Source organism: Lontra canadensis, unplaced genomic scaffold (genome assembly GCF_010015895.1).
Source record: "Lontra canadensis isolate GAN:19392208 unplaced genomic scaffold, GSC_riverotter_1.0 scaffold88, whole genome shotgun sequence".
NCBI lineage: Eukaryota > Metazoa > Chordata > Mammalia > Carnivora > Mustelidae > Lontra > Lontra canadensis.
Genome location: NW_022631082.1, coordinates 1,595,977 through 1,735,761, shown reverse-complemented (window position 1 = coordinate 1,735,761; position 139,785 = coordinate 1,595,977). Strand labels below are relative to the sequence as shown.

Genomic DNA, 139,785 nt, shown 5'->3' with positions numbered 1-139,785 from the left:
TGGGGTCGTATTTAAAACCACTGTCTCCCAGTGAATGATTAATCACAGCCACAGTAACTCCCAACAGCCCTAGAAGGGAGATGGTTTTATTAGTCCTAATTCACAGAAGAGGAAAGGGGCCCGTGGCGAGAAGAAAGTCTGGATGGGAACCCAGATCAGGCTGAGTGCGGAGGCTGAGTGGCCAGGCCAGGCCGCTGGTGAAAGGGGGAATGGGGTTCCTCCTGGAGCACCCCAGGGCCAGGCTCCACCTTAGACCACAACTTCCTCCTGAAGTCATGGCAACCAGCTCCTTCAAGATTCTAATTAAGGCAAATAGGAGCCAATTCCCACCCTCAACCCTCCCCTGAGGACCAAATGCCAGGAGGGCCCTCCCTTTCCTCATCTCCTATGCAGGCAAGGTGCGGCAGGAGCTCCTATGGCCAGAGGGACTCGGTTTCCCCAGGTTGCGTCATTTGCTCTAAGCCTGGGTCCCTGGAGGGCAAGGGTGGGAGCAGGGAGGAGAAGAGGTGAGCTCACCAGCTCGGGGATTGAAGTTGCCAGCTATGGGTTAGCTGCCAGGCACGAAGCACTCTCCATGCACCATTCATTCAGTGTTGAAAAAAATTTAGTCTTAGAGATTTCTTTGTTTGGATTGGTCAGGATGGAACAGGATATATGAGTCAAGAGCAATGCTTAGATGGCCCCCACCTTATGCCAAACCCTATTTTCAGCACCCAACCAGTGTTAATTCATAATATCCTCATCTGAACAGCCCTCTGGGGTGGGTCTCACCATTCCTGGTTTGTAGGTGAGGATACTGAGACACAGAGAGTTTAAGTGACTTACCAAAGTCACACAGCTGGTCAGAGGCAGAGCTTGGCTTTTTACTATCATGTTTTTCTGCCTTTCAGACTATAAACAGGGCAAAAAAGAGATCCTCCTCCCCACGCTGGCCCCAGTCACCCGGCACCTATCCCCAGAGGAAGCCACCGCTACAGAGCCCTATGTTTGTTCCAAGGACCAGATAAGGTGCGCACATAAGCACCTGTGCATTTCCCTTCCCTACCTGCTTTCCTCAAGCACGTATGTGTGTATTCACATGCTGTCCTGCACTTTCCTTGCTATCATTCAGTGATACGCCTTGGAGAGAATGTCTCATTGGTCCACGGACTCCCATGTTTTCTACAGCCACCTGCCCCTCCTCTGGGAGACTAAACCAGGGCTTTTTCTTTTATTGTGGTAAAATACACATAGCATATAATTCACCATCTTTACCGTCTCTAAGTGCACAGCTCCGCGGCGTGAAGCACACTCACCCCATCCTGCAGTCTCCCCCACCGTCCGTCTCCAGAACTCTCCATCTCCCCACGCGGAGACTCTGTCCCCATAAAGCACAGACTCCCCACCCCCTGCCCCAGCCCCGGCTCCCACCGTCTCCTCTCCGTCTGTGTGGACGGGACTCCTCTGGGTGTTGCTGGATGGGTGCTTCTGGGTCAGGCTTACTTTACTTACCGTAATACTCTTGTGGCTCAGCCACATCGTGGCAGGTGTCAGTCATCCTTTTCAAGGATGACTAGTGCTCCCGCGTGTGGATGGACGTGTGTACACGTTCATCTCTCAGTGGACCTTGGGCTGCTTCCATCTTTTAGCTACCGTGGGTCCCGCTGGCAGGAATATGCATGTACAAGTCTTTGTTGGAAGACCTGTTTGCAGTTCCTTGGGGGTATTAAAGCGGACTGTTGGAGGCAGTCCCTGGGGAGGGACATTTAGGTTGTTTGCGTATTTGTTCTGCTGTGGCAGACAACACCACTGTACACATCCTTCCCAGTTCTGCGCCTCGGGCGAGACGTTCCCCCTCTCAGCTCATCGGTTTCCCCACCTGGCATGTGGGGCTCATAACACTGCCCACCCTATAGGACGGTGGGGAGAATTAAACATGGAGACAAGAATAAAGGGCTTGGAACAGGGCTCAGTATACAGTAAGTGCTTAATTAATGCTCATCCTCCTGGGAGGCTCGGATGAGCCTCACTCTTCCACCCAGGTCCAGAGGGTCTGTCCGCTGGCTGACTGCATGGGGAGGTGGGGGACAGCCCAGACATCGGCACACTGGAGGGACCAGTCCCATCTGCTCCCACGTGTGCCCTCGGATGAGTGGGCAAGGCATGTGGGCATGCAGGGAGTCCCCGGACGTCATGGGATTCACCTGCCTCTGCTCACAGGCAGGAGCAAGGACACACGCGGGGGTGGGCACAGATGTCACAGCCTTTCCCCTGTGCCTCCTCGCTCAGCCCCAGGGAGACAGAGCTCAGAGAGGCGGCCAGAGGAGCCCAGCAAGATGAACCTGGGCCGCCCAGTTGCTCTGCTTGTTCATTTATCCTTTCATGTACTGGGCAGCTACTGTGTGACAGACGCTGTTCTGGGTTCTGGGACACAGCACAAAACAAGGGGCCAATTGTGGGCTCAGCATCTGGTGGCTCATACCCTCCCCCTCTTGACCAATCAACAAACTGAGGTTCAAAGGAGGGCAGGAGACACAGCTCTAGCAGGAGAGATGGAGATTGAAGAGGTAAATAATCCATGGCAAATGCAGGGATTTTTACCAAATGGGCGTTTGGAGCTAAGAAGGAAATGAAAAGGGACAGAGAACAATTGGACATGTTCTCCGGGTGATCAGGGAAGTCTTCTCGGGGAGGTGACATTTAGGCTTAGGGCTCAGTGATAAAGGGAAAGCTGGGACCTCAGCCAAGACTTTGGGAAACTGTGTCAGCCTGACACAGCACATGCAAAGGTCCTGGGGCAGGACCATGCCTGGTATGTTGCAGAAGCAGTGAGGAGGCCTGAGTAGCTGGAACAGTGAGCAAGAGGAGAGAGGTAGGAGGTGAGGTCAGGAAAGGGACAAGGCAGGTAGTGCAGGGCCATGTGGGCGGGCAGGGAGAAATGCAGATTTGATTGAGAGCACCAGAGACCTATGAAAAAGTTTGGTTCAGTAGCGACTTAATCATCTGAGCCAAGTTTTTTTTTTTTAATATTTTATTTATTTGTTTGACAGAGATCACAAGTAGGCAGAGAGGCAGAGAAGGAAGCAGGTTCCCCACAGAGCAGAGAGCCCAACGTGGGGCTCAATCCCAGGACCCCGAGACACGACCTGAGCCGAAGGCAGAGGCTTAACCCACTGAGCCACCCAGGCGCCCCCTGAGCCAAGTTTTAAAGAAACTCTGGCTTCCATGTGTAAAACAGGCTGACATTTGTTCATTCATTCATTTGCCCATTCACTCTGCAGTCATTCGCTGAACGAGCCTTGCCTGCAGCCCCCATCTACAGATGAGGAAACAATCCAAGAGAGCTGGAACCCCAGATCCAAAGTCAAGTGGCATGAGGCTGGCCCAGTCGGATTCGAACCCAAGCCTGGCAGGGAAACCTGCGTCCTAGCAGCTTCCCTCAGCCCCAGGTCTGCATCTGAATCATGGGGACCCCCAGGAAAGCAATTCCTTAGTGTGACAGGAATGTCACTGCAGAGACGCACGTGAGCGGGGAGCACAACGGGCAGTGAGAGCTTAGATGGCAGCCACATGGCAGTGGTAGGAGCCCGGGGCAAGGGCATTGGACTCACCCGAGGGAGGGGGGATGGTACCAACAGGGCTTCCTTGGAGAGGTGACATCAGGGCTGAGACCTGAAGGTTGAAAGGTCGACCAGATGGGAGGGGGAAGGAAGAGCATTGGAGCAGAAGGAACAGCATATGCAAAGGTCTGGAGTGGAGATCCAAGATAGCCCATGTCAGCACACGAAGTGGGTGTGGGGAGTCTGGAGCTCAGTGCCGAAAGAGGGCCAGACAGGGTGGGGCAGTGGAAGGAGGAGGAAGAGGATGGCTCAAGGACCAGGGGTGCCTCTTAGGCAGCGTGAAATCCTGGATTTAGCCTGGGGACAAGCGTGGCCACAGATGGAACCAGGCAGCCTAGGGACAGAATAGGCTTTGCGCTTTGAAATGTTCCCTGTGGCTGCTGAATGAAGGATAGGGTGTCGACGTGGGAGGTAGGAGTGGGAGTCGAAGGGCCAGGCAGGACCTGGGGAAGCTGGGAGAGGCCACCTCTGCCTTCTGGTCCCCAGACTGCTTCCTCTCTGTGCATTGCTTCCTCTCACTGCTTCCTCTCACTGCATCCTCCACACGCATTGCTTTCCAAAGTCACCCCTGGGTCAGACACCAACAAGATGCTTTAGAAGGGTCCCCTCCTCACAGTCCCCCAAGATCCCTGCAGTCCACGCCAAATAACAGAGGAGGCAAGGGGGTCCGGCCACCTGCAGGCATAAACACTGATGATGGCAGGCCAAGAGCAGGCGGGCGGTCGGGCAGAGGGACAGTCCCCACTCGGGTTGGCAAGGAGCACCCTCCTTGGCAGGCCCATGTAGGGGGAAGCGAGTGAAGGCCAGGTGTGAGACATTCCCCCAACGCACACGTGCACACACACACACACACACACACACACACACACACACTCAGTAGAGTCCAAGGCCCATCTGTCCCTGTGTCCACTTTGTTCCATCTACACCACCACCAGGTGGGGGCATGATGGTAGATGGTGGATGCCAAGGCTCTGGCAGTTTTGGAGACAGAACCCAGGTGCAAGATGGAGCCTAGGGGATCTGCCAGGTCTGGAGGGCAGAGTTGGAACCAACCCTGGAGCTGGGTCTGGAGATAAAACCAATTTGGTCTCAGACCCTGGGGTGCAGCAAAGGGGGTCCGGGGAGGCTGACATCAACCACAGCCGAGCCCTATTGCATGCTGGGCAGGTGACACATACCACTTCACACAGTCCACAGAAGAACTCCTCGAGGGCAAGATTTCTATTCCTTCTTTGCAGAGGAGGGAATGAAGCTCTGTGGCAGGCAGCAACTTAACTAAAGTCAACACAAGGAAGAAGCAGTCCAGCCAAGATTTGAACCCTGACCTGTCGAGTCCAGGATCTGTCCTGTTGTCATTGCCGGACGGATGTGGAGGATTTTCTATGGGCAGAAGCACCCCTTCACTCTGGAATGGCACACATATAACATACAGATCCAGACCGTCTATTATGCTGCTCATGACAGGCATCACTAATCAACAACAGAACTCTTTCCCCAGGAGACAAAATCCAAGCATCACTAATGGATTGCAGCATCTCTTTTCAAGCCAGAACTGGGACACAGGCTCAGAATCTTTCTCAACACAGCCCCCAAGCAGCCACTTCCCATCAATGAGCAGGTGTGCAGTTGGAGTTGTGGGGTAAACACAGGCTGATTTCTCTTTTCAGGAAACTCTGCTCCTCCATCTTCCAGAATGACGTTTTTAAGTCACAAATGTACTCCTTTCCCTGTGAAAAAGCCCTTCGGTTTCTTTTTGTTACCCCAAGGATGAAATCCAAACTCCTGGCCCTAGCTTTGCCCTTGCTCTTTGGTCTGCCCACTGAGGCATCTCTTAGCTATTCAGGGAGATCTTCTGCCTCCAACCACACCTGGGCTAAAGTCTCCCCAACACCTCCCACTCCTTGTGTTACCATGCTTTTGTTTCTTTGGAACAATTGTTGTGATCTTCAATTATCATCTTTGTTCTTCCATTTGCTTGTCCCTCCTACAAGGCAAGGTGTGGTCTTCGGGCTCTGGAATGTGCATTTGGCACTTTGGAGTCCTCTCTCTAAACCCCTAGAGCAAATAATCTGGTTGGTTCAACCTGTGGCCCTGGTCCCATCTGTTAAGACAGGAGGGTGGGGTCTCACGGTGCTTGAGGCCGGGGGCACTGTGTTAGTGGGGCAGAGGGTCATTGGCAATTCTTAAGAAAAGCCCATGGGATGGGCAGACACCCCAGAAAAGGTATTATAAAAGCAGCAATAAAACAGTAAGTAGGGGCGCCTGGGTGGCTCAGTGGGTTAAAGCCTCTGCCTTCGGCTCGGGTAGTGGTCCCAGGGTCCTGGGATCGAGCCCCACGTCGGGCTCTCTTCTCAGCGGGGAGCCTGCTTTCCCCTTCTCTCTGCCTCTCTGCCTGCTTGTGATCTCTCTCTCTGTCAAATAAATAAATAAAATCTTTATATAAAAAAACAGTAAGTAGAGCAAATAATAATGGTGAGTAATTGTAGCTAATGTTAAAATTTTTATATTAAGTATTAGCCACATGTGGCAGGTGGGGAAACTGAGGCACAGGGATGCAATGTGCCCAGGCGCACACGGTAAGTACTTCAGTTTTCACTAGAAACCTCCCTCCCCAAGGGGATAAACAACAGCACAAGACCAGACAGACACAAGACCCCATGCACGACTGGCAACAGGACACAAGAATCTCTTCTCCTGGGGGGTGTGGCCCTGCCCTTCCTCTCTTCCTCCCAAGGACGATTCCCTCCCCACAGCGTCTCACATCCTCTGTGACCTTCATTCAGTCTTGGCATGGCTCCGCTAACACGAACACATAGAGCTTTAACTCCGGAGCAATTACATTCTCTTTGTGGTTGCCCTGTCCCAGCCTCCCTCCGGGGCCTGGTACCCACAGCTGCGGGTGAAGTTTGCGTGTGGAGGACAGGAAGTGTCTATCTTTATATTCCGGCATTAACTGAGCCTCGGTCTCATTGAAATGGCATTTTCTTTCTCCTCCTAATAAACAAGAATGTATTTTTTTTTTTTAGCTCTTCCGCCATCACTTGATTCTCAAGTCTGAATTGTTTGAAGGCTTAAAACACTTCTGACTACATCAACACATTTTAACGTTTTCCTCTGCTGAATGAGAAAGGCAGGAAAAGGGGGGTGCAGGGTGGAGAGTGAAAACAATTTGATTGTATTAACAGGAGTACAGAGTGTAAAAGTAGGGAGGTGATTGTGCCACGTTCTCTGCTTGGAACCTCATGAGGAGGAGTGTATTTAATTCAGAAAACTCCAATAAACTGGCGCATCAGGAAGAAGCGGGAGGAATTGGGTATATAACACGTGTCATTCATTTTTCCATTCTCGAGTGTTTACTGAGCACTTAATTTGTGTCAGGTGCAGTCCAAGGGGCCGGGGATAGTAGTGAGAACAAGCAGATTAAAAAACCCTGCCCTCGTGGCACACACTTGTGTGCGAAGACAGATGTTACTCAGTTAATTACACAATTAACTATCACAGTTAATGATTTAAACACAGACTGCTGCAAGAGGCTGGAGGCAGGGAGGAGGACGGCATCTGATTTCTTAGCTACCGGATAAAGGGTGAGGGGACCAAGTGCCTGGGAAGAGCATTCCTAGCAGAGGGAACAGCATGTGCAAAGGTTGTGAGCCAGGAAGGAGCTCACGGTGGAGAAGAAGACAGAGCAGAGAGGTCGGCTGGGCCCCGTGGGTCCGGGGGGTGGAGAGTCACCCCGTGGAGCCCTGGGATGCTCTTGAGAAGGGTCAGGTGTGACATATATGAGAAATAATCAATGGACCAACACTTCAAAGGGAAAACATTTGACAAACACGGACTGAGCATCTGTTGTGCAAGCTGGGTGCAGAGGTCCCAGGGGCAACCAGGACAGGGAATATTTCCTCTTTTTAATAGATGGGGAAATTGAGGCTCAGAGAGATGACATGGATTGCCCGGGGCCACAGAGTTGCCAAGTGGCAGGTGTGTGACTCCAAACCTTGGGGTTCATCTGGTCTCCAATCCTGCTCCTTAGAAAAAGACCTGAAAAGGCTGCCTAGAGGAGGAGAGAAAGGAAGAGGAGAGAGGAGGGGAGTGGGAAACAGGAATTGGGGAAGGAGGGAGACTTTCTGAGCACCCTCCAGGCAGCAGGACCGGGGTGGGGAGAATATGTAGACCAGCCAGATGAAAGGAAAATAGCTCTTAGCAATGCCCCAAACAAAGGTGGTTCTCCCAGATGGGGAGTGAGGGTCCCATCACTGGAGGTGTGCAAGGTCAGCCTGTGTCAGAGAGGGATTTCTGCTCTGGGAAATCCACTGTCCTCCGAGGCCCCCTTCACTCTCTGGGAACCTGTGATGGGAGGGCAGATGGGCCCCAACAAGCAACTTTGGCTTAGCTCTACTCAGTGTCACCAAGACTCAGTTTCCAATTCCGGCTCTGCTGTGTGGGCCTGGGCTGGTCCTCGACCTATCTGTGCATCACCTGCAAAAGGGGGTCATAACAGTCCAGACCTCCTAGGGCAGCAGAGAGTCCTCTGGAAGCACCAGGAACAGTGTCTGGAACAGAGGGTGCCCTCAGGAGAGGTAATTTCTGGTGAGGTCTCTAACTCAGCATCAGTGGGGCTGTGGTTGTCACTGGGGTCTTGGCAGGGCCTGGCACACACTGGGAGCACCTGGCAGGGTCTGTCAGGTCACTAGGAGTGATGACATCTGTGTCTCCAGCTCAGCCCTCTGGGGACCCCTGCTCCAATGCCCAGTGTGCACTGGGCACCCCTTCACGGAGTCATGGGGCTCATGGGGTCCTGCCTGGAGTGGGGGGCTCACTCTCCTAGCCCCTGGACCTCTGTCCTCCTCCATCTGGATCAGCTCCCACTCTCCCTCCTCCGCCCCGTCATCCTCCCCTCAGCAGCCAGAGGGCGCCTGGGAGCACCTGAATCAGGAGCCACCCTCCCTGGCCCTGTGCCTTTCTGGGCTCCCTCCTCTCTGGGGTAAAAGCATAAAGTAAAAACCCACAAGGCCCTGTGGGACTCTCCCTGTTCCCTCCCTGCCCTCCCCTCCTCCTCCTCTTCCCCTCTCTCACTTGGCTACAGACAGGGGCCTTCTCCTCCAACATGCTAGACCCTGCCCTGCCCCAGGACCTTTGCACGCTGCGCCCACCACCTGGGATGTTCTCCATCCACTTCAGGCCTTTTGTTCACACATCATAGTGAGGCCTTTCCTAACCACCCTATTTAAAAGCACACCCCCAGCCCTTCCCCTTTCCTGCTTCATTTTCTGCCCTAGCACTTCCCACCATAGATTTATGTGTCTGATTTCATGTCTGTCTCTATTAAGAAGTCAGCCAGAAATTGTTGCCTATTTTGTTCCCTGTTGTGTCCCCAGGGCCTGGCACGCAGTAGGTGCCCAGTAAGTATCTGTCAGAAGCATGGATGAATCAAGGAAGGAGCACTCAGACCTGGGGCCCAAAGCCCAGCCCTGCCCTTCTTCCCAAGCCATGTGAGTGTCAGGGCCTCCCCTCCGCTTTGAGCCTCGGTTTGCTGCGCTGTAAAAGGGGACAGAAGTCATCAGTCCGCCAGCCAGGTGCTCATCAGATGACAGTTTCTATTGTCTTGGGTCCATGACCTTCCCCTTTCCCGGGGCCACCTGCTCCCAGCTCAGGAAGGTCCCAATATTTCAGTATTTTCCTGTTCTAAGGAAAGTCATGACCATATTGGGGGTTGAGGATAGCGGCCATAGGCTGGGGGCCCCTGTTCAGCGTCTGAAATGCCTCATCCCCGAGTCTCTCGGGCACAGGAAAAGCACCCCCCTCAAGGGCCCCAGAGTGCCAGGCACCAGGAGAGGAGCCGCCCGGGGAACTGGGACGCCAGGCGAGCAGATTTATTTAGCACTTCCCGTTTTATCTTGCGCGACATCTCCGCTGCCAGGACGATCCCACTCGCAGCCGCATGGTCGGGTGGGAACTTGAGAGGGTGGCAGGGGGAAGGACGCCCAGCCCCTGCTGAGACATCCCCTATCCACTGTGTGTCCTGGCCAAGCCACGTCCCCTCTCCCCAAAGAAGATTTCCTTTGGAGGTGTGAGACAACAGTACAAATGCCTACTGTGTGCCAGGCACCGCCCTAAAATGCACGTGATTAAACCAACCTAGTGACAGGTGATTAAACTAATCCAGTGACAGGCACAGTATGGACCATCCACCTGTCTACACAGGATGGGCTGAGCCCCCTACCACTCAACTTCTGGAAGGACAGTGCTTGTACCCAAACTGCAGACTGAGGATAGCTTCATAGTCTTCTGGGGGAGAAATAGACTTCTAAGTGCCCTCTGATTGGCTTCTCAAGGGGTGACAAGGGATGTCACCCTGACCGACCCCCCAGTAGTAAGGGTGATCTGTGGCTCATCCTGCCACATGCCCCAGCTCAGAGCCTTGTCTCTCTGGTCAGAAAAAAAGCCTTTCCCCTTCATCTACCTGTCGGGGTGCCCCAAGGCTAGCCCCTATCCCACTGCAGCCGGGCTGCCATCTATTCCCAAGATGCACCTGGGCATGGTATGCAAATGAAGTGAGTTAACCCTTTCACACAAAGAGGAGGTCCCACACACTCAGGCAGGTGTTAAGCTACCCCCATGGTGTGCTTGGCTCTGTGGGATGGATTGATGAGCCCCCCAATCCCCCACCCAGCCTTCACAGTGACTTCCATAAGTAAGTCATAAGTAATACCAAGGGCTACGGCTGGAAGGGTCAAGAGGGCTAACCTGGCAGCAGGTACAGGAGGGAAAATGTCCAAAGGCAGGACCATCAGGGAAGAAAAGGTTATGGTTTCTGCAGTCAGGGTGGTCTTTGTTCCAATCGTGTCCCTGAGCCTGTGATGTCACCTCCTGGAGCTTCAGTTTCCTTATCTGTAAAATGGGTCTCAGGAAAGTCCATCCTGCCTGGGCATCAATAAGTTTCCACAAGATAATTCAAGCTGTATTTGGACTTCAGCGCTCCTCAAACAGCAGTCTCCGGATGCCTGGGTGGCTCAGTGGGTTGGGTCTCTGCCTTCTGCTCAGGTCATGATCTCGGGGTCCTGGGATTGCAGGGAGTCTGTTTCCCTCTCTCTCTGCCTGCCTCTCTGCCTGCTTATGATCTCTCTCTCTCTGTCAAATAAATAAAATCTTAAAAAAAAAAAAGCAGTCTCTGTGTAGTGCTTGACCACTGGTTACTTAGTATTTTCCTTAAATCCACCTGCTTCCCCGTAAGTAAACTTCTTTCTTAAAAAGAAACTATGAGGTCACACCTCTCCCTAGGGAAGGGATACACCAAGGCAAGTAAAAATAACAAGTTAAAGGAGTCAGGCTACAGTTTACAGAGACAAACAATGAGGGGCCCAGACATGAAATTAACAAATATTCAGATAGAAATTATCAGATTGGGGCACCTGGGTGGCTCAGTGGGTTAAAGCCTCTGCCTTCAGCTCAGGTCATGATCTCAGGGTCCTGGGATCGAGCCTTGCATCGGGTTCTCTGCTCCGTGGTGAGCCTGCTTCTCCGTCTCTCTCTGCCTGCCTCTCTGCCTGCTTGTGATCTCTGTCTGTCAAATAAATAAATAAATAACTTTAAAAAAAAAAGAAATTATCAGATTGGAGCAGCTGCCTGTGTCTTCCCCCAGAGAGATTCCCGGGACGGTGCTCTCCTTCTTGGGAAAAGTATTGAGCAAACATTAGAGGGTAAGCATTCAGGACCCACCTAGCACCGATCTAAGACTTCCTCCTGGAAAGAAAATACAAGGGATTAGCTCTGGCAGTCAGTGATTCCGTGGTTTTCCACGCTCTGGGTGACTCACGTACATCACCCTGAGGTTCAGGTGCCAAGCATGGGACCTGTGATAGAAGTGGGAGGGAGGCCCCTGGCTTGGCGCCTGGATGGCGAGTCCAGGTGTGTCCCTTGGACCCTGGTGGCAACACCTAGGGCAGCTGCCCACCCCACCCCACCCCGTGGAAAATCCAGGACTCTGTCCCCAAGAGCAGGAGAGACAGGACTCCCGTCTGCTCCTGCAGCTGGTAGGATGGGACTGAGGCCAGTTTCGAAGACTGTCTTTGGGTCCCCAGGGAGGTGGTGCCCTAAAGCTCCTCGGTCTCTCTACGTGCACGGCAGGTAGGGGGTCCCCCAACCTCCCCCAAAGCCCCAAAGCCTGGATCTCATGGCGTAGGTGCTGGTGATTTATGGTCCGGGGTCTGGCGCCTCCAAGTAGTGTGACTTGGGGATGCCAACCCCCTTAATTATCCAGGAGTAGCAAAGTGCTGGATGAATTTAAGCTGGGTCAACTTCTGGGCAAGTTTCTGTCACAGGTTGAATTGTCCCCCCCGAAAGAAATACACTGGAGTCCTAACCCCCTCCACCCCTCACCCCTGGGGCTTCAGAATGTGATCTTATTGGGAAGTCATTTCTTTTCAGGAAGTCATTAAATTAAAATGCAGTTGTGCGTGTGAGCCCGAATCCAATATGATGTTCTCATGGAAAGTGGGAATCCGGACATGGAGAGGGACAGGCACGGAGGAAAATGGTATTAGCGGTCCAGGGAGGAGAAGGTGGCCGTCTACATGTGTGCGTGTGTGTGTGTGTGTCATTCTTTACCATCTCATCGCATGGTCAGCTTCACACGACCATGACCATCACGGAGATCCATAACTGTGTCACCACCACAAAGACGGAAAGATGCCATTTTAAGAAAGAATTGTTTGAAGGACCCATCAATTCTACCCCTTGTTCAGTGCAGATAGTGGTACTGACCTGGGTTTATTAACATGTAAATATATGCATTTGCTCCCGTTAAAATAATAGAAAAATAAGCTGACAACTTCGATAAAAGGTAGGACATGATTGTCAAAACTCTCCACTTGCATCTTTCACTAACAAATTATCCTGGAGAGTCTATGCGCTCAACCCCTTTCCACAGCTGTATACTACTCCACCGTGTGGTTGTACCTGGTTAATTCTGCCTGTTCTCTCCTCTATGATTTTTAGATTCACTTATTTCTTTACACTTCCCAAAATAATCCCCTATGTCACAGCTCTGGGGACCCTCACAAAAAGACCAAGTGAGATCACTTCAATTATACCTAATTTTAAGGCCAAGAAACTGAGGCTAAAAAGGGAGATATGTGTTGTTTGTTCAGGGTCATATGACACAAAGGTGGCACAGCCAAGAATTTTTATGACAGTTTCATTGAGATATAATTTACCACCAAATCATTCACCCATTTGAAGTGTATTAATTCGATCATTTTCAGTATATTAACAAACCGTCATCATCACCAACCACCCACAATTAATTTTAGAATATTTTCATCACCCCAAAAGAAACTCCAAAAGAACTCATTGTCCAACAAAGATCATGAAGATCTATGCCTATGTTTTCACCCAAGAGTTTTAGCTCTAATATTTAGGTCTATGAACCATTCTGAGTGTATTTTTATATATGGTGTGAGGTAGGGATCCAAGTTCATTCTTCTGTGTGTAGATATTCAGCTTTCCCAGGACCACTTGCTGAAAAGACCATTCTGTCCCTCACTAAGTTGACAGCCTCATTGAAAATCAATTGACCCTGGGGCACTTGGGTGGTTCAGTGGTTAAATGACTGATTCTTGAGTTTGGCTCCGGTCATTATCTCAGGGTCAGTCTCCCAGCTCAGCGGGATCTCCGCTTGGGATTCCCTCTCCCTCTGCCTCTGCCTTTCCCCCACCACTCCCTCTCAAGGAAATAAGTAAATGTCTAAAAAACAAAGAAAAAGAAAATCAGTTGACCCTACATGTTTATTCTGAGCTCCCAATTCTATTTCATTGACCTGCTTGTCTATTCTTATGCTGGGATCATAATGTCTTGAGGACTGTAGATTTGTTTTCTGTTTGTTAAGTAGGCTTCATGCCCACTGTGGAGTCCAACACGGGGCTTGGACTCATGACCCTGAGATTAGGACCCAAGTCAAGATGGAATCAGATGCCCGACTGATGGAACCACCCAGGATCCCCCAGTGACTGTTGCCTTGTAATACCATTGGGAGACTGGGAAGTGTGAGCCCCCACCTTTGTTCTTTTTCAAGATTGTTTTGGTTATTCTGGGTCCTTTGAATTCTCATATGAATTTTAGGATCAACTTGTCAATTTCTGCAAAGAGGCCAACTGGGATTTTGATAGGGATGAGATCGAAGTTCAATTTGAGGAATATTGCTATTTTCACAATATTAAGCCCTCCAGCCCCATCCATAAATGAGCTGTCTTTCATTTATTTAGGTCTCCTTTAATTTCTTTCATCAACCCTTCATTGTTTTTAGAGTATAAGTTTTGCATCTCTTTTGGTAAATGTATTCTTACGTATTTTATTCTTTTTGATCAGTTGTAAACAGAATCGGTTTCTTAAGTACGTTTTGTTTGTTCATTGCTAATGCACAGGAAGTACAATGGATTTTCGTGTATTGATCCGATGTCCTGCAGCCCCAAGGAACGGGTTTACCAGTTTTAATACTTTCTTAGTGGATTCCTTAAGATTTTCTGAATACAACGTGCCATAGAGCTAGTTTTACTCCTTCCTTTCTAATCCGGGTGCGTCTGATTTCAGTTTCTTGCTTAATCACCAGGTTCTCACCTCCAGTAACACGCTTGGTGGGAATGGTGAGAGCAGGCATCCTCGCCTTGTTCTTGATCTTGGGGGGAAGAGACCCAGTCCTTCACCATTAAGTCATGATGTTAGCTAAGAGACGCTTTGCCAGGCTGAGGAAGTGCCTTCTATGCCTTGAGTGTTTTTTATCATGCAGAGATGCTGAATTTTGTCAAATGCCACAGCCAGGACTCGAAGCTATGTTTCTCTTAATCCAGAGCGCCTGTGTCTAGCTGATATACTAAATTCGTGGACCCCCAAAGGAGCCCCACATGAAGCCCAGTGAAGAGCAGGTGGTCAGCAAATGGGGTGTTCCCATCTGCCCCTATTTCTCTCTGGCACTTGAAGTAAATCTACAGAGAGAGAGAGAGAGAGGGAGGGAGGGCATACATGTGCACAGTGTTTAATTGGAGGAGTTGTATCATCATGGTGAAATTGTTGGCATAGGGGCGAAATTGCTGGGGAGATGTTTTGGACCTGTCTTGCAGGGGTTTGAGGCTGGGTTCTGTGCAGACAATCCTGAATTTGGCATGAGGAGTCCTGTTTATATGCAGTAATGGACAGCTGATGGTTCTCTTACAGTTGCCTCGACAAAAACATGGTGGAGCTAATTACCAGGTTCTGGGAGACGCTGGGGCGGAGGTTGGGCTGGCCCAAGAAGATGGAAGTGCTCATGGGCTGAACTTTTCACCCAATGAGTCACACCCACAGCGTGCCAGGTTCTGGGGTCTGCAGACACAGAAGAGACCCAGGGCCTGCCAGGCCCCACCTCCGATCCCACTGCCTTCCACAGTGTGGAGCTTTGAGACTTAAGCTGTGCCGCTGGGGAGAATATTCCCTCCTGGTTCTCTTGGAGTTTTGGCTTATGGGAAGTCTTGGTTTGGTGTTACTGAATCCTTAACACCTTCCTGACACTTGTCAAGCTCCTGCAGCTGCCAGAAAGCTGGGACAGAATCAGACTAGAGTGTTCTGTTCACCTGGTCTATTGATTTTTCTGGACATCTAGCTAGCTACCCTGGTTTCCCCACCTACAATGGCCCCGTTTATCAAGAAACCCTCTTCGAGATAAGGTGCCGGGTGTTTGACACACTGTAACTAATTTTTCCCTCTCAACAACCCTAGGAGGTGGAGACTACTCCTCTCCCCCATTTACAGATGGCCAAATGGAGGCACAGGTCACATGGGGAGACAGATAAAGACAAGCAAGCTGACCAAAATATAAAGTCAGTCCAAACTTTAATAAATCACCTGGTACCCAGACGATGGTGAACTTGAGCAGCGGGGAGGGTCTCCAGGACAATTGAAAGATGAGGGGATCCAACCTTGGGAAGAGGAGGAGGAACAGTGTCCTAGGCAGAGGGAACAGCCAGTGCAAAGGCCTTGAGGCTGGACTGTGCCATTTGCAAAGAACAGTGAAAAGGTGGTGTGGGTGGACTAGAGTGAGCGAGGGGAACAGCCGGAGGTGAGGACAGGGAGGTGACAGGGGCAGGTCATTAAGGACCTCGTAGACTGCAGGGAGAACTTGGTTTTTTTCCCCCCAAGTGAGATATTATCTACCTCCTTCACTTGTTTGTTAACTCCTGGAAAGCACGAGCTTTTTTTTAGCCTGTTTTGTCCACTTCTGTATCTTCATCGCTTAGCATGGCACACAGAGGGAAGGGCCGAATGGATGGGTTTCCTGGGCATAGGCTGCACTGGCTCTTAAGCCCTTGCCTCTGCTGGTTGCAAGAACTCTCAGAGGAAGATGTTGCCCCTTTTGCAGATGGGAACAGTGGGGCAGAGTGGCTTGTTCAAGGTCCCTCCCCTAATAGGCAGCAACGCTGGGGCTCCTGCCCTATCCAGCCTTCCAGAACCAGCAATGGCATTTCGTTCCGCCTTCATAGGGCACACACGGCTGGAGCACCCACTGTGTATGAGAAACCATCATCAAGATGGGGTTGGGTCTTCATTGCATGGATGAGACAACGAAGGCCAGACTGTCAATGGTTAGGTCAGGGTCATGCAGCGAGGAAGGAGAACCAAACAGGCTCCGCGAACCTGGCCGCTGCACTGGCCGCTGGGAAACTCTGAGCTTAATTTAGGTTCCTTGTTTAATTATTCATTCTCCTCTCTCTCTTCTCCTATTTATGACTTCCGCCTTCTCATTTTGTTCCCGGGGTTAATGCCTTTTGTTTGTATCTGCATCTTTGGCCTGGAATGAATGAATCAACGATTTTGGAGGAAAAATCCCAAATTCTAAACTTGTGTCCTTTTGTGGGCACAAGGCCCTCTCTAAACACGTACCTTGGAGAAATAAAACAACTTCAGCGTGTTCAGAACTCATCTGGAAGTGTGCAGTCTGGCCGTGCCTTTGAGCCCTCCAACCTCCTATGGCAATCCTCCCCCTCCCTTTTTAAAAAAATATTTTATTTATTTATTTATTTGACAGACAGAGATCACAACTAGGCAGAGGGGCAGGCAGAGAGAGAGGAAGGGAAGCAGGCTCTCCGCCGAGCAGAGAGCCCGATGCGGGGCTCGATCCCAGGACCCTGGGATCATGACCTGAGCCGAAGGCAGAGGCTTTAACCCACTGAGCCACCCAGGCACCCCAATCCTCCCCTTTATTTCTCTTTCTTCTTTCCTCATCTCGTTTTCAAGCACCAACTACAGGCTAGCGTATCCTCAACAGGTCACCCTTACACTCTTTATCTTGCTCCCTTTCAGACAGGACACTGAGCCCCCAAGGGGCAAGCCCCTTTTGCAGGTAGGAAAACTGAGGCTCAGGGTCCTGCCCCGCGCGTCAGCGCCTGAGCTGGGGTTCCTCGGGTGATCCGCCCGGACTCCAGCCAGCGGGGAAAGGCAATGAGGTGGGACGTCTGCAGAGTGCTCGCTCGGCAGGAAATGCTCCCTCATCCGTTCGACCCCCACACAGGGACCCCGGGCCCTCGGGAGTCACAGCTGGGGGGACCGGGATAAAAACCGCACGACGGGTCAGAGGGCGGCTGGCGGCGGGGACCAGGAGCGCTTTCCCCAGAAGCTGCGGCTGGAGCAGGAATCTTAGGGACAAGGAAAAGATCCCGGGGGAGCATTATTCCAAGCGAAGGACGGGCAGAGCCGAGGGCCCCGGGTGAGGAGGGGAGGGCGGTGGCTCCGTCACGAGCCGGCCGGGTGCGGCATGAGCACCCACGGGCAAGCAGTGGGTGCGAACGTGGACGCATTCGAAGGGCGCCTGGGGAGCCGGAGCAGGACCGAATGCAGGGCCCGGCAAGCACCACACCCTAGGCGCCGAGCGTCCTGGGTCCCGCAAGCGTGGCCGGAGGAGTCCCTCGCGCTGACGCCACCGCCCACGCGTCCCGCGTAGCCCAGAGCCCCGCGCCCCACGTGCTCCCGCGGCCCTTTAAACGCCCGGGGGCCACCTGACCAACCGGCGCCGTCTCATTGGCCGGGGGGCGTGGCTGCCGCGCGGCTGCGCAGTGACGCGCGCGGGCCGGCCCCGCCCCCGGCCGGCGGCGGCGGCGCTGGCGGAAGGGATGACGTCACCGGCTGGGGGGGCGCGCGATCCGGCGCGAGGGGAGCGCGAGCCGCAGTGAGTGTCCTCGCGCCGCCCGCCCGGCAGCCCGGCCGGCGCGCGCACGCCGCGAGCCGCTGGCGCTCGGGCTCCGCTCGAATCCCATGCAACAGCCAGGATGTGAAGCGGGGCAGAGCCGGGGGAGCCCAGCCCAGCCAGCTTCCAGGTAAAGGTGGGGGGAACCGTGAATTCGATTAAAAAAAAATTGCAGGCGCTCCAGTGGGGGTCTCGGAGGCAGCGGAGTGGGCAGCGCGCCGGCTTTGTGCCGGGAAAGCCTGCACGGCCATTGTGCTCGGAGGGTGCCCGGCTGCGGCCGGCTGCACGCCCAGCCTCGGCGCCTGGCTAGCGGCGTCCGAACAATGCCCCCGAGGGGCTGGGCCGGGGAGGGCAGGGGCTGCGGGGAGGGCTCTGCGGGCGGGGCTGGGGGGGGGCTTCGCCGCGGCGGGGGGGAGGGGGGCTGGGCTGGAATCGCCCGGAGCGCGGCGTTGGAAGCTGCCCAGCGCCGCCGGCTGCACCACCCGGGGCTGCGGGCGGGGCAGAGGCGCGGAGGGGGGACGCGCGTGTGTGCGGAGGGGCTGCTGGCCCCGGCGGCTCCCGGCCAAGCTCCCCGGGCGGGTCCTGGAGGCAGGGGGCGCTGTGCTGGGGGAGGGGACTCGCGGGCGCCCCGGAGTGGAGACCAGCCCGGGACGGGTGGCTCCAGGTGGGAGCGAGGGCAGACCGGCCGGTGCGCCCAGGGCGGCTGCTCTGCCCGCCGCCTTCGCTCTCCAGTTGCCATCCCCCCGAGACCTCCGGCTCAACGCTGTCTCTCCCTAACGCCCTCCTGGCCTCATCCATCCCTGGGGAAAGGGGCCTCAGCTCCCGCACCCTGGCCTTGCCCCACCCTTCTGCGGCCGCGGCGCCCCCTCCCAGCCCCCCAGGCGGGGCGAGGCTCAACCCCCAGCCCCAGGGACTCCGGCAGACAGACGGCCGGGCGCGCGCACAGGGCACCCGACCTCTCCTCCGCGCTGGGGGCCCCTTGGGGATCCCGGGAGAGGGGAAGCCGCCCCTTGAGCCAGCAGCCCCGGGGGTTTTGCGCGCCCCGGGAGCCCCCTTAGGGGCGGGGGGGAGGTGAGGTGACGTCATCCAGGGGGCGGAGCCGTCGGAACACTGTGAAGGGGGCGCTGGGGGGGGCGTGCCCTGAGGAGAGCCCCCCCGGAGTTAGGGTGCCGGAGCCCTGGGCGCATGGGTTTCGGCCGGGTTGCGGCCAAGTTCACTGCTCCTTATGGAAATTTCTCCCAAATTTAGGATTCCCCCTAACACCCCCCCAAGTCCTGGACACTTCCCTCCGCGAAACCCCCTAAATCGGAGAACTCCCCTTCAGCTGCTTTTCTCCAGAATTCTCAAATCAGGGAGCCCTTCTGCAAACTGGGATTTTTTTTTTTTTTTTTTCAGCCTCGTCCGCACTACCCACCCACCCTCATCTAAAACCTCCTCCTTAGTGACCCTTCCCCCATCTCAAATTCTCCTCGGGTAGCGCTGTAAATGGGCAGCTTTTGAGAACGTCCCTTCCTCAAATTTAGTCACCCCCTAGGGACCTCATCTCCCAAATTAAGAAACCTCCCCAGCGCCTCCAACTGGGGGACACCTCCCCTCCCCTTTCTAAGGCTCCACTGGGATTCCCCTGTTCCCCCATCTCAATCTGGGGGAGTCCCTGTTCTGAGCATGGGGCCCTTCTGTCGCTGGCCCAATCCCTGAAAAACCAGCCTGGCCGACACAGCTAGCGAAGAGAGGGGGATGGTGTCTGGGTGTCCAGGTTGTGTATTAGCACTCCAAGAAGCTCGGACAAAGCTGGAGGGTCCCTGGGAGTCCCAGGGACAGGGACCCACCTGCTCAGAGCACCCAGTGGCCTCCACCCAGACTTTGGCTGCTGGGATCCTAGCTTTCCCTCCATATCCCCCCATCAGTACTGTTCCTGGGGTGCCGGGGGGCAAGGGCTCCTTTTGTTTGGGGCACCCTGCTTCCCCCTCAGAGCTGCCTCCCGCCTCCCGTGAGAAGAGAGAGCCAGTCCGCGCCTCTACTCCCGCTGCTGCTGCTGGAGCTTTTATTAATGGCCCAGGATTCTGCCATTTGCATAGCTCCCCTCCCCCTCCCAGGGTCCCTTCCTTTGTGCCCCCCTCCTCCTGCCAATCTCGCCCGCCTTCTGTCCCTCAGCTCTCTTCTTCCTCTGCCAGCTGATACTTTGGCTGCGGAAGGCAGGCAGCTGGGGCTGGGGCGGCTGCTTCCCACCCCCACATCCCAGAGCCCACCAACTTGGACCTGAGTCTCCAGCGGCAGCCCCCTGCCCCCGACAATGCCCTCAGCACAGCCCCTCTTGCTGCCTGCGGTTTGCATGTGTCTCCATTCTTCTTCTCCAGAAAGCTTCGTCCTGCCCCATCCCCTGGGCCTGGGGGCACCTTCACCATGACGGTGCACTTCTGCTTGGGGCCTGGGCCCCCCACAGCCCCCTGGGGGTTGCCACCCGCCATACTCAATTGCCCTGAGACTTGGTATAATTGGGCTCAGGCAAACAAAACGTCGCGGGAGACCGGCCTGCCTGGTGAGCTCATGCGCTTTCCTGTTCCTGCCACCCCAGCCGATGACATCGGCCCCCCGGGGGGTGACGGGGACTGGTGCTGTCTTGCCAGTGGCTGTCCTGAGAGGAGAGGCAATGGCCTGGTCCACTGCCCACCCCCTGCAGGAGATGGGATGGGGCATCCTGGTATGGCCTGGTATGGGCTTGGAGGACGCTGCCCAGGGTGGTCACTGGGCTCCCTGGGGGATCCATCCTCCCCCCAGGATCCCTTCCAGGCCCCTGAGGTGGGCAAATGCTGGGTGCAGGGAGAGGGGTACCGAGAGCCAGGTACCTGTCTGCTGTCCGCACAGGTCATCGCCCGGGGACTGGTACTTCTGTTTCTGTCCACTCCAGCAGGAGTCCGAGCCCCTTCCCTGCCTGCTTCCCCAGGGATTCCGGGTGTCTCCACAGGTCCCTGGGCCACCCTTGGAGACTTGAGACATTTTTCTCCCAACACTGGAATGTAGCTGCGGACAAGGGTGCGAGGAGCCGGTACGGGGGCGGGGAGGAGCTCCCCGGACGTGAGGGACTTAGTTGCGGCATCTTGGTGGACGGTTCTGGAACCACCACCATTCACCCCTTTGCTTCTTCTTTGGGTCACACACAGCTTGGGGCTCTGCCTAGGGCTCCCCAGACCCGGGTCCAGTGATGGAGATGGATCAGCTTCCGCTTCTCAACTTTCCGGGGCATGACTCAGTTTCCCCTCCTGCCTTCCGGGTCATCACTGAGAAGCGCGTCACAGGGGTTGGAGTGCAGTGCTCCCCTCGGACTGCTGCGTCCTGGAGCGGGGTGCCAGGAGACCTGTGGCTCTGCTGATTGCTCGAGCAGCCGAGTGGCCCAAACAATGGTCAGCGAGGTGGCCCGGGAGGGACGAGGGACGAGGGATGGGCGGTGTTTCTGATGCTCCAAGGCACAGTGTGACTTCCATCCAGGTGCCCCGCAGTGTTCACCTGCCGCCCGTGACTTTAGTGCAGCCGCCATGCGTAGGGGGGAGAGAGGGGGGCGTGTAGAGAGTTGGGGATCAGGAGGAAAACCCTAAAAATAAAGGTGGATATTTATAAACCCAGCGGGTTTGGGGGATAATTGACAAAGCTTAATGTTTTCAACTGAGAGCGGTCCCCCCACCCCCCCCTCACGCCGACTGCATTAGTTCCATTTGTGAAGTCATTCGGTGCCAGCGGAAGGTTCTTGAAGTGTCGTGGGCTCCGTGGGCGAGTTGCGGGCTGTGGTCCCCCTCCAGGGGTCTTGTGCTTCTGGAGGGAGGCAGGGGGCCCAGGCAGGGGTGCTGAGGTGCCCGGGGCCCCAACTCCCCAACACAGCCTCCTGGCATCCCCTCCCATGGTGAGGGGGGGCAATCCCGTTTCCCAGAATTGGTGAGAAGGAAGCCGCCCCTCTCCCTCTCCAGTGAAGCGGGCACACGTTGCCCTTGCTCTGTCCTTCCCCGCGGCAAAAGATGCCTGGGTGGGGTATTTGGAGAGACCCCAGCTGCCTGCTGGGCAGGGTGGCTCAGCCTCCGGTGGGGACAGGAGGGGACGAGACGAAGGCGTAACTGCCGTGCCTGGGTGGGATCCACAGGCTGATCCCACGGGAAACCTGCCATGGGTCTGTGGACAGAGTCACTGTGGCCTGTACTGGGCTGGGGTGGGGGATGGAGGGGTCAAGGGTTTTTCAGATGTTCTTAAAATTTTGTCCCCTCACTTGGCGGTGGTCTGGAACCAGAAAGCTGGGGCTTGGCCTGCAGGGCGGAGAGCTGGAAGGGGATGGAAGGGAATGGAGGTTCAGGGGCTTGTCACCCTGTCACAGGGAGGAGGGACAGCCCAGAGATAGGCCCATCCTAGCTCCGAGATGCACGGGAGGTCCTGGCACCAGGGTCTCTCAAGCCTGCGGGCCAGGGTGTCACCCGCCTAGCCTTCTAGAAGCTCCAGGTATGGGGTGTACTATGTGGGGCTTTTTTTCTTTAAAGAAAGAAAAGACACTCAGGGAAAAAAAAAAAAAAAACCAACCCCGACGTACCATTTCTGTCTTGTCTCTGGCTGATATTTCAGAAGCGTGGGGGGGGCTTGTGCGTGGGGAAAATGAAAAATCAATCGGCTTACACTTCTGCAAAGGCGAAAATTAACGAGCGGGCGGGAGTGACTCATGGACAGGGCCCCGACTTTTCTCGCACTGCCTCATTTTTGTCTTTCCTTTCCCTGCCCTCCTCAAAGGAGATGGCGGGGCCCCTGCCCCTCCTGGGGGCCTGGCCAGGCCGGATGTTGGGGGGTAGGGGGTACTATTCTGAGCTCCCAGGAATCTCCCTCTTCTGTCCCCGGGATCCAGGTGTCCTCAGTCCTGTGGAGGCCGGAGGGATTCTGTACCTGAAAATACACCCGGGGTCTTGCCTGGCCTTTGTGTTCTCTGATCACTCCCGCGGATGTCCCCCCCGCCCAGGGGTGGGGGTGGGCGTCTCGGAGGTTGGGGTTCCGGATTGCAGTGACCTCCGCCCATGAAAATGCTTTAACTGGGGCTTGATCGCAGTTTTTTTTCTTTTTCTTTTTCTTTTTTTTTTTTTTTTTGAAGGGGCAGAATTTGTCGCGAACTCCCTGGGAGGTGTCTGCGGTTTTTGAGTTTTATATTTGGTTTTTAAAATCTCTGCTCTTAGCCCCTTTTAGGAAGGTCAGGAGGGTCCTGTCCTCCTGGGAGAACTGCAAATCCCAGCTCCCCTCCCCCCACCACCCCCAGGTTTTCTCCTTTCTGTCTCCCTCCCTGGGGGGGCCTCACCTCTGCCCCTTACCCTCTCTGTGTGGGAACCTCCTTGCCTGCTAAATGAGGTTTTTATGCCTCCGGCTCTGGGGTCCTGACTTCTGCGCCCCTCCTCTGCCAGAGCTGTGCAAACTCGCAGGTTGGTTGGCCTCTCTGTTTCTCCGTCTCTGAGATCAGGACTTGTCCACAGCCAGCCAGGACAGGAGATGCTTCTGGTGAAGGACCTCCCTCGGGTGTCAGATGCGACTGCTGTTGGCAGCCCGTGCCCTGCGACACCCAGACTCCACATGGCCCGCCAGCCGCAGCCCCAGAGGCCTAGAGGCCAGGGAACCCGGGACGGAGGCAGGCGGGGTGCACAGGGGCTGGGGAGATTGCTCTATTGTCATGCTGTTGCGTGGGTAGAAATTCAGGGGTTCTGGGGAAGCGAGGTCGACACGTCTGTGTGTGTGTAATTTAATGCCGCTTATAATTAATCCCGTGATCCGCAAATGAGGGGGTGTCGGGGGGAGATGGAAGAGCCACTCCGCCTTATTTGGACTTGGCACCCGTGCCAGGCCCTGTGCAGAGAGCATTCCCATCGCGTTTAACCTTCACGCCCTGCCCCCCGCCATCCATGTGGCGGTCATGCATGGAGCCCCATTTTGCAGATGGGGAGACTGAGGCCCAGGAAAGGTCTTCTCTGGCACGAGGGCACACAGATAGGTGACAGAGCAAGGAGTCTCCCTCCCCGGGGGCAGTGGATGCTAGACCTTAGGTCTTAACTCCTGGGGATGGGCCTGGCTCTCTGTCCAGTTGTCCGAGAAGTCGTTTGGATGCTGGTTCACCCGCTGGGGTTCCTGAGGGCCCCTGTGCGGATGCTGGGGTTCCCAGCTGCCTTCCTCGGAGGGGGAGAGCATGGACGCTGGTCTGGGCTGCCTGGGGCCCACATCCCCACTCCGGCTGTGTGATGGGGGCGAGGTGTTCAACTTCTGTCTTCTCATTTTCTCGTCTACAGAATGGAGAATCGTGGTACCCCTCGGACGGCATTGTTGGGGGGAGAGCACCGCGCTGACATATTGGCTGGACCCGCCCAGCAGGGGCTCCCCAGCAGCCCCCCAATGGGGTCCAGCCTGGGAGGGATGTCAGGATGACTCAGCCGCTGCAAACTGGGGCGTTCCCCGTCACTGGCTGCCTAATCAAGGCCGCCCCACTTCTGCGGCAGGATCGGAGCCACGGGAGGCCCGGCGAGGCGGACAGGGAGGGCGGGCAGCTGCTGCGCGAGACTCGGGCACCCCCGAGACCCCCGGGTGGTGGCTCCCCGGCTTCCAAGGCCCCGGGTGGATCTGAGCCAGCGTCCCCCCCGCCCAGGGGGAGGTCTCAGCTTTGACGGCAGCCCCGCAGAGAGGCGCCCCGGAAAGGGGTCCATGTGCAAGCTTGGGGCGGGGCCATTCATTCATTCATTCACCAATTCATTCCTTCAGTCAGTTAGCGGTTGTGGACTACTGGCCGCCAGAGACCGCGGGAGCCGGACTCTGGGTTCGAATTGTATGCAGCTCTGTGGCTCACTGGCTGTGAGGTCTCGGGCTAGTTCTGTAACAGACCCTTGCCTCGGTTTCCTCATCCATAACCTGGGGGCTTCGGCACTGCTCCGCTCTGGATAGGGGTATTGTGATGGCTCTAGGAGCTCAGATCTGCCTGGTGGAAAGCTCTGTGTATGTTCTTTTTTGTTTTTTGTTTTTTTGTTTTAAATAAAAGCGAATTGGAATTAAATTCTGGGGATACAGCAGTAAACAAGGCAGTCTCGGTCCCATGTTCCTTGGACCCTGCAGGTTATTGGGAGAGGCAGTGAGTACATAAATAAACAAGTAGGGTCGCCTACGGTCAGTCAGGCTCTGCTGAGACGGGAAATGCGGGCAGGACCCGGCAGGACACTGGCCACTGTTCTATGGGTAGGGGTGGGGACACAGGGACTTTCTGAGGGGCTGACCTCGGTGTTGAGACGTGCAGGCATTGGGGACAGCAGCGCAAAGCTGGGAGGGACCTCTGGGGGCAGGGTGAGGCGGGCTGACCACAGGGGCCCTGACGCTGAGCTGTTACTTTAAGGTTTATCATGTGGCCAGAGTTTGCTGGCAGACACCCTCAGCCCACTGCCCCAAGCTTGGGTGTGAATATCGTTGCAGAGACCCCTGTAGGGAGATGGGGAAACGTCACTTGGAACAGCCAAGGCCAAGGCCCAGAGAGGGAGAGGAACCAGCCTGAGACCACGCAGCTACACCCGACTGCCAGTCCCACCAGCCCAGGGCAGGAAACTGAGGCAGGAGGATGTGGCAGAATGTCCTTCTCCAACCCCAGTGCCCATCCAGGCTGGGCTGATAATGCCTGTGGGTGATGTGCCCCGGGTAGGCCCCCACCACCCATCCTGCTGGCCAGCCCCCATTGGCTCCACAGCCCCATCTGAGCAAAAGCAGAAAATCCCAATTTTACACAAAATTGCACCATTTTACGTCCTTGGAGCATTCTTTTCCTGAAAACACCTGCCTTTGCCAGGTGTGACCTCAGCCCCTCCTGGGCCCCTCCCTAAGCCTCAGTTTCCCGGGCTGTCCCACGGGTTTGAGAGTCACTGCCCTGGATGGGTTACTCAGAGGGCCCGGGCGAGGTAACTCACAGGGAGGGCTGAGGACAGCCCGGGCCAGCGTCCACACTCGATAAATGCTGGCTCTGATTATATTAATATTGGTCATAATGATAAACTTGACTTAGATGAAATGCGGCACAGAAGGGAGCCTGCTGGTCCCGAGGGGCAGGGCTGTGAATTATCTTCTGGCTGCAGGACCCGTCCCTCAGGCTCTCTCGTCTTCTCCAGAACACAGCTCTTGGGTCTTGGGCCGGACCTTATCTGTAGAGTTTGTCCCAGTGGTTTGCAACCAGGGGCAGTTTGGCTCCCCCTGGGACACGGGACCATGTTCGGGGATGTCTGCGGTCGTCAGGACTGGGGGTGCTCCTGGCATCGGGTGGGTGGGTCAGGGATGAGTGCCCAGGATGCCCCCCCAAAACGATCCAGCTCTAAATGTCAGTAGTGCTGAGGGTTAGAAACCCCGACGCATGCTCCGGACCTGTGGCGGCGGGAGAAACGCGGCAGGATGGCTGTTGGCTTGCCCGTGACAGTGAGCCTCCCGCGCTCTACACGGCAGTGCTGGACGCGGATGCCGGGATAACGGATGGGTCCCCGTCAGACACCTGTCCCGGCCCCCTCTGCCCAATTGATTTTCAGAAGTAGGTAATTGCCCCTGATGTGCAGCCTCTGGAAAGCGTGGCCGGCTGGGGCTGCTGACGGTGGTGTTGGGTCTGGAGTGTGGAGGGACTGCCTGGGGTGTAGACCTTTTTCCTGCTGTTCCACCTGGCCCTGGGAGCCTGGACTCTGTCCTCATGGGGAAGGGTTTAGGGAGGCCTGAGCACCCGAAGTGGGAATCCTGGCACAGGCCCTCCCGGTTGCATGAGGCGACGCCGTTATTCTCCCCCCACCCGGAGCCTTGGTTTTCTCATCCGTAAAATGGGGACACATCCTGCCTGCTGTGTCATGAGTTTTCACCGGTGTCATGTTGATTATACCCCCCCCCCCCCCCGCCCACCGGCAGCTAGGTTGCACACGTAGGGGCTGAATGATGGTGCCCTCCCTCTGGTCATCTTCATGAGGAATTGGAGGGAGGGGAGAACCTCAAACCTCCAATTTCCCAGATAGCTGCCCCAGAGGGGACATTGCCCAAACAGGCATTAAGTCCCCCATCACGGAGCCCAGCCTCACACCTGGCCCTCCAGTCCCCTTTCCTCCGTTCACCCTGAGAATAGCTCCCAAAGTGACAGCCGCTGCCCCCATCTTGCAGATACGGAAACTGAGGATCGGGGGCAGAGTAAGGGACATTGCCGCTGGCCGGTCTGGGTTCCTGATCCGTTCTGGCCTCTCAGGAGCTGTGTGACTTGAGGAAAGTTGCTTCACTTCTCTGGATGGCACCCCAAACCCCCTTCTTGCCAGCCAAGCCCCTCCAGGCTCCTGTACCCGCTCCTGCTTCTGTCCCCCTCATTCATTCCGCACCAGCCACGGGGACCTCCTCGCCCCCTCCTCTAGGCCTCTGTCCTTGCCGTCCCCTCTGACGGGAGCTCCACTTCTGGCCAGGCCGGCTAGTTGGCCCATGTCCCCAGCATGCTTGTTTTACACTTTTCTCAGTTGCCGCTGTCTGCCCCGTCCGCTGCCCCTTCCCAGAATGCGAGTTCTACTGGGCTCTCCCCGGACCGGCCTGCCTGGCTTCTGGGAGCCTCCGCTGTCCCCAACGAGCATCGGCGTGTCTTGTCGTCCAGATGGGGCGGGTCCCGATGGGAAGAGCCCTGCACCTGCAGCTCCCTGGGCAGAAAGGCCAGGAGAGCAGCTCCCTCGTGGAGATGCTGTGTGACCTCGGCCACTTGCTTGCCTTCTCTGAGTCTCTGCGTGTCTGAGATGTCCGGCACAGAAGCAGTGACGAGAGGGTGTTGAGAGCCGGGGTCCTGAGCATGGGTGTCTGGAGGGCAGGGGATCCTGAAATAGTCTATGAGGTTTCCTGTCTCCTGGGGAGAAAAGAAGTCCAAAGGCCGGGGACCCCCAAAACTGAATAACAGCTGGGCTGGGGGCTTTCGGCCTCAACGGGCCCTGATGTTCATTTGGTACCTGTGTTTCTGGCCAGATATGTAGAGATGTTGCCGAGGAGCCCCAGGAGCAGGCCAGGCTTTCTTTTGGGGCTCATATTTGGCGTTTTGGAACCCACAGTCAGGTCTTGGTTTGGCCTCGTGAGCCGTGTGTCCCTGGGTCTGTGGACTCACCTGCCGGAGGCTCTGTCTCCTTGTCTGTGAAATGGGTGTGAGCGGTTTCTTCCGTGGTCGAAAGGGTCCCTACTGAACGTGCTTGGCAAGTGCTGGTGTGTCGAAGCCCCCCTCCCCCCATACTTGGCTAAACATCATCGAATATTCCATGGTGATTAATCCCTTCTGGGAGGAAGTTGAGGGCGTTAGTTACATACAGAACTCGGAGGACGAAGGCTTGGGGGTTGCTGGAAGGTGGTTGGGCCCATGTCTGGCTTCTCCCAAGGGTGTCCAGTCAGGCCTGGAGCCTCCCCGCTCTGGTGCCAAGAGCAGGCTGGCGGGAGGCGGGATTGAGCCCTGGGCAGACGTGATTGATGTGGGCAGGACGTTGCCCCAGGCCCCCCTGAGCCTCGATGGAGGCAAACCCATCACGCCAGCATGGCCGAAGTCCTTGGCAGGGGCGGGGGGTCAGTGCCGACCTTGTAGGCCTGTGTTTTGGTCATCCTGTGGGGCTGCATGGAGGCCTCCAGTGCTCTGCCTGGCACCCCCCAAATTCCAGCCACCCACTGTGATGTGTACCTTTAGCCCCAGCTGCCCAGTCCCCCTGATGATGGTTTTCTTTTCAACCGATCTCTTTTAAACTTCAAAGAGAGAACTTGGTCTTACTCTCATGAATGGGGGACCTGGTATGTCCTTGACGTAAGTAGGTGGAACCTTAAAAATAAGTGGGATGAGAGTAAAACACACACACACGCACACACGCATACACGCGCAACCTGACATTAAACACTAGATTATCGTGCTGCCGCCAGAGGCTTCAGCCGAGGCCAGGGGTTGTCGAGGCATTAAAGCTGCCTTAGCACTACCGGACACTTCCAACCTAACGAAGGCTGGAGGGAGCGGAGGACGGGGCTGCCCCCTTGCTGGTGGCATCGGCGTCCCCGAACGTGGTGAAGCGTTGGGAGGTCTCCTGGCCACGCCGGGTCCCATCCCACCTTCCAACCAAGGTGTTTGGACTTGCCCACGGCATCTGAGTTTTCTTTCCCAGCGGCCTGGGGAGAAGGTTATTTCTCCCTGAATTCAATTAATGAGCCTATTAAAAACTATTTATTTTCCCTGACAGTTGTTTACTGAGGAGAAGGAGATGGATTGGCCAGGCGGCCTCACCAGGCAGGCACGAGGCAGGGTGGGGGAGGCTGGGTGCCTCGGGCCCTGGCGCTTGGGGAGCGCAGACCACGGGTGGGGTCCTGCTTCTGGGGAGGCATGGAACGCAGGCTGTGGCCACTGTTTCTGCCCTTGGAGTCTTTGGGGAGGCAGACTCAGGGATGAGTGAAAACCGTGCTGGTTGTGGACATAGGGGGCTGGCTCCCATGACCTCCCTCTTGTCCACCCAGGCCAAAACCTCTCGGATGCACTGGTTTGAAACCTAAGGTACACCTTGCTGCCATCTGAGTTCCATGACCCAGTTCTGTCCAGTGGGGTAGATGGTGGAATTTCCTGGAAATGCCTTTGAAGGGAGTAGCACATGCTCCCTTCTACCCCCTAAGCTGGAATATGGAGGCGATAGTAGGTATTCAGGCAGCTCTTTTGGACCACGAGGCAGGTATCATGGCTAAGAATGGGGGAACAAAAAGATGAAGGCCCCTGGGTCCCAGGGACTGCAAGGTGGGCCAAATAGCCCTGAAAGGCCAACCTGGGAGTTTCCTTTACGTGATGAGAGAAATGACGCCTCCCTTGTGAGTTTTTTGGTACCTGAAGCCCGACTTGGTCCTAACAACGGTAGTACACGTGCCTCCTGACATACCCTGTCCTTCTGGTCTCTGCTCATTGGGTGGGGAGGCTTTCCTGACCTCCCTATTACTCAGATTTGCAAAATCACTATTTGCAAAATAATCGGTAAAATGATCACTTGGCAAAATTTGCCTCTCCCCCACTCCCCATCTGTCCCTGTCCCTGCTCTGATTTTAGGTGAAGCACCTGTCCCCGGCTTCATGTTGTAGGCATCTTTACTTATCCTAGGCCTCCCGCTCTGCCTGGGACTCCCCGGGGAGGCGTTTTTGGCCAGCCTCCTCTGCTGTGCCCACAGCAGCACCAAGCACCTGTGCGTGCCCAGTAGGGCTCGGTGCCCGTGTTTTGCCTAAACAGGTCTCTATTCCCAGCAGGAGACATGAGGCTCCGCGACACCCCGAGGTTCTCCAGCTGGCTGGTGGCTCCCCGGCTCTCTCCCCTTTCATCCCCACCCCCCGGAGTCGGTCAGTTCGCCGGCAAGTCTGTCCCAGCGGCTGCTCCTGGTCCTTCCTCTCGCCCCCGTGTTCTCACCTCGCCTCCAGAAATAGCCCCTTTAAAATAGCCGCGTCCCCGCGTTCCCGGGCCTCTGCCTGCCCACGGTCGTGACGCTGTGCTGACGGGCCGGCCTCCTTATTGCTGTGGGATTTTTAAAAATATAGCTGGTGTTAGGTGTTTTTCCCCCATTTTATGCCTGGAGAAGCCCAGGCATCCTCAGGTCGCTTTCCCATCCCCAGCCCCCGCCCTTTCGGGGTTTGTGCTGCGAGTCACCGGGGATGCTCCCTTGAGCCTCGGCTCCTGGGGGTGTCTGGTTTGGGCAGCTGGGGACTTCCCCTGCAGACTGACACCGGCCAGCCCAGGTGGCCCTGTGTGGACTGCCGTTCCCAGTCTGGCTGGAGAGCCCCGGCTTGGAGTCCCAGCACCACCTCTTGCTGGCTGTGTGACCTCAGGCAAGTGGTAGAACTTCTCTGAGCCTCAGTTTACCTTTTTTGGAAAAGGGACATATCTGGGGTTTGGTCAAAAGGGTGGAATTTGGGGCGCCTGGGTGGCTCAGTGGGTTAAAGCCTCTGCCTTCGGCTCAGGTCGTGATCTCAGGGTCCTGGGGTCAAATCCCACATCTGGCTCTTTGCTCAGCAGGGAACTGTTTCCCCCTCTCTCTCTCTCTGCCTGCCCCTACCTACTTGTGATCGCTCTCTCTGTTAAATAAATAAAATCATTTAAAAAAAAACAAAGGGTGGAACTTGTCTGAGCCTCAGTTTACCTGTTTGTGACATGGGGACATCTCGGGGCTTAGGCAGATGGCCGAATTTCTCTGAGCCTCCGTTTATCCATCTGCACATGAAACACCCGAGGGTTTCTCCCCGGGGCCTGGCCCCCTGGGTTTTCTCGAGATGTGAGCCAACCTCGTTCCACCATTCAGTCCCTCTGGGAGGACCTCCACCATCCCTCTGAGGGCAGGATATAGTGAATTTATTGCCGGCTCTGGGCCTGCCACTTTCGGCAACCCTCAGGAAACCACTTCCTTCCCCAGGGACTTGGTTTTCCTTATCTGGAAAACGGGCCCATTTCACCAGCATGTCTGCCAGGAGGCCGCCGGGAGAGGAGCCACCTCCACGGTTTCCCCTCCTGGCTCAGTACCCGGCAGATGCCCTGGAGACGTCACAGACGCTCTCCTGCCATGTTTATTCTTGTCACCGACGAAGACCACGGAGCCTGTGGTTAAGAACCAGACTCTGGGACCAGACGGCCTGGGTTCAAGGCCCAGCTATTTCGCACTTGCTGTGACTTGGCCTCTCCCAGCCTCAGTGTCCTGCTCTGTAAAATGGGGATACTGATGACCGTATCCTCCCAGGGCCCTATGGAGCAGCCGATGGGTCAGTGAGGGTGAAGGCCCGGGGCAGCGCTGGGCTCCAGGGAAGGGCGATACAGCCTTTACCCACTAAACATCAGGGCCCTTCCACGTGCTGGCTCTGCCTGGGGGCTGGGAGAGGGACGCTGCTCTAGTCCATCTGTTTGTGTGTCTGGCTTTGAGGTCCTGGCTCCACCCCTGGGTCCCCCCGCCCACCAGGGCCGGGATTATATGGCCCGGAGGGACGTGCATGGCCCAGGCCACGGGCACTGCGGGGGCCACCTCCGCTTCCTGCATTCGCTTAGCAGGTGTTGGGCTGCCGGATGGCACAGACAGGGACTGGCGGCTCAGGAAAGGGCAGGGGGGCAGCGTCCAGCGATGGCTCAGAGATGGGGACAGGAAGGGCCCCCTGGGAGGAGGCGTGGAAGCTTCCGCTGCTGGCCCAGCTGTAGCGTCTGCCTCCCTTGTGTTTCTGCCCTCTGTCCTCTGGGCTGGTTTCCTGGACCCCTCCTGGGTGCCGGTCTCTCCCCCGACCCGGCATGGGAGGAAGTGCGTGCCTTTGTGGGACTCAGGGTCTGATGGGGAGACACAAGAAGCAAAATAAAATAATTGTCACACTAGAGGGTGATAAGAGAAAGCAAGGAGAGAAGGGGGTTGGGGAGTGGAGGGGGGAGGGTTGGCATTTAAGTGGGATTGTAGGGACAGCTTCACCGAGGAGGTGACAGTTTGAGAAGGCCCTGATGGAGGTGAGGGAGGGAACTGAGTGGCTGCGTGGAGGAAGAATGGTCTGGGCAGAGGGCGCAGTCCATGCAAAGGCCCTGGGGCAGGACCAGTCCTCGTTCATTGGAGGAGCAGCAAGAGGGCCCATGTGGCTGGAGCACAGTGACCTCTGGGGAGAGAGGGAGCAAAGGAGGGCCTTTGGGGACCCCGTGTAGGATTTGGGCTCTTACCCCATTGAGGCTCTAGTCCTGGAGGGCTGTGGGCAGAGGAGGGAGAGACCATCTGACTCAGGTGCTCAGGGCGCCCTCTGGCGGCTGCTGTGGGAGGCCGGACTGGGAGGGGTGGTGGTTGACTTGGCCCAGGCCAGGAGATCCTGGGACTGGACCAAGTCTCTACTTGGTCTCCTCTACAGAGGAGGGAGGGGCATAGACAGATTGGGATAGAGTTTGAAGGCAGACTTTGTAGGTTTCATCTTTACGGTAGCTCTGTGAGGCACTCTGATAGCCATTTGACAGATGGGGACATTGAGGCCCAGAGACATCAAGGCACCTCCCCAGTGTCGTCCAGCTGTGTGTTTGCTGGGTTGACTCAATGCTGGGGCCTGGCTGGGATGCAGCCTTTTCCCCAGGCACTGACTGGCCATCACTTTTCCCTAATTTATAGATCTGTTCACAGGCGTTTAAAGGCTTGTGTGAGTTTGAGTTCTCGCAGTTGACCTGTTGGGGGGTGGAATGGGGGGGTCCCTGTCCCACCCCTTTTGGGCAAATACTTTGTCAGGGCTGTCAGTTGTGAGCTTTGGGAAACTGGGGGTTCTGTTAGTGATAGATCCGGGTTCAGAATCCGCGCTCCCTTCTTACTGAGCTGTGTGACCTTGTGGTTGTTGCCTGACCTCTCTGATTGCTTGTTTACTGTGAAAGCGGACTCAGCTCACCAGTAATGCCTGGTGCGTGCCTGCCATGTGCCAGACAGTTTTAGACAGAGCGGTTCTTCTTGCCTTGCTTGACACCTGTAGCCCCCAGGGTGTCAGGCGACAAAGCACAGGGTTCGAGCCACACAAGGCCGGGTAGGAGGGCACTGAAGGGGCATCGGCTGCTCCGAGGGTTGCCCATGCAAGTTGCTGGGTTCTGGGGCTTGGAAGCCCAGAGACCAGTGCTGTGTGCAAAACTCCAACCGGACAGGTCTGGGGAGCAAAACAACTCAGAAGAGCTGGGCTTGGGACACAGAGGAGTTTCAAGTCAAACCTTTTATTTTACTGACACTTACCACTTATGTACCTAGTTTGGGAGAAAAAAAAATCATCAAAGTCTATGTCTAATGAAGTTTAGAAAGCTCTTACAAATTCTTTTCAGAATGAAAAAAGAGAAAAGCTTTTTCAGTTGCCATCAGCTACTTCCCTGTGAGAAAAAGGTATTTCCAGGGGCGCCTGGGTGGCTCAGTGGGTTAAAGCCTCTGCCTTCCGCTTGGGTTGTGATCTCAGGGTTCTGGGATCGAGCCCCACATCGGGCTCTCTGCTCGGCGGGGAGCCTGCTTCCTCCTCTCTCTCTCTCTGCCTGCCTCTCTGCCTACTTGTCTGTCAAATAAATAAATAAAATCTTAAAAAAAAAAAAAAAAGAAAAGGTATTTCCAGTTCAGCGAGTGCCATGTTCTTCCTGCATGGATAGCAGAATAATGGAGCATCTTAAACTTGGTGGAATACAGAAATCACCAGATCGGGTGCTGGGACAGGGGAGGGGAAGAGAGGACAGGAAGGTCTGAGAGTGAATGATGGAAGGGGAGATCAGGGAAGGCTTCCTGGAGGACGTGGTGGCAGATCTAAGACATGGAGGCCGAGTAGGGGTTAACTGGGTAGAAGGGAGGGAGGAGAGTTCCAGGCAGAGTTGAAAAGTCTCCATGAGCCCTTAAGGTGAAGTAAGTAGTTTCACCTTGTGCCTCACACCAGGCCTAGCCCATAGTAGGCGCTCACTGAATAGATCATGGTAGATGTTAGGGTAATGGGCCCATCATAGGCATTCAGTCGATGGCCCCCATGACAGGCGCTCAGCAAACAGGCACTGCCCACAGTCTCCAGTCTGGATGATGCCATGTGGGTGTCACTTTGTGGTGACTGCATTTTGGAAGACCTGGCTCCCAGAGGTCCCAATTTCTGCTGCACAGGAATAACCTTCAAGGTTTCTGATCCTCAACTCCCTGCCCCATTCCTGATGAGGCTGCATCATTGGGGGCACAGTGGTCTTGCAGCTTGAAAGGAGGAGAAACTCAAGTCAAGCACATTATTAAAAAAGCAGATGAACTGACTGGCTCTCATAACTGAGAAGGCTGATATTAGAACAGCTTCAGGCATGGCTTGATCCAGGGGCTCCAACAAGTCATCTTTAACAGATGAAAAAAGCAGACCCAGGTGGCTTAAACCCCTTTCCTGAGACCACCCAGCTAGGAGGAGGTTAAGGCACAGTTCAGATTCACATTGCTGTGAATCTAAAGTCCTTGGCTTGGGAAGGTGGTCCCAGGCTAGGGGGTGATGATTCCCATTTCCCAGATGGGAAAACTGAGGTTCACAGAAGGGAAATGACTTGCTGAAGTAAGCAAGGAGCAGAGCTTGGTCTTGGACCTTACACATGGTTCCCCTTAAATACTAGCTGAGTGGTGGGTTGGACAGGCAGAGAAGGAGAACAGGTTTGCCAGAGACCCCACTGACCTTAGGCCAGCTCTCCCCTCCCCACCCAAGAAGCGCCCACTCACATCCCTCCCACCAACCACCCGGATGGTCATGACGTTCTCCTTGCTCTTGATGAACACGTCATGGGTGACAGGTGGGGAGGTCCTTGCCGACCCTGGCTCCGCGCCAGCCGTGGGCCCCGGCCAGGCCTGCCCAGCTCTGTCACAGGAGGAAATGAGATTGGCAGCCAATTGTTTTCTAAGCCAGCCGCCTCGCTCCCCGGTGCCCAATTTCCTCCATGTCGGCACTGATTGCTCAAGCCCTTGCCCCTTCTTCCCCACAGTCGGCCGCCTGACTGCTCGGTACCTCCCGCCATCTCCACCTGGGCACAGCCCTGCCTCTCCTGGCTTTGTCCTTGGACATCTTCAGGGCGTTTATTGGGCACCTACTGTGTACCAGGTGTTAGGCTTGGCTACTAGCCGACTTTGTCATCCATCCTCTCCCTCTGCCACCTCCAGCCTGTGACCTTGAGCAGGGGGCCCGACCTCTCTGTGACTTAGTTTCCTCTCCTGTAAGATTGAGAGAATGAGGGAATGAGGCCAGGTCATATGCGTGAAACACATTGAATGGTGTCTGGCACACAGGCTTCCCCTTAACAGCTTTGTGGGACAGGAATGGGGGGGGGCTCTCTCTTTGGCTTTTCCCATGGAGCCGGTGGTGCCTAGGGGCTGGCTTCCAATCTGAAACTTTCTTCCGGGCCCCCGAGAAGAGCTTTCGAGCGTTGAGAACGATCATAGGATCTCCTCAGGACATTTGCTGGTGGATATCGATTGAGCACCTTCTGTATGCTGGGCCCTGATCCACGTGCTGGGCACAGAGTGGTGAGGAAGCCAGAGCTCAGAGCCCCGCCCTTGTTGGACTACAGCACGTGAAGGACAAGAAACAATTGATGGATAAAGGATTTAATTAGGACATTTCTCTGGGTGCCATGCTTTCAAGAAAGCAAAGAAAAACTTAGGAAAATGGAGCCAGGGAAGGGCAGAGTTGATACGTAGGGGTTGTTTTAACTATGGAATCAAGGCAGGCCTCTCAGAAAAGGTGACATTTCAGTAAAACCAGCAGGAAGTAAGGGAGTGAGCTGTGTGGAGTTCGGGGGACAAGTGTTCCTGGTAGGGGGAACAGCCTTCGCAAAGGCCCTGGGACCGGACCAGGCCTGATTCTTTGGAGGAGCAGCAAGGGGGCCCCTGTGGTTGGAGCAGAGTGAGCTTGGGGGAGGGGGAGGTGGGACCCCTGGAGGGCTGTGGGCAGAGGCTGGACCTGACTCAGGAGCCCATGGGAGCCCTCTGGTGGCGGCTGTGGGGGTAAGGGTCAGGGGGAGGGGTGGCGGCGTTTGTCCAGGTGAGCGGCCATGGGCCCTGGACCAGACCCAGACGGAGAGGAGGGTGGAAGGGTGGGCGGATTCTGGGAAGGGTTTTTAGAAGAACCCGTGGACCTGGCCACGCCATGGCTGCTGGGTGGAGTTGAGCGAAAGCCGAACACCCACGGGGACAGGAGGGACCAGCGTGGACCCCTATGTTACTGAACACCCGCAAAGTTTGCGGAAGGCAACGGGACTGGCTCTTCCTGGAGGCGCTCTAGCGGGCCTCCTGGAGGTGGTGACTCCCTGCTCGGGAAGGCCCATGTTTTGTTCCACCTTTCGGTATAGAGCGCTTAGAACAGGGGCCCACTACGCGTGGGGGACACGGGGTTGGATGCAGCTAGGATTGGAGCCACGCCAGCTCTGAGCTCCACCGGAGACCTGGGGACACACATTTTGAAATGTGCTGGAGGCCTGTCGGGGGAGGATCTGAAGGGGGTCTGCGCTGCAGAGCAGGAGGCCTGAGCCCAGAGAAGTCGAGGTGCTTGCCCGAGGGCGCCCAGAGCACGTGGCAGAGGCAGGACCCCACGGGCGGGCCCACACCCCTCCCGGCTTGCTCCTTTCCCTTCCCCTTTCCCTTCTGTGTTTTCCACCCCCGGGGGCTGCCAGCTTCAGTTCTTGGTGGTTTCCAGGCTCCCCCAGGCTTCAGCTTGGCACTCACCTCCTGCCTCCACTCACTTGGGGCCCGGTGCCAGGCGGGCGCAGGACAGGGGTCTTGGGGAGCACCCTTCTCCCTTTTCCACCCAGGGTTTCCTCTGCCCCTGCCCCCACCCCTCCCCCCCACACTCTTGCTAATGATGGACGAGGAATGGGAGGGAGCAAGCGAAATTATATACACACGAACATATAAAAATTAGTTTAGGATCTGGGCCAAGAACCACTTGCGCTTGGCCGGGCATTGTGGGTAATTCATCGCCGATTACCATAAAAGCCAGAGCCTGGCTGACAGGCGGCTGCGGGGCTTTTGTTTAAGGTTCTGATGAATATATAATCCTTCTCCTGGGCCTGGAGCCCACAGTCTCCCCCACCACTGTGGCTGCAGGACCCTTGCCCCCTCCCAAGGCTGTCAGTGGGGCATGGGTCCATGGACAACACTGCCTCTAGGTAGCTTGACTCGGCATTCGATACCCACCGCCATCCCCAGTGACCCAGGCCTTGTGATGCTGTGTGGCCCTGGGCGTAGTTCCCTCAGTTCTTTCCCCACCCAACACACATTTATTGGGCTCCCACTGTTTGCGTGGCCACACACGGGTGCTCTGGATGGCAGGGGTGTCCAGAGGGATTCTGAAGTGAATGCTACCCTTTCAGAGTCTGGGGGCTCACAGCTGATGAGTGGACACACACTTACCCTCATTTTGAAGATTCGCCTATCTCTTGTTCATTCACGTGGCAAAGACGTCCGAAGCTTTTGTGATACGCAGAGCGGCAACAGCAGAGGGACCAGAGCAACCGTGCCCTCCTGGCGCCACCAGCAGGAGAATGCATAAGCATCACTGCTTTGAAACATCTTTTATTTTTAATTTATTTTTCTGGCCAGATGGTGCCTACATGGGGGACACAATGGAGGAACTTGCGGGAAGAATGCACAGTGGGGAGTCTCTGTACCCCTCCCCCAGGCTCTCAGTTCCCCTCAGCTTCCTTCCCTGGAAGCAGCCACCAGCCTCCTTTGAGGACGGGTTGGTAGGTGGAGGTTTTGCGAAGGGCCACATAGTAAATCATCTGTGCTCTGGGGGGGGGTTGGAGGTCTCTCTCTGTTGATACTACTCAACTCTGCTTTTGTAGCCAGAAGGCAGCCAGACTCAACAGGTGAATGAGTGGGCATGGCTGTGTGCCAATAAAGCTTTATTTATACAAACAGCCGGAGGGCCCCATGTAGCCTGTGGGGCTGTAGGTTGCCCCCTCCCCCCGCTCAGCCCCAGTGCCGTCCAGTAGACCTTGTGCGATGATAGCAATGTTCCCTGACTGCATTTTCTAATGAAAGAGCCACTAAGCCCTGTGGCTATTGAAATGTGAGCAGATAAAATGTGGCTTGTGTAACGGAGGACAGGAATTTTACATTTTATTCCATTTAAATGTGAGCAGTCATAGGCAGGTGACGGCTACCGTTATGGACAGTGCCGTTATCCGGAGATCTGGGAGCCTTTTGTGGGCGGGAAGATTCAGATCCCTTTGTCTAACCAAACGGGAGCATGTTTTACATGCAGTTTTGTACCTTGGGTGTGTGTGTTTTCTCTGCCCTCCCCCCACCCCGCCACTTAAAAATATAGCATCTTTGAAGTGATTTCATAATTGTACATCTGGCTTCCCCGTTCCTTTTCACAGCTGCTGTACTAATGTCCTAAGACTGAGAGACACGGAACTTGTATTTTCACTCTTCGGGTCCTTGAACTGTTAAATAGTTAACTGATCCCTACTGATGAGTGACTGTGACAAGGGGTTGTAAATATCAGATCAATTCCTGGAGGCCCTGTTGGCAGCCCAGAGGGCATGCACAATCCCCGTCCCAATTCTCAGCGTCCCCCTCAGCATCGAGAAAGAGACCTGCACCCCTGAGGGCTTGGGAGTCATTGGCATGGATTCACCACTGAGCCAACCTAAGTGTCCCGTCACCAGGGGATGGGGATATTGGGCCGCAGCCTTGTGAGGGAAGGTGATGCAGCAGGTGAAAAAAAAAGAAGAGTCTGGGGATGTGTGGGCTTAGTAGATAACAGTGTCCTGTGGAAGACGCATCTGCTGGGACCGTGACCCACACAGGATAGTAGAGTTTGACCCCATTCGAGAGTTACCTCTGGTCTGTGACTTCGTGGCCGAGGCTGGCACAAAACAAGGGGTGGCTTCTAGGGACAGAGAAGAGGGACTCCCTTCCTCCCCTCCACAAATGTGTCTACGGTGTGCCAGCTGCTCTCTGTTCCAGGCAGGAAGAATTAAAAAAAAACAAATTTCCTGCCCTCTTGGAGCTAGCACTCCAGTTGGGGACATGAAGAGAATAAACAAAGCACAGAAAGGAAAAAAAAAAAAAAAAACACATCAGATGTCAGGGGGTGTTGTGATGCTTTAGGAAAAAAAAAATTCAGGGAAAGGGAATGGGGGAGCGCCAGAGTGGGGCAGGATTTTAAATAAGGGGTCCGGGAAGTCCTTGTTTGAACAGAGGTGGGGAGGGAGGAAGCCAGGGAGGTTTCTGGGTGGTCAGAGAGCGCAAAGGCCAAGCTGTGAGACCTCCCTAGACACTTGCTGAGTCCTGGCTGCCGTCCTTCCACACACCTGTGCCCCCGCCGTCACCGCTTCCCATGAGCGCTGCTTGCCAGAGGCAGCGGCTGGGGAATAATTAATAACTAATAATACTAATACTAATACAGTGGTCTGTCCTTATGCCTCCAAGTGGCAGCCAGCCCCTGCCCACGTGGTGGCGGCTTAGTCACAGATGGGCCCCGCTAGACGTGCTGTGGATCCCAGCACTGGGTGACTTCTAGCTGGGGCAGGAGACCAAGGGCTGGGGAGGGGAACCTGACACCCGGATGGGTGGTGGGAGAAGTTGAGAACCAGACCGGGTTTAAGTCCCAGCTCTGCCGGTCACTGGCGGTGAGAATTTGGGCCCCACTCCTGTGCCTCAGTTTCCCCAACTGAAAAGTGGGAGAATAATAAAACCAGTCTTTGAGGGAATTCAAGGAGCTGCGTATGCTCGGCCCGTGGCAGAAGCCAGGAGTAGTGGGCAGTGGGCTCATCGGGTATCTGCTCTGTGCCTGACTCAGCCCTGAGGGCTTCGCATGCACTAAGTGCTTACCGAGCATTTGTAGGTGTTGGGGGAGATGGGGTTGGGTCCAAATCCAACCCCTGTCCGAAGGTGTCCCCTTCTCCTGGTCACCCAGCACGTGAGAACTTCAGGAGCTGCCCAGAGAGGTTGTGCAAGCCCTTGAAGTCACCCAGCAGAGAGCCAGCCCTGCCTCCCCATCCCCAGGTGCCTGGTCCTTCCAGCTTCTCACCTGTGGGCTGGGACTCGACCCAGAGTTTCTCTTCCCACCTCGCCTCTTCTGTTCCATTCAGAACTGCTTACGCTTCCTCTCCTGGTTTTTCCTCTTCCTTGCCATCTCCTCCTCCTCCTCCTCCTGCCAGCACCTCCAGGTGCTACCTCCTCCCTGAAGCCTGCCTCCTCCACAGGTGAACTCCCTGAGTTTGGGCGGGGGCTGCCTGGGTCCCCCTGTGGCCCCTCCCTAGTGCTCTGCCTGGAGCCAGGTATAGAGGAGGTCCTCTATAAGTGCAGGTGTGTGTGTAAAAGGACGGTTGTTACTGGACTGTGATGATTGTTCTCTCCTCTAGTGTGTTCAGTCTTCCCATGACATGCCCCACCCCATACCCGGAAGACCCTGTCTTCCAGCTGTACCAGCCCCCTCTTTCCCTAGAGCTTAGTGCATTCCCTTCTACCTCAGGGCCTTTGCACATGCTGTGCCCACTGCCCAGAACTTCCTCTTTACTCCCATCTTGGCATGGCTGCCTTTCATCACTCTTCCCTCCCAAGAAGAGAATCCTGGGAGGTTGTGTGCCTCGGTCTCTGCCCTGTTCCCAGAACTCAGGATCAAGACTGGGCCCCACCTTCACAAGGGAAGTCAGTCACAGGCTGCACCCAGCTGTGCCTTGGGAACCTCTCTGGCCTGTGCCTCAGTTTCCATGATCTTCAAAGACCTTGAACCTACAAAACTCAGCCCCAGGCACCAAAACAGCCCGCCGTCCTCAGCACAGGTGGGAGAACCGAGGCCCAGAGAACGCCAAAGACTTGTTCAGGACCACATAGAACTCCAGGCACACACCCTGAGGGGGAGGCTGTTTTGGGGGGGGCGGTTATGGAGGAGGCATCCAGCGTCACAGACCAGCAGTGACTCCCCTTTCATTTCGTAACAGTTCAAGGAGAAAAGCTCAGCTGGGTGTGGGGTGATCTTTAACACCAACACCTGCCGGTCTCTTTATAACCGTTGGGCTGCTGGCTTTAGCAACAGTATCCAGGGAAAATGGAAGAACCGGGTACATATTTTCATTGTAACATTTTTTTTTTTTCCTGGCGACTTTCAAGGCTTGGCAGTTAGAGCCCTGCATTAGAGAGTTAGTTTCTAAAGTAAATTAGTTTAAGGGAAAGGCGTGAGCCAGTTGAATGAAAGATTTAATGAGGGATTTGGGGATGTGGCAGAAGTGGTGAACAAGGAGGGAGGATTTGTGGGGGGAAACACCAGGCACGTCCTCACGGGGGACCTGGTGAGTGGGGAGGCATCTCACAGAGAAGATGCGGCCAGATCCGTTGAGGCAGTCCCAAAGGATTTAAGGTGGGAGATGGCGCGCCTGGGGGGGGGAGGGGGGGGGGGAGCCCGGGAGGCCGGGGTGGGGGGGGGGGGGGGCGCCCACTCCTTCTGCTGCCTTCTAGCTGAGTCAGCACCCTGGCGCCCCGACACAGAGTGGAGGCTGGCTGCGGTTGGGGCCGCTTTCCACACATTTCTGCCCTCTGGGGTGGAGCAGCGGCCCTTAGCTGGTGCCTGGCTTGTGAGCCAAGAAGACCCAAGTTCAAAGCGCAGTTGTGTGGTGCCTGCTGACCTCTGCCCTACTCTGCCAACCAGCCCCTCCTGGCCTCACGGAGCCTCTTCAGCCATTCATTAGTTCAGTCACTCATTTAGAAAGCATTTATCGAGCGTCTACTGTGTGCCCAGCACCAGGACCCAGCAGCGACCAGAACTGACCCAGCACTGGTCTCCCCACCCCTACGGCCCCCTGCAGAGCCCTGCAGAACTTCCCACGGTGATAGACAGGTGTGCTGTCTGCACACCTTGGTACCGTGGCTGTGAGCCACGTGGGAGACGTGGCCAGTGTGACCAAGGAACTGAATTCGGAGTTTTAACTGCATTTCATTTCAATTTAACAAGTCACATTTGGGTAGTGGTTCCCATGTTAGACAGCGGAGATACAGACAGTAAACAAGTGATACTTTCAGATGAAAATAAGCCAAAAAAGGAGAGAGAAAATAGAGGAATGTTTGATCAAGGATGAGAGGGGTACCCCCAGAGCTGGTGTGATTAGCCAGGGCATCTCTGAGGAGGTGATGTTTGTGGGAGACCTGAATGGTGAGAAATAAACAGCCGTGAAAATCTGGGGAAGGTGTTTCAGATGGCATGGACAACATGTGCAAAGGCCCTGTGGTAGGACTGGGCCTGGAGTGTTGGAGGGGGTGCTTTTGAACCCAGTTAGGACACAGGTGTTCATGAGTGCCCTCTGGTGAACATTGTGGGGAGTGAAGGCGGGAGCTGGGGGATCAGGATACTGGTGACTGCACCACTGGTCCAGGAGGGCAGTAATGGGAGCAGGGTGGGAAGGGTGCAGAGAAAGGTGGACAAGTACACAAGAAATTTAGGAGGGGAACTTGAGAGTGTTTCCAGAGTGGCAGTATGTGGGGGTGAGGGAAGAAGGACAGTCAAGGCTGGCCCCCAACTTCTAGCATAAGCCCATGGAAGGATGGAGCTGTCATCAGCTGATAAGGGAAGGACGTAGGAAAGCAGATTTGCTGGATCCAGCCACACCTGAAGGCGTCCTGGGTTTGTCTAGACGGGAAGGAAAGTACAAGGCCCAGGGGGACCAGCAGGTGAAAAAGGCAGAGGAGGAGCCAGGGCGGGCAGCCCTCTGGCTGCGGTTTAGTCAGCAGCAAACTCGGCGCCAGAAGCGTGATGTGAGTGTGGGTGAGGCGGGCTTCTGGCTGGTCGGCACATGCTTGTTGCCCCGGGTCATGAATGCCAGGCTGGGTGGGAGGAGCTGTTGGGCAATGTTGGGGGTGGGGTGCTGCGGCAGAGGAGTCCTGGGGCTTAGAGAAAGGAGAAAGCTGCCCAACCAGTTTCTCTCTTGTTCTGGAAGCGAAGGATGTAGCGTTTGGTGATTGCTCCTAAATGAAACTTTTCGGAATTTTGGCAGATTTAACAAACGTGAGGAAGGTGGGACGGCATGGGGGGAGGGCTGGGACTGGGGAGACTTGCCCGGGGTGCAGTATCTACATCCGTATCAGGGCGTGTTTCAGAGGCTTGAGAACCTCTCAACAGGGTCATCGGCAGGAAACGATGAGCCCGCCCCAGCACCATCTGTGGATGTCCCCTCTTCATGTTGTTTATAATGGAGACCAAGCTGGGACTGATTAAACCCGGTGGGCAAAAGGCCTCATAATATTGATCCCCACTCGAAAAAGAAAAGTGCTGTGCACCTGGGTGGCTCAGTCGGTTAAGCAACTGCCTTCAGCTCAGGTCCTGATCTGGAGTCCCTGGATCGAGTCCCGCATCGGGCTCCCAGCTCCACGGGGAGTCTGCTTCTCCCTCTGATCTTCTCCCCTCTCATGGTCTCCCTCTCTCTCGCTCTCAAATAAATAAATAAATAATCTAAGAAAAAGGAAAAAAAGAAAAGTGCCCACTTGCTCACATAGGACAATCAACCTCAGAACCTTTGTACTTGCCATTCCTCCTGCCTGCAGCTCTGTTCCCATAGGTGTTTGTCTGTCTGATTTGCTTACTTCATCCAGACCATCTGAGAGATCCCCGCAGACCTCTCCAGGCTTTCAGAGCCTTACAGGGAATCTTATTTTCTTTTCCATGTCTTTTATAGCTGCCTGGCATTATGTTATTGGCAATGTTTGTTTCCCTGTGGGTGTACGTCTCCCCGACTTGTCTGTGAGCCCCGTGAGGGTAGGCGAGTTGTCTCTGTCATGCCCACCGCTGTGCCTTCAACCCAGCACACAGTAGGTGCTCAATAAGTGCTCACAGACTGAATGAATGAAAATGACCACATGCTGACGGTTTCTCTCCAGGCGAGGGGTGGATTGTGGGCAATTTTTATTTTCTTCTTTATGCTGATTTTCCCTAATTTTCTGCTGCACGCGCCTATTTTATAATTAGAAAAAAAGTTATTTTGAAAAAAATTACCCCCAAATGTCCCAGCTGTGGGAGCTGACGTGATCTAGCCCCACACTCCTCCCCAAGGGCAGCTGCCTTCTGGGTGTATACAGAGGACACATCAACTGAGCATTGGGGGGCTCCCAGAGTTAGCCCTCAAGGGTGCAGGGTGGGGGAAGGTTCTAGGAGTTGGCTGCTCCAACCTTCAAGGTGACCAGGCTAAAAACTCTGGAGTCATCCTTGCCCTGTTTCTCTGCTTCCTCCTGGGCTGAGCCAGTGCAGTCACCTCCTCCTCTCTGGTCCCCAGCTCCTGCCCTCACCTCTGCCTGTCTGTCCTTGCAGCAGCCACCAGAGGGTACCTGTGAGCACCAGGGTCAGGGCCTGTCTTCTGCCCACAACCCTCCAGGGCTCCTACCTTCCCTGCAGTCCCCCCAAGGCCCTGCTTCACCTGCCCTGGCTTCTCTCTCTCTCTCTCTCTCTGCCCTCCCCTCCTCCCTCTATCCCCCTCGTTCATTCTGCTCCAGCCACACGGGCCTCCTCACGGTTTCTCCATCATCCCAGACACAGTCCTGCCTCAGGACCTTTGCACTGGCTGTTCATTCTGCCTGGAGTGTTCCTCCCAGCCGTCCATACCTGCTTCGTATTCTCTCGGCCCTTTCAGGTTTCAGCTCAAATGTCACCTCCTCACCGCACCCCCCACACACACCCTGTCTTTAATACTCCATCCCACGTCAGTGAACATGTCCACACACATTTGGTTTGTCTTTGTAGCACTTACCAGCAACTGACCCACAGTGAATTTTGTTTCGTTTCCTGTCTGTTGCCTGCACTGGAGTGTCGGCTCCGTAAGGGCAGGGATCTTTTGTCAGTTTGTTGCTGCTGTGTCCCCCCGTGCCTCAACCAGGCCCTGCACACGGTAGGTGTTCACAAATGTTAAAAAAAAAAAAAAGTGGGTGAAAATTGCTGGGTCACAAGAGTGCCATGCTACACAGTGTTGCCTTTGGAGGAGAGTAAGGTTGGAGAGGGCTGTCCTGGGTGAGGAGGGTCCTGGCTATTTATGTAAACGTTTGCTGAGAACTTACCATGTGCTATCAGGCCTGGTGCCCAGAGTGGGCAGAGTCCAGCCCTGCTCCCTGAGGTCCCAGTCTGGTGGGAGAGGCGGCCCCGTGACCAGGCAGGTAGCAGGTGGTGTGACCAGGCAATGTGGGATTTATAGGACTCTGTGCAAATGGGCAACTCAGCTGGGAGGGGCAAGAGATGGGCCTCCCTCCTGTCCCAGGTCTCTCCACCCCAGCCATGGTTGGTGGGGGCAGCTGTGGTCACCACCATGGCCTGGAGGCAAGAGGTTGTCTCCAGGGAGACACGGGCAAGAGGCCCAGATGGGGCAGGGCCAGTTGGGGAGGAGGGTGGCCTGTCCTCAGGCACTTTTGCCCCAGGTCACACAGCCCTGGGCGTCCTGACGCTGGATTCATCGAGTGCCTGATGTGCAGCTTGTATTACAGATGGGGAAACTGAGGCCCGGAGAGGGGCAGGTTCTTGCTAGAGATCACCTGGGAAGTGCCTAGATTCAAACCAAGGTCTGCATGACCCCTTTCTCCTGTGTGTCCCACGATGTGCTGGGGCGCCAGGTGTCTCAGTTCACAAAGCACCTACTGGGTGCCCAGTACTTTGGGGGCTCCAGTGCAGGCCTCCCCAATACCAGAGGGGTGGGATTCTGTGCTCCGTTCTGTGGTGGGAGTAACTGAGGCACAGAACTTGGAAAACGAGGATTCAGGGGAGTGGGGTGGGGAGTGCACGTGTATGTAGGTCCTGCCTGGGCCCCTCTAGCTGGCCGTGTGTCCCTCCTCTGAGCCCGTCCCCTTCACTCCACTGGGCAGGGAGCTTCTCCAGGGTGGGGCCTGTCTCTCCTGCACCGGCCTTATCCCCAGGGGCTTAAAATTGTAGTGGTTTGTTATTTTTGGGCTCCAGGCCTCCTGGAGCATTGTGGGTAAGGGCTCAGCCTCTGGACCCAAACCTTGGTTCGAATCTCTGTTCTTTCTGACCTTGAGCAAGTGCTTTTTCTCTCTTCTTCCTCTTCTAACTTTGGAAAGTGGGGGCTCATGGTGGGGGCCGGCAGGACGTTTGGCGTGTGGTATGCACAAGAGCCCACTCTGTATTGGCTGTGGGATTCATCCTAAGCCCTCATGGGGGAACTGGAACCATTTTCACCCAGGATAGGAGCAGATGGGGAAGCCGGGCCCCCTGCGGCGGCTCCCGGGCGTCCATCAGGGTCCCTGGCCCTCCTTGACCGCTTCCCCGAGCTCCTGGGACCCGCTGGGCCCCTGCCTTCCCTGCCTCTCCGGAGTTTTCAAACCCGCTCGGGGCCGCAGCGCTGGCCGGGATTGGCTGCCTGCGTGGGGCTGCCCCTCCTTCTCCCGCTCCTCTCCAGCCTTCCCCCCAACCCCCCCGGGGTGTCTGGGACCTGGCACGGTGGCCCCATCTGTTTCCAATCTGGCCCTGTGTGCACTCTCCGCCCCCTCCTCAGGGTTGTGGCTATCATGGGGGCCTCGGCCTTGGTGTCTCCCATTCATCCTCCCAGACCCCTACCGGACTCCCAGCGGGAGGGAAGCTTCTTTGTGCCTGCACCCCTCCCCCACCTCGGGGGCTCTGTGTGTAGGGGGCGCGGCCTCTGTCATCCAACCCGGACCGGGAGGGAATCTTGCTGCCCCTTCTCCGACCTCCTGTATTTGGGTGTGTTTGGGGAGCCCTCTGCCTCCGTGTCCGGCATCCAGCCCCTTCATCCGTTGCCATGGCCACGATCAGCTCGTGGAAGAGAAAGGGGAGTGGGGTGGGGGCTCCCTCTGGGATCAGGCTTACAAAGCGGGGGAGTCTTGGGCTCTGCCTCTTGGGGCACCCCCTCATGTGTGTGCACATTGGGGGAACACAGCCACCCCCTTGGAGGCTTCCCCCTACTGGAACCCCATGTGGGCTTCCAGTACCCCAATGGAGCTCCCCCTGGTCTGCCCCCCCTCCGCCCCACTTCCGGCCAGGGCCCCGCCCCGCTTCGGAGCCCCCTCCCCGGGCCTGCCCCCTGGCTGCCCCGCCCGTAGGCCCCGCCTCTGGCCCCGCCCCCAGGCCGAGCTCGCTGGGCCTTGGCCTCTCCCGAGTCCTCGCTGCGCGCGGTGCTCCAGGCGGACCGAGGGACGGGCAGCAGCGGGCCCGGCCTGAGGGGCCCGGGCCCGATCTCCAAGCCGAGATCCGCGGGGTGAGTGCGCCCGGAACCCCCTGCCCCGAGGCCCGGGGTACCCTGGGTTTTGTCCTCCTCCTTGCCCCCCTCCAGGCCCCCGTGGAGGGGGGACCCCTGCACTCTCCCCTACCCGCGCTCCTCTCGGACCAGTCCAGCCACCCTCCAGGGACATCTCCCGCCCGCTTCTTCCTGGCGTCCGCACCCCCGCCTCCCGCACCCCATTCAGGTCGGTCGCTGGAACTTGGGAAAACTCCGGACCGTTATGCTCTGCGGGGTCCCCTCCCCCGCCTGGCCCCCAGCCCGTCCTCCTCCCCCACCTCCCGGGGGCGGAGCCAGGCTCTGGGCAGCCTTCTGCCAACCCAGGGGCGCTCTGATAGGGGGCTTCGGATCCTTGGGCTGGGAACCCCGACGGCGGGGTTGGGGTTGGGATTCCTATTCTTAGCCACCCCTCCCCCCCAAACTCAGAGAACGTTTCCCTCTTTTTATTTGTCCCTGTACCCCTGTGGACTGTGGACTCCGGGTTAGTGCTGTACCTTGTTAGAGGTTTAATAAACCGGGGGGGGGCAGGACAAGTGTATCAGCCCCCCCCTTCCACTTCCTGTTCCTGTCCTTAAGCTTCACGCCTCTGTCCCCCATCATTGCCCACCAGACCCATACCTGAGCAACCCCTGTTGCTGCCTCCAGAGTCCTGCTTCCAAGGATTCCTTCTCAGAGTCTCGGGCAACAACACAGAGGGTCTTCCTGTGACTTCCTAGCAAGGGGTCCCAGCCATCCAAGTCCCCCTGCTGGGTCCTGAGCCTCATTTCCATCCTTTAAAGGCTCCAGCAGACCCTCAGAGCATATGTAAGTCCCAGTTGGAGGTCGTGCCCTTGCTGGCCTCCCCTGCCCGTGGTGTCTCCCTCTGGCTTCAGTTTCCCCCTCTGCAATAAATGGGACCCCCAGAATGATGTGGGTAAAGTGTCAAGTGGGGCTGGGCATGGTCGGTGCCTGCTATACGTAGGGGCCTTGCCACATTCCCAGGGTGGGAAGGAAGCTACCATCTTAGAGGATGACAGGCCTATGGTGGGAGACACACAGGGTGTGGGGGTAGCCATGGAGGGGGGGGGCCTGATCCAGCCTGGGACCTCGGGGTGCTTCTTGGAAGAGATAACAGCTCAACAGAGACCTGCGGAGGAGTGTGAAGGCTGAAGTTTTGTGGGGAAGGAGGAAGGGAGTGCTGGGTAGAAGGGATAGCGTGTTCTCATACCCCTTTGTGAGCCCGAGGGCCATGAGTGGGAGCACCCACGAGGCGCACAGGCGCTGGGGCTGCACCCTAGTGGAGTCAGCAGTTCTGAAGGCTGAGGTTAGGAATATGGATTTTAACGATGTTGGTGGGAGCTACAGAATGTTTGAGAGGAGAGGAGGGACAGAGTCACGCAGCCACTCCCAGCCGCAGCGTGGCAGGTCAGGGCTGGGTGAAGGAAGGGTCCTGAGATGGGGTCAGGAAGGGTCAAGATTCAGTCTAGGGTAGGGAGATCTGTCACCGTGTGTTGGAGGAGGAATCCACAGGTCGGCCAGCGGGGGAAGGATGTACCTGGTCTGGGCACCCATGTTAAGAAAGGCCCGGAAGGGGCGCCTGGGTGGCTCAGAGAGTTAAAGCCTCTGCCTTCGGCTCAGGTCTGCTTGGCGGGGAGCCTGCTTCCTCATCTCTCTCTGCCTGCCTACTTGTGATGTCTGTCAAGTAAATAAATAAAATCTTTAAAAAAAAAAAAAAAAAAGAAAAGGCCCAGAGGGCAGAAGCAGCCCAGTGCATCTTGGGAACCACAAGATCCTATGGGAAGAGGCAGCAGGTGGGCCCGGGTCACGTCCTTCAGGGCCCAGAACGCCGAGCACAGGAGCTGGGAGCCCTGGTGGGTATGAGTGGGGCAGGCAGGTGCAGATCTTAGCAACTTGGGCTTCTGTAAGAGGTGGACACAGGGCCAGGGGCAAGCCTGGTGGCCCAGGCACCTGGGAGGTTGACTGAGAGCTGGTCTCTGGCCTCGAATCTCAGCCCAGCCCTGTCTCCCCACGCTGCCTGCCCCTCACCAGGTGGTTACCCCTCTCCGAGCTCAAGTCCTCATCTGTCTAGTGGAAGGACGCATGGGGAGCATAGAAGAGGGCTTAACATGTGGCGGGGGTACCCGGCTGGCATTACCGTTTCCTCCCTCTGGGACTGGGCCTGGCTCCTTCCTCATCCACACCTTCCTGGCTGCGGAGACCCCTGGGGACAGCACCCGATCCAAATCTATGGTTAATTAAAGGCGGATCCCTTATTAGTCCATTCTCAGAAGGTTGGCAGGGCTGGCCCCGCCTGGCCCCACCCTGAGCCCTTTTCCTGGTTGGAGGGCGGGGAAGGGGACACTGAGGCCCCAAGAGGGAGAGGGGCTTGGCTGGAGCCACTTGGAGCCCACCAGTGACCACAGAGCTGGAGGTCAGACCCTCCTGGACACTTTGGGGACACAGTGATCCAGGAAGACTGAAGCCCGGGTTCTACCCTTGAGGGTCTGCCTTGGAAAAGCCATTCCAGGCAGCAGGCCAGCCTGTAGGCCCAGAAGGGAGGAAGTGCGGCAAGGGGGAGGTCATGCAGGATCGGGGTTGGGGATGCTCCCCCTTATGCCCCCCTGCCAGGGTCACCCGTTGTACCTTCCCTGGCCTGGGGCCGTGCAAGCCCACTGAGGGTTGGGTTGTGCACAGGAACCCCTGGGTACCCCCGTCCAGGATAGGACAGACCCTGAGGTGCGGGCAGGGAGAGGCACTGGGGTGTCCTCGAGCCTCAGGAGACAGCATCTCGTGCGGGTGACACAGAGCCTATTTGCCTCCCCATCCTGGGTCATAATTGCCCCTTTATGCTCTCTGCTCCGCGTGGGTACATAAGGCTGGCTCCAGGATCTCGTGACCCACGCCCTGGCGACCGGCGAGCATGGGTATCTTTCCACCCCGTGTTATCAAGGCCTCCGAGCCCCCAGAGGCTGCCCAGCAGTCTGTACTGGGCCCAGAAAGGATCGCCCACTTTGCTGAGGTCACACAGAGGCTGGGGAAGGACACGGTCATGGGATGAAATGTGGGCTCTGGGCCCAGGGTCCCACCCAGTCAGGGCCTGGGGCTCTTCTGTGAGCCTCAGTGTTGTAGTCTGTGAAAGGGAGCACCTGCCTCCGGCCGGCTGCCAAGAACAGATGGATAGTTCTACACCAGCCCCAGAGGAAGCTGGGTCACTGGTGGCCAGGTAGTGGGCGGGGGCGGGGTCCCTCCCTGGCCCTCAGTTCCAGGCCCACAGGCCATTTTCCACCCTCCCTGAAGCCCAGATTCATTTGCCATCCAGGTTATTCTCTGCGACTCCCACAGGTGACTGCTCCCTTGTTAGTGGCCATACCATCGTCTAGGAACTCAGGGATTGAGGCATCATGTGGCCTCAAGGCACCTGCCTCAGTTTCCTTTTCTTGGCAGTGGCAGGGGTGGTGGCCCAGGCTGCTTTGCTGCAAGTGGGGGCATGGAGGGGGCTTGGCCAGGGCCAACCCAGCCATGTCCCTCCCAGCCCAGAGCTGCCAGGGGCTCCTTGATGCCCTGTGGGTCCAGCTCATATCTACCTCTCTGCCCTGATCTCTATTCTAGGGTCTCTGGGTTCTGCTTCTTGCCTTTCTTCATGTTGCTCCTTGTGTGGGGACACCCTCCCTATTCCCAGTCACCCTTTCGTTCCCAGCTAAATAATATCAAATCTGGGCAGCGGGCAGAGCATGTGCAAAGGCCCTGGGGCAGGAAGAATGAGAGTTGTGTGGCTGGAGCAGAGGGAGGGAGGGGAAGGCAGGGAGGGAATGGGGAAGATTGTGCAGGGTCTAGGGGGTCAGGGGAGGACTTGGGCTTTTACCCCAGAGAGGTGGGAGCCCTGGAGGGCTGTGGGCAGAGGAGGGCGGGACCTGACTCAGGCACCTTCTGCCTTCAGGGGGAGGACGGATCGTGGGGGCGACCGCAGGCGATGGCTGCGTTGGTCCGGATGGGCAACGGCGGGGCTGCACCCAAGTGGAGGTGGAAGGAGGGGCGGGAAATGGGATGGATCTGGGCAGAGCTGAGACCACTTGCCCTGTCCATGGGTGGGAGATCCCACCCAGAGTCCTCCAGGGAGAGGGAGGGACAGGAGGATGGGGTGGGGGGGACACTGCCACCAGCATGGCCAGTTCCTTGGGGAGGACAGGGTCCTGAGAGACCTCGGCACTTTTTCTCTTCCATGCGGTGCATGGCCCTCTCCTCCGCCAGTCTGCCCCCACCTCTCGCCCCCATTCTTGTGGGATGGTCCAGGCCCCGGCAGCCCCCAGCGCAGGGCCCCCGTCCTGCGTCAGGCTGGCGTGGCAGATTTGGAGAAGCCCACACCCGGTTCAGCCCTGTCCTGCCCAGACATCCAGAAGGCATGGGCCCTGCGAGGTGGGGGCTCTGAGCCCCAGAGTAATTCGGGGCCGCTCTGTTCTGAAGGTGGTTGCCCCGGCTCTCTTGGGGTGTGGGGAGCAGGGGGCTGTGGCTGGAGCAGGAGGTCACCTCTGTGCAGGTGGCCCCTTCCCAGGCCCGCATTCTGTGGGAGGACAATGAAGTCGAGCAGGAGGTCCCCCTCTTGGGGGTCCATGGTGGGCCTAGCGGTCCTGAGTGTCAGCCCCCCTGGGCTGCGGGCTTTCTTTGTGGCCTCAGTTTCCCCAGAGGCCCTCTGAGGGCCGGCCCGGCTGATCCAAGTGGTCTGGGCCAAAGCCCACTGCTCCAACATGCCCCCCAGATGTGTGTCTGTGGGTGGGGCCAGCTGCCGTGGTTACCCTGGCGCCAACGGCCTGTGGGCTCTTTTCCCCATCTGGGGCCTCCACCTTCCTCTTGGGGCATGGCTGATTTGGTGAAGGGGCCGTGCCCTAGGCTTCTCTTTCCCACCTGCCTGGTTCCCAGCCGGTTCCGTCTAAGTGTGTCCAGGATTGCAACTTGTGTGCTGTTGTCCTTAGACAAGGGGTCTGACTTGAGCCCCTGTGTTTACGGTCTGGCTCACACAAGCCAGGCATGTAGCCTCCGCGGCCCCTTTCCGTGGCCTGGCTCCGTGCCGCCTCCACGGCCACGGTCCCCGTGGCCTGGCTGCGTGCACGCATCTGAGTCTGAGGTCCATGAGTCCTGGTTACGCGTCTGCGCACCACAGACCTCTGATTGGCCTCCGTGGTTCTGTTTGCCTGTAGCCCAACCGTGTGTGTGTGTGTCGTCTGCCCGACTGTGACCCTGTGCACGTATCTGGTCATGCTGTTTACCTGTGGCCTCTGTGTGGACCCACGTGTTCTCTGATCTGCCTGTGCTTGTGGTCTGACTATGTGCAGGTTGAGTCCCACCCCTGCTGCAACCCTTCCTCTCCCATCCCGGCTTCCCCACCCCCATCCCTGAGCCATGACCAGGCCACCAGCAGCCCAGCCTCCTCCTGGGGCCTCTCTGGGGCTGGGCGAGGTGACCACAGCTGGGTATTTTGGGAGCCAGAATCACAGGGGCTGCCCCATCATTATATGGCACCCGTCCCTGTGGTCGTGGCCGGGGCCCGCCCGGGGCACGGCCTGGGATGGGTGTGGGGCTGACCGGGCCGTGGAGGCCGTGTCTCTGCCCGGCTCTGGCCACAGTGGAGACCGGGGAGGGGCTTTGGCCCTGGTGAGGAGGGAGTCTTCTATCCTAGAAGAGTTTAGATGCTGGTGGGAGAAACAGACTCAGAGTGATTAACATTCGCATGTAATTTGCAAACTGGGCTAAAGTGGGGAGGATGATGGCCTTACTCATGACTGAGGCTGTGGGATGTGGACTGGGGCACGGGGGTGGGGGGGGCGGGAGCGCTACCGGAGGAAGTGACAACTGAGAGCCATCACAGGTGGTGGGGGGACAGCAGTCCCTGCAGAAGGCCCAGCAGGGGCAGAGGCCGGCAGGCAGGACTGAGCTCTGGCTGCCCAGCTACCCCTCCAGGAGAGGAGGAAGTGAGATCAGCAGGAGTGGCTTCCTCTGGGGGCAGCAGGAGCCACAGAGGCTTTAGAACAGGGCAGGGGGCAGGGCCTGACAGGTGTGTTGGGGGCAGATCCGTCCGTGGGCCGAGCAGGGGCCAAGGTGGGGTGCAGAGACAGCCGGCAGCGGTTGCTGGAGCCTTGTCCTTCCAGAGGCCCAGCCCGGTAGGGCGGCAGCAGGTACTCAGGACCCCGGAGCTGGTGCCCAGTCCTGGTTGGGCGCTCGGTGGGGGTCTGAGGTCCCTGCTCCCTCAGAGTGGAGGCTTTCTTGCCGTCAGCCATCAGTGGGTGGCTGGGGGCTGTCTCCATCCACTGGGGCTGCTGACTGAAATACCATAAGGCCGGGTGGCTTCCCGAGAGCAGATGTGGCTGTCTCTCGGGGCTGGAGGCGGAAGTCCAAGATCAAGGTGCCCGAAGAGCTGGGGTCTGGTGAGGGCTGCTCCCTGCTTCCCAGCCGGCCCTCTTGTCGCCCTGTGTTCGTGAGGCAGAGGGAGTAAGGGAGCCCTGAGGTGTCTCTTTCACAAGTCACTGCGCCCATTCCCGAGGGTCCCACCCTTGTAGCTGAATCCCCTCCCGAAGGCCCAGGCTCCTAGCACTGTCCCAGGGAGGGTGGGACTCAGTGCAGGGATGTGGGGGACACAGATCTTCAGCAGGGGCTCAGCCCTTCCCTTCTGCCCCATCATCGCCCTGAGAACCCCCCTCGTTGTCCTGCAACCCTTTCCCCCCACCCCGTCCCTCTCCTCTGTCCCTCTCCGATCCTCCCACTGCTGCCTCCATGAAGGCCCCCGGATTGCTTTTCCTCTTCCCCTCTCACTGTGCCTCTGTTGTCTCTGCAGACGCTGCCCCGTCTGACGCTCGGCTTGGCTCGAGGCCTCTTTGTGAGGGACAGGGGCGGGGCGTCCCCCTCTAGGGCGGAGGTTGGAGGCTGCAGGTGGCTACCAAGCATGGCGCCTGCCTGGGGCCCCGGCGTGGCATCTGTGGTTGGTCCCGTGGGCCTCCTCGTGGTCCTGCTGGTCGGAGGCTGCGCAGCGGAAGGTAAGAGTCTGGTGCGGGACGTGTGGGTGTCCGAGTCCGTGTCTGCGCGTGTGAGTGCATGTGTCCCACCTCCTCCCCGGGGCCCCAGGTGTGGCCACGCAGCGCCTGTGTGCCCCACGAAGGAGGCTGAGCAAAGTGCCTGCTGGGCGCTGGTCCTGGGAGGCTCAGAGGCCAATAATCATGATGGTATTAAAAGCAGTAATGGTAATGACGATGATGGCCATTTCCCCAGCGTTAGCTCTGTACCACGGGCATTGCCAAGTACAGACTTGACCTCTTTCACCTCTCTCCAGCAGGATGGTTCCATTCCCTCCCCCATTTTGCAGTGAGAGAAACTGAGGCTCAGAGGGACTTATTTGAAGCCACAGGGTTCACCTTCCCTTGCCCCACGTAGAAACACCAGGCCCCCAGGAGGCAGATACAGAAGCAACCAGGAAAGGCTTCTTGGGAAAGAGGGCATTGGAGCTGGGGCTTTGTGTGTAGGAGTTTGCTGGCGGAAAGGGCATTACCGGAGAAGGTGGTAGCCCTCAGAAAGGACTGGAGGTGAAGAAAGGGCTTAGTGTGGTTTGGGGTGGGCAAGGCTTTGTTTCTGGATGTAGCATGGAAAGGATGAGGGGTCCTTTCCCTCATCCTGGTCCCGACACCAAGAACGAACTTACCACAGGGGGCCTAGAGGTGGTATCACTCAGGCCCATGGGGACACACAAGGTCAGGCCAGCAGGAAAGAAAGTGGCATCTGTAGTTGGTCTGGGTTTGAATCCTGGCTCTGCCTTCAACCTGCTGTGTGACCTTGGGCTAGTGACTCAACCTCTCTCAGCTGCCATTTCCACCTTGACTGAATGAGACTCAACAGATCCACACCTCAGCATTCCCGTGGCAAAGACACATGAGAATGCTGCCTGGCACGTAGTAGGCCCACAATCCCATGCTCCCACGAGCACAATAATTATGGCCATTGGGCAAGAACACCAGGACACACACACTTGCCTCAGTGATATGTGCCTTTTTCTGTTTCCATGTTGTTTTTTTAGTGGATGCCTAACACATTCAGATCAGCCTGATGGGATGAATACTGTTCTCATCGTTCCCATTGTACAGGTGGGGAAATTGAGCCATGGTGAGGTTTCATGACAGCCAGGAAGTAGCCACAAGCTGCGGCTGGGCTGGGATCTGTCTGGTCACTTTGTGGGGCCTGTGCGTTCCTGGGCTCTGTTCCCCACAGTGGGAACAGCAAGTCGAAGAGCACAAGCATTTTAGCATTTTGTTCATTCATTTAAGGCAGGGCAGATTGTTCCCTGGGGCAAGGCATCCCAGGCACTGTGTGTGGGGGGGTGTCAAGCAGCATTCCTGACCCCACCCATTCCATGCCGGAACACCCCCAGTCCTGATGACCACGACCACAGACGTCTGTAGGCAGTGTCTCACTACCCACCCCCGCCTCCACCACCCCAGGTGAAAATCACTGGTTTAACTTACACTGGTTGAATAAATAATAAGTTTACTCCTTTGATGCTTGCTCCAGGAATAATTACCAGCCTTGGAGAAACTGAGGCTGCCAGAGCCGGAAGCCCACTGTGGTTGAGGGAGGCTGCGGGATTTGGAGACTGCCCTGGCCTGGGTTTAAATCCTGGTTCTGTTGTGTGACCATGGCGACCTGTGGTCTCATTCATTCAGTGTGTCTTTAATAAGGACCTACTGTGTGCCAGGCACTAGTTTAGCCACTGGAGACGAAACAGACATCCCACCCCTTTACAGAGCTCATAATCTTGCAAGGGAGAAGCACTAAGTGTGTTGGATGGTGGACATGCTGGGGATGTGGGTGTGAGGTGAGGGTTGGGGGCTGCAACTTAACGGCGCGGGAGAACATGAGGGAAGGTCTCAGTGAGGTGGCCTCTGAGCAGAGACCTAAAGGAGCTGAGAAGTGCACCCTATGCGTGTGTGGGGGAAACTCCCAAGCAGAGAGAGCAGTATGTGCAAAGGGCCTGGGGCAGGACCCGGAGTGTTGGAAGAACAGCTGGGGGGCCCATGTGGCTGGAGCAGAGAGGATGAGGGGGAGAGAGGGAGGAGGAAGGGGTAGGGAGGGGCCAGAGCAGGTCTTGCAGGGCCTCAGGGGGCTTCAGCGGAGGCTTGGGCTTCTATCCTCCAGAGGTGGGAGCCCTAGTGGGGCAGTAGGCAGAGGAGGGTAGAACAGAGATTTGCCTGCTCACCGGCGCCCTCTGGTGGTCGTTGTGAGGAGCATTGTCAGTTGTGGGTTGTCCGTGGTATTGGGGGGGGGGGGTTGAAGGCCTGAGCTGGGGGAGCAGGGCAAGGTGAAGACCCTGGTTCAGGCAAGCAGTGCGAGGGAGGTGACCCAGGATATTAGCACCTGCTGTGCATCTGAAGCAGGCCCAGTGGGTGTCCCCTCAGCCCAGGCATTGTTACTGTGTTACTTTAGGTGTCCTGTACTGCCCTACACTCAAGGCCAGGTCCGCGTCTCCAAGGCCGAGGCATCTTGCCTCCAGGGGCGGGTCTGTGTCACAGGAGCTCCGTCCTCTGGGACCCACCGTGATTTGCACAGCCAGCTTCAGGGAATGGCCCAGGCCCCTGGGGAGCCACGGAGGGCAGGGGCTGTCAGGCCACAGAGAGCCCACGTGGATAGCTGAAACCAACAGCCAGTGCCAAGAGGAGCGACTGCTGCTCTAGAAAGGGCCTCAGGTCCCGTGGGGCCTTCCCAGGATGCTGTGGGCCTGGCCCAGGCAGGGTTGGAGGGGACAGGCGGGTGGGTCTCCCGCGCCGGCCTTGGATTCTCCTCTCTAGAGTCTGGAGTGGAAAAACAGAGTTCGGGCTCTCTCCCAGCCTCTATGCTGGGGGTGTCACCGCTCTGAGCAAAGACAGGGAGACACCTGGGATATGCTCTCAGGGATGAGGACCCACAACCCTATTTATCAAACATGCCTTTGCTGGGGTGGGTCCCTGGTTTAGACCCCCGGTGGAATAATCCCAGCCCCTGTCCACCACGAACTGAGTGACCCTGCACACATCTCTCATCCTCTCTGACCCCCAGTTTTGCTTCTCTGTGTCCTGGGTACAAGAACAGCACTGAGTGCCACCTGGCCCAGGACCCCACAAGTGGGGTCTGTCTTGTGTCCGGGCCCCTTTGCCAAAAAGAGGAGGGGAGGGTTCATCCAAAGGAGAGAATCCAAGCGTCTATAGGTCTATAGGAAATTTTCTAATCAGGGTGCAGTGAGCGGACAGGGCTCTTCTAGGCTCTCTGTGACCCCAGAGCCACCTGGAGATGGGCTGAGAGGGGGATCTCGGGAGCGAGTGGGCTATTACACGGGGTCCGGTGTTCAGTGGCCGTCACGGGTCACCAGAGAGGTGACCACCAGACCAGTGGCATCCTGGGGACCCCATGCCCACCCGGGAAACCAAGCGATTTTGGCACACCACGCCCAAGGCTGTGATGGGGGATGTCCAGGCAGAGGTGGGGGGCAGAGGAGCTCCTGACGCAGCCTGTGGTAATCTGAGAAGGCTCCCTGGGGGAGGTGCTGGCCTAGCTGAGGTAGAAGCTGCCAGATGAAGGGAGGAAGGACTCCAGCGGAGAAAGAACAGCAAGGCCTCCCTGCTGTTGTGGCACCCCCCCACCCCCGCCGGCCCAGGCTGCTGGGGGTGTGTCCCAGCTCGGAGTCATAAACAGGCAGCTGGATGCCTCTTGGAGCTCACTTCTGCCCTTCCTTCCAGGGGCTCCCAAGAGAGGATTTCCCCCAAGTAAGATTCCTGACCCGGCCACAGTCACTTTCCTCTGTAACTTCTGCTGGGGACAGGCAGGGCCCCAGTCGCCATTCCTGAGGCTTGGAGGAGGAGCCACCAGGGCAGGCAGAGCCCAGGGCTCGGCAAAACATCCCCATCAGGCTCGAGCCCTGGAGGCGATGGGAACCCAAGACTCGCGCCTGTGGACAGAAAGACCCAGGTCCAAAGGCGGGCGCTGTCCCCTTGGGCAGGGTGGCCTCACGCAAGCTTCTCCACCTGGAGTCCGCGCGTGGTTAACCACCACGGCTTTGCAGGGGTCCCGAGGAACTGTCTGAGGCCGCACATGCCTGCGCGCAGGGCCTGTGGATTTTACAAGACAGGGATCGCCTGTAAAGCCGCGCGGTCGCATCAGTGGGAGCGCAGCCTCAAGGAAGGGAGGTGAGGCCGCTCAGGCCGCCGGGATGGGCACCCCCTTTTGTTCAAAGAGTGATTTGAAGAAATAATTTCCGTTTATCTTTAAACAGCTGTAAATCTCAAAAAGGTACCAACCGGGAAGCCTCTCTCCCCCTCCCAGTATCTACCCACCTGGTTTCTCTCCTGGGGCAGCCTTCAACGTGTGCGCACACACTCCCGCCCCGCCCCCAGGTTTTCTGCCCACCCTCTGAGTTTTCTTTTCGTGCACATAGTAACATCCGCTGCACTCTCTGCCCCTCGCTGTTGAGATCTTGCTGTTCTGCCGTGGGAGTTAGGAAAGCCCCCTCGTCCCTTGGTGCTGCCCAGCGTCCCACTTTGGGGCGGGCCCGAGGACACGGAGTCCGTCCCCTTTTGTCGGATAGCGAGGTGGCTTCCCGGAGGGCCTCGCCAACCCGCCGCAGCCCTTGGATCTGTCGCTCAGAAAACCTCAGGAGTCGCTGAATTCCCTTCCTGCGCTCCGCTGAAGCAATCCCAACAGCAAGTGGCGAGCCCGGATCGCCTCGGAGGGTCCCGCGGTTACCGCGCAAAGTCAGAACCGAGAATGCGACGGGAAGTACTTTCACAGGATGCAGGGGCCTGTCCAGGCGTGGCGTGGAGGCTGCTGGGGCTTAAAGACCCCGCAGGCCCCACTGGAGACTCTCCGGGAGAGGGGCCAGGAATGTGGCCTACGGAGCCAGCCGGGTTCAAATCCCCGCTGGGCCGGTGGTGGCTGTGTGTGTCCAAGCGAAGGCTTTGCTCAGCGTCCTCAAAGTTAGGTATTACTGAACTACACCGCTGCATACACTAGGTGCTCAGCAAGCGCTTGCTCTCCCGGTTGTCAGCATCTTATGCCTCGGAAACGGGATCAGCCTTTCTGAGCTCCTGCTTCTAGTGCTGGCCCCTGGTCTGGATGCTTCCCACGGATTAAGAGGCTGGAGCCCTGGGTTCCAATGCCAGCTGTGACCTCAGATCCCTTGGTCATCCCCTGCTTCCCTGTTTGATGCCTCAGTTTCCCCACGTGTCCCACCGGGGGATTATCTCCTTGCAAGTCTTTTCCGGGCCAGGGATCCTCCAGGGTTGGCTGGGCACCCCATGGGGGGCTTCCAGGTGCTAAATCTGAGGACCCCAGAGTCTTGGGGGAGGGCTCCCCTTCCACCACCTTCTGTGGCCCACGTGAGGTTGGAAGTAAATGTGAGCGTGTGTGGCTGTGGTCTCCGGGGTGGGCGTGAGGAGGGAGGGCGGGTTTGCATGGCCCCATGGGCTCCTGGGCTCATGCCTGGGCCCACCAGACCTTTCCTCTTCCTGCTCTGTCTCCAGAGCCCCCCAGGTTCATCAAAGAACCCAAGGACCAGATTGGTGTGTCAGGGGGTGTGGCCTCCTTCGTGTGTCAGGCCACGGGCGATCCCAAGCCACGGGTGACCTGGAACAAGAAAGGCAAGAAGGTCAATTCCCAGCGTTTTGAGGTGAGTCAGGGGTGGGGAGAGACAGTCTGGGGCCAGCACCCTCTCCCAAGACTGGGCCCCAGTGGCTCAGCCATGCTCAGCCACAGATGTCCTAGATACATCTCCCAGATGTAACACAGGCAGCCAGGCTGGGCAGCCACCCTCTGTGGCCTCCGGCCGCTCTCACCCCTTCCTGGCCAGGCCCCCGTTCTGCCTGCTTAGTGAGGGCCCGGCCAGACTGGCTTCCTTTGCCGGCCGTGTACTGTGTGGCCTTGAACAAGGCTACACTCTCTGCCATCTCGCACACGGAGCCTCACGCACCACCCTACAACACACACACAATCAGACACACACGCTTCTATAGCCGACATCCCTCGCCACGCCTGTCACACATACCGGCCTGTGCTCCTCACACACCCACATACACACAGGCCCTTCTGCTTGCATAGACCTGGGCTCGGGTTCCGGTTTGCACGGGACGCCTGTCCGCATGGATGGTCCAGCCCCCAGCTCCTTTGCCTGCCTCCCCGGGGACTTCAGCCTCACCTTGTTCCCTCTCCCCTGCCTGAGGCAGACAATCGAGTTTGACCAGAGCGCGGGGGCCGTGCTGAGGATCCAGCCACTACGGACACCCCGGGATGAGAACGTGTACGAGTGCGTGGCCCAGAACTCCGTCGGGGAGGTCACGGTCCACGCCAAGCTCACTGTCCTCCGAGGTACTGGGCTCCTTCAGATGGGTGGGGGAGGAACCAGGCCCTGGGCTTTCGAATCATTAAAAATGTTGGATTTTCTCCTTGGGGAACCTTGATCTCGCTTCCGCAACCCGTTACGCCGGTGTGGCCCAGAGTCTGCCAGTGGGGATTTATTGAGCTTTTACAGGAAAGAGCGGTGTTGAGGGACTAGTGTCATTCCCATTTATCATCTTAATCATGCTGCTCTGATTACAAGAGACTGATCCACCTCAAACTGGTTCACATAAGAAAGAAAATTCATTGATCTCTGTAATGAGACTGCCCGTGGAGGTAGCAGCTTCAGGTTTGGCTAGATCCAGGAACTCATGCAGTGTTCTTAGGTCTCACCGTCTCTCTGCCTCTGGGTTTGTTTTCTTCCATAGTGCCTGTCCTCAGTGGGATGACCCCAGTAGCTCCAGGCTCCCAGGCCCCTACCCCAAAGAGAGGACCAGGTGGCCTGGGACGATGGCTCCTTGCCTAAGCTGGGTTAGATAGCCATCTCTGAGCCAGTTACTGTGGCGGGAGGAACAAATACTCCCATTGGCAGAGTCCTTCCTGGAGTCAGGGGTGTGTCAGCCCACACAGACAGGGTCAGCAAGGGGCGGGTCCTCCAAAGAGACAAAGGAGGAATAGATGTTGGACAGGCACAGACAGCTGCCCACCACCTCCCATGCATTCACACAGATCCTCCGGGAACACTGCTGGGCTGCTGGCTAGCCCTTGGGGGGGGGGGGGCATCAGGAAATTGCATTCTCCTTGTAAAACAGCACCCTTCAGACAGCCTCGCCACAGCCCCCCCCCAACCACCGCTGCTCCCTCCTGCCTGCTCTGTGGCAAGTGGGTGTGAGCCTCTCTAGCTCTGTGACCCTGGGCAAGTTAATAAGCCCCTGGGAGCTGCGGCCCCTCACCTCCCTCACCTCCCGGGTGGGTAATAATGAGGTTCAGCGTGAGGGGGCGCCACGTTGTCCAGGGAGGTGGCGCATGCGCGGGAGAGGCTGCGCCCCCCCCACCCCACCCTCCGGCAGGGGCCCAGCTCTTGGCTGACTCCAGCTCCCCAAGTGTCACCGTCCATAGTACAAGTTTAGTGGGGCGACTGCCACCAGCCCTTCTGGAGCTCCCGGGCTGGCATGCTAAAGCCTCTCCAGGGCAACACAGTCCGGGTGGGTGGAACCTTGGCCCCCCGGGCACTTGGTCTTGGACTTGGGGTGCAGCCTGCGCGGGGTCCCTCCCTCCGAGCGCTCTGCGCATCCAGGCTGTTTAACAAGAGGCCCCATAGTTTCCTCCGCGTGGGTCCTGGAGCCTGTCCGGCCGCTGGGAGGAGAGGGGCAGGGAGCTAGCTCGCCCCGGGCCTGCCCCCCCCCCTCCCCCGCCTCGCCTCTTCCCAGCAGATAGGCTTGCCCTGACCTTTCCTGGGCACAGATGGAACAGCCTGCCTCCCGCTCCCCCCCACTCCCCCGTGCCAGCCTCCATTGTGAGCGCTCAGAGAGTTAAAAGGACATGCTGTGAATCTATTAACCGCCCAGTGGCTGGGAGTCTGGGAAAGAGCCGTCTGTGCTCCCTGCAAACCCCCCCACCCCCGCCCCCATCAAGGCCTCCTTGGCTTTGCTCTGTTCTCTGGCCGCCTGGAGGGCTTGGTGCTTGGGCTGGATGCCCAGCCCTGGGCCTTTGACCCAGGAGCGCCTGTCCTCCCGCATCCCCCCACCCCCTACCGGGGCCCTGAGTCCCAGGGCTCTCCCTACGGTTGGCCCAGCTCTGGGCCCAGTTTTCCCTGCCTCCCTCCCCCGCCCTCTGATTGTGGACCCTGCTCACGCCTCCCTTGCTGTTGTTTTAATTAAACTCCGAGGAATCGGGCACAATGTGGTACGCGATGAACATTTTTGTTTAATTAGGAGCTCTCGGTACCCAGCCCCCCCCCCCCCCCCCACTGCTGGCTGCCACCCACGCGCGCAGTGGTGGGGCCCCTGGGGCCGCAGGCATGCAGGGTAAGTGCTCACGTGTGAACTCGCGTGGGCGTGGCCGAGTTCTCAGGTGAGCAGGCGCGCACATGCAGGCCTGGAACGCAGAGAAGCCAGGCCGGTTGTTTTGGCCTTAACCTCCAGTGACGTCATGGGTAGCCAATCAGAACCACCTGTGGGCTTCAGGCCTCAGGCCCAGGAAGGACAATCAGGGCCTGACCCACCTGGGACAGGGTCCAGCCCCTCCTCCTCAGACTTGAGTAGGTCCAGTCCCGGGATTGGGGGTGGGGGCTGCCTAAGCTGGTCCGTCCCAGCTTCCTCTGGGCTTAGCCAGGCCTGGGTATGAATCACAGCCTGTCTGTGTCTGGCTCTATGCGCTAGAGCAGCTGAAACTGAGCCTCAGTTTCCCCCTCTGTGAAATAGGTCCCATCTTGGAGGAGGGCACGGCAACTTACCTGTAGAGTGCTTGGTACAAAGTGCTCAGGACTTGGGACTGGGACTTGGCCCGCCAAGCACCCCTCCCCCAAAGGTGTGTCCGGAGTTCCGATCTCTCTCGCCTGGTGGTGTCTCACCCACTTCTTCGTCAGTCCCCCAGTCCCGTACCCCAGAGCACCCACCAAGCCCCCTGCTCCTTCTGGACCTCTGTGCATTGTTTCTCTGCACGCGGATAAGCGTCGTCTGGTCCAGAAGACAGCCAGCTTTTTCTGTAAAACACCAGGGAGGAAATATTTTTGACTCTGCAGCCCAGTCTCTGTCTCAGCTTTTCAGCTCTGCCATCGTAGCCGGAAAGCTGCTGTAGATGACGTGGACACAGGGACGTGGCCCTGTGCCACTAAAACTTTATTGACAAAAACAAGCCAAGGGCCGGGTTTGGCCTTGGGACAGTAGTTTTTGACCCTTCATCTATACTGTCTTTCACTCTGAATCTGTCCACGTAGCAGTGTGTCTGGACTTCGTTTTGGCTCCCATGGGTGGCCCGGCATGTAGATAATGAGTCCCCGTTGATAGCTGGTTAAGTTGTTGCCAGCCCCATGCTGCTCCGAGCCACTCCACATTCCTCCTCTAGGGCACGGCGCGTGGAAACCGTAGATGTGGAGCTGAGGGTCAGGGGTCTCTGGAGGGTGGCCACGGGGCACCCCTCCTCATAGGCTTTGTAGCCCCCGCGTTCCTGCGTGTTCACCTTCAGTTTCACCAGCCCCCACCCGTGATCGGTTTTGCTGTCACTTGGCCATCAGGGTCGGGGTGGTGGGAACCACATGGGTTTGCCAGGGCTGCCGTAACCCAGTCCAACCATCTGGCAGCTGAAATGACATATTCTCTCCTGGTCCTGGGGGGCTGGAAGTTTGAGACTGCGGTGTTGGCGGGGCCAGTCCCTCCTGGGTCCTCTCTCCTAGGCATGCGGGCAGCTGTCTTCTCCCCCTATCCTCATGTGCTCGTCCCTCGGCTCCCCTCCTTGCAAGGACACCCGTCAGATTGGATTAGGACCCACCCCAGTGGCCTCATTGTAATTTAATCACCCCTTTAAAGTCCATGAGGTCCTGGGGTTCAGGCTTCAGTGTGAATTTGCTGGGGGGGGGGCTCCTTTTGGTCTGTGATGGAGCTAGTGGGTGTTGAAATTCACACCAAGCAGCCTTGTCCCTGGCCCTGGGGAATCCTTTGTCCATTGCGGATGGCAGGGCCACAGGGGACCTGGGGGTGTTCCGGATCAGAGCAAAAGGCACCTGGAGTCGGGTGCTGGAGGGGGAGAGTGGGGGTGGAGGAGCAGGTGGCCCCCTGAGCTGCTTCCCTTCCCTGGTGTGACGCCAGCTCAATTAGGTCACGGAGTCTGGTGAGGTTCTCAGGCATGCCAGTGACCACGTTTCTGCCGGGCACCAGACATAAGGGGCATTTTCTCCTCCTGGTGGCCCTCCCACCCCCTTTACCATGGAGGGAAGCCAGACTCTGGCCAGTGCCTGGGGGCACTGAGGCCTGGAGGCGCAGGGACTCTGGTGGGTTAACAGCAACTGGAACTGAGCTTTTCATGCATTTATTGAGCACCTACTGTATGCCAGGCCCGGCGTTGGGCCCTAGGGTGTGGGGGCGACACAGGCACAGCAGGATAGAGTTGGCCTCAGATATGCTGGAGTCCAGGAGGTGTGTGGCTCCACTGTGTGAGCCAGCCTGAGGGCACCTGGGTGCAGAGATGGAGGCCGAGGGGGACGCAGGAGGGAGCTTGACCTCTCTGAGCAGTGGGGTGTGTGTGGCTGGACGGAGAGAGTGTGAAGGTGGCTCGGAACGGGGCTGCCGAGGCTGGTGGGGCAGTGTGGGCCAGGATCTGGGTCCCCCCGGGCGGTAAGGACTGTGCTGGAAGGGGGAACGGTGTGAGGCTTCTGTTGATGGACGTCTGTGTTTACTTATTTTTTAAAACGGGGTGAGGGGCAGAGGGAGCGGGAGAGCGAGAATCTCAAGCAGACGCCCCACGAGGGGCTTGCTCCCACGGCCCTGAGATCATGACTTGAGCCGAAATCAGGAGGTGGACTCTTCACTGACTCGGCCCCGCTCCCCCCTTCCTGGCGCCCAAGTTTATGTTTTTAAAACTAGCTCTGGGTGCTCTAAAGGACCCAGCATCTTCCCCGATGGGAAAGTCTTTCCCGTGTCACTGCTGACACGAGCTGGATCATTTTCAGGTAGGGGGGTGTCCTGGACATGATGGGGTGTTGAGCGACATTCTAGGGCCCCACCCCAGGTGTGACCATCAGAATCCCCCACACCCCAGACCTCTCCAGTCATCCCCTAGGTGGCAGAGTGGCCTCGAGCCAGAAGCTGCAGTCTGGCCCCATGCACTCTGCCCCCTGCCCCCCACTATCGCCCCTGGCACTCCCTCCCATGGGACTGATCGCCCATGTAGCAAGCAGCCACAGAAGCTGCCCCATCAAGGCAGGGGCTGAACTTGGGTCCCCTGCGTTCCGGCAGTGTCGGCCATGTGGCAACTGGCCCCCTGCCCTGTTCTTCCCCCATCTCCACCCTCAGAGGACCAGCTGCCCCCTGGTTTCCCCAACATCGACATGGGCCCCCAGCTGAAGGTGGTGGAGCGGACGCGCACGGCTACCATGCTCTGTGCCGCCAGCGGCAACCCCGACCCCGAGATCACCTGGTTCAAGGACTTCCTGCCTGTGGACCCCAGTGCCAGCAACGGGCGCATAAAGCAGCTGCGATCAGGTGAGCGCAGGGGGCTAGGAGGATGCGGGAGCCACAGAGGGTGGGGGGGGGAGGGCAGCGTCTCCAGGGCCCAAGCCCTGGGGGCTAACGGGAGACAGAAAGGCAGAGGGGATGTGTAGCCACGGGGAGGGCATTAGGGTGGGGAGATTGTCTTCAGAGCTGAGCCAGCGGGGATATAATGGAGCATGGACAGGCAGGGGTAATGGGGAGCTACAGCAGATGGTAGGAGGGGAGTGTGTTCGTGCCTGAGTGGGGTGATAACGGACCCCAGTATGCACACAGACACCACAGGGGCAGAGTTTCTCCAGTCCCCAAGTGGCGCAGTCCTAAGGAGGCACAGATGTTCCAAGTGATAGAAAGCCCCAGCAGTGGGGACACGGTGTGGTCCAGACAGGCAGAGGTGAGGGGGGCCGTGGAGAGTGGCGAGGGTGGCCATCCTCAGAGCCTAACCACTGGGTGTGTGATGGGGCACAGACAGGCAAGATAGTGGGGAGGCATGGAAGGTGGCAGAGGGAGAGTGTCTTCTCTCCTGAGCCGTGGGCCTGTCCAGTGAGGATATAGTGGGGCCCTGACAGGCCAGAGGAGAGGAGAGATGTCTAAGGCAAAGGCAAGAGAGAATTTCCAGTGCTGATGCACTGAGAATCTCTAGAGGCGGCGGGAGGCCTTAGACAGGTAAGATAGTGGAGAGCCATAGAGAACTGCAGGGAGAGAGTGTCTCTGAGACTGAAGCAAGGACGTGACAAGGCACAGGGAGGCAGTCCAGCTTGTGTGTCCAGGTCCCGGCCGGGTCGGAAGAGCACGAGGCCTTGGTCACCTTTGGGATGGGTGCTTTCACGGTTGTGTCTCAGTGTAATGCCCGCGTGCCCCATCTGTGAGTCTGTCTGTCTTGGGTGGGGGAGTGCTGTGTGTGTGTTGTGTCGGTTATCGCACTGCTTCATGATGAGTCCACGTGTCTGTGTCTGGGCTCCCGGTGCCGGCAGCCTGACCTTCCCGCGGGAGGCCGATGCAGGCCCTGCCACCTGCCTGTGGGTTCGCCTTCTCCCTCCTGCACACGCACCCACGTTACTGTCCCTCCCAGCCATGCCCCCAGTCCCCAGGTGTGCAGACACGCGATAGGGACGTGCCCGCATGCCCTCCTGGGTGTTTCCGTCTGCTGTGATTACACATGTTGGGGTATACCACTTTGCTTTCTCCTCCCCACCCTTCCTCTGAGGACAGCCCCCTGCCCTGGAGCCAGCCCTGCCTAAAGGCCTCCCAGGGGTTCTTCACACCCCCACTTATTGCCCGGTCCCTTCAGCATCTGCCGAGGGTCCGTCTGCCCGTCCTCTGCTTTCTGCTTCTCCCCAAGCTCTGAGAGGGAGCAGATGTTAAGCGCAGGGTTTCCTCCCTGGAGAGACCTGGGCCTTGCCCTGGGTGCAGGGTGGGTGGGGGTACACAGCCTTCCCCCCTCCCATCTGTCTGAGGATACTTGCAGCTTGAGGGGTTCAGCTGCGGGCTGATGGCAGCCTGAGGATCCGGTTGTTTTCCCTGCTGGCTTCTGCCCTCACGGCCCCCAGTAGAGAGAAGAGTGAGGACCCCGGGGCCCAGCACCTGAGCCAACATCCGCTGTGTCCTAGAGCAGGTCTCTTTCTCTGGGTCTCCCGGCCATGAAATGCGCCTCCTCGCTGGGGCTCGTGACCAGATGCCTGGCACAGACTAGGTGCTCAACGAATGTCCGCTGCTTTATTGATCATAAAAAATCTGATGATTACCCTCCCTTCCCCTCCCTGCCCCCATCCCGGTGAGGATACAGGCTTTCGCACAATGCCCGTTAACCATCCTGTTCTCTTTTCTTGTCCCTCTGTTATAAACGTTCAGAAACCTTTGGTAAGTCTCATTTGTTCACCACGTCAACAACTAACGTTCCCCTCTTTGTTCCCTTCCTCCCGCCCCCTCCCCACAGACTAACAGCCACTGTGACGTAACGGTGACCCACTCCACGTGGCATGTTTACTAACGACCCCCTCCCCCACCAGCCACCCAGCCCTCCCCCGTCAGGCACCAGGGGGCTGCAGAGAGAAGAGACCAAAGGGAAAAGAGGAAAAAACACAAGGCCACAAGAGGCCAGTCAGATCCCAGAATGGGGACTAAGGAAAAATGAGTGGAATCCTACGGCTAGTGAAGTTCTGCACCTAACAATCCCCCAGCCTTGACACTGCTGGAAAATGGGGAACTTAACAGAAGTTTGGGAGCTGGGTCTGAGGGGGAGGGAGGACTTCTCAGCTGGGCTGGCATGGGGCACTTGCTCTTTTGTCAACATCCAGCCTGAAGGCTCTGAAACTGACTGCTGGGCTAATTCTTACTAGAGTGAGAGTGACTGCTCTAGTCCCATGAAAGTTCCTTTTCCTCTTCCGCAGGTTAAGCAGCAGAACCACCTTTAATACCTGAGAGGTATATCCTTTCCTCTCAGTACGGTGGCCTTGGGCTGTTAGGCCATCTTGGGAGTTCCTGTTCTGTGGCCTCTGGATTCCTGCCCCACCTAGTCTTTGACGCCTTAGGCAAATTCCCATTTCCTCCTAAGTAAAGAGGAGAAAGGGGTCTCTTGGGTTGTTGGGTTGCGGATTCCGGAGGAGGTAATACAGAAGCATGGGAGGCTGGAGAGCTGAGCTCACAGCCCACCCCTGCCTCTGACTCATGGTGTGACAGTTTGCTGGCCCCTCCGGGCACCCATTCACCCATCAGTTTGCCTGCACTGGGCGGAAGGAGCTGTGTTCTCTCTCTCTGCACTGGCCTCAGGGTCCCCGGGCTCCACCTGTTCTGGGCGGGGTTCTCAGCTGTCTATCAGTAGAGAGAGAGGGGCCGGATCTCTCCCAGGAAGATGAGCTGGGCATATGATCTCCAAGCTAGGACCACCTTCTTTGTGTGTCTGGAGGTGTCCCCTGCCCCAGTGCCCAGGTTAACCTGAAGACTGCCCTTTCCTCTTTTCCTTTTGGAGGTTCAGGAGATGGGAGGGCCCTCCCTCCGCCCTCGCTCCCCTCTCGCTGCTCTCCCCTGTCCCTCTTACTTGGCCTGTCTGTAACGCCTTCCCTCTGCTTTATTAATGCCCAGCCCTGGGGCACTAACTCCTCTCCCCGTGTCTCTAACAAGACTCCCAAGACCTTCCTCGCTCCCTGTCCCTTCCAAGAAGGAAAGAAGAAAGGGAGGTCCATGACCTCCCTCCCTCAGCCCAGAAGGAAGGCAGTCAACTGGGCCAGACCAGGCCATAGAGCTCCCTGGGCCGTAGGGACAGCCCTAAGACCAGCCTAGAGGGCCTTCTGGGCTCAGTCCCTCCTTCCCCAGGAGACTGCTGCCTCCTGTGGGAAGTCTTCCTGACTGACAAGCCCTCAGGGCTGGCTCAGGCCCCCACCCCTGGGGGCAGAGTGGACAGGCCTGGCTTGTGGCCCAGCCTGGCCTCCCTGGGGCCCCCCGGCCCCCCGGCCCTCTGGCCACCCAGGACTGCCTTCTGAAATTCACCTGACTCTCTCTGCTTCCCTTACAGAAAGCACTCCGATCCGAGGTAAGAGGCTCCCTCCTCACCCTCCCGCCCACTCACGCTCTCTCTTGCTGCCCCCCCGCCCCCCCCCGCCAGGCTCCATGGGGGGCTGCACCCAGGCCCTTTCCATGTATTTCCCCCTTGCCACCCTGCCCAGTGTCTGTCCAGTTCTGTGTCTCTGTCGCTGTGTGTGGCCAAGGGGCCGAGTGTGACCATGGCTGCCCTGCAGGCCACCTGGCCTCAGGGGAGGGGCTGTACCTCCCATGTCCCTCCAGAGCTCTGGGGGCCAGACGCTGATTGCTGCTCTGTGCACAGGTCTTGTTTCTCTCCAGCCTCAGTCTTCCCATGCTTCGGATCTGAGGGTCCAGCCCGATGGAGCAGAGACAGCTAGTCTCAAAGGCCAACCCCACCTGTGCTGAAAAATAGACTGGAATAGGCCTGGGTGGGAGCCTTAGGGAAGAGTCCGTGTCTAGTTGTGGCTTTGCCATGGAATGCTGTGTGACCTAGAGCAGGTTCCTGGCCCTCCCTGGGCCGCCACAGTAATGGCTGCCTGCTGCTCCTCAGAGCCTTGAGGTTGGGGGAAAGGAAGAAGTGTGGGAAATGGGGGAAAAGCCTGCTTCCATAGTCCCCAAAGAAACTGATCCGGGATCCTCGTTTGTGGGTCCACGTCATTTCCGTGGGACAGCCACGAACAGCTGGGAAGGGGGACTTCTTGGGAGCGTGGACTGGATTTTCAGACTCCTGGTGCCGGGAACTCTGATACCTGGGATTCAGACTCCGTTTTATTTGGTTATGAAAATGAGAACCATGACCCAGGCCTTTGATTTCAAACATACTTGTGGAAGCATTTGCCTCATTTTTACTTACTCGTGGGTGTTCAAGTCTTTTCCGAGGTCTGTGATTTTAAACATCCTTAAGGAGGTTCAGTATGCTTCATTTACTTGTGAAAATGAGTATTTGTTCCAGACGTGTGGTCTCTAAAATCCCTGGGGAAATGTTAGCCTCCTTCTCATTTACTCATGGGCACTGCGATGTTTGCTCAAGGCCCATGCCTTCATACAGTCTGGAGAAGGTTTGTTCCTTTTTATATGTTCGTGGGAAGGAACCTATTTGATCTGGGCCTGTGGTTTCAAACAGAGAGGGGGGAAATCAGCCCTAATTTCATACACTCAGAGGCATTAAGACCTTTGATTGGGGCCCATGACTTTAAGGATACTTGAGGCAACTGGCCTCTTCTTTAAAGTTTTATTTGCTCATGACCAATGGATTCTTTGATCCTGGCATGTGGGTATTGGAGGTTTTCATTCAGATCGCTGATTTCAAACACTCGCAGAGTTTCCCCCCTTAACCCGGGAGTGCCATGGACCTGGGCGTAGGACCGTAGTTGCAAACACTTTCGAGGAAGTTCATTTGATGACTCCTCAGCACCAGGATCCTGAATTCAGGTCCGTGGTTCTAGAGCAGGTGGGTGAATTCGGACTTGCTTAGATGACATTGGGGGAATCCAGGGGGAAACTTAAGTTTATCTTCAATCCGTTTCAGGGGCAGGAGGCTTTAATCCAAGTTTTTTATTTCAAACACACCTGATGTGTGTCATCTCAACATCCTTTACTTTAGCTAACGTGAGTCAGTTAGTCTTAGAGAAAGGCAACCTCGTCTCTGTCTACGGGCGCTGCCGGCTTTAAGATCTGTCATTGCACACACACTCGAGGAGCCCATTCTGTGTTCATTTACACATGGGCACCGGCTGAAACCAGGGGGACAACCACCAGCTTCCTGAACCCTCACGTCTCTTGTGGCCACCCCGAGGCCCCAGGGTCTCGCAGATGACTGCTGTGGCTTATGAAGGCCAACTCAGTCCCCTTGGCCTGGAGGGCACACGTACCTCTCCGGCTCGGCAGTGAAACCTGGGGGTCATTTCTAAAAAAACACCAGCCGGGCGCTCCGCCTGGTTTCCCAGCAAGAAAGGAGGCCTTGGCGGGGCACTGCAGTGTGTTTAGGCTGGTGCTGGGCTGGGCTTGGAGTGCGAGGAGGTGGGGAGACGAGCCAGGGGACCTGCAGCCCAGCCGGGGTTCCGGGCTAACTCATCTCTTTCATCTGCCTCTCTCTGGCCCAGACCGAGCAGGAGACAGGTGGCGCGGGGCTCTGGGACCGCCTGCCTGGCCCAGGCCTTCCCTGACTGGCCCAGCTTTGTCCCCTCTCCCCGCAGGGGCCCTGCAGATCGAGAGCAGCGAGGAGACAGACCAAGGCAAATACGAGTGCGTGGCGACCAACAGCGCCGGCGCGCGCTACTCCTCCCCCGCCAACCTCTACGTGCGAGGTAGGGACGCCGCATCCAGGTCGAAGGCAGGGACCCGTCCTGTCCCGTTCCCCCCTCCCTCCCTGGGCTCACAGCCTCCGGGCTCCCCTGTTCCCTGCAGACCCGAGCAGGAGGGCCCCCCCCCACCCCCTGGTCCCAGCAAGACCTTGGGTGAGGCGGCGTCCGTCTCTGGGCCTCAGTTTCTTGACCTCTACAATGGGGGCTGCTTACCCCCATCGCCCCCGTGCCTGGGACGGACACCCCAGGGGCTGTAGGACTTGGCGGGGAGGCAGGAGGGAACGGGGCAGGGCCAAGGGGGTCAGTCTGGGGCCCACAGGGCTGGGGGAGCCTGCAGGCCTCCGCCCCACCCCGCCCCCGCCCGCCCATCCGAGTCAGCTTCTGTGGTGTGTCGTGCCGTGCCCCCCCTTTGCTGTGTGCTTGCTTTGCTTTTCCGAACTCCGTGGCCTCTCGTAGCTCCCCGCTTCACCCCCCCGCAGCGCCCTCGATCCGAGAGCTGGGGGGGGGGGTCTCTGAGGCCGCCCCCTGCCGGCCCCTGCACCTTCGGCTGTCCCAGAGCCCGGTGCTCTTTGTCTCCTGGTCACCCTCAGAAAAGGACTCGTGTCGGCCCAAGCGAGGCCGGGGCCACGGCAGGCACGCGGGCCTGGGGCTCGGCACCCTGTCAGGCCGCGGCCGGCACGGCACGCCAGCGAGGCTGGTCGCTCTCTTCATGCCCGGGAGACCGGGTTCTTGTCCCAGCGCCCCACCCCCATCCCCCAAGGCGGCCCTGGGGAGCGTCTACACGGACTTCCTTCTCAGTCCCTTGGTGTCCCTTCAGAGGCGCCGGAGGCGGGGGGAGCCTCCCCTTGTCCCCAGAGGCCTGGGTCAACCCCTCTTATCCCTGTGTTGGTTCTCTTCAGGTCTTCCAGAAATTGTAACCTGCCTCCTCCTCCTCCCTTTGCTTTCCTCCCTCTCCCGCCTCCCCGTGGCTGTTTCTGATCAGATCCGTGGTAGAAACAGCTTCTGCTGCCAGGAAACAGGGTCCCCCTTCGAGCCCCGGGATTGCCCTGATGGGCCCTGCGTACTTGACCGCACCCACACTTCTCCAGGCCTCAGTTTCCCCCACACGAGGCACCAAGCCCCCGCCATTCTCCAGCTGGGAGGCAGGAAGCTCCTCCCCACCCCACCCTACAGACTCTCCCCGCTTGGTCCCCACCAAGCACAGCCCCACCAGGCCCCCCCAAAGCAGCTCCTTGGTTCTGCACCTTGGGTTTGACATCTGTCTCTGAGGAGGAGGCCTCGTGGGGGGAGGGAATGGGGATGTGGGTGCGAGGGTGGGCAGGGGGCAGACACCGACCCACTGCTGTGGCACCGCTGGTGAGTTTTAGCGCGTCCACGGCTCCCGCTGACTGGTCTTCGTCTAACCTGCTTATTTCTCTGCAAACACCTGGGATGGGGGTGTGTAAGTCTGGCAGGGTTTGAGGAGAGAGTGTGGACAGCAGGCATGGGGTGGGGGGAGGCCTCTAGCGAGGGTGCAACGAGGGAGGGGGACCCCCCCGTGTCTTCATTCCCCTGGAGGTGGGGTCCCCCAGCATGAGCCCCTGATCTTTTGGGGGTCCAGCCTCCCAATCTTTGCCTGGGTCTCAGACGCTCCAGAAATGAATTTAAAAAAAAAAAATCGTGGAAGACAAATGTAATATGTCAAGAAAAGAAAAAAAGGTCATTGCTGTTCTTCTTTATTTTTTAATTTTAATTTTTTTTTTTGGTTTAAAGAAAAAAACAACAAACTATTGCAGCTTTTAGCCTTGGGAAGTCCTCTTTTTACTCTCTGTATCTCCCCTATTTTTTCTCTTCTCCCCATGTCATTGTGTTCTGCATCAAACCCCCTTTACATCCCTCAGAGCTTCGAGAAGGTTGGTGTGTTTTTTTCTTTTTTACTTTCTTTACCCACATTTTTACATTCCGAAAGTGACACGCACACACACGACACGCACACAGACACGCACACGCGCGCACACAACACAGACACGCACACGGAAAATGAGAGCCAGAGAGCTAACAAGTCAATAAATGACGGAATACGAGTAGTAAGCACAAGCGAACAAAACAAAAAAAAAAACCGCCAAGCAAGAGCAAAAACCCAGAAAGACACGAAAATTTCAGCCGCGCCCAGCCCGGCCTAGGGCCGGCCGCACACATGCGATGCTTGCATTGTGGTCGCCTCTATGCATCCGTTGGTAATGTTGTTGCTAAGTTTTTTGCACTCCTCGTCGTCATGGTAACTTGGGCCTGATGCATGCCGGGAGAATGTAACAATTTCTCTGCATGCCACTCTTGTCGGTTTGGTTTGGTGAACTCCCAGCGCCTTCTGTTGGAGTGTTTTCTCGTCTCCTGTTCCGTTTTTCTCCTTTGGTTTCCTTCGTATTTCTTTCTTTCTTTCATTTAATTATTATTAACGATTCTTTTTGGTTTTGTTTTGTTTTGTTTTTTGGGGGGGAAAAAACCGATCAGTTCGTTTTTTTTTCCCCCTCCCATCCCCGTTCACCCTGGTCCCCTTCTCCCCCAGAGCGTTTCGTCTTTGGTTCTGTCTCGTGTTTACATGCTATTTGGTTTCAGTTTCTTGGGCTGAGCTGTTCTGTGGTTGTTCTCCAAACGCATTGTGACTTAAAAGCCAGTGTTCCTGTCCCAGCTACCATCCAGGAGGGCGGTAGGGGTCCCACAGCTGGGATGCTGGGGCAGAAAGTGACCGCCCGGGCTCAAGGGCACAAGGGAGGTGACGTAGACAGATGGTGGGGTGTGTGGGGAGAGCAGCCCCATTTGCCTGGCCTCGCTGGCCAGCCCCCTTTGCCCCAGAGCTGACACCTCAGCGTCCCAGTGTAGCCATGTTGGAAGGGGGCTTAAGCAGGCACGTTCCCGCCTTTCTGCCTCGGCCTGAGACTGCCTCCCTCTCCCAAACGACCCAGAAAACAGGCATTTGAAGCGCAGCTAAGTGGGCAACCAGCGTTTCGAGTCCCTGTTCACCAGAGCGGCAGTCCAAACATGGAAGTGGCTGCCTGACATTGGGTCATCCTCTCGTAACAATGCATGCTTGGCTCATCAGCAGCACTCAAGATGGCAGCTGGCGTGGGCACAAATCCAGAACCGTCTGTCAGGAAATGTAGCATGACCGACTTCGGGAGAAAGGCACAGGCTGTTATCCCGCCGTCAGTGCTATGCCTTCGCCTCGCAGGCGACGTTGGCCGCACCCTCCACCTCCTTACAGGCTTCGGCCCCAGTCACGGGAGTCTTGTCCAGCAACACAGCACGGTCACTTTCTGAGTACCCGAGCATCAGAACTGTGGAATTCTGGAGAAAACCCAGGGGAACTTTGGACCTAGCCTCTCCCCCTTCTCTCTCTGCCTCCCCAACTCTCCCACTGCCTGCCTCTCCCTCGCTTTCACTCTCTCTTTCTCTCCCTCTCTCTGTCTCTGTCTCTCTCTGTCTCCACCCTCCCCTCCCCACCCTTAACAGGGCATCTCTCTCCTGCAAACCTTTGGAGATTCAGAGATGCTAACTCCCATCTTCTCCCTCCCCAAAGAAAGGCAAGCCCTCGAGAATAACCACTCCAACCCCAAATTAAAAAAAGAAAAAAAATTTAAATTTCTAGCCCCCGACCCCTCAGCTGACTACCCAACATAGGTGAGAGTTGAGAGATGAGGCTGGGCTACTGGGGCCCCCATTTCCCGGGACCCTCTTGTCGCTTACCTTCCTTCCCTAATCTCCCACTTATTGGGAAGTCCAGGGCAAGAGGACTTAGATGCAGTAAGAAGAGATTGATTTCTCCTATCTCCTTTTGAACCCAGAGTGAGAGCTACCAGGCCGGCCCACAGAAGAGCTCCAAAAATAGAGGAGAGGGTCTCCAGGCCCTCCAGCAAAGCTGGAATTAGAGCTGAGAGCTGACCGAGGGTCTTGGGCTCTGGCCCACCTGGATTCAAACCCTGCCTCTGCCCCTCCCTGGACTGTATGACCTTGGGCTAGACACCAGATACCTCGGGGTCCCATTTTCTCATCTGCTCAAGAAGGGTCACCCCTGCACTAGCTCATAGGGGAGTTGGGAGGATTCTGTTGAGCTAATTAATGCTCAAGTGCCCTGTGTCGTGCATGGCGCCTAACAGATCGCTGGTGGGATTGTTGGAGAGCAGGGAAGGGGAGAGGTCAAGCAGTCCCTTCCCTCCTTTGGGGACCTCATCTGGCCCATGCTGTACCTTGCAGATCTGCTGTTGGAGTAAGACGGCTACGGCAAACCGCTCTGAAAAGAATTGTAGGACCAAAGCAAATTCATGTGCTCAGATCTCATTTTTCGCTGGTGCTTTTTTCTGAACCCATCCCGTGACTTCACTTTCTCCTGGTTCCAACCCAATTCCTGTGAGATCAGTGGCCATCCGATAGCCCCCTGTCACTCTGCCAGGGAGTTCGGTGGCCAGAGAGTCCGAGAGGCAAAAAAAAAAAAAAAAAACAAAACCAGGCCCAGTTCGGGTGCTGAGCTACCTTGCTAAGAAGCACCAGCTCCGCCGGAAGAGGGGGGCCACCTGCCCTGTCCTGCCCTAAAAGCTACAAGCGTTTGCACAGTTGCTAGAGCAGCCTGAGCCGCGAGCGGGGGCTGCCGGGAGTCCCTGCCCCCAGCTGAACTCTAACTCCCCGTCACCCAGCTTCACTTCTGCTGACCCTGCCGGGTGGTTCCGCAGGTGGGATGTTCAGACGGGGCCCTTCCCCTCTGGACATGGATCTCTGTGATGCAAAGGCCCACGATGTCCAAACCGAGCCCAGTTTTTCATTCCGCTTCCAGAGCTCCCCCTGGGGAAGGTGCAGCTCAGGCTTTTGACAAGGTGGGAAGGGGATCCACCTTCATTCTCCCTGGCTGTTAATTTTCTTGTTTGTCTCTTCAACATTGTAAAGCTTTAGGGTCTCACTTTAGTGGCCAAAGGTGGTGCCTTTACCCCTTGGTCTAGCGACGTAGTGTCATTGAACCATGGTGCGCGGGACCCAGTTAACTGGTGAGCCTGACGGCGTGTGAGGGCTGGCCGGGAGAGCTCGCAGCGAGCTGGGGGCATGGGGAAGAGCAGTCCGCCTTCCAGGGACTCAGGATACCTTTAGGATTTCGGAGGTCAGCTGGGGCTGGGACATTTCAGTGACAGGTCTTGACTTCTGAGCCCAGGAACCGGACTGAATGCCCAGTGGGTTTAGCCTGCCCCAATTTCCGGGTGGTCCCTGGAGCTCTCTCTGTGACCCGTCCTTTTTTTAAGATTTTATTTATTTATTTGACAGAGAGAGAGAGAGAGAGCACAAGTAGGCAGAGCAGTAGGCAGAGGGACAGGGAGAAGCAGGCTCCTCGCTGAGCAGGGAGCCCGATGTGGGGCTCGATCCCAGGACCTTGGGATCATGACCTCAGCCGAAGGCAGACGCTTAACGACTGAGCCACCCAGACACCCCAGGACAGGTGGTTTTGAAAATTAAACCTCTGGCCCCTGAGCCATGTCAGATCAGTGGGTAGGACCTCTAGGTATTTTCCTGACTTCCGGCCACGTCCTGCCCCCCCCCCCCCCCCCCCCTACCCCCCCCAAACCCTGGCCCTGGGGGGGGTGGGGGGGCCCCCCTGTTTTTTTTTTCCCTCCCTCCCCCCCCCCCCCCCCCCCCCCCCCCGCCTCCTGTAGCTCCAGAAAGACTTGCATTGGGGTATGTTGGTGAGCTCCCCAGTTCTTGCTGATCATGCCTGGCCATGCCTCCCCCTGCCTGCCCCCAAGACCCCCGACAGGACCCTGGTAGGACCCAGCCCTTCTCCTCATCCCACCCTCATCCCAAGGGGAGAGGGGGCTCCAGGGTGGGGCGGCAGGGAGGGGGCGTTCTGCAGGAACACTGAGCTCTAGACCCTCTCGCCTGCTGCCTGCCTCACACCCTTTGCATTGCTCTTTCCTGTGTTCTGGGGGGGAGTGAGGGGAACATTAGATTACACCTTGTCATTTGGAAAGCCCCACGTCTCTGGCAGCCGCAGCGAAGGGGAGGGGGGGTGAGGAAGTCATTCAATTGGCAAGACGTCAATCCCATTTTCTGCTAGAACCCCCCCCCAAAAAAAAGTGGGGCAAGGGAGAGGGTACCAAAAAAAGGAAAATAAAATCAGTGTCGACAGTGCAGCAAAACGTCCAGCTAAAAATGCTAACAACTTGCCGAGGCTGCTGGTCAGCCCGTGGGCCCGGCTCCAGCCAGGTCCCTCCAGGCCTTGCACGCTGTCTCGATGGCGGAGGGAGCTGGCGGTGGGAAGGAGGAGGAAGGATGGCGGAAAGGGGGCAAGAGCAGGAAGATGCCCAAGGCAGGCCACGGGGCTGTACTCGCCGCCCCCCCCCGCCCCGCCCCCGGGGCCACAGGCTGGGGTTCGTCAGAGGGGCTGAGAACCGGGCTTCTGAATCAGGCTCAGACCCCCTCCCTTCCCAGGACCGGTGTAATCTAAGCTTCGGTGAGCCTGTGGGGGCTGCGGAACTTCTTGGCATCTCTCCCCCACCAACCCGCATCCTCATTTTGGGGTTTGGAGGGGTACCCGCAACTCCCCTCACCCCAAAATGCCAGGCAGAGCTCCCCCTCCCTCCCTTGGAGCTGCGGCTTGCCGGAATCGTTGAGATGTCTGACACTGTCGAGTTCCCTACCTAGTGCTTCCACCAGACCACCTCACTTTTGAGTTTTCCCTCACCCCTCCCCAACCTTTCTCCCCCGAACCCCACCCCCTTTGGTTTTTGAGTTTCTGCCTCTTCCTGCCTGGGGGAGGGGTCGTCTCCCGGTTGCTTTGACGGTTTTTGAGTTGTTTTTCCATGTGAATCGGGGTTTGAAGCGACCCACCCCCCCCAACCTGCCACCCCCCCACCGCCCACCCTCCTGACCCCCTCACCCATGCGGGTCCTCCCCGCTGGGACCCCCGGCTACTCGGTGACGAGAAGAGCTGGAAACGAGAGCCAGCTGGAGCGTGCTGAGGACCAAGGCTGGTGTGGTCCCCTTATAACCTGCCTGGACCCTCCATTCAGGTCGGTAATTGGGGGCGGGGGTCCCGTGGGGCCACTCCGTCCTGTGGGCTCTGTGCCCACCTTACTTTCTAACCCGCACCTCAAGCTTGCAGCCAGGGGTGGAAAGATGTCGTGGGTGGGTGTCAGCACCAAACTGGGCAGAACACAGTGGTCAGCCACTGGCCCTTGCTGCCTGGAAGGTTGCCTGGAAGCCTAATGCAACCCCCGAGGGGGTTCTGAGCCACCAACTGCCGATGGGCGTGATCCTCCCCAAACTTGTGGCAAACCAGCCCTCCTACAGTCCACCCATCAAAGCAGACGAGGTGAATGAGAAAGCTGTAGGCAGAGTTTGTCAGTTTTTACATCCTATTGACAGATCCATTTAACTGGTGGCTGCTGGCCATGTTCAGGATTGTGAGCACTAAAATGACTGTTGTTGATAAATGCCCTTCCACATTTAGCGGACTTAGAATTAGCAATCCTATACCCCAGGTCTTTTATGTGTTCAAGATAGATGCTTGTCCCTGCTTCCGAAAAAAGCTAGATGTATATTCCAGATCTCCGCAGGGGGAGATATTTTAAGATAAGTTCAGATGTGACTGGGGTCTGTGGGCCAAGATGTTGAGCCTTATTACACGAGGATAAATTTGGCTCATCATTAATCTTCAAATCCTAAAACTAGCACTTACTCTTTTTTTTTTTTTAAACATTTTTTTTTAAGATTTTTTATTTATTTATTTGACAGAGAGATCACAAGCAGACAGAGAGGCAGGCAGAGAGAGAGGAGGAAGCAGGCTCCCCGCTGAGCAGAGAGCCCGATGCGGGGCTCGATCCCAGGATTCTGAGATCATGACCTGAGCCGAAGGCAGCGGCTTAACCCACTGAGCCACCCAGGCGCCCCAGCACTTACTCTTTTTGATATTCCAATAATCCCTTTCTGTCTGAGTATCTTACTAATGGCTTCTGGACATTTGTTGTAATGACCGCTGGATGGTATTCAACTGGTGGTCCCTGGTTATTATTCAGTTGATAGTTATATGTAGATGATGGGGTACTTTTGCCCTCTTTGCTGTCCCCAGAAGGTAAAGACACATGAGTTTGCAAGAGCCAAGTGCCAAGAAGAGAGACTTGGCTCTAATTCTTGCTACTTGCCATGGCGAGAGAAGACTCAGGGACTGGGCAGTCCTGGCTTTGAGCTCTGGCCCCACCAGTTTCTTGGTGTCCGCCAGCCGGCTCTATCACTTCTCTGAGCTTCCCCTGCCTCATCCACAAAATGAGCACTAGAGATACCTGCCATACCACGTTGGAAGGGATAAAGGGACATGGGGAGTCTACAGAAATTCTGCTTCCTTTTTAACGAATTCATCCCAGACTCCCGTAAGGTAGAGAATCTAGCTGATCTTCCCCCTGTGCCCAACCCTGGAAGGCCAGAAGGAAACTTTGCTGGTCCCATGCCCAGGCTGAGTACCTTCTGTGTGCTGGGCATTGCCTCGGTCGGCTTAATAGCCTTCTGAGCATGTCCCCAGTTAGCTCCATTTCACAGATGAAGAAATCGAGGCACCCAGAGGACCTCCCCAAGGCCCATCGGGCTTATTCAACTACATCAGCTCTCCCATCTCTGCCTGGAGAGGTTTTCTGTGAGACTCTGAGGTTGGGAAGAATTTCCTTGCTGTGTGCTCAGCATGTCTGAGACGAGGGCTGGGCTGGTTTGCCCAGAAGGTTCTTTGAGGATGTCACCTCCATGGCCACCTTGAACCCACAGCCTGGGTTCTCAAGTGCTGGGCGAGGAGGCCGGACCCTGTGTTCTGCTGCGGGCGGGGGGGCACCTCCCTGGGGAAGTCACAGCCCTCCTCCCTTTCAGACCCCGATTTTCAGCCCCACACATTCCATGTCTTCTTGTTTTGTTTTGTTTTGTTTTGTTTTTTTTCCCTTTTTGCTTTTGGGTGTTTAGTTACGGAGGGGATTTTTGTTTGGTTGGGATTTTTTTTGGATTTTTCCTTTGTTTTTTCCACTTTGTTTTTTCATTTGTTCCTCCTGGTTTTGTTTTGGACGTCGATGCCGTTTTCTGTCCTTGATTAATTAGCTCCCCCACGCTCATCCCCCATCGTGTTCTGTTTCCATGACAACGCAGCGTCGGGCATCCCACTCATGCCTCGCTGTGGATGCCGGCGGCTGGCCTGGACCGTGTCCGCTGGCTGGCCAGACCCCATTCTCCCCCAACTACCCCCACCCTCCACCCAGCCCTGCCAGAAAGCCGCCCCCATCCCGGTGCCCTGCCCAGCCCCTCACCCCCAGTCTGTCTGCATGGCCCCTCTGTCTCCCCCACCCCGCACCCCCACTCCTCCCCTTCAGCGATACCTTCCACTTCCTCCATCCCGTCTCCAATGTGACACTGGACTTTTCGTGGGGCTTCCTTTTCCGAAGGGCTGCTGCTGCTTTGCCCTGCCCCCCACCCCCACGGTGCTGCCCCCCTCCTCTTTGCCTCCAGCCATCTGGATTCAGGGAGCAGGGGTTGGGATTTCCAGCTCAGGAGCCAGGCTGCTTCCCTTTGTCCCCTGGAGCCCCACCCCCTGTAAGGCAAGCCAGACCCCCGACAGCCACGCCCCCCCCATAGCGTGTGGAATCTGAGGCAGGTCAGGGTGCCACAAGTCATCTTGTGGCCCTCTTGAGCCTTGTTCAATCTCCAGTTTCATCTCTGTAGTTCGAGACAAGACTCCCGACCCGCCCAAAGCTGGGGACCCTCCCACGCGACTTCTCGTGGCCCCCAAGGTTTTAGCCAGGGACACCCTCTTTCGGGCTCGAAGGATCTACTAGGTCCCCCCAGTTCCCTCGTGCTGCAGTTAAACATCAGTGGGCGGCCGTGCCTTGTGGGGGTTCAGGTGCCGTTAGCGTCCGCCCCTCCCCCGACCCCGAAACCCGTCCAGCTTCCGAAAAGGGAGCCCCCGAAATGCCTCCTGCCGCCTTCACGGTCCGCGAGGTTGGGACAGAAGGCCGCACCCACCTCCCCGCTGAGAGACGCACAGAACATGTCCCTGTTTTCTCAACGTTCAAGCTCATTCCCTCGTTTTATTATTATTATTATTATTATTATTATTATTAATTGATATCCTATTTATGATTCTGCCAGGGCTGTGATGTGACAATGTGACATGTCACATTGGGTCACATCCGCTAGAATTAATATGCAGCATTGAAGTGGGCCCCCTCCTCCCTCCTTCTCTGTCTCTGCTCCCCTCCTCTCTCTGGGCCTGTCTTCCTGTTCTGTCTCTCCCGTGGCTTCTCTCTCTCTTCTCCGGCTCCCACGAGGGTGCACCGAAGGCTCCTGAAACCCAGGCCTCTTCCCTTGCATTACCTCTCTCTCTCTCTCTCTCTCTCTCTCTCTCTCTGTCCCTCCTTCTGCCTCGCTCTCTTTCTCTCAACCAACCTCTCTTGCATGCTGTTTGTGACTCTGAGAGCTGCATCTATCAATGGAAACTTGTCAGATCTGACAGAAGCTTTTAGAAGGGTTTCTAAACCCAAAAACCACAAAAATTTCATTAGAGTTTCTCATCTTTTCCTCGAGGGCCCCCGGGAAGTGGGCAGGGCCCCCTGAGTCCCAGGAGGGGACGAGGTCGGGGGCCGAGGTCCTGGCCCCCTCTGCCTCCCGGCGCCATCAGATTCCGGGACGCTCCCCGTCTGGCTTCCCCAGAGCCCCCTCCCCCCTTAGCGCCCCCCAACCCCGACACTGGCAGCCAGAATCTTCCGAAGCTCCCCACTTGGGAGAGCGGGTGGAGGGGCTGCTCCCCAAGGCCACGTCTTGTCATCAAAGATGAGAAACAGCTGATAAATTTTTGTGTTCGTAACTGTGCTGTGACCAGCCACTCTGGTCTCTGAAACCCTGTTGCTATGAAATAATGCTTCATGTCTCTTTATTATATATCGATATATCTCTCTATATATTGTTTGTGAAGTACCTTCCTTTGAAGTTTTGGTTTCTTTGTGTTGGAATTTGATTTTTTAATTTGGTTTTTTTGTTTCCTTTTCATTTGGAAGAAAAAAATTTCAGCTGGGGGGAAGGAAACAGCCCTGTTTATATTTAAATTGTTTTCCACTTTTTTTTTCCTTTTTTTTTCTTTCTTTCTTTCCTTCCTTCCTTCCTTTCTTTCTTTCTTTCTTCCTGCTTTTCTTTCTTTGTCCCCTCTGCATCCCGTCTCCCCAACCCCCCCCACCCTACACCCCTCCCCCCTACCCACCGCCGCCCACCCCCAGTCCGTCGCGTGGCTCCACGATTCTCCATCTTGCCCATGAGCCACGAGATCATGCCAGGTGGCAACGTGAACATCACCTGTGTGGCCGTGGGCTCACCCATGCCGTATGTCAAGTGGATGCAGGGGGCCGAAGACCTGACGCCCGAGGACGACATGCCCGTGGGTCGGAACGTGCTGGAGCTCACGGACGTCAAGGACTCTGCCAACTACACGTGCGTGGCCATGTCCAGCCTGGGCGTCATTGAGGCCGTGGCTCAGATCACAGTGAAATGTAAGTGGGGCCTGTGGGGTTGGGTGGAACAGGTGGAAAAGCTCTGAGTTCCCATGCACGGTCATTCGTGGCTTCAGTCATCCGTGGCTGTGGAGGGGACAGTTGTCTCATGAACAGATATTTGTTGGTTGGGTGTTATTCTGGGCCCGGCCCTTTGGAGCAAGGCACGGTCTCGTTCTGCCGAGCGTAGAGTCCAGCGTGGGAGACAGCCATATAGCCAGGCAGCTGCGATGGAGCCTCCCTGGGATTGTGACGGGGATCCCGTGGCACTGTTCAGACCCCTAGAGCAAAGGTCTCATCTCCCAGGAAAGCTGGTCAGAGAAAGATCTAGAGTTGAGTAGGTACGAGCCAGAGAAGATGGAGAATGCTTCTAAGGGAAGGAAATGGACTGTGCTGACTCAGAGAGGTGGGGCGGGGCTGGAGGACTGTAGGTTCTCCTGGCGTCTCGGGTTCATGGTGAAATTCAGAGGGAGGTGCCCCAAATATTCTTCCAGCTTTAGAACAGGAGCAGCAAACAGATAGCCTGCAGACTGCATCTGGCCCTTCACTTGTTTTTATTGATAAAGTTTTATTGGCACACAGTCACACCCATTCGCCTGTGTCTTGTGTATGGCAGCTCTCAGGCCACAGGGGCAGAGCTGCATAGTCTCAACAAAAGACTCCCTGGTCTGCAAAGCTGAAAATAGTTACTGTGGGGCCCTTTGTGGCAGAGTTTGCCAAGCCCTGTCCTTGGGCCAGAGGTCACCGAACGCCGCTATAGGTGATGGGATGGGCGGGTCATGAGGCCTGTGGTCACTGCCGAGGAAGTCAAGGCTCAGCGAGGTCAGTTGTTTGGCTGAAAGTCACCTGGCCTTCGGGGTCTGCAGCCCACGTCCCTGACACGTGACCGTGCCTCCCACCCGCAGCTCTCCCCAAGGCCCCGGGGACTCCCGTGGTGACAGAGAACACAGCCACCAGCATCACCATCACATGGGACTCCGGCAACCCAGACCCGGTGTCCTACTACGTCATCGAATATAAATCCAAGAGCCAAGACGGGCCCTACCAGATCAAGGAGGACATCACCACGACGCGTTACAGCATCGGTGGCCTGAGCCCCAACTCAGAGTATGAGATCTGGGTGTCTGCTGTCAACTCCATCGGCCAGGGGCCCCCCAGTGAGTCGGTGGTCACCCGCACGGGCGAGCAGGCCCCAGCGAGCGCCCCCCGGAACGTGCAGGCGCGCATGCTGAGCGCCACCACCATGATTATCCAATGGGAGGAGCCCGTGGAGCCCAATGGCCTGATCCGGGGTTATCGCATCTACTACACCATGGAGCCCGAGCACCCTGTCGGCAACTGGCAGAAGCACAACGTGGACGACAGCCTGCTGACCACCGTGGGCAGCCTGCTGGAGGACGAGACGTACACCGTGCGCGTGCTGGCCTTTACCTCTGTGGGCGACGGGCCCCTCTCGGACCCCATCCAGGTCAAGACACAGCAGGGAGGTGAGGTGCCTGTGGGAGGGGCGGACAGCAGGATTCTGGTGGTGGAAACAGAGGAGGCGGCAGGGGTGGGGCAGGGGCGGGGCGGGCAGTCAGGTACCTCTGAGCCTCCAGCAGGCTCATCTTGCCTACAAGCCCCAGGGTGGGTTTTTCATGGATGCTTTGAAATACTTTCGTGCTAGCGTTTCGAACGCAGGAAGTTGTCCCAGAAGTCTCCCATTTCTGTCTTCTCTTGGGAAATTCGATTTGGCAAGGCCACAGGGCTACAATGGGACGTCCAGTCGGGTCCTGGTGGCTGTGTCTGAGGTTGAGACCCCCTGCTCTCTGTTCCCATCGGAGAGACAGATGCCACCTGCTTTGAAATTATAAAGGGGGGGCGCCTGAGTGGCTCTGTGGGTTAAAGCCTCTGCCTTTGGCTCGGGTCATGATCCCAGATTCCTGGGATCGGGCCCCGCATCGGGCTCTCTGCTTAGCAGGGAGCCTGCTTCCTCCTCTCTCTCCCTGCCTGCCTCTCTGCCTACTTGTGATCTCTGTCAAATTAAAAAAAAATAATAACCATTTGCTGAAGTTATAAAGGGAAAGGGTGTCCGTCCAAAGGCAGTGGGCTGGCTGCCTGGCCGCTCAGGTCGAAGGCCAGGGGTGGGGGGTGGGGCATTTAGGTGCGTGGGGCCCCTGGCTCTCCGTGGGTTTCCCTTCTTTTCCGGTCCGGCTCAGGCTTCAGAACCTCAAAGCCGAGAAGGCTCAGCAGCTGCTCAAAGTGAAGGGCGGAAGGGTGGAAATTGTGCTGCTAGAGGACACGCAGGACGGGGACTCCGTGTTTTGAGACATCACCCCTACAGTCTCTGTCGTTCAGTTTGGGGGAAGCAGAGAGCGTGGGGGAGTCGCGGTGGGTCCCCGAGGCGAAGAAGAGAAGCACAGTGGAGAACATTCGGGAGCGAGCAGCCTCGCCTCCACAGCAGTTGCTGAGCTCCCTGGGGCTCTTTTTTGGGAGAATGGGGACCCCTGGCACGTTGGGCGCCCCAGGAGGGGACCTCTCCCTGGCGATCCCCATTTCTCCTCCTTTCCCCTCCCCCACAGTGCCAGGCCAGCCCATGAACTTCAGGGCCGAGGCCAAGTCAGAGACGAGCATCGGGCTCTCGTGGAGCCCCCCGCGGCAGGAGAGCATCATTAAGTACGAGCTCCTGTTCCGGGAGGGCGACCACGGCAGAGAGGTACGGGGCCGGGGCGCCGGGGGACAACAGGTACAGGGGTGCGGGCGTGGGGGGAGGGGGGACTGCTGGAGGGGGCGGGGCGGCGAGCCCTCCGGAGGACTTGCTGACTCGCTGCCTGATGTCTCTCCTCCCCCTGCTCGGCCTGCGGCGGACTGCGCATCTCTCCATCCCTCCCGTGTCTCTGTCCCTTTCCCTCGCTGTCTCTGTCTCCGTGTCTCCGTTTGTCTCTTCTGTTCTTGTTGTGTCTCTTTCACCATCTCTGTGTCTCTGTCTGTGGGTCTGTCTCTGCCTCTGCCTGTCTCCGTCGCCCCGCCCCGCCCCCAGGTGGGGAGGACCTTCGACCCAGCCACGGCCTTCGTGGTGGACGACCTCAAGCCCAACACGGAGTACGCCTTCCGCCTGGCGGCCCGGTCTGTGCAGGGCCTGGGCGCCTTCACCTCGGTGGTGCGGCAGCGCACACTGCAGTCCAGTAGGTGTCTCGCGGACCCCGCCCTTCCCTGCGGGGGGGCCCCGGCGCACGCTGACCCTGGCGGCGCCGCCGCGGGTGGGGGGGGCGCCTGGCCTCCGACGTGCCCGCCCACGCTGCGCTGGGGGTTCCCGCAGGCCCCGCCTCCCCCCACCCCGGCTCTCAGGGCGCAGAGCCCTGGGGGGGCCGAGGTGCGCCCCCTACGTCGGGGCCAGGTGTGGACCGCACCTTCTCTCTCCTCCCCGCCCCCACCCCCCCACTGCCCTCTCTCTGGGGCTCACGGAACAGCCACGCTGTGCCCGTTCCTAGGCCTCAGGTGGGCTCCTCGAGGCTGTCCCAGCTCACACCCGGTCATTCCCAGACCTCTTGGGTGTACATAGACCCCCCGCCTCCCCAGGTGGCTCTGCCCCCTGGTCCCCCACTGCCAGGAGCAGGAGGGGAGGGGGTGCAGGTCCCAGGACAGGCTCTCGAGTCCCTGGAGCTCTTTGCTGTGCCCACCCTGCCTCCCTGTCACAGACAAGTCACCTTTTGGCCAGAACACTGCAGCCGACAGCTGGCTCCGGGCCGCATCGTGGCCCCTAACGCCACCCTGCTTGCCTGCTCTGAGCTCAGGGCTGAGGCAGGCCGCTGATCCCGCTGTCTCCCTGCCTCCCCTCCTCCCTCTGCCCCTCTTCTGTGCTCAGCCTAGCCCAGTGTGGCCTCCACTGCCGTGGCCCTCCCCCCCTCCCCTCCCCCTTCTCAGTAAGTCACAGCGCAGGCCTTGTTCCGGAAGCAGCCTTGGTGTTCAGACCTTCACATCCCCCCGGGTGTGTGCACACGGGGGGCATGGGTCAGTCGCGAGTGACGGCAGCTTGGGCCTGGGGGTCTGAGCCGCTGGGATCAGGGGCCTCGGAGATACAGCACCCCTGCCACCCCCAGCCCCCTTCCCTCCTCCCTACTCCCCCGTGCCAAGAGGAGCGCTCTGCAGCTCCCCGGCGTCTGGGCGTGTTTGTGCGTGAGGCGATCAGTGAGGGTGTCCTGTGGCTCGGGCGGCCACGTGAGAGAGACGGGCACAAGTGCCGCGAAGGTGAGTACGCGCTGGTCTCAAGCAGGTTCACAAAAACGGCTCACCCTGCGTGCCCCCCTCCGCCAGCCTGTGCCCTAGTAGCTCTAGGCCACACAGAGTCCAGAGCCCAAATCAAGACACACACACACACCCCCCCCACTCCGCAAGCTTTCTACACCATGGCCAAGAGCCACACCTGCCCAGAAGTGGGGAAGCTGGCACTGCGTGCCCCCGGTGCCTGTCCATGGGTCTGTCACACCCTACCCCACCTCCCCAAGATGTCACGCAGGTTGGGCCGGATTGTGAAGGAGGCGGCCTCCACGGTCGTCAAGAAAGCGGCTTTGGCCCAGCCACGTGAACCTCCGGGGCGGCCCAGGACAGGGAGTGGGGGAGAAGGTACTCCCCACTTCTCATCCCAGGACGGGTGGGGCCCGAGAGAACTGGCAGCAAGACTCAGGGCCAGGCGTATCCCCCTGGGGACGGCGGGCTTCTTAGGCTGAACTCAAGGGTAGGTGGAGGCCAGACCACTCAGCCGTGGGTCTCCCCACACCGTCTCACCTTCCCGCCTCGTCGGCGCCAGTCTGGAACTGCAGCGTGCCCACGCTGGGGGCCGGAGCAGGGCTTGGGCCCGCTTGCGTCCAGAGACCCACCCAGAGCTCGGTCTGGCCTTATAGCTCAACACTCAGCCACTCCCTCCCTCGTAAGAAAGTCTTTTAAGTTAGCAGTTGAAGAGTGGAAGGTAGGTAACCAGACTGGGAGTTTTCTGGAAGGCGTCTTTCTTTCTTTTATTATGGTTTTTTTCATCATCATCACCATCACCGTTGTTTCTTATTTTATTATGGTTTTGACTTTATTTTTCCTCCCCCTTTCTCAGCGAATCCATTCCTTCCGGCACATTCTTTGGTTGGTTTTCCCATTCCTGCCTGATTCCCCCAGGCACTTTCGGTTGGGGTGGCTGGTCAAGAAATGGGAGAGAGGGCCCCGCTTGTCTGGTATCAGAGGAGGGGATGTCGGCATTTCACTTTAAGTGAGGCCGGAGGGTCATTCTGTTGAAGTAAGCTGTTGGAGAGGCCTCTGAGGTGTCTGGTAGTCTGATATCTTTGGAAGGATAGGACCCTCTGTTTCTCCTCTGGTCGCACTGGCAGGCAGTGTGCACGTACAAGTACTCTCTAGACATGTGCTCACTGAACAAATGGGCTGCCATGGTAGTAGGGGTTCTGTGTGCCTTGACATAGGCACTATGTGTGACATAGGCCACATGTGTTCTGTGTGGCTTGCCTTGAAGCAAAGCCAGTGGCCTCCCTGGGCCTCCCTGTAGGCAAGAAAAATTCCGGAGCCATGGGCAGTTGAAGTCACGTAGCTCCAGCCATCCTCAGCTGGACTGAGGCTGAGGTCTAAGTCTCCATTCTCAAGTCAAGACGGCCCCTGGACAACGGCTGAGCCTGGGTTCGAATCCTGGCTCTAGCCACATGCCCTTGGCAAGGCAGCTTTGCTGTTTCTGGCCTCCGTTTTCTTCCTCTGTGAAGTGGGAGGTGATATGCGAAAAGCACCCAGGGTAGGTGGGGTCTGGCACCCAGTAGGTCTACAAGCGGTGATCATAGAAGACCAGGCAGCTGGGCTTTGAAATTAATTTCCCCGCGGGTAAGGTGGAGTGAGGCTGGAGGGATGATAGTTCTGGCCATTTATGCATCTTAAGAATTAAATGACGTACCATGAGGGGACACATGCTGAGTGTAAAGGGCTAGGATATGGGGTGTGCACAGGGTGAATGGCCTTAATACAGTCTCCTAGTAGGTGCGGAGCCGATGGGGGCTTAATGTTCTTTTCATAAAGCCCCTGAACACGCACAGTAGGTGCTTAATATGTGTGAACTATCGCTGCTATTTAACAAAGCCCTTAGCACACTGCCTGGCACACAGTAGGTGCTTCATAAATGCTCTTTTAATTCTAAGCACGGATTGGCATGGTGCTGAGCACGCAATTGGCGCGCGATGAACGGATGCCATCAGTTGTTTATAACAAGCTTCCCTGGTGCCCGGAACCGGGGGCTGTGGCTGTTCTGCGAAGCCCTTGACAGAGCAGCTGGTATACAGTGAGTGCTCAGTAGGTGGTGCTTTCTTTAAAGGAGGTTGGCCTGGCTTTAGGCACATAGTAGGTGCTCAGATAAGAGCCGCTGTCCGTCTGAGGGGGCCTAGCATGGTTTCAGGTGCACAGGTTTTGCTCAGAACATGATGTTGTCATCTGCAAAGCCTTTGGCCCTGGGTGTGCAAACAGTCGGTGCCCAAGAAGTGAAAACTGTTACTGTTTACATAGAAGGCCCTTAGCACAGTCCTCAGCACACAGTAGGTGCTTAAGCGAGAACTGTCAATGTGCTACAAGGCCCTTAGCACAGGGCCTAGCACATGGTAGGTGTTCGGTAGGTAGGGGCTTTTTTCAGCAAGGCCTGTAGCACAGGGCCTGGCACGTAGTAGGTCCTCATTCCATGGGGACTACTGCTGTTAACTGATAAAGTGCCTGGTGTGGAGAGGTTCTGTGTAAATGGTAACTGGTGTTTTTATCTTCAAAGGGCTAGCAATGCCCAGCCCATAGTAGGTCCTCAATAAATAAGACTTGGCCATTAATCTGTGATGGCCATAGTGTGGTGCTGGAAGAACAATGATCTGTAAAGACCTTGGCACACAGTAGGTGCTAATCGGGGCTGTGCCATCCATAAGGTCCTGAGCCTGGGACCTGACCTGGCAGTGTCCAGGCTACAGACACTTGTATTACTCCCCTACAAAGCCCTTGGCATGCTCACTGGCAAACAGTAGGTGCTCAAGACACAGACATTATTTTGTCTCCCAGGTGAGGCTGAGAGGGTGGTCCTAGCTGAAATAAGCCACGGGGTGGCCTCCAGGACCCCTGAGAGAACAGGTGTCCAGCACACAGATGCTTTTACTGTCAACCTGCAAAGCTCTGACACTGTGTCTGGCACACAGTAGATGCCCAATAAATGGGACTTTTGCTGCTTTTACCCTGGCAGTCCTGCTCCCCTGGCACACAGTAGGTGTTCACCAAATAAATGCATTTACTGTTATCCTATAAAGCTCAGTGCCATGCCTAGCACACAGTAGGTGCCTGATAGATGGGGCTTTTCATGTAATTACCTGGCGTGGTGCCTGGCACATAGTAGGGGTTCAGTAAACGGATGCTTCTACTGTTAGTCTGTGACGCCCCCGGCACCGTGCTGAGCCCACAATAGCTCTCCTAAAGGGGGATGTTCCCGCTGTTCCCCAGGACCCGCTGCGTGCCGGGCAGGTGCAGCCCCTGGCGCTGAGCCCGTGTTCTTGGCCAGCCCTCCCGGCCCCCATCCCCACCCGTCCATCTCACCTTTGGTTGACACCCGCTTTTTTTGGGTTCGACTTCTCTTTGGTTTGGTTCTGTTTTGTTTGTTATCATCTTCTGTTTTATTTTCTCTTTCCCATCTTTTGTTTCCCCGCCCCCTCCCCGCCCATCCCACCTCCCCTCCCCACCCCCACGTTCTTCCCCCTCCAATAGAACCGTCAGCCCCCCCTCAAGACGTTAAATGTGTCAGCACGCGCTCCACGGCCATTTTGGTAAGTTGGCGCCCACCGCCGCCGGAAACGCACAACGGGGCCCTGGTGAGCTATAGCGTCCACTACCGACCGCTGGGCTCCGAGGATCCACAACCCAAGGAGGTGAACGGCATCCCCCCGACCACCACTCAGATCCTGCTGGAGGCGCTGGACAAGTGGACCGAGTACCGCATCACGACTGTCGCTCACACAGAGGTGGGACCAGGGCCCGAGAGCTCGCCCGTGGTCATCCGCACCGACGAGGACGGTAAGCACCGGGCCCAGCCGGGGACCCCCGCAGGCCCCAGCCCGCCCCACACCTCGGCACCTTCGGGCTCTGCAAAACGGGCTGGCTGGTGGTCCAAAGGTAGAAGGCACAGCCTTGAGGGTGAGACCCGAAGCAAGCAGCCTCCCCACGGAATCTGGGCTCCTTGATCCTGGAACGCTCCATTCTAGACCCTCCGGGTGGTATTTTCTCCTGTGCCTTGTGCCTGGGAGGTTAAGCGGACAGATCTGTATTGTTTTTTTGGTCCGATGGTGGAAAGTTACAGAAACAGTGCGGGGAACGGCTAGCAGCACTTGCAACAGACTTAGCGTCCGTAACCCCAGAAACCTAGCTTTTAGACTCCTGGGATAAGCCGGGATCTGGAGCGTCCTCTGTCCGAGCCATCCTATCTGGCAAGTAGGTAGGCTGGTTAACAGCTTCTAGGAGCGTGGATGCTTAACAGTTTCTGGGGCACAGAGCCTGATTTCTAGCAATGGCCGGTTTTCTGCGGTGTGAGGCTCTCGAGTGTCGTGGCTGACTTTCCAGCCAGAACGTTTGAACTGCAAAGTGAGATGAGGCTCTGGTCTGGGGTCCATTGGTAGAAGCTGAGGCATGGGGAGAAGTGAAAGCAGGAAGCTTCTCCAATAAAGCTGCAGGTCCTTGGCGTTGGGAACCCGGCCGGGCTTCTGAGCCATGGCCGGAAAGGTCTGGTCGGCAGCCGTGCATTAGGTGGGAAGAACAGGGAAGAGATGGACGGGTTGGTTGTTTCTGCCAGACCATGGGGTGCGGCTGGATAGGAAGGGCCGTGATCCTTGGGGCTGGCTGCGTACTGGGGTGCATGGGAGCCTGCAGCTGGACAGCTTGGGTTCAGACCCGGGTTTGCTTCTTACTAACCCTGTGGTCAAGGGCCCGACTTACGGGCCCATTTCCCCATCTATAAAATTGGAGTAAGAGCCCCTGCCCGGAAGGGATGCTGTTAGGATGGAGGCAGGTGGGTAATGCCCGTGGAACGGGGCATGCAGGGCTCACTCGTGTCATGTGGCCCTGGGCAGATGTCTTAGGCTCTGGGGGACCTCAGTTGCCCATCCGTAAGTGGGGCACACCACCAGGACCCCTCCCCAACCCACCGCTGGGCTGTGGGAGCCGTGAAGGAGGGATGCCCTCCCAGCTGGTGGTGGGCGCTCAGACCAAGTTAACCAGCAGCCACTTGGCACCCTGGCATCCGGCAGCGGTGCTGCCCCGGGACAGGGCCAGGCGCCCCAGTAACGGCCCTGCCCGCCCCTCCCCTGCCCCCGCCAGTGCCCAGCGCGCCGCCGCGGAAGGTGGAGGCGGAGGCGCTCAACGCCACGGCCATCCGCGTGCTGTGGCGCTCGCCCGCGCCCGGCCGGCAGCACGGCCAGATCCGCGGCTACCAGGTCCACTACGTACGCATGGAGGGCGCCGAGGCCCGCGGGCCACCGCGCATCAAGGACATCATGCTGGCTGACGCCCAGGTGGGCGGGGCTCTGGGGCGGGGCTCAGGTGGGCGGGGCCTGGGTGGGCGGGGCGGCCCCCAGACCCTGCGCTCCTGCCTTCTCCCTGCTTCTCTCTCTCTGGCCACCTGCTCACCTCCTCCTCTCTCCCCTGCCGCCTCCTCCCACGCTCAGTGGGAGACGGACGACACAGCCGAATATGTAAGTAGCACTCCTGCCCGGCCATTGCAGTGTTCTCCCGCGGGCCGTGCAGTGATGTGACACCCCCACCCCCCACACTCCCCCTGCACGTCTCTTGTAAGAGGATCTTCTCCCCTGGGCCCCAGATGCCTACTGGTAACTTGGAGCGTGTAGCCTCAGTTTTCAATCAGACAGATGGCCCTAGGAGCCTTGCTGGGGTCCTGGACTCAGAGGGTATGTTAGCCCTCTTACCTGGATGGCCCCTAGACCCACCAGGCTCACACGGTGCCCCTCCTGCCCAGCGCCCAGCCTTGCTCCTGCCGTGGTTTTCACCGCCACACCTTTGCTCAAGCTTTTTCTGCAGCCCTGACTCACCCCTGCACCCCACAGCGTCCCCTGCTGGACCTAGGGCTGGCAGATCCAAATTGGGGCCAGTTTCCAACCCAGCCAGACTCTTTTATCATCTGGCTCAGCCTTCTCTGACCTCAAAGTTTCTCTATCTGGCCAAAGCATCTGCTTCATTGTAGCCCTTGGGTGGTGAGAGGGTCAGTGGGCCCCGGCACGGTGGGGAGGGGAGAGGCCCGCGGGACCCAGTCTTCTGAAAGCCCCTGGTCTCATGTTAAATTGACACCAGCCCCACGCACCCACGCCCAGGCGCTTTGCTTCTTCCCTACCGCCAGGCTGAGGGGTGAGTTCCCTCCAAGGCCTCCACCTCAGCCCCTCCCACCCACCAAGACCCTGGGAGGGACTGAATGTGAGGCCCAGGGGCAGGAGACCCTCTCTTCGTCCATCCCCGTCCCCCTCCACGTGCACCTGACCTGGGGCCACCCGCCCCCTACCCCCAGGCATGCTGGACCGTGTTTGTGGGTGTGCATGCGTGGGGACGTGAACGCATGTGTGACTGTGAGGGCTGATGCGGGTATGTGTGCAAGGTCAGGCGGCAGCTCGAATGTTTGCAGGACAAGCCATTATTTCCTGAGCGGTGACCAGGACAGACCTGAGCCCACCCTCCTGGGGGTCCCAGTCCAGTGTGGGAGAGGACGGCTCATTGGAACAAGACACAGTACACTTGGCCCTTGGACACAACGGGTTTGAGCTGCGGAGGTCCACTTATTGGCCAGTTTTGTTTTTTTTTTTAAAGATTTTATTTATTTATTTGACAGAGATCACAAGTAGGCAGAGAGGCAGGCAGAGAGAGAGGAGGAAGCAGGCTCCCTGCTGAGCAGAGAGCCCGATGTGGGGCTCGATCCCAGGACCCTGGGATCATGACCTGAGCTGAAGGCAGAGGCTTTAATCCACTGAGCCACCCAGGCGCCCCAGCCAGTTTGTTTTTGAGAAACAGTACAGTGCTTCCTTGTGACCTCCTCTTTCTCCTTTAGCTGCTTTAGCATAAGAATACGGTATCTGATACGTATGATGCGCAAATGATGTATTAGTCAGTTACGTTTATCCGTAAGGCTTCTGCTCAATGGGGGGTTAATAGTAGTTGAATTTGGAGGGAGTCAGAAGTGCCATGCAGATTTTAAACTGCACGGGGGTTGGCACCCCTAACTGCCATGTTGTCCAAGGTCAACTGTCCGTGTCTAGTGACAGCTTCGGTTGGGGCAGGGTCTAGACAGGGCTGTGGGGGCTGCAAAGATTTACGGATGCTCTCTCTGGGCTGGGGGGGGGGGCAGTCCCGATCTGTAGCTTATCCCCTGTAGCTTCCTGCTGTAGACGTGAGACAGAATCACCCCGAGGGCATTGATGGTAGTGAAATGTAGTAAGACAATGAGGAGAGGGTGGGTTTTGAGTAATTCACTACCTTTGTTCTTATCAGTACATGTGTGTAAGTTACTTTCTGATAATGGCTGTGTTTAATACGGGCTTACAGAATTCCTGAGAATTTAACTATTGGCTCTGGTGGCCTGATGGTGGGCATCTCCAGCGCACGAGTGGGTGTCGTGGAGGCAGAGGGCACAGCCCATGCAAAGGCCCTAGGGTGGGAGCAAGCCTGGCATCCTGGAGCAGGGGGAGCGAGGTGGGGAGTGGGAGGAGGCAGGGACAGGCAGTGAAGGATTTGGGCTTTTACCCCTATGGGAGGTGGGAGCCCTGGAGGGCTGTGAGCGTAGGAGGGCAGGACGTGACTGTGGTGCTCACAGGCGCCCTCTTGTGGCCGATGCAGGGAGGACAGCCTGGGGGCAAAGGCGGGAGCCTGGGGATGGGGGGCGGTGGGGAGAGCGCTGGTCCCGGTGGAAGATGTTGGGGTATCAGGCTGCGTGTGCCCATCTTCGCATGGACGTGCTGTGTGTCAGGGTCTGCATGAGCTCGGATGCATGCCTCTACCTGCAGACTAGGCCCCACATCCACCTTGCTTGACCCCAGCCTGGGGAGGGGGGTGGGCAGGGCCGGTCTCAAGCCCGGTGGCACGGCTGACCCCCATCCCTGCCCACAGGAGATGGTCATCACAAACCTGCAGCCTGAGACCGCCTACTCCATCACCGTAGCCGCCTACACCATGAAAGGCGACGGTGCTCGCAGCAAACCCAAGGTGGTCGTGACCAAGGGAGCAGGTGAGAGAGCCCCCCAACCCGCACCACAGCCCCGTTGCCCCCAGAGCACCCCATGGAGTTCTTGAGCTCATGCAGGGAGAGAGCACTGGGCAGCGGGGCAGCGAGAGCAGAGTCACGGGGGCAACTCAGGAGGCCGGCCAGCCCCGCCTTCTCCTCCTCACTGGCTTTCCCGCCTGCCTAGCAGCGTCCGGGTGGAAACCATAGCCAGACCTCTGTCCCATCCCGGCTTCACCAGGGCTGTCTGTTCCTTCCGCCTGGATACCCTTCCCCAGCCTGTCCCCTGCCCACAGTCTCGGTCCAGTGCTCACTCTGGGAAGTCCCGGCGCCCCCCTCTCCCCCACCTTCCCTTGTCACAGCTCTGATCACCCTGGGTGGGTTGTTTGGAGGTCGTGTGCCCATCGCCCATATTGCACCATGAAACCTCTTCTAGCGGCCCTGCCTCAGTTTCCCTTCCTGGCCCCACCAGGCCCCTACCATCAGTCCCAAGGGACTATTTTTTACTCCAGCCAACATTGAGGAGGGGGCGAGGTTGCCGTGAAAATGTAAGGGGAGGGGGTTGTGGGCAGATGGCACAGCCCAGGCCAAGGTGTGGCACAGGGAACAGTTTCTTGTGTTTCAGGAATGCTAGGCTCCGAACCCTCCACCTCACATCCTGCACCCGCCCCTTCACCAGGGCCCCTCCCTCAGTCCACAGAGCCCGACATTGCCAGCCAGCTGGACACAGCCCCTCCCCATGCCGCCACCGGTCCGTGTCCATGCCGTTCCCTCCATCTGCCTAGTCTCTATCCTTCGGTATCCAGCATATGCATTACCTCCTTCAGGAAGCCTCCCCTGATTGTTTGTCTTCTCTCAGGGACCTTGCCTTACAGCCGTGTTTGTCAAGCAGACCCACTGCATGTTCTGTGACTGCTCAGAGCACGGCTCATGAAAGGTCCTGATAAGTCCTGCAGGAGGAGAAGACTGGTTTTATTGGTATACCTTCTCTCCTGCTGGACTTACCAGGACCTTGGCACATTGATTATTTCCGGGACCGTGAGAACCATGGGGCAAGGGCAAAGTTTTGAAACATTCCTGTGTCCCATGAGTATTTAATCATATGCTGGCAGGAGGCAAGGGGCACATCAGTGAGGCAGGAGCTGAGTGACTTATGAACGAGAAGAGGTAAACATATGCGGGCCTGCTCTGGCATCTGGAGACGTTTTCCTTTGTTGGGTTCTGAGTCCCCGGCCGCCTCACTCTTCTTTCCACTCACCTAGCTCAGTGCCACCACAGGGCCTTTGCATAGGCTGTTCCCTTGCCTGGAACAGTGGGGCCTCCCTGAGACCCCTTTTAAAACTTGCAGCCCTGCCCCTTGCTTCCTGACTTCTAGACTTCCTGAATCCGACGGGCCACATAGCCCTGACATGCCCCCTGTCTCCCCCTCCCCGCAGTGCTGGGCCGCCCCACCCTGTCGGTGCAGCAGACCCCCGAGGGCAGCCTGCTGGCACACTGGGAGCCCCCAGCCGGCACCGCTGAGGACCAGGTGCTGGGCTACCGCCTGCAGTTTGGCCGTGAGGACTCGCCCCTGGCCACGCTGGAGTTCCCGCCCACTGAGGACCACTATACGGCGTTGGGTGTGCATAAGGGGGCCACGTATGTGTTTCGGCTGGCGGCCCGGAGCCGAGGAGGCTTGGGAGAGGAGGCGGCCGAGGTCCTGAGCATTCCCGAGGACACTCCCCGCGGCCACCCGCAGATCCTTGAGGCAGCTGGGAACGCCTCCACGGGCACTGTCCTGCTCCGCTGGCTGCCACCTGTGCCCGCCGAGCGCAACGGGGCCATAGTCAAGTACACGGTGGCTGTGCGGGAGGCCGGAGCCTTGGGCCCCGCCCGAGAGACTGAGCTGCCGGCCGCGGCCGAGCCGGGCGCCGAGAACGTGCTCACGCTGCAGGGCCTCAAGCCCGACACGGCGTATGACCTCCAAGTGCGGGCCCACACGCGCCAGGGCCCCGGCCCCTACAGCCCCCCCGTCCGCTACCGGACATTCCTGCGGGACCAAGGTAGGCGCGCGGCGATCCCCGCACCAGAGCCGGACCGGGCCTCGTGCCCCCCCCCCCCCCCAGCCCCCCCCCCCTCCCCCACCCAGGTAAGTGATCACTTTTCTGCTTCCTTGTGGACACTCGAGGCGAGTCCGGACCCCGAGGCTCCGGCGTTGGCAAAGGTGGGACGTGCCTAGGTGGCACCGCCGCCCCCACCGACTCCCTCCCCCTGCACCCTTCCTCTCCCCTCTCCTGCTCCGTCTTTTCTCTGCAGCAGCGCCGTCTCCCCCATCCCCGGCAGGGACTTGGGACAGGGCCAGGCAGGGCCAGGCAGTAAGGCCATGGGCACAGGCACAGCGGATGACAGGGAGCGCCTGGGCCGCCCCACCCCCACCCCTCCGGCCTGCCCCGCCCTCCCGCCAGCACTCATGGGGCCTCTCTTCTGCTCTCTCCCACTCGACTGCTGCCCGGCACAGTCTCACCCAAGAACTTCAAGGTGAAGATGATCATGAAGACGTCAGTTCTGCTCAGCTGGGAGTTTCCAGACAACTATAACTCACCCACACCCTACAAGGTGCAGACCGCCTGCTGCCCCCAACCCCGGGAGCAGGCGGGCCAGGTTAAGGGCTGGGGCTTGGCCAGGGTTGGGACTCAGCTGGACTCAGGGCTGAGTGGGATCAGGGCTCAGCTGAGACTGAGACTCAGTCTGTGGTCAAGACTTAACCTGGGATTGAGGCTCAGTTTGGGATCAGGGCTCAGTCTGCGATTAGGGCTCATTCGAGGTTGGTTGGCAGTCGGGTCCGGGCTCAACTGGGATTGAGGATCTACCTTGCAGGCGATATAGCTTAGGATCCAGGCTCAGTCTGAGGTCAGAGCTCAGTCCAGGTTGGGACTCAGTCTGTGATTAGGGCTCAGTCAGAGTTGGGACTCAGCTGGGATTGAGGATTTGCTTAGGGTCAGGAGTTAGCCTAGGGTTGAGGCTTATTCTAGAATTATGTTTTAGTCAACCCTGGGCTTAGAGCCGGGGTTGGGGCTCCATTGGGGATCACAGTTCAGCGGGCTTGAGGCAGAGCCTGGGATCAAGGCTCAGTCAGGGCCGGGGGCTCAGCGCAGATCACCCCTGCTGAGCCAGCCCTGGCCCACAGATCCAGTACAATGGGCTCACACTGGACGTGGACGGCCGCACCACCAAAAAGCTCATCACGCACCTCAAGCCCAACACCTTCTACAACTTTGTGTTGACCAACCGCGGCAGCAGCCTGGGTGGCCTTCAGCAGACGGTCACGGCCTGGACCGCCTTTAACCTGCTCAGTGCCAAGCCCAGCGTGGCCCCCAAGCCCGACTCCGACGGCTTCATCATGGTGTACCTGCCCGACGGCCAGAGCCCCGTGCCTGTCCAGTATGATCACAACCGCCCACTACCCCCAAGGATTCCTCACCCCCTCATTAGCCAGCTTTGTGACTGGGCCGAGCCACCTGCCCTTACCTGTAAGACGTGTGTCATGTCAGCCCCAGCCTCTGTGGTTGCCCAGAGGCATCTCATGAGCACTGTCACTAAATGTGGCCTGTGTCTTCTCCTCCATCATTCCTGATAGTCCTGTGTGCCTGACCTTTGGGTTCTGGTTTCCCATACTGGTGGGGAGACAGAACTGGGAAGCAGACACTTTCAGACCCATGGTGTGTTAGAGGCACCAGGGTTGAGAGTCCCCAGTGGAGAGACGAGGACTCTGCCTGGGGAGCAGAGAAGAATTAAGGATTATGAGGATATGTGGGTATGGAAGCTGGGGCTTTGAAGGATGTGTAGGAGTTCAAGAGCTAGAATTGGGGTAGGCTCCGTGAAGCAGAAGGAACCACATACTCAAAAATCTGGAGGCTTGAATCGGAAACTATAGTCCTGTGTGGCTGGGGTGCTAGGGGCATAGAAGCAGAAGGGAAGATTCAGAGCGTAGGGACTCCCCCCCCCCCCCCCCCCCCCAGAAGGCATTCGTTGGACTTGGCCTCCGACCTTTCGTCTCCCTACAGGAACTACTTCATTGTGATGGTGCCACTGCGCAAGTCTCGTGGTGGCCAGTTCCTGACCCCTCTGGGCAGCCCGGAAGACATGGATCTGGAGGAGGTGAGGTGGGGCCCGGACCTGCCAGGCCTAGGCCTGTCCTGACATCTGGAAGCTCTGTTGCTGCCGGCCAGCCTCTGAGCACCCCATGCCCCTGTTCCCACAGCTCATCCAGGACATCTCGCGGCTGCAGAGGCGCAGCCTGAGACACTCGCGCCAGCTGGAGGCGCCCCGCCCCTACATTGCCGCTCGATTCTCGATGTTGCCGCCCACATTCCACCCTGGCGACCAGAAGCAGTACGGTGGCTTCGACAACAGGGGCTTGGAGCCCGGCCACCGATACGTCCTCTTTGTGCTTGCAGTGCTGCAGAAGAGCGAGCCTGTGAGTCGCAGACGGTGTCTGCCCACTCCAGCCCCAGCCTCCGAGTGCACAGGCCCCAACGTGGCCTCAGCCCCCAGGGCCCCGACCTCAGACCTAGACACAGGCCCTCCCAGCGTCCCGTGACCAGGGCTGGGTGGAGGGAAGGAATTGAGGTCGGGGGTACTCCAAGAGGAAGGGACTTGGGACCCAGGCCTTCGGTGGCTGTGTAGGAGTTCGACCAAGACAAGATGTCGTCAGGATTTGCACACACTGGAGGGAGGTCTGGAGGGGCGAGAGCAACGAAAAGGACTTCGGAGTGGCTGAGGCCGAGGGAAGCAATGGGGAGGGCAGAGATTGGCAAAGGGCCAGGCTAGGGGTCAGGGTTTTTAGGAACCATCGGAGGAGGTTTTGGGGTCGGGGAGGGACACAGGTTTGTTGGAAGAAGACCGCTCCGACCACTAAGACAGACACTGATGGAGGCCCCTCCCGCCCTGGTCCCACAGACATTTGCGGCCAGCCCCTTCTCAGATCCCTTCCAGCTGGACAACCCGGACCCACAGCCCATCGTGGACGGCGAGGAGGGGCTCATCTGGGTGATCGGGCCCGTGCTTGCCGTGGTCTTCATCATCTGTATCGTCATTGCCATCCTGCTCTACAAGAAGTGAGCCCTTCTGCACTCCCCCACTGGACGGGAGGGAGGGCTCCCTGGAAGAGGAAGGAGAGTCTGGAAGGTCCGGGGAAGGCCAGTCGCACAGGGTGATCACAGAGGTCCTCTGCCGTACGGCTAGAAAAACCCTGGCTCAGAGAGGTTGAGCCACTGGATCAGAGTCACACAGCCTGGGTTTAGACCAGGCCAGTGACTTGATGCCTGCCAGGCCTCGCGGGACATGTCTCGCCTTAGAAAGGGAAGGCTGAGATGTCCCTCCTCATGGTGGGGCCCCAAGCAGGAAGGATGGACCCCGTGTTCAAGAGGAGCCCAAGGCTCTGGGAGGTTAGGAAAGCCGCCCACCATCACCGAACAGGTGCTTGGTAGCCCTCACCTGTCTTCTTTTCCCTCCTTCCAATCTGTGTCTGCTTTCGGGAGCAGCAAACCCGACAGGTAAGGACCGAGCCCCATCCTTGGGAGGCCTTGGGCAAGAGACCAAGGAGGGGGATCAGGGTGGTGCTGTGCCCATGGGGCGAGGAGGTGCCGGCAGGATGCAGGCGCATCCACGTGCCATCCCCGGGAACCCTGTGCATGTACGCGGCCCCCTGCCCACCGGCCGGGTCGCGCGCTCCTGGTACCGGACCGGCGTTCCCGCGAATTCGTGTGCATTTTGGGGCATGCGCCAGTGCTCAGGGAGTCTTCTGCTTGCTCCCACAAAGTAAACGCAAGGACTCAGAGCCCCGCACCAAATGCCTCCTGAACAACGCCGACCTGGCCCCCCACCACCCCAAGGACCCTGTGGAAATGAGACGCATTAACTTCCAGACGCCAGGTACGTGCGTAGGCCAGGTGCCGGGATCCACGCCTCCGGGGGGAGGTAGCGCGAGAGACGAGGGAATGGGCCCCTCTGCAGAGCCCCTTCCGCCCCCAGCCGAGCGGTTTGGTGCAGCAAGATGCCCGGTTCCCAAATCCTGAGTGGATCCGGGCTTGGGGGTTCCAGGGACGGGTCCGGTTATGACCAAGTGAGGCTTTTGCAGAGCTGCGTTCCACTAGTGGTTGGGGTTGTCTCTGAGAGCAGAAAGGACTCCTCAGAAACTAAATAGGCTCAAGAACCGTCCTTTCTTCTGACGGAAAGAGCTTTGCTTCTGGGTCCCAATTCTGGTCTTAGGGACACTCGGGTGGGTGTTTGGGTTTTTCCTTGGCCCTTGCCCACGCTCCTGTGGGATGTCCCCCTGGCGAGGTACAGAGATTGTGCCTCCCGTGTGCCCTGCACGTCTCTCGTCCACAGATGCTCATGCTCTCCTGGCTCTCCACAGTTCCCTGTGGAGTCAGACGGGTCTGCTTAGGTCCCCTGCCGTGCCTGGAGGGAGAACTGAATGAACCAGGGTCTTGTCCTTGGTCATCCTCTGTGCTGTGACCCACACACACCCTCATCCTTCTCCTCTTAACGGGCTCATGCCAACTGCTTCTAACCAAATAAGGAGATTTCCATTTAACTGATGGCTGCTGTCTCCTTATGAGGTCACAGCATGGTTACATCTGTCCCTCCCCCCCTGCACCCAGTCTCTACTTCTTGTCTCTGAGCTTCTTGTCTACTTCCTGTCTCATAACTGTTTCAAACCAGAGATTCTAAATATTTGTGTTACTGATGGCTGCAGTCCTTCTTAAGGGCTCATGCATGACCTCACATGCTGTTCTTAATATACTCCTTTTTCTTTTCTGCTGTTAAACTGTCTCACATCAGTTCTGTTGTTATTCAAATGAGGATTTTGATCACTTATATTTAACTGATGGCACCTGTCGCTTCTCTGCCTTCCACCTAAGATCAAGTGTAAGTGATGGCTGCAGTCTGCCATAAGGGATCACGAAAGGTCCCATGTAGCACCCCTCATGTACTCCTTTCTCTCTTCTGTCTCTGGACTAGGTCATGTCAGTTCTATTTCCATCCAAGTGAGGATTTTTAACACCCGTATTTAACTGATAGTTGCTGTCCTTCTTAAAGCTCACGGCACGGGCCCCTAGGCCCTTCCCCTGCCCCCAAGTTTCACCCTCACCGTCCTGCACCTTATCTGAAATCTCCTCAGCTGACCCCAGCAGGTGACCCAAGGCCAGGTTGGTCTGGGGACTTGGGGGCAGACATGTTCACAAAAGGCCGAGAGCTTTGGGATCTTTCCGAAGTCCCGGCTGAGAACCAGGACTGGCCGCGGTCTGGTCGGAGGGACTCCCGGCAGCTCCCGTAGGTCCTGGGTGCCGGGGCGGGGGGCGATGCCGGGCAGCATGCGTTCCCTGTTGAAGTCGCTCTGCCCTTTGCGTCTGTCGCCCGGCCATTGTGCGTGCGTCCAGTGGGGGATGGGGGAGGCGGGGGCCCCTGTGTGTTTTCATTTATTTATTGTTTGCTGTTTCTGCAGATTTGGGCCTCAGCAGCCCCCTCAGGGATCCGGGGTTTCACTTTGAAAGTTAGTTCCTGTGTCTCTCTGTTCTCGGCTTCCTTTCGCGCCCCATCCCCACCCCCCTGTTTGTTTCCATCTTTGGTTCTCCATCCCGCCTCCCGATCTCTGTCCACCTGTCCTGCACCGGCTTCTCCAGGGAGTCGGGGGTCTGGTCTGTTGGGCCCTTAGGTCGCTGGTTGTGACTGCGTGTAGGTGGGGGTGTGCGGCAGGACCCCAGCTTTACTCCTTAGCGAAGGGCTCTTGGGGAGCACCCGGGGGGCTAGGGATTCTGGTGTTTACCAGCCGGCCTGGCTGGGTTGTACCTCTGGGCCGGCACGTAGCTCAGCCCGCCAGACCCCGGGAGCGGAGACCAGTTTTGCAGACCCAGACACTGGGGAGAAAGAGCCAAGCCCATCCCCTACCATCCCATGCACCAGATGGGGAAAGGAGCCCTCAGAGGTCAGAGGTCAGGGGCTCCCTGCACCTGCCCCATGCAGGCACACAGAGAGGCGGGGCCCCCCCCCCCCCCCGCCCAGTGCACACTGTCTCCCCTCCCCAGTGCCTTAGCGCTCCCTGGCAGCAGACCTCACGGTCACTCTGATCCCAGAGAGGCAGATAGGAGTGTCCATCTCCAGCCCATGCCCTGGGGAGTGAGGTTTCCAGAGGCCCAGCCAGCTGCATCTGCTTCTCCATTTCTCTGTCACTTGCCTGGTTCTTGCCTCGAGGCACAAGGAGCTTGGAATCTTCCGAGGCGACCCTTGCCCTGCATCTGCAGCTGGGTTGTCAGGCTCAGCTGGGAGCTGCTCCTTGAACGCCCCACCGGCAGGCAGACAGCCCCGCAGGCCTGGGCTCCCGGCCCCAGCGTGGGCCGTCCTGAACCCTCCCCTCCCCCGCCACTCGCTCTAACCACAGCGCGTCCATCACAGACTCACACTGTAGAGTGTCCCCACCCCCCGGCCCTGAGGCCGGCCCCCGCGTGACCGGCCCGCACCGCGGGGTCTGCTTTTCCCCCTTCCCAGGCATGCTCAGCCACCCCCCGATCCCCATCGCAGACATGGCCGAGCACACAGAGCGCCTCAAGGCCAACGACAGCCTCAAACTCTCCCAGGAGTACGAGGTGAGCCAGCACCCCTGCCTCCCGCCCCCACCCGGCCCCCCAGTGCCGCACCCTGACGCCTCCCCCCTCACCTTCCCCTGCAGTCCATCGACCCCGGCCAGCAGTTCACGTGGGAGCATTCCAACCTGGAAGTGAACAAGCCCAAGAACCGTTACGCCAACGTCATCGCGTACGACCATTCCCGCGTCATCCTCCAGCCCATTGAAGGTAGCGGCCCGGGCCCCCTCCCGCCCTTGCCCGTGTCAGGGAGAGCACACGGACACTGGGCCTCCACGTGGCCACGTGGACGAGTGAGGGCACAGATTAGGGAAATAGGCCTGATGCTGGCCGCAGGCCTGGTCCAGCTCCAGCCAGAAGCTCCTGGGAGTTTTTGGAATGTAGTTAACTGATGGCTGCTGTCCATAAGCGGTTTCCATCTGTCCCTCTGCATCAGCGGTTCTCAATGCCCAGGGAACGTTTGGAGGTCCGAGGACATTTTTGTGTTCACGTTCCGGGGGAAAGGAAGCTAGTAGCATCTGAAGGTCTGAGAGGCGGCTCAGACTGCGCTGTGCGCAGGACAGCCCCACCAGAGGACAGTCTGGCCCCCAGGATAGTAATGTGGAGGTGTAGAAACCTCCACATTCGGGCTCCACGGTTCCTTGGGGGACAGCTTGGGGCAGTCCAGGAGGGCTCCCAAGAGGTGGTAGGCCAGACAGAATCCGTGTAGGAGACCACAGGACCCCCGCTGATCTCTGGCTTCTGCCCCGGCCTTAGGCATCGTGGGCAGCGATTACATCAATGCCAACTACGTGGACGGCTACCGGCGGCAGAACGCGTACATTGCCACGCAGGGGCCGCTGCCGGAGACCTTCGGCGACTTCTGGCGTATGGTGTGGGAACAGCGTTCGGCTACCATCGTCATGATGACGCGGCTAGAGGAGAAATCACGGGTGGGGCCCGGACCCTGCAGCCCCAGTGCCCCTGGCCAGCGCTAGCCCGCACTCACCTCCATTCTCTCGCCTTCTACAGATCAAGTGCGATCAGTACTGGCCCAACAGGGGCACAGAGACCTACGGTTTCATCCAGGTCACGCTGCTGGACACCATCGAGCTGGCCACGTTCTGTGTCCGGACGTTCTCCTTGCACAAGGTAGGGCCCAGGCTGGGGCTGGTGCCTGGGAGGGGGTGATGGAGGTGGGGAAGGACAGGCAGAAGGCTCCAGCTTCTGTCCCGGGAGCTCCCCATCAGACAGAAAAGCAAGCGTGTGGGCCCAGGCTGCCCACATTCTCTCGAAGCCTGCCACGTAGATGGGGAAGGTGAGACTCAGAGGAGGGACTTGCTGTGCCCAGCCACAGTAGGAGGACAAAACCAGCAGAACCCAACATAGCAATGAGCCTGTCGTCCCCTTGCCATCAGTTACGTCCCAGGCCTTCCCTCCCTGCTTGCCCTCTGGCCTCACCAAGCCAAGGCCCATGGTGGGTAGGAGACAAAGCTAGAGAGTCCCTGCTAGCCTGGGCAGTCAGGCCTGGGGCAGAGGGAACTTTAGACATGTATTTAACTGATGGCTCCTGTCAGTTACATGGTTCCATGTGTCTTCTGCTTCACTGGTTCTCAACTGTGAGGCAGTTTGCTATCCGGAGGACATTTTTTCACTGTTACTATGGGGCAGAAAGGGCAGCTGACACCACAATGTTCCCCAGACTCCAGCCAGGTCCTCTGTCAACAGTAAGCACCCACTGTGCGTCAGGCCCTGATTGGGGCACCGAGACACAGCAAAGACCAAGACAGACAAAATGTCTTGCCCTTTTAGAGCTTAGTCTGGTTGACAAGGCATTGACAGTAAACATGTAAAATGACAAATCTTATATGTAGAAAGGGGGAAAAAAAGTCTGTGTCGGGGACCTGGAGATGGTGAGGAAAGGAGCCATGAGATCTGGGGAAATAGCATACCTGGCAGAGGCTCTGCCTGTACAAAGGTCCGGAGGCAGAACCATGCCTGGCATGATGGAGAAACAATGAGGAAGCCTATGTTATGGTTGTAGCAGAGTGCATGGGGGGGGGGGCTCCGTGAGGACTTGGGCTTTAACCCTCAGGTGGATGGGTTAAACTCAGGGTGGGGTTAACTCAGGTGGATGGGAGCTCTGTTGGGGGGGTGGGGCAAACATGACTCAGGTGCTCACCGGCGCCCTCTGGTGGCCACTTTTGGGGAGGGCGGACTGTTGGGGCAACAGCTGGAGGAGGGGGTCCAGGGCAAAGGGGACTGGACCAGGAAGGGTGCCACAGGGTGGGTGAGAAGCAGGCGGGTTTGGGACAGACAAAGTCCGAGCTAGTTGTATGAGGGAGGGCCAGTGAGTCAAGGGGGACTCCGGGGTTCTGGCCAGAACACCTGGTAGGATGGAGCCACCCCCAGCTGAGATGGGGGAGGATTTGGGGAGAAAGTCGGGCATGATGTTGGCTACGCTGGGACACATCGGTGGGGTCCCCCCATCCCAGTATATGAGGCATCTGGGCCCCCGGGGTGTGAATTTGGCGTCCTCTGTCCGCGCACGGAGGGCTTCTGTGACCGCAGTGTCCATGTGGCCCCCCAGAACGGCTCCAGCGAGAAACGGGAGGTCCGCCAGTTCCAGTTCACGGCATGGCCCGACCACGGGGTGCCCGAGTACCCGACGCCGTTCCTGGCTTTCCTGCGGAGGGTGAAGACCTGTAACCCGCCGGACGCGGGCCCCGTGGTCGTGCACTGCAGGTACCGCTGGCCGCCCCCCGCTCCCACCCCGGGGCCTCCCGCGGGGGCCCTGACCGCCGTGCCCGTCCCCGCAGTGCCGGCGTGGGCCGCACCGGCTGCTTCATCGTCATCGACGCCATGCTGGAGCGGATCAAGCCGGAGAAGACGGTGGACGTGTACGGCCACGTGACGCTCATGCGCTCGCAGCGCAACTACATGGTGCAGACGGAGGACCAGTACAGCTTCATCCACGAGGCCCTGCTGGAGGCCGTGGGCTGCGGCAACACGGAGGTGCCGGCCCGCAGCCTCTACGCCTACATCCAGAAGCTGGCGCAGGTGGAGCCCGGCGAGCACGTCACGGGCATGGAGCTCGAGTTCAAGGTGGGAGGGGCGGCGCAGGGGCGGGGCCTCGGTAGGGGCGGGGCTGTCCCATCCCCGCCCCACACTCCACCCTAGCGCTCCCCTTGGGAAAACACACAGCCCCAGCCCCCTCGCTGGAGGGCCGCCTGGTGCTGCTGGTGACCCCAGCCCTCCGCCGTCCCCACAGCGCCTGGCCAACTCCAAAGCCCACACGTCCCGCTTCATCAGTGCCAATCTGCCTTGTAACAAGTTCAAGAACCGCCTGGTAAACATCATGCCCTACGAGAGCACGCGGGTCTGTCTGCAGCCCATCCGCGGGGTGGAGGGCTCCGACTACATCAACGCCAGCTTCATCGACGGCTACAGGTACCTGCGCTCTGCCCCCTCCGCCCAGGGGTCTCCAGCCTCACGTGGGAGATGGAGCTGGACACCCTGCTGGCCTCCGGCTTTCAGGGCTGAGCGGGAGGGAGTCTGGAGCTGTGTATTTAAGGGATGGCCGCTGTCTGTAACGTGGTTCCGCCTGTCCTTTGTACAGTGGTTTTTCTCAGTCTGGGCATTTCTGCCGCCCAAGGGAAATTGGGCTGTGTCTGGTGACATTTTGTTAGTCATAACAGGAAGGGGGGCAGGGGGAGGCCGGGGCGCTACTCAGCGCCCCACAGTGCCCGTCCCAGAGAATGATCCTGAATGTCGGTGCCGAGGTTGAGAATTCCTGGCTAAGGGACGGTGTTGGAGAAGGTCCTGCCGGCACAGAGGCTGCAGGGTGACGGAAATCCTAGCACATTCAGACTCGTGGAAGGAGTTGGCTGGTCCTCCAGCGGGGGGAGGGGAAGGCAGGACAGGTTAGCAGGCATCCTGCCGCCTCCGTGAGGCACTAGAACTTACCCTGAGGCTGAGGGCTCCCCAGGTGCAAAATGGGGTGATGGGGAGGCTTGGTGAGGTGGGGTGGGGGATGGGGCGCTGTCCGGCCGCTCCTGGGGAGGCAGGGGCGTGGCAGGTGGGACCCGCTGGCATGGGCATCGGGCCGGCCCCCGGCCTGGGCCTGCATCTCACCGCCGGCCCTGGTCTCACACGCCCCACACCGCAGGCAGCAGAAGGCCTACATCGCGACGCAGGGGCCGCTGGCAGAAACCACGGAAGACTTCTGGCGCATGCTGTGGGAGAACAACTCCACCATCGTGGTGATGCTGACCAAGCTGCGGGAGATGGGCCGGGTGAGCTGCAGGCGGGGCGTGAGCCAGGGGCGGGGCGGGGGGGCGGCGGTGAGCCCTGGACCAGCGGCGGGGGGTGAGCCACGGACAGGGAGTGCAGGGGGGACCGGGTGAGCCACGGACCGGAGTTGGGGGGTGGCCACGGACTGGGGGCGGGCCTCAGGCCGGGCTGACCACAGCTGCCGACCCCTCCACAGGAAAAATGTCACCAGTACTGGCCAGCCGAGCGCTCCGCCCGCTATCAGTACTTCGTAGTGGACCCGATGGCTGAATACAACATGCCTCAATATATCCTGCGGGAGTTCAAGGTCACGGACGCCCGGGTGAGTGTCGGGAGGGATGGCTGGCAGACAGTGGAATCCCAGGCCTGCTGCACGGGTCTGGAGGGGGCTTCCCTAGTTGAGGGTAGAAGCAAAGGCCCTGGGGTAGAACCAGGCCCTGGGGGTTGGGTTACTGAGAAGACCCAATCACCACCAGCACCAAACAGGTAGGAGAGAGTGCCGAGTCGTGGTGCCGACCCCACAGTGTCCGCCTGGGAGCATGCGCAGCGCCCCTCACCAGGGAGCAAGGCCCAAGGGGACGGTGTAGGAGGGCGAGAGCCGGCTGTTCCCCGTGGAGGATGGCGTGGCAGTGCTCCTAGCGGGGTGGGAGAGATGTGACACAGTGTGGGCTGATGGGCCGGGGAGCCCCAGACCGGAAGAGGGTCACGACCGGCGGGGCTGGGTCTCAGCACCGCGCCGGGCGGAGGAGAGCAGCGGGTTGGTGCTGTTGGTGGTTAAGGATTCCGTGCAGAAGCGGGGGTTGCCGGCGGCTGGTAGAGACTGGCAGAGGCAGGAAGCCCTGTGGGGAGACGGAGGATTCCCCCAGGGTGGGAGAGGGGGTGGGATGATGGAGCGGGTCGGTCACCACCTTGCCAGTGGGTGGTAAAGCCCAGTGAGCAACCAGTGTGGTCGGCCATGGCACTTGGGTGGTGCGAGCTGGTGCCGTGGGATCGGTGGGACGTGGGACTGGAGAACCCGTGGGTGGTGCTGGGGGACGTGGCGGAGGGAGGCAAGCTCGGACGGGTTGGGTGGGAGGCAGGTGGGTTGGAGAGTGAGTGCAGGTCACGGAACGTGGTCCCCCAGGTCGGCCGAGGGGGAGCTGTTCTCAGCCACGGGGTAGGGAGAGAAGCTGGGAGAAGGGCAAGCGTTTGGCCCGCGGGGGTGGCGGAAATCCGTGGAAAACGACGTTGGGTAGCAAAGAATGATGAGCGCTCGCTGACCAACGCTACCTCTGCCACTGATGGTACAAGACCGAGGAAGGTGGGAACGGAGGCCGTCAGGGTCGGGGTCTCACTGGAGCACCGTTTGGGGGAGAGCACGTGATCGGGAGCGCAGATGGTGAGGGAGAGGTGGAGGAGGTCCGCGGGAGACGGCGCCCGCAGATGGTGAACTGCGGGAAAAGGGCCATTGGGTCACCGTGGCTGGAGGCCAGCCGAGAGTGACGGTGTTGGCTGGCACTGCTGGAGAGTTGGGGGGAGGGGCGGACAGAGAAAGTGCAGGGAAGGTGGGGGGTGGCGGCCACAGATTAAGAGTTACCAGCCGTGGGTGGTGAGAGGTGGGATGATGGTGTCAGGTGGTGCTTTTTAAGGGACAGATGAGAGGGAGTGTTGGGTGGACTGTGGCGCCGTGCTGGGTGGCAAAGGGTGGGAGATGCCGCGTGGAGCACGGAGGCGGCGACCGGGACTGAGGGAGGCAGGTGTCGGGTGCACCACGGGACGGCAGCCAACGGTGTCCTTGGATGCCACTTCGGCCGGGCGGATGGCACTGGAGCTGTGGATTGGCGGGCGGTGACATATGAGAGGACATCGTCACCGCATGAGGGGGTTGGCGGATGGGGAGGAGCGCGGCATCGGCATCCTTAGATGCTGTCGGACAGCGAGCCCCCAGAGCAGGTGGCGGGATGGGGCGAGGGCGGCGTTGGCTGGAGACGGCATGGGAGGCCCGCTCGGCGGGAAGCCAGCCATGACCGTCGCTGACCTCATTCCAGGACGGCCAGTCCCGGACGGTCCGGCAGTTCCAGTTCACGGACTGGCCGGAGCAGGGCGTGCCAAAGTCGGGGGAGGGCTTCATTGACTTCATCGGCCAAGTGCACAAGACCAAGGAACAGTTTGGCCAGGACGGTCCCATCTCCGTCCACTGCAGGTGAGCTGTCCCGCGCGCCCCACTGGGGAAACTGAGGCCCAGCAAGCGCCACTTCGAGCCTCTCCCGGGCTCGCGGGTTGGGGCTCTCTCTGGGTCCCAGGATTCGGGCAGTGGCGTGCGGGCCCGTGGGGCACCCGGCCCTGAACGGCTGTGCTCGCCCCCACCAGTGCCGGCGTGGGCAGGACGGGCGTGTTCATCACGCTGAGCATCGTGCTGGAGCGCATGCGGTACGAGGGCGTCGTGGACATCTTCCAGACGGTAAAGATGCTGCGGACCCAGAGGCCGGCCATGGTGCAGACGGAGGTGAGTGCCGCGGGCTGGGCCCCGGCGGCAGCCCCGCCCTCCCGCCTCGGTGTCCTCTTCCGTGAGATGGGTACGCACAGGCAGCTCCACTCCGGGTTGTCGTGGGCACAAGCTCCTCGACAGCCAGTGGGGCCCGCAGGGGAGGAGTCCGACCTTTTGACACAAGAGTAGACTGAAATCCAGAGCCGAGAAGCAGCCCGCGGAGTGGGCAGAGCAGCGTCCGCCCCGGCTCCAAAGTCACAGCAGGTTCAGGGCTCCGCCGGGACCCTGAGACGGGCCGGAGTTCTGGAAGCCCCCCGGCCCTTCCCGGCACTGGGGAGGCAAAGCCGGAGTCAGACCCCCAGCCCCGAGCACCCTGCTGCAGGGGGAGGGGCTTCAGGCAGGTAGAGGGAGGCCCTTCTGGGGCCAGAGCCCAGCCCGTGCGACGCTGTCCTGCAGGAGCTTGGCAGTAGGCTGGCTCCCGAGGGCAATGGGGAGCCCCGAGGGCGGGGGGCTGCAGGACAGTCGGGGGCCCTGACCAAGCCCACCTTCCCCCCCGCAGGACGAGTACCAGTTCTGTTACCAGGCGGCGCTGGAGTACCTCGGGAGCTTTGACCACTATGCAACCTAAAGCCATGGCTGCTGCCGGCCAGACTCCACCGGCCCGGATGCCTCCGCCCCCGCCGGGTGGGCCCCCCGAGGCCTGGACCCCCAGCGGCCAGGGCGGGAGGAGGCAGCGGCTACGTGTCTGCACGGTCCAGGAGGCCAGGCGCCCCAGCCCCCCACGCGGTGCCCAGCAGCCCCCCCGGCATCGGCCGCCGCCTTCCGATACTTGGCACATTCCTCATTTCCTTCCGATTCCGAGCGAGAGATTCCTGGGGGGGGGTGGGGGGCAGGGAGCAAGCAGGGGCTCTCCCCGGACCCAGAGGCGGGCGGGGCCGTGCACTGGAGCCCCGGTCTGCCGGGGGAGCCCTCCTGCCCTGCAGCCTGGGGGCGCCACCGGGCCGGGGGGTGCAAAATTCAGCTTTCTTTTCAGATTCCGTGTAACCGTATCCAGTGACATTTCTTTTTTTAAATAGCGTATTTTTTTTTCATTTTTTTTTTTTTAAGAAGAAACAAACAGAAAAAAAAAAAAAGACTCGCCAGTCCACAGATTTAAAAAGAACTTTGCTTATTCCTGTTCCATTCACAGACTAGTCTATTTTTTCACCGTAGAGAACGTTTTTGTGTGATGACCCCATTCGAGGTGCGGGGCGGGGGGGGGGGCTCCCAAGACCCGCCCCTGGGGCGCCTGGCTTCCTCGTCCCACCGCCGTTGCCCTCGGGAAGGTGTGCCTCGCTCAAGGACAGGGGGCCCTTGTGCTCCTGGTTTCTTCCTTTTTTTTCTTTTTTTTTTTTTTTGCATTTTTTTTTTAATTTTTTAATTCTGAAACATATCAAAGACTGGTCTGATGGGGGGGTGGGGGGAGTAGGGGGCTCCGGCCCACCAGCGTCAGGTTCAGAAACCCACCGGGGTGGGTGCTGCCACCGAGGAGAGGGCAGTGACCCCCACCCCCACTGCCTGAGCCCCCTCCCCCATCTCCTGCCCCTGAGGAGGAGGACTGAACAAAATGGGGGGGGGGTCCCGCTTCTTCCGGGAGAGAGAGGCCATGTTCTGCCCGGATCAGGGACCCTTTCCCCCTGGGACTATGGGGCAGAAGCAGAAGGATGGGATTCCCCACCCCCCACCCCTGAGCAAGTGAGTTTTTCTCTTTGTACAAGAGCGGATCTGCCGTTGCTTTCAACACTGTTTATTCAAACGGAAGCAGCTGGGTGGTTTTCCCACCTCTGCGTATGTAGATATATCGACTTTGTATTAAAGGAAGATCGTCTGACCCCGGCCGGTGGTGGAGTGTTTGTCATGCCCCTGTCCATCCCGTCCCGTCCCATTCCATCCCTGGAGCGGGCAGGTGCCTGCAGGCCTCATGCGTCCTCATTCTGTCACGTGAACGGTCTGGTAAGGAAGACGGCCCCGAGAGGTAGCGCTGCTTGTCCAAGATCACACAGGGCCTGAGGGGCCATCATGGGACTGGAGCCCAGAACCCAGGCCCTGGTTCTCCACGGGCCGCTTCATGTCCTCAGTGATCATCGCGACCATGGCTGGGCTCTCTGAGGTCCACTGGGGGAGTCATCAGCCCGATTTACAGATAAGGAAACGAGCTCAGAGAGGGACGGACGTCAACCCACAGTCACACAGTGGGTTTGAAGCAGGGCTGGGATTCACACCCTGGTCAGTCTCCTCCGTGGCCGAGGGGTCAGTGACAGAGTGGGGTCCCTGGAGGGGAGCCTGGGGTTGGAGCCCCTAGTCTTCCCATGCTGGCGGTTACCCAGTGAGTGGATCCAGACACACTGGGGCTTGGAGGTGGGGCACGTGGGTCCACGCCCTTGCCCTCGTCCCTTGCTGCTCTGGTAGGTGCTAGACAGGGCTTGAGTGATCCTGCCCACGGTCACAGAGAAGCTCCGGGGACAGGACGGGGATATCTTTGTGAGGGCGGGGACCCAGCGTGGGAAGGGGAGGTCACGCCATTGGAGAAACTATCAGATCCAGCAGTTAGAAAGAATATATAAAAGGTGTCACTAAGGCCAGTGCCATGAATAAGCTTCGTGAAACAGATTGATCCGATCGTCAGTCCCCCGCCACCGTGGTTCTCGAACACGCACGGAACATTTACGCAGATCAGCAGTGGAGATCCCCACAGATCCCGAGAAACAAACGGGTCAGGGAACCAGACCTTGGCCCCAAGGAGTCGGTTGATGCTGTGACAAAGTTAACCCCACCTGGGAAGCGCATTTCTAAATAAGGCATAAGTGGAGAGAAGGAATCAGCATAGAAAGCGCAAAGCCTTTGAAACTAGGCGACTGGTTCCGTGAGTACCGCACACCGTGAAATCGGGGGGAGGCAAAGGGGTCCCCAGAGGAACACGTGCAGCCTCGGATACGCTGGCAACAAGGAATTCTGAAAAACGAAGGGAGCTTAAAAAATAAATGAACCCGGCTTTCAATGCCGATAACTGGAAAAGGACAGAATCGATCTAAATAGAAAAGAAAGTTAAAAGTTGGATTGAACCCTGGACAGATTGGACGTTTCTCCTTTTGCGTTAACGAGACGAAAAACTTTTTTAAAAACACCGAAGGGAGATCCGTCGTAGGTCACGTACACTCAAGAAATGAGAGGAACCGGGAAGGTTGAGAATTAACTACAGACTGAAGCTTTTTTTTTTTTTTTTTTTTAATTGTGAAACATATCAGGGGAGTCGAGGTGAAGCAGAGGCTCGGGGGAGGGGGTGACAGGGGCGGCGGGGCGGGGGGGTCCCTGTCCAGCTGTGGGACTGCAGGATGCGGGGGCGGGGGGAGGACAGACCATGAAGGAAAGAAGGTGAAGAAGCGTGCAGGACACGGAGTCATTCCTGAGCTCTGACAGGTGGGAAGGAGGGTCTTCCTAGTAACAGGTTGTGAGACAAAAGGGACAGAACTGTCAGATTACTTTTTTTCAAGATTTTATTTATTTGAGAGAGTGAGCAAGCGAGAGAACACGAGTTGGGGAACAGAAGGAGAGGGGGGAGCAGACTCCCCACTGAGCGGGGAGCCCGATGCGGGGCTCGATGCCAGGACCCCGGGACTGAGCCACCCAGGTGCCCCCAAAACAGATTCTACCCCAAGCCTGGTCTTACCTGAATCATGCAGGATTTGACCAAGACCGCCGTGCCCTCAAAGAAAGCCCAGCCTTCAAAGCCCCTCTAAGGAAGCATCTCCTTCTTCCCTTCTGTGGTCTCCCAAGCCATTGAGGTAGAGTCTAAATACGGCCTCCCCATTCTTCCTGGGAACCGTACAAGGAGCATCTTTGGGAGAAGTGAATGTGTGTGACCCTCAGCTCATGGGCTCAGCCCTTGAGATGCTCCTGTTTGTGGGGGTAGGAGATGGCGGGATTGATCTGAAGTCTTCCGGGAAACTGAGGACCTTAGGGGATGGCCTCAACCCACAGACATGACACGGAGATGGCATCTCCAGTCGCCTGGGCCCTTCCCACAGGCTACCATAGCATCCGCACCCCTTCACTGAGCACGTACCGTATGCCCGGCTCATGGAGTCTCATTTAATCCTTCAACAATGCACCGGCAGACAGATAAGGAAACTGAGGCTCCAGCAAATCAGGTGCCTCACCCAGGATCGGCGGGTGGTGAAACCCGGACGAAGAGCTGGGTCTGCCCATTTCCACAGCCACCGTGAGGCTGGTCCACCTGCCTGTGGCCAGCCTCGCCCACACAGGGCAGCCGCGGGCTGGAAGGGACAGAGGCTAGAGCAGAACCCATCAGCAAGCCCGTCACCGAGGGGCCAAAGCATTCTAGGGCTCTGGGGGCCAGGGACAATGCACACCGTCCTAAACAGCAGCCCCTTAACGCGTTTAAAGCAAAGATGCCCCCGAGAAAGAAGTCAGTCAAACCACAGCAGGGCAGGGGACCGATCCTCACTTGGGAATGTGAAGACCAAACTGTCAAAACAGTCAGGATCCTGAGGAGATGACACAACAGCCAACGTGATCAGAGCCGCACGGACAGGACTCGGTACCCAACAAACCAGGAAGGTACGTTCTGTCCAAACACTTAGAGCCATCCCAGAACCAGACCCCGTGGGAGGCCATAAAGGTGAGCACAACATTCAGACTTCGCGCACTAGCCCCAACACGATAAAAATTATGAATCGGTGTTGATCCGAAGTTGCTTGGGTCCGCGGGGTTGGGAGAGCTTAAACATGAGTGGAAGGCAAATCGTACCTGAAGTACAAGATGTTTAGGGTGGGGTGGTGAGCCCATTGCTAATGAAAACTCAAACTGGACTCCGAGCTCAGTTTGACGTCTAAAACGCATTTGTGGGGGGAGGGAGCTCACTGAAATAAGCAGCCAAAGAAGGGCTCAGAGGGAAATACGTAGCCTTTATCTCAACTCGGAAGGAAGATAACTGAAAATAAACTAGGTAAGATTTCACCTCGCTCATCTATCTACCCAAAAAAGACCAACCCAAGGAAATTCTAGGGAAAATATTAAGAAAATCAGAAATTAGGGGCACCGAGGTGGCTCAGTCAGGTATGCATCTGACTCCCGGTTTGGGCTCAGGTCATGATGTCAGGGTCCTAGGATCAGCGCACGGGGTTGGGGGGGCGCTGCTGCTCCCTCCCCTTCTGCTCCTCCCCCCCATTCATGAGCTCTCTCTCTCCCTAAAATAAATCTTTTTAAAAAATCAAATTAAGAAATGGGGAACTACAGGGGCACCTGGCTTTAACCCACCAGTCTCAGTGGGTTAAAGCCTCTGCCTTTGGCTCAGGTCATGATCCCAGGGTCCTGGGATTGAGCCCCACGTCAGGCTCTCTGCTCATCAGGGAGCCTGCTTCCTCTCTCTCTCTGCCTGCCTCTCCGCCTACTTGTGATCTGTCAAATAAATAAATAAAATCTTAAAAAAAAAAAAAAAAAGAAATGGGGAGCTACAGCAGCAACAGACACAAAATAACATAAAAAGCTGAATCTTTGGAAACACCCATAACAAGAGGCAGACCTGCGGCAGAAAGACGGTACAAATAAACATTAGGGCAGCGTTAGGGGTGGTGGGGGACCGACGCCTCTTCCAGGGAGACATTTTAAAGGATGAGCTTACACCACGTATGTACAACTTTATGCCGCTAACTGCATGAAATGCTAGAAAGAACCCAAGATAATAAACCCCAAAATGAGAACGAAGCCACAAAAAAGTCACCTTCGGAAATACTGAAATGATGGTCGAACATCTATTCCCCACACAAGGTGACGTCCCAGATGGTTCTTCAGGTGAGCGAGTTTTCCCAAATTTTCAAGAAGAGAAGACTTGCATCTTCTATAAACTGCGTCAGCTGTTAGAAACACAGCACTCAAGCTACAATACCTAAGGAAAAACAATAGGACATCCTGCCAATGTGCCCAGAGGCCAAAATGCTAAGAAAATACTGGCAAACTGAGAATCTCTTTAACAGAACAAGATGTTACGGGTCAGCAGGGAAAGAGAAAATCTACTCCAACCACAGTGAGAACCAATGCTGCCTCGAACAATTTGACGGTACCAAGTGGAAGGTGGGCATCACCTCGACCCAGAAACCTGGATTGTATCTTGCAGACACTGTAGCGGGGGCCCGAGGAGACGTGTACAGGTACAGCTGTAGTGAGATTGTATTTTTCGTTTGTAAAGATTTTATTTATTTGGGATGCCTGCATGGCTTGGTCAGTTACGCGTCTGGCTTGAGCTCAGGTCATGATCCCAGGATCCTGGGGCGGAGTCCTGCCTCAGGCTCTCCCTCTCCTTCTCCCCCTCTCCCTCTCCCCCTCCCCACCTTGAATAAATAAAATATTAACCCAAAAAATCATCTATATGGCAAACCTACCCCAAACAATCTACTGATTCAATGCAATCCGTATAAAAATCCCGAAGATCTTTTTTTGCAGGAATAGCAAAGTCAAATCTCAGTTTCTTTTGAAATTGCAAAGGGCCTGGAATAGACAATACAATCTTGAAATAGAACAATAAACTTAGAGGACTCACACTTCCTGATTTCAAAACTTGGACTAATCAAAATACTGTGATATTGGCATAAGCACAGACATATAAATCAGCAGAATAGAACTGAGAATCTAGAAAACCCATACATCTATGACCAATAGATTTTCTAAGGGGTGTCAAGGCCATTCAATGAGGAATGAACAGTTCTCTTTTTTAAATTTATTTATCTTTTTAGAGAGAGAGAGAGAATGGCGGGTGGCATGGAGGGCAGAGGTAGAGGGAGAGAGAATCTGAAGCAGACTCTGCAGTGAGAGCAGAGCCCAAAGTGGGTCTCAATCTCACAATCTGAGCTGAAACCAAGAGTCGGTCACTTAACCAACCGTGCCACCCAGGTGCCCCAAAGAACGAACAGTCTTAAACAAATGGTGCCAGGACAACTGGAAATCCACATACAACAGAATGAAATTGAGTCTCTAGCTCACATCATATCCAAAAATTAACTCAAATGGCTCAAAGACCTTATTTAGAGGTAAACTATGAAACTCTTAGAAAAACTCATTGATAAGCAAATTCAGGATAATTGCTCCCTTTTGGCTAAAAAAAAAAATTCAGAAAAAGGGTATACAGGTATATCCAACTATGTGTAGTGTTTTACTTTTTTTTTTTTTTTTAGTGTTTTACTTTTTAAGTTAGGAGGTGAGAATATGCTATTATATTATTTTTGTGCATCAGGAATACAGAATAATAAATCTATCAATGGGAAAGGGGAGAAATATCACCCGATTTTAAAAAATAAACAACTTGGATGCCTGAGTGGCTCAGTGGGTTAAGCCTCTGCCTTCAGCTCGGGTCATGATCTCAGAATCCTGGGATCAAGCCCCGCATCAGGCTTTCTGCTCAGTGGGGAACCTGCTTCTCCCTCCTCCCCCTGCCTGCCTCTCTGCCTACTTGTGATCTCTATCAAATAAATAAATAAATAATCTTCATTAAAAAGCTAAAAATAATAAACAACTTCTTTAACTTTATTCCTTGGTAATGTTGAAATTTTAGAAGAAGAGTTGGCAAAGTCCGTTCATAAAGAACCACTTATAAATATTTCAGCCTTGGCAGACTAGAAGGCCTGGGTGCAACCAATTGGCTGGGCTGCTATGTCACTGAAGCAGTTCCAGATAAAACAAATGGGCATGGCTGTGTTCCAATAAAATATGATTTAGAAAAATGGACGGGGGCTTGGCTTTGGCCCCCAGGACATGATTTACACACATGTCAATCCCTAATTTACATACATGTCCATTGTATTCAGAAATGAGACAAGGAATATCTATTATCATAACTGTTTCATGTAATACTAGAGACACCAGCCAACGCAATAAGACAAGAACAAGAAATGAGGTACATGTGAGAAAAAGACAAAGACAAAGCTTTGAATATGGCCAAAGATATTATTGCCTACATAGACAACTCCAACAAATCATCTTAAATTTTATTAGAAGTAATAAGGAAACCCAGCAAAATACCGATTATGAAGCCACCATAAAAAGTCACTGGCCTATTTCTAAAGCTGATGGTGCTCAACCAAGAACATTCCAGCCGTGGATAGCTCTGATCCAATTTCTTTTTTTTTTTTTTTAAGATTTTATTTATTTGGCAGAGAGGCAGGCAGAGAGATAGGAGGAAGCAGGCTCCCTGCTGAGCAGAGAGCCCGATGTGGGGCTCGATCCCAGGACCCCAGGATCATGGCCTGAGCTGAAGGCAGATGTTTAACCCACTGAGCCACGTAGGCGCCCTCTGATCCAATTTCTTATCAGCTGCTCAGCATGCTCATATCTAGACCTTTGTGACCATTTGCCCATAGGCCAGAAGAAAGTAATTTTCCATGCAAAAGAAAGGCCCAGGGGTACCTGGGTGGCTCAGTCAGTTAAGCCTCTGCCTTCAGCTCAGGTCATGATCTCAGGGTATTGGGATCGAGCCCCACATCATTGGGCTCCCTGCTCAGTGAAGAGCCTCTTTCTCTCTCCCCTAGCCCATGCTCTGGCTCCCTCCCTCTTTCTCAAATAAATAAATAAAATCTTTGGGGGTCCTGGGTGGCTCAATGGGTTAAGCCTCTGCCTTTGGCTCAAGTCCTGGTCTCAGGATCCTAGGATCGAGCCCTGCATCGGGCTCTCTGCTCAACCGGGGAGCCTGCTTCCCCCCCACCCCATCTGCCTGCCTCTCTGCCTACTTGTGCTCTCTCTGTCAAATAAATAAATTTTTTTAAAAATCTTTTTTTAAAAAAGTATAATACTATTTAAAAACATAAAATGAAAATAAATAAAATCTTCTTAAAATAATAAGAATAATACAAAAATAAAAGAGAGATCCACCCAGCTCCCACATGTGGCATTTGAGCCTGACTCTCTCTGCAAAGTCAGGCAGAATTCACTGGTTCTTCTCTACCTTTTTTGCATAGCCAGTTAGCGTTCTCTCTCGGTGGTTTCTGGTACTTGTTTGAAAGAAGGGATTTCTTTTTTTTTAAGTCATTGTTTTGTATCACTGTGATGTGCACAAGTATTACCCGGTGTAAAGTTAGCTATGAGATAGAAGCTTCAGAAAAGAAGGAAGCAAGGGAGGATAATAATGACAACAATAATAATAAAGTTAGTGGGTGAAAAAAATGGTTGTAAAACAGGATATTTGCAGTCTCAAAGTATCTACACACAAGATGCTTTTTAATTACAAGGGAAAAGAAAGAACTTTACAGTGAGGATGCCTGGCCAACAAGACTTTAACCAAGTGATCAAAGTCAACGCCTCCCCAATGATGAGATATTCCTACATCACATGCCTCCTGATACACCGCACTGAGAAGGACACGGTATTGTTTCTGTGGTATTCTTGCTGCCCAAGGCACCTTCTCAATCGAATCATGAGTAATCACCAGGCAGACTCAAGTTAAACCAACCAGTACCCTGTAGAGTGTTGAGACTATGAAAGACCAAAGAATGAAGATCTGTCACAAACCAGAGACCAAGGGAGCATCATGACAAAATGCAACTTGGGGTTCTGGATTGAATTCCAGACCAGACAAAGGACATGAGAGACAAAACTGCTTAAATTTGAATAAAGTCTGTAGATTAGTTTCTGGTATTGTGTCGATGTTAATTTCCTGGTTTCAGTCGAGGTTCTGGGTTTATGTAAGATGCTAACATTAGGAGAGGCTGAGTGAGGAACACAGAGGAACTCTCTACTATTCTAGCAACTTCTTTGTGGGTATAAAACCATTTCAAAATAAACAGTTATAATTTTCACTGAATTATAATTCACATACAATATTAAGTTTGCTTCCAATATACATGATAGTGATTTGATGTTTTTAATAGTCACCATGATAGGTCCAATTAACATCTATCACCATAGAAAGACATTTTTAAATTTTGTTTATTTATTTGAGAGAGAGAGAGAGTGTGAGTGAATGGAGGAGCAGAGGGGGAGGGAGAGGAACAAGCAGATGCTACACTGAGCAGAAAGCCCGATGTGGGGCTCGATCCCAGGACCCTGAGATCATGATCTCAGCCCAAGTCAAGAGTCAGATGTTCAACCAACTGTGCCCCCACCATATAAAGTTATTACAGTATTACTGACGGTGTTCTCTACGCTGTGCATACACCCCGTGACTTAGTTCTTGTATAACTGGAACTCTTGACCTCTTAATCTCCTTCACCTATTTCACCCATCGCCCCCCCAACCCCCTCTCCCCTCTGTCAATCAACAGTTTTTTCTCCATGAGTCTATTTCTCTTTTGTTTTTTTAGAGCCCCCATATAAGTGACATCATATAGCATTTGTCTTTCTCTGACATATTTCACTTAGCATAATACTCTCTAGATCCATCCACATTGTCACAAATGGCAAGACTTCATTTGCTTTTAGGGCTGAGTAGTAGACATTCCTCATCGCTGGACCATTTTGGTCGCTCCCGTATCTTGGCTTTTGTCAATAACGCTGCCGTGAACGCAGGGGTGCGTGTCTCTTGTCAACTTAGAGTTTGTGTTTCTCAAACACAGAGAAGTGGGATTGCTGGATCACATGGTGGTTCCATTTTTAATTTTTTAGGAACCCCCATACTATTTTCTATGGAGGCTGCACCAATTTACACCCCCACCAACACGCATGACGCTCCCCGTTCTGCACACGCTCACCAACACTTGCTGTTTCTTGCGATTTTGATTCTAGCTGTTCTGACAGGTGTGAGGTGGTATCTCACTGTGGTTTTGGTTTGCCTGTCCCCGATGGCGAGGGATGCTGAGCATCTTTTCACGGGTCTGCTGGCCATCTGGATGTCTTCTTTGGAAACCATCTGTTCAGATCTTCTGCCCAGTTTTTAATCCGGTCGTTTGGTTGTTGTTGTTGTTGTTGTTAAGTTGTAGGAGTTCTTTATATAGCTTGGGTATCAACCCCTCATCAGATATACTACTTACAAGTATCTTCTCCCATGCGCTAGGCTGCCTTTTTGTTTTGTTTGTGCTTTCCTTTGCTGTGCAGAAGCCTTTTAGTGTAATGGAGTCTCATTTGTTTTTGCTCTTGTGGCCTTTGCCTAAGGAGACAAATCCAGAAGAATAAGGCTAAGACTGATGTCAGAGAGCTCAACACCTACCTTTTCTTTGAGGACTTTGATGGTTTCTTGTCTTACTTTCAAGCCTTTAGCCCACTTTGAGTTCATTTTCGTGTATGGTGTAGGAAAGTGGTCCAGTTTCCCCAACCCCATTAGTTAAAGAGGCAGTCTTGCCCCACTATAGGTTTTGTCCCCTTTGTTGTAGATGAACCGACCATATCAGTGCGGGTTTAAAAGTTAGGATCGGGGCACCTGGGTGGCATAGCCATTCGTGGGTCCAACTCTTGGTTTCAGCTTGAGTTGTGATCTCAGGGTTGTGGGAGTGAGCCCCGTGTTGGGGGTCCACGCTCAGTGGGGAGTCTGCTTGGGATTCTCTCTCCCCAGCTGCCCCTCCGCACCACCCTACCTCACCACCCCCGATGAATAAATCTTTTTAATTTTAAAAATAAATAAATAAATAAATGTCAGGGTCATTTTTTTAGAGTCCGCTATTTGTAACAACAGCAATAGCCAATGAGACATTGTAAATACCAAAGACCCGGGGCAGTAGGGATGGGCGCTGGGGCCTGGGTGGAGGGGGGCATGGGGCCTCAGTGTTATGAGGCACAGGTGCTCAGATCTATGAGAAGAACAGGGTTCTGGACATGGACGACGGGGGTGGGGTGCCACACAATAAAGTGACCACACTTGATGCAACTGAGCTGCACCTTCACAGTGGTCACAACGGACGTTCTGCGTTATGTGTATTTTAACACAAGAAAGAAAAAGAAAATAGTAAGGATTACAAATGCATCCACGTGGAAAAGAACACAAGACACGAGATCTTTTCTTGAGGACTTGTCCGTGATTGTAAATTCACGGGACATCACGATGGGGCAGTGACAGGACACATGGACACATGTCCCTGGTGAGGTGTGGCCCTTTCCACACAGGACCACATGCTCCCTGACAGGCCTCCTGCTGGAAGGCAGAGTCCACATCCCCTCCCTCAACTCTGGGTGGGCTCATGGCAGCTGGACCTGTGGGATTCAGGGGACGTGGGGCTGAGGAGTCCCCAGGGTGGGGTCCTAAAATGCCATGAGGTTCCAGCTGGTTCTCGGAGACGTTCACTTGGAAGCTCCTTCTCAGGACACAGTCCCCTGGGTTCCCACCATGTGGTTATGAAGTCCCACCCACATGGAGAGGCCCCATGTGGGCGCCCTGGTCTGCAACCCTGACCTGTCAGATGCGGACCAAACATCAGGCCATGGAAACGAGCCCCTGCCTGTGTGGTCCAGACGACCGACCCGCAACATTATGGAATCTTTGGGGCTTCCCGTGGGAAGTTTGCAACACAGACCAGAGCAGAGGGCAAGGTTGCGGCCAGGATGAAAGATGGGGGGACCAGTACTTTGCTTTTTGCAGTAAGACTTCTGCTTAGTTAGTTAGTTATTGATAGGGATGGGGAGAGGGAGAGAGAGAGAATCTCAAGCAGGCTCCATGCCCAGCGCGGAGACTAATCTGGGGCTCGATCTCATGACCCCGAGATCATGACCTGAGCAGAAATCGAGTCAGAGTCTTCATTGACTGAGCCACCCAGGTGCTCCAAGATTTCTGATTGGTGAAATGTGACTAGAAATGGTGATTATGTGACTAAAAATGAATTCAAAATGTGAAGGAAAGCCCTACTAACCATTATCACCTATTAAAGACTTCACAGCAGCCCAGGAGACCGAAGACACTGCAAAATTTTGCTAACGGTGTTGTCTCCTCTTGGGGTCCCATCACTATCACAAAAAAATAACTACCATTTGAGTGATAATTGTAATATTTCAGACTGCTGCGATAAGGTACCGTCATCATCCCCATTGTGCAGATGAGAAAACAGAGTCACAGAGAGGTTAAGTAGCTTGTCCAAGAACACACAGCCAGAAAATTGAAGAGGCAGGATTTGAACCTGGACATTCTGGCATCATGTCGGGCGCTGAATATTCAAGAGCGTACAAGATGCACGACCGCCACCCGCCCCTGCCTCCATGGGGTCTGGTGCCAAGTGGGGGAAACAGACCCACAAATTAAATTTCTATGCTATTTTGCCACAGAGAACGCAAGCTGGGAAGTGGGCAGGAAGGGGTTGGAAAGGCTCCCCAGGGATGCGGTGAGCAGGTTTTAATGTCTTTGTGGAGGTGGAGGGCGGAAGGCTCAGCTGTGCAGAGGCGAGCAAGGGACCACAGCTGCAGGGGACTGTGCGGACAGACATAAAGTCACCGGCCCCCCTGGCCCATTCACTTTTACTGTGGGGGGCCATTCCACTCTGAAGGTCAGCGTTTGTGTCCACAAGCTCAGACGGGGTCGGGGGCCCTGGATGCCGATACTGGAGGAGAAGGGGGGCTTCCAGCTGTGCCTGGGTGACTCCTGCGGTCCCAGCCACCTCCTGCACAGCCCCACGGGCTGCCGGCCTTCCCACGCCCCTCCCTCCAGCCAGAGTCCGTGCCTGCCGCAGGGAGGGACCACGGCAAGCTGGGTGCTCCCCACCCACCCAGGAACGCCTCCCCCTGGCTGTCCAGCCAGCCTGATCTTCCTTCTGCTTCTCTGGGGAGTCAAACTGGGTGTTATGAGCTGAATGGTGTCCCCCCTCACCCGGCAAATTCTATGTTGAAATCCTGCCCCTCAGAGAGATGGTATAGGAGGTATGGCCTTTGGGGGAGGTGACCAGGCGTGAGGTGGAGCCCATGTAAACGAAATTCGTGCTCTTATACGATACCCCGGAGAGGGACACATAGGTGGCTCAGTGGGTGAGGTGCCTGCCTTCAACTCAGGTCATGATCCCAGGGTGCTGGGATCAAGCCCTGCATTGGGCTCTCTGCTTAGCAGGGAGCCTGCTTCCCCCTCTCCCTCTGCCCTCCCCATGCTTGTGTTCTCTCTGACAAATAAAGTCTTAAAATAAAGTCTTGTGACCTTCCGATGATACATGAGGACACAGCAAGAAGGACCTGGCTATGAACCAGGTGGTGGGTTCCCACCAGCCATGAACCTGCCAGCGTCCGGATTTTGGACTTCCAGCCTCCATGACTGTGGGAAATATATGTCTGTTATTTATAAGCTGCGTAGTCCCCGGGTTCCAGTACAGCAGACCCCCGCACCCGCCACAGTGAGAGAGAGAGAATCCCAGGGGGGTCTCCACCTCAGGGACAACCGCTCTTCTGATTTCTATCACCGTCAATCAGTCCTGCCCATTCTCAAGCTTTCTAGAAAGAAATCACGTGGTCTGTTCTCTTCGGGGTCTGGCCTCTTTCACTCCATGATGGGACAAGGACATTGCCGCGTGGCACCGCATGCCACTCCCTTTATGTGATGCCCCCTTTCACGCTGCTCCACCATATTCTGTGGCAGGGACATTTCTCCTGCTGTCGACGAGCATGTGGGTTTGCTTCTAGTTTTGGACCCAAGCTGCTGCGGACATTTCTTGCACAAAGGCTCAGAAAACTACATTCTGTGAGATGGTATCATGGCGCAGTGATGCGGAGCCAGCCTTGGGGCCAACACCAGGAGCAGAACTGCTGGGTTCTCCTCGTCTTCTCTTGTTTTACTTTTCTTTTGTAAAGATTTTACTTATTTGTCAGAGAGAATGAGTGAGCACAAGCAGAGGGAGCAGCAGTCTTCCCACTGAGCAGGGAGCCCCATATGGGTCTCGATCCCAGGACCCTGGGATCAGGACCTGAGCCGAAGGCAGAGGCTTCACTGATGGAGCCACCGAGGCGCCCCTCTTCTTTCATTTCAAAGGATAACATCAGTTCTGGGGTTCAAGTCCTCGGGTAGGCAAATTTTTATGAACGTAATTATTTATTCTAAATTAAAAAACTATCATTTTCAGAGCCGTTTAAGGTTCACAACAAAATTGAGCAGAAAGCAAAGATTTCCCATACATCTCCTGCCCTGCCTCCCAACAGGCACAGCCTCCCCCATCATCGGCACCAATCCCCTCCAGAGCAGTGCATTTGTTACAGTCAATGGACCCACATGGACGTAGCCTCCCCCAGAGTCCTGAGATCATATTAGGGGTCCTTCTGGATGCTGCACGTGAAGCACACAATGATCCGTATCCTCACTGGGGTACCACACAGAGTAGTTCCACTGCCCTAAAAGTCCCCGGTGCTCCCTCCTCCTGTTCCTCCCTCCCTCCCCCCAACCTGTGGCAACCACTGATGCTTTCTCTAATACCGTCTGTACGGTTTTACCTTCTCCAGAACGTCCTCATGGGAATCCTACCCTCCACGTGCTCTTCACCTTGGTTTTTTCACTTGATCATACGCATTTAGGGTTCCTCTCTTTTCACAGCTTTATAATCCCCCTCGGTCTACATGCCCCACAGCTCATTTACCCAGTCACCAACTGAAGGACGTCTCAACGGCTTCCTGATTTTGGCGAGCATGAATGAAGCTGGTAACTCTCTGGGTGCAGGTTTTTATGTGGACATAAATTTTCAACTCTTTTGGGTAAATACCGAGGGGTGCCATTGCTGGATCATATGGTAAGAATAGGTTTAGTTTTGTAAGACTCCGCTCACCTCCCGGAGCAGCTGGACCATTTTGCATCCCCAACAGCAACAGACGAAAGTTCTCTTTGCTGCACACCCTCGCCGGAGCTGGCCGTTGTCAGTGTTTGGGATTTTGGCCATTCTCACAGGTGTGTGGCAGTGTCTCACTGAGACCCCCACTGCTTTTCCCTGTGGAAATGTGGAGCATCTTTTCATGTGCTCATCTGCCCTCTGTGGATCTTCTCTGGTGGGGTGTCTGTTCAGGGTTTTCGCCCATTTCGAAATTGGGTTGGTTGTTTTCTTATTGTTCTGTCCCCCAGTTTCATTGAGAGATCATTGACAGATAAGGATAGTATCTAATTAAGGGAAACAACATGCTTGTTTTGATAGAGGTTACACTGTGAAATGATCACCACAGTCAGGACAATGAATGTACCCAGCGCCTCACATAATTGCCTTTCATGTGTGGGTAGTGATTATGCTTACGATCTCCTCTCCAGCAAATTCCAACTCTACAACGGTATCGACAATTCTCTCGTTGCCGTATGCTAGATCTCCAGAACTTACTCATCCAGGTGACTAAAGGCTTAAATCTTTTCCTCAGTGTCTCCTCCATGTCACCCCTGCTTCCCCCCAAAGCCTGGCAACCACCATTCTACTCTCTGCTTTTAGGAATTTGACTTTTTGTGGATTCCACATACAGTTTTGTTCTTTCTGTGTCTGGCTTAATTCATGGAGCATAATGTCTTCCAGGTTCATCCCTGTTATCCTAGATGACAGGATTTCCCTCTTTATCTTTTTTCTTTTAAAGATTTTATTTATTTGACAGACAGAGATCACAAGGAGGCAGAGAGGCAGTGGGAAGGGGGTAGGCAGGCTCCCTGCTGAGCAGGACCCTGGGAATGATGACCTGAGCTGAAGGCAGAGGCTTTGACCCACTGAGTCACCCAGGCACCCTTCCCTCTTTTTCAAGGCTGAATAATATCCCATTGCATGTGTATATCCCGTCTTAATCCACTCCTCCATCAGTGGACGCGTAGCGTGTTTCCATAGCTTGGCTATTGTGAATCACGCTGCAGGAAACATGGGGGCACAGACATTTCTTTGAGATCGTGATTTCCTTTCCTTCAGGTATGTACCCAGAAGGGGGACTGCTGGATCATAGGGTAGTTGTATTTTTAAATTTTTTGAGGATGCTCCGTACTGTTTTCCGCAGCGGCTGCACCAATCTCCATTCCCACCGACATTGCAGGGTTCCCTGTTCTCTGCAGCCTCGCCAACGCCTGTTTTTCCTTGCGTTGTTGATTTTAGCCGCTCTGACAGGTGTGAGGCGAGACCTCAGGTAGGTTTGATTTGCATTTCTCTGATGAAGAATGACATTGGACATCTTTTTTTTTTAAAAGATTTATTTATTTGACAGAGAGAGACACAGCGAGAGAGGGAACCCAAGGGGTGAGGGAGAAGCAGGCTTCCCGCAGAGCAGGGAGCCGCCTGATGCGGGGCTCGATCCCAGGACCCTGAGATCATGACCTGAGCCGAAGGCAGATGCTCAGCTGACTGAGCCCCCGGGCGTCCCTGGACATCTTTTCATGTGTCTGTTGGTCACCTGTGTATCTTCTTCTGAGAAATTTTTATTCGGATCCTTTACTCATTTTTAAATTAGGTTACTTGGGTTTTTTGTTACTGAGTTGTTTCCATTCCTTCTACATCTTGGGGAGGAACCCCTTATCAGGTAGTGGTTGCAAACATTTTCTCCCCTTGCTAGGTGGTCACCCCACTCTGTTGATGGCTTCCTTTCCTGTGCGGAAGCTTTTTAAAAGTTTGGTGAAATCCCACTTGCCCATTTTTCCTTTCGACGTCGTGTTGAAAAAACCATCACCCAGATCAATGTCACAAAGGTTTTCTCCTGTTTTCTTCTAGCATCTTACAATTTTGGTTCTCACATTTACCCTTTCAATGCATTTTGAGTTGATTTTTGCTTATGGGGAGAGACAAGGGTCTGATTTCCCTGTCCTGCACATGGCTGTTCCCTTCCCCCAAGACCGTTTACTGACGAGACTTCCCTTCCCGCTCTGTGTTCTCGGCGCTCTTGTCGAAGACCCGTCGATCGTAGAAGCGTGGGTCTGCTTCTGGGCTCTCTCTTCTGATCCGCCGACCTGTGTGTCTGTGTTTCCGCCGGTACCATACTGTTTTGAGGACTACAGCTCTGCGGGACCATTTGAGATCAGGGACGGGTGACGCCGCCAGCTTTGTCCTTCTCAAGACTTTCTTGTTGCTATTCAGGGACTTGAGTGGTTCCATGTGGATTTTAGAATTGTTCTATCTCTACCAAAAACACACCAATGGAATTTTTGTGACGATTACACTGAATCTACCAATGACTCTGGGGACTAGGGACATTGCAACAATGCTAGTTCTTCCAATCCACGGGGATAGGGAATATCTTTCCATTTGTTTGTGTCTTTGATATGCCTTATATAATTTTCAGGGCACACGGTTTTCACCCCCTCGGTAACACGGATTCCTAAGTATTTTATCCTTTCTAATGCTATCGTCATGGGATGTCTGTTTAACCCCTTTCTGGGAGCAGTTCATTGCTGGTGCACAGAAATGCACCGGGTCTGCATATACGGACTTCGTGTGCTGCAACTTTACTGAATCCATCTGTGTTCTAGCAAGTTCCTAGTGGGCTTGTGGGTGTCCTGTAGGCATGATCCTGCTGTCTACAAACAGACAATTTGGCTTCTTGTACCAATCAGGTGCCTTTTCTCTCCTTTTCCGGCCTGACGACTCTGGCGCGGGCTCCCAGGATGACGTCAAATGGAGACACAAGAGTGGGCATCGTTGTCTTTGTCCCCAGCTTAGAGGAAAATCTCCTATCTTCGCAGTTTTGAGTCTGGTGGGAGCTTATGGTTAGGTTTAAAGAGTTATTTGCGCTTGTGGGGGGGAGGGGGCCATCCTGTATCAAAAGTGTCTTTCGCAAATATATTCTCCTACATATTTACTCTCATGATGGTCTGTCACGGACACAGGCGACACCAGTTGTGACTCTGTAGAGTCTGATTGTGAATCAGAGTGAGGCGAGCTGAGGGAGAGCCGGAGAGCCTCTGGCCAGGAATCAGCCAAGGGGTGCCCAGCCCGTGGAACGCCCAGGGGACGTCCTGCTGAATGACGATGAACAAATGGTGAGGACCAGGCTTGACATGAAAATTGTTCTTTTAACAAAAAAAAAAAAAAAAAAAGAGAGAGAGAGAGAGAGAGAGATTGAACCTCAAAAGCCAGGTTTTTTTTCCCCAGCTCAGCCTGTAACTGCTGAATTCATTAAAATCCAGAAGAAAGGGGAAAGGAAGCAGGCGAATTCTAATTTTCTCTTTGCATTTCAATGAGGGCAAACAATGGGTGGCTGCGGCCAGACAGCTTCAGGCTAGGCTGCCCGCGCCCCCCCCGCAGCCCCCCAGACCGGAGAGCAGGCTGGACCCTACAAAGGAAGGCAGGAGGCCCCACGTCTCCGGGCTTTGTTTCCCAGCCTCTTCTCGCTCTGGCCCTTTCGGAAAGGGGCTCGGCTGAGAGGACGTCTTGAATAGCTAACCTTCCTCCAGTCTTGGGGTCCTGTGAGATTGGTGCCCGGTTCTGGGATGACTGGATGGGTTTAACCCCCTCCCTTCCACCCCCCAGGTGTCCTCACGTGGGGGAAAGGGGGACGTGGCACAGGAGAGCGGCTGAGCCCGGAGCCCCTGGCTTTACCAAGCTGCTGGGAGCTCCGTCCCCGGTGACTTCCTACAAGGGTCCAGCAGGGTCTCTGCAGGATTCTTACCCCCAGAGCCCATGCGACCCCACGCCTCCTACAGCAAGCTGGCTAGACGCAGCCACCCGTGCAGCGAGGGATGTCCCCAGAGGCGCGTGGGAGGGAGGCGTGTGGGATGTCCCCAGACGTCAGGACCAGCATGTGACCCAGTTACTCGGCACCCTGGGGTCCACCCAAGAGAAGGCAAACGTGTTTGCACAATCACTTGACCGTCAAACACGTTTGCATTCTCTTGTCCACCGATGTTCACAACAGCATGATTCTGAGAGCTGAAATGCAGAAAACCCAAACGCCCACCAAGGCCTAATGGATAAAATAAGGCGGCCCGTCCACACGCTGCACCAGCACGCGGCCACGAGAAGAGCGAGGCGCCTGGGGCGGGGCCCCGGGGCACTGACCCCGAGCCCATGACGCCCAGGGAGGGAACCGGACACAGGAGGCCACACGGGGTGTGAGTCTGTGCATGTGACACGCCCAGAACAGGCCCCTCCACGGATGGGAAGGGTGCTCGTGTTCTGCAACAAGAGGGTGGGGACGCTTGCACAGCTCTGGGTCTCCTGAAAACCACCGAGTTATAAACTTTCATGTGTCGGATTTACGCCATGTAACTTCCCTCAGTGAAAACTTCTCTTTAAACCTTCAGGGCCTCCCAAGGTCAGGCTGACTCTGCACGCGCAGCCGCCGCCACCCACTCTAGCTGTCCCACCTCACAGCGCTGCCCAGCCCGTCCCGCTGCCTGGAGCCTTCCCCCCGCCCCAGGCCACTCCTGTGTCTCCCCCTCGCCGTTCAGACCCCAGCTCAAGCTTCCTCCAGAAGCCTTCACGGGCCCTGCAGACCAGGTCCGCCCCCCAGACATCCTCCCAGAGCCCAGACATCTCAGCATTGATCCCACCAGCAGGATTTCCACGTGTGGGTCTTCGTCGAACATTGCTTCCCCCCACCAGACTGTGAGGTCCCCCAGGGCAGGGGTCTGGTGAGAACCGCCAGGCGTCAGCCCCCAGACCTGGCATCTAGGAGTCACTGGGTCCATACTCGTTGGACAGGCAGAAGAATGAAGGAAGGAATCCAGAAGCCTCACGGAAGTCACCCAATCGACAAACATTTGTTAACGGAGCGCCTAGTGCGTGCCAGGCGCTTGGTCCGGCGTACCGGAGAAGCAGTGAATGATCTGGGCACAGAAGACACACACAGCACAGCTAGGTGGCCTCTGACACGGCCGCCGAGGACCTCCACTGCCTGGTCCTCTATGTGGGGGGCAGGTCCCCCGACTCACTTTGCACAAACAGAATAAGGCAAAAGTGATGAGATGTCATGGCCAAGATAAGGTCGTGAGCATCTGGGACGTCCGTCTTGCTCCCACTCTCTGGCCTTCTGCTCACCTGCTCTGATAAAACAAACTGCCACATGGCATTGTCATGGGGCAAGGAACAGAGCGTGGCCCCAGCCACCCGCCAGCAAGGCGCTGACGCCCTCCGTCCCACAGCCATGGTTGTGAGGGCGGAAGGAGGTTCTTTTCCTCGGCCTCAGACCCACACCTCATTACAGCCTGCGAGACCCTCCAGCAGGGGACCCCCCCCCCGCCCCAAGCAGCCCTGGCCCGCAGACCCCCTGCCATAAGTGCTCTATTCTTGAGCTGTGACATTTGGGTACTATTCATTATGCGGCAATAACTGACCAATACATGTTGACCCCGGCGTCAGGTGCATAAAAAGGGCTTGGCGAATGCTTGTGGTTTTGATGATGCCCGTGACCGTAGCAGGGTGCAGAACTGGGTGCGAGGCCCCGGACTCCGGGCCAATGAGATGTCCTGGCTGGGGACACAGACACCCCACAAGCTGTCCTCTTCAAACGGCCGGCCATAAATCCTGCAGCAGACAGCCCTCTGCCGTGGCCCCATGCCCCCCATGCTTAATCAGACCTGGCTCTGGGTCACAGAGGTCCTCGTTGCATGTGGTTTCGGCGGGGGGGTGGAGGGTGTCACAATGCCCTCTCACTACACCATGCCAAGCTGTGGTCACGGGTTTAAGCTGGGTCACCCTCTCCCAGCACTTTGGAACAAATAACACGAGGGGAGGGAGACAATCCTAACTGTCCCATCAGTTCTGTAAACACCCCCCATGTCCATATCCTGCCACAGAAGTCCAACCCCTCCAAGACGGCTACAAGGGGTTCTGTCACCGGGCTCCCAAATTATCCTGGGATTTCCGAGCCCCCCACCCCCGATCCCAGAGCTCAGTGACGGGGAGGCGGACCCCCAACCAGACAGCTCTGCCTGCGGCTCTAGGACCCGCTACAAGGTGACCCTCGCTTCACATAGGGCAGCTCTGAGCCTCGGTGGATGGACAGGGCCCTCGATGACCCTGATTTGGAGATGTGAGGGCTCCCCTGATTGGGACTACTAGGTGCACTACTGTACCCCGTTTTCACATCTGGAGCCCCTCCTCCCTCCTCCTCTCCTGTATTCATTTTTGCTCAATGGAAGTTAATATTCCGATAGGGTAAAAGCAACCCCCAGCCTGGCCCAGGGTTTGTTTTTATTATATAAATATATATTATCTCAATGTTTAGGGTTTTTTTTTTTTAAGAGGGGAGAAAAACTAATTACATCAATGAGGGAAGAGAATCATAAATCACAGCGTTAGGCTGAGAACGAGGACGACCCAGCCCAGGCCCACAAGCCAGCGACAACTTCTTATCTCATTACAGTTTAATTAAGAATTATGTTTGAGCATCTTCTGTTTCATTATCACTGGGCCCAGCTGACTTCTAATCTTTTTTTACCCGGCGTACAGGAGGGTCTGGTCCAAGATGCACGCTAATGAATTTACAATTCTCTCTTTGGGGAACTTTAATAAAATTAGCCCACACAGAAGATGAACACAGATATGGTAAACTTCTGGAGGGAACATTTGCTTTCAATTACAAGAGTTCTGGACTAAAGGGCCAAGGGGCCCCCAGGGGGACTGGGAGGCAGCAGGAAAGGATGCCAGGAGGCTCAGATGTGTGATCCGGGCCACACTTCCCTCCCTCAGCAAACCTGAGTTTCCTGGTAGATATTGAGCACCTACTGTATACCGTGTCCTAGTACCTTTGGGGGAGCGGGCAGAGGAGACAAACCCCTAAATCGTCTTCGAGTCATCATATAATATGACTGAGAATTTCTCCAAAGGCAAGCCCAAGAAGTATGGAAGCCTGCAGCAGGGAGCTCAAGCTAGATGGTGGCCTCCCTGGAGGAGGTGTCACGTAAGGGAAGACCCAAAGGATGAATATAAGCTGGGGCCAGGAGGAGGGGTGACAAGTGCTCCAGGGAGCAGCCTGGGGAAAGGCCTGCAAGGTGGAAGGGGCCTGAGGGCATTTCAGAGATTTGGGGATGGGGGGCCTCACGTGGAACAAGGTTCAAGAGACGGCAGCCTGGGATGCGGGGCTTGTAGACCCACGCTCAGGAGTCTGTCCTAAGAGCAATGGGGAGCCCACACAGATGCTTCAGGGACTGTGAGGTCCGCGGATACGAGTCACAGCCCAACCTCACCCTCGCTCTCCTCTCAGCACATCAAAGGCCACCAACTGGAAATCTCCGACTCTGCTCCTCGGGTCTGCGCCAGCTGCAGGAGCAAACTCAGCCCCGTGCAGGGTGAGCGGGGGCCGCTGGGGATAGGCTGGTCCCACCCAAAGCTCACCTCTCACTCAGCCCTCACTCACCCCTCACTCGCAAGGACGCTCTTCTGGTGGACGACTCAGGTTGTACACTATATGGTCTCCAGGGGCTCGGGTGGGACGGAGCCTGGTTAACTCACGCGTGTCACCCACCCATGAACACACTGTGTATTGACTCCCTTCCTTTCCCATCTCAATTCTCCACCCGCTCCCAGGGCTTCGTGGGATCTCCCCCGACGCTAACTACTTGTCCACAAATCCTGCGTCTCCTTCTGGTGAATTCAGGCCAGGGTAGATCACAACCGCAGAAGTGCTAGCAGCTCAAACAAGATAAACGGGGTATCTGAAGGGGAGCAACTCTGGGCTGGTTAGCACATCTGTGGCCATCATGGTCCCGGGCTTCTTTTTTCTCTCTCCACCCTTCTCAGAGTTACTGCAGAACCCAAAGTGGCTGCCAGAGCCCCAGCCATCATGCCTTCATTCCAGGCACCCGGCAGGAGAAAGGAGGGAGGGAGGGGGAGGAGGGAAACAATGATGCAGTTTCCACCTGAATCAGCTTCTTTTAAAAAAAGCCTCCCTAGAAATCCCACGTGAAACCTCCGCGAGGATCTCAGCAGCCAGAAAGTACTCATAAGATTACATTGAGTTGCAAAGGAGGCTGGGAAATGTAGTCTTTGGACTACATGTAGTTGAGGAGGCATGGGTCTCCCAGATAAAACTATAAAACTAGGATTCCGCGACGAGACAAGAGAGGGGGAATGGATTTTGGGTGGGCCAGCCATGATCTCTGCGGTAACCATTGTAAGCCCTTTGTTCATTCATTCATTTGGCGAGCATCTATTGAAGACCTACTGCATGCCAGGCCCCTGACCTTCAACAGCGATCAAAGCAGAGCAAGATCCTTACCCTCCTGAAGCTGACAGAGTAGCAACTGAGAAACTCGATCAGATTTAGGTTTTAAAAGCCCCATCTGGCTTTTGCACAGAAAAAGTATTGGAGGAGGTAGGGGCCGGGCGCTGGGGGGGTGTGGGGATGGAGAGTCATGGGATGTGGGATGTGGTAAGGGACGACTTATGGGGGCGGCGAGAGAGATGGAGATCCTGGCTGTGGCCCAAAGTAGGGGGAGACAGGGAAACGGGACCATGCCCGAGAGAGCTAGAGCTTTTGAATGACTGACAGAGACAGAATCCCACACTGGAGAGTTTTAAGGGGAAAAAAAGAGATTTATGAGATGATACTGAGAAATGAAAAATCAGAGCCATAAAGAGATGCCTCCTCGTACCCATGAGCGTGGCACCGTTGGATCGAACTTTCTGGGATGATGGATGGAGCCGCTCTCCGCTGGTGCCGCTGAGAAACACGCATAATGTCATGGGCACGAGACCAGGATTCTACACTTTATTGCATTTGAATTAATTTGAGCTGAAATCGTCGCACGAGGCCAGCGGCTGCCGTGCGGGACGGTCTGGCTTGGGAACAACTTGACTTGAAAAAGACTGACATTGGGAGTTCGGGAGGGCGTGGAGAATCAGAAACGCGCACCCCGGGGTGTGGAATGGGGTAAAACCATTCTGGAAAACGAGGCTTATGAAGCTAATGCTTCAGGGCACGTGCCTCCTGCTCCCAGGTACTCACCCGAGAGACACGAAAACGTCTGCACACAGGGACCTACGCGCCAGCATTTACGGCGGCCTTTTTTCTAATAGCCCCAAACGGGAAACCGCTCATCGGTCCGTCCAGGAGCCAGCCAGCCCGCCCAAAAAGCGGATACGGCTTTTAGGTGAAAAGGAATAAATTATCCACACGGCAGGGATGACTTTGAACGGCGTTGCCATGTAGCGATGGCTGTACGCAAACGACACACTCTCCGTGATTGCGTTGATGTAAATCGCAAGCCGAGAGCGGGCTCATCTATCACGACGTGCTCGGGTGTTACTGCTCCCCCAAAGGGAGCGGCTTCGACGAGCGTGGATTTACTCTCTGCCCCGCCTCCCCACCGTCCTGGAGGCCAGTGGTTCCCCCACGGCTCTCACAAGTGAAAACCGTGGCTCCTCTGCGAGGCTCTAGGGCAGAATCCGCAATCACCTTCTCCCAGATCTGGGGGCAGAGAGAGAAATCACAGTTCTCTCTTCCTCTCCTTTTTCTGCTTTTAAGAATCTCTGAGGTTACTGGAGCCTACCTATATAAATCCACGATAATCCCCGCATTCTAAGGACGGCTGACCTTAATTAATTTGACCTTAAATTAATTTCGCTTTGCTCTGCCACTTAACCCATTCCCAGGTCCCAGGGCTTAGACACAGACATCTCCGGGGTGGGTGGAGTGGGGGAGCATTGCCAGCCACATCAGCTCACTGGATCTGCCAGGAGCGGGAAGGGAGGGAAGCTTCTAGGCGCTGGCCCTCTGGTCATGTCTGTGTCTTGGTCTACGGGGCCGTCACAAGGCTCCATGCACTCGGAAACACTGACTGAGCTCTGCGCTGAAGATTTACACTTGTTACTGCGCGGGAAGCCTCAATTTACTTACTTGTTCATTTCAGCTCCATACCCCACACGGAGCTCGAACTCATGACCGTGAGACCAAGGGTCACACGCTGCACCCACCGAACCCACTGGGCGCCCCAAGCCTCGATTCTTTAAAAAGGAGAATGATCACACGCCAAATGACCACCAAAGAGATGTCCGGCATCATCAGACTTCTGGGAGATGCGAGCTACGCCCACGGCCATGCACCTATGTCTTTGCACCTAGCAGAAGAGCAAAAACAGCAAAGTCGTCACAACACCAAATGCTGGAGCAGATGTGGAGAAACTGGAGGTCTCCCACGTTGCTGGCAGGAATACAGAGGGGTAGAGCCACTCTGGAAGGCAGATCAGCAGTTTCTTTCAAAACGAAACGCGTAGCTGCCACATCACCCAACAGATACGTCTCTGGGCGCTCATCCCAGAGAAAGGGAAGCATATGTTCATGCAAAAAAGCGTACACCGATATTCACGACGGCTCCGCACGTAACAGCAAGATACTGGGAGCCAAACGTCTTTTGACGATTGAATGGTTGAGCAAACTGGCAAAGTCGTACTTGGGATATTACTCGACCACAATAAGGAGGAAAGCCCCTGGGACACGCAGCACCCGGGGCAGACAGACGCAAAGGCAGCAGGCGGGGCGGGAACGGTGGCTCTTGGGTGACACAGGCTTGACGTCCCATGTGTGGTGCTCGAAGAACGGCAAAGCCAGAGAGGCAGAGAGCAGATCTGTGGTTTCCTGAGGGCAGGGGAGGGAGGTGGGGTTCCTGTAGAGGGATGGCCTGATGGAGTCACTCCAGGAGGCACAGCAGTTCCGTCTTGGTGGAGACGGGCCACAAATCCACACGTGGAATGAACCGCACGGAACCACACGCACACACACGTGTGTGCACACACACGCACACGTGTTGAAAAATGACAGTCTGTCGCCCAGTTAAGAGCACTGACCCCGTGTCACCGCCCTGGTTTTGACAGCGTCTCCCCCCACCCCCCGCCAGCCAGGCCATCGAAGAGGTCACCGCCGGAGGAGGTGGCACGGGACTCCTTGTCCTATTTTCGCCACTTTCTGGAAGTCTGCAGTTACTTCCAAAGAAAAGGTTAAAGAGCCAAAAGAGAAACATCTGATGAGCACAGGATTAAGAGACTCCTGGAGAAGCTAACGGAATTTTTTCCTTCCCCAGAAATGGCTGCAGACTCAAAGGGGCAGAGAGAGAGGGAGAGAGATGTGTCATCGTCGGGTGTGATCTGGGGGGCCTAAAATGCGCCCAGATTGCGGCAAACACTTCACTGTGTGTTTGTTTCAAGGTTTCACACACAGTCGTGAATGTAAAAACCGTACGCTTCACAGAATCAAATAAAGCCAATCGCAGAGTTTGTCTCTCAGGAGAAATCCCATCGAACCCTCCAACTCTCGCTGGGGATTCCGGCGCCTGACTTGGGTGGGTTTTCCGTCTGGTGGTCGGGGAGCATCTGGGAGGCTTCGGAAGCCTGGAGCCCTGGGGCCGGGAGCTTCCCAGCTGTGCTAACTGGCTCGGACTCCACAGCCACACGCCATGACTGGGCGGCGTAACAACAGGCCGTTCTTTCCCCCAGTTCTGGAGGCTGGCAGATCCGGGTCAGGGTGCCGGCAAGGTCGGGCTCCTCGAGAGCTCTGCCTACCCCCTGGTCTTCAGGGGCCCCTTCTTGCTGCATGACCGCATGGCCCAGAAAGAGTGTGCTCTGGTCCCCTCATCTCCTTCCAAGGGCACTAATCCCCTCCTGGGGGGGCCACCCTCCAGACCTCATCCAAACCCAGCTACCTCTCAAAGGCCTCACCTCCCAATTAATACCCCTCCCTTGAATGTGATGTGATGCCCACATTCAGCGCACGGCGCCCTCCAGGGAGAACAAAGGCTAAGACAATCTCTTGCAGCAGAATCACCAGTCCCCGTTTTCTCCTCTTCCAAGGCCTCCCCGAGGGGCCCGGGAACACCCTCCTTCCAAGAGTCAGGGGCGTGGGGCTTCCGGGACAAGCCAGAAGCGGGTAAGCATGCTGGCCTGCTTTGCTGGTGGGAATGTAAAACGGCGCAGCCCCTCTGGGAAACAGCTCAGCAGTTTCTTAAAACACGAAACGCTTCCCACACCGTCCAGCAATTGGGCTCCTGGGCATCGCTTCCAGAGAAATGGGGACGTGTGTCCGTGCAGAAAAGCCTGGACACGATTGCTCGACGCAGCTTTCGTCCCAGCCGGCGGAAGCCACAGCGGGGAAGGAGCTAAACAGACCCTCCGGCCCCGGGGCCTCGGTGCCGCGGAATAGTACTCAGTTATGAAAAGAGAGAAGCCACTCACTCCCAGGACACTCCGGAGAAGTTCAAGGGCGTCCCTTGGCCTGAAACAAGCCGATGTCAGAGGGCAACGGGCTTGTGCCGATCTCTTTATATAACAGTCTTGAAAGAACCCAAATCGTGGAGGTGGAGAAGAGGGCAGCGGTCGCAGGGGTCAGAAGCACGGGGACCGGCTGCAGAGGGGACGGAACAGTTCTGTGTCGGGATATCCGCCACCTGCCCGGGGAGGGCCTCGAACGGCCCAGAATGAGACCCGCCGTGCCCAGGCCAGTTTCCTGGGGTCTGCAGCACGTTAGGTTAAGAGTAAGTCGCTGGAGGAGGGACGCCTAGAGCTGCTCTCTGTACTGACTTTGCCACTTCCGATCGCTCCAGAATCGTTTCAACATAAAAAGTTAAAAAAAAAAAAAAAAAAAAAGGACCGAAGTCTGTGGTCTCGGACAGGACAAAGCGACCGGCAGCAAAGACGCATGCGCAGATCAGATCGTGTGATTTCCGGAGAGGACCGAGCCAGCCCGGCGGGACCTCGGCAGCGCTCCCGCCGCACCCGCAGGGATGGGCCCGCTGTGAGCTCCGTGCGGGCCGGGAGTTGGGGAACACCGCGTCCTTCGCTGCCCGTGACTCGGGCAGAAGTTTCCTTTAAACAATTAGCCTCGACAACAGCGAGACCCACAGAAGCGCTAACTGTCCTTGCCGCGCTCGGGGCCCTGGCAGGTGGTGCCCATTGGTGCCCAAGCGGCCTGATGAGTCCACGGGCGCCCGACCCGCTCCTCCCCGTGAGGCCGATTCTGGCAAAGTCCTGCTTCCGGGCGTTGCTCAGGCCCGTCCCCCCCTGCGCTGCCAAGCCCTTTCTGGAG

The 139,785-nt window shown here is 56.7% G+C and overlaps 1 protein-coding gene across 15 annotated transcripts; it reads left to right on the top strand.

Annotated features, from left to right (window-relative positions):
- Positions 1-47,362: 47,362 nt before the first annotated feature.
- Positions 47,363-111,724, top strand: PTPRS (protein tyrosine phosphatase receptor type S). 15 transcript variants are annotated; one of them, XM_032883676.1, is made up of 38 exons: positions 47,363-47,479; positions 54,303-54,501; positions 60,001-60,146; positions 60,700-60,841; positions 65,821-66,009; positions 67,867-67,875; positions 69,527-69,544; positions 71,730-71,840; positions 73,718-73,729; positions 83,090-83,359; positions 84,265-84,846; positions 85,921-86,054; positions 86,379-86,523; positions 91,103-91,408; positions 92,705-92,898; positions 93,052-93,078; positions 95,492-95,609; positions 97,040-97,645; positions 98,101-98,198; positions 98,770-99,023; positions 99,647-99,740; positions 99,844-100,059; positions 100,542-100,699; positions 101,126-101,137; positions 101,404-101,516; positions 103,093-103,140; positions 104,133-104,230; positions 104,314-104,437; positions 104,984-105,159; positions 105,239-105,358; positions 106,797-106,951; positions 107,026-107,311; positions 107,478-107,656; positions 108,375-108,501; positions 108,696-108,821; positions 110,527-110,681; positions 110,849-110,984; positions 111,526-111,724. In XM_032883676.1, the coding sequence occupies exons 2-38, from the start codon at positions 54,411-54,413 to the stop codon at positions 111,592-111,594; spliced, it is 5,844 nt and encodes a 1,947-aa protein (XP_032739567.1). In that variant the 5' UTR covers positions 47,363-47,479; positions 54,303-54,410; the 3' UTR covers positions 111,595-111,724. The 15 variants fall into 15 exon arrangements, with proteins under 15 accessions (XP_032739567.1, XP_032739575.1, XP_032739566.1 ...); XM_032883675.1 differs by lacking the exon at positions 47,363-47,479 and having other exon boundaries at positions 54,353-54,501; positions 91,103-91,161; positions 91,294-91,408; XM_032883667.1 differs by lacking the exons at positions 47,363-47,479; positions 73,718-73,729 and having other exon boundaries at positions 54,353-54,501.
- The last annotated feature ends 28,061 nt before the right edge of the window (positions 111,725-139,785 follow it).

Bases quoted from the DNA above. Each gene is read 5' to 3' on its own strand.
- PTPRS (XM_032883676.1), top strand. From the start codon at position 54,411: ATGGCGCCTGCCTGGGGCCCCGGCGTGGCATCTGTGGTTGGTCCCGTG. The intron at 54,502-60,000 runs GTAAGAGTCTGG...CTCTGTCTCCAG, and splicing joins CGGAGGCTGCGCAGCGGAAG to AGCCCCCCAGGTTCATCAAA. The intron at 60,147-60,699 runs GTGAGTCAGGGG...TGCCTGAGGCAG, and splicing joins TCAATTCCCAGCGTTTTGAG to ACAATCGAGTTTGACCAGAG.